This window comes from Myotis nattereri (genome assembly GCF_964212035.1).
Source record: "Myotis nattereri genome assembly, chromosome: 3".
NCBI lineage: Eukaryota > Metazoa > Chordata > Mammalia > Chiroptera > Vespertilionidae > Myotis > Myotis nattereri.
In genome coordinates, this window is record NC_138077.1 from 184,528,404 (window position 1) to 184,672,582 (window position 144,179).

The following is a 144,179-nucleotide window of genomic DNA, read 5'->3' on the forward strand; positions in this document are numbered from 1 at the left end:
TGCATATATCCTTTCTGACTGGTGTTTCTGTTTTCTTGGGGTATATTCCCAGAAGTGGGGTCACGGGGTCAAATGGGAGTTCCATTTTTAGTTTTTTGAGGAAACTCCATACTGTCTTCCATAGTGGCTGCACCAGTCTTCATTCCCACCAGCAGTGCATGAGTGTTCCTTTTTCTCCACATCCTCTCCAGCACTTGTCGTTTGTTGATTTGTTGATGATAGCCAGTCTGACAGGTGTGAGATGGTACCTCATTGTTGTTTTGATTTGCATCTCTCGGATGATTAGTGACTTTGAGCATGTTTTCATATTTCACTTGGCTTTCTGAATGTCCTCTTTTGAAAAGTGTCTATTTAGGTCCTTTGCCCATTTTTTTATTGGGTTGTTTATCTTCCTTTAGTTAAGTTGTATGAGTTCCCTATAAATGTTGGAGATTAAACCCTTATCGGTGATAACATTGGCTCAAGACCCCTTTCCAACTGTCCTCTGCTATCCAGCTAGGCTGATCTCCCTGCCTACACTCCTTTCCATCTGCCCTTCCCCAAGCCCAGCACTTCAGATCTCTCTATGTCCTGGGAGCTCCTCCACCACTGCCTGACTGCCGGGGTCCAGCCCCAGTGGTCCAGGGGTTCCTTAAGGTGTGGATGGCATCAGAAAAGAATGAAGGACACGGAGACAGCGTTCAGATGATCAGCATAGTTAGGTTCTTCTTTTATTGTCCTGTTACATCTGTATTTATACTATTTGATTCTACAAGCATGCCTCTATAGTTACATCATAGTATATTTTGGGTCCTCCTTTGACCTTCTACAGTTCCTTGTTTTATGTTTATAGTTCCATATCTGACCTTTGCTAAAAATCTTAACTCTATCTAGCTCTGTTGATTTTAATCTTATCTATTGTCTATGTTTCTACATTCTATTCTAAAGGTAGTCTCTGTGTTCCATAATAAGGGCTAGTTTGTTATTTCTATTCCAAGGTCACTATTCTACTGCTCCAAGGAAATAACTGAAGGAGATTTTTCTGTTCTATGGCCTAAGTAAAGGTTATGTCCTTTTAGCCTTGCTGGTGTCTTCCTTGGGACTGCCCTGTGTTGGCGGGTTTTTAGGGGTATATAGGCTTTGGTACTTTCTCTGATGGGTAGACCTCTGGGGATGTGGGTAGACCCCTGGGGATGTGGGCCTAGCAAGTCCTAAATTTATTGCTAACAGCCTTAGTCTAAGTTCCTCAGAAGTAGTACACGGTATTTCTGTAACACTAGGGGGTTTTACTGATTCATTCCCTTCCCTAGTCCCGTTAATCCCTAACTCCAGGGAAACATTCCCACCTGGGGAAACAACCTTTCTCGGGGAGGTGGCCCTGGTTAGAACACATAGAAGGGGAGCAAACATATTAAGAACAGTATGCCATATATGCCAGGTCCCTTGGAACATATACTGTGCAGATGTTTCTTCCCTGCAGCCACTGTGTCAAGCAGCAAGGATGGAACGGCTTCCGGCACCTGACACCTCCCAAATGCAATTCTCCAGCCTGGACCTCGCCTCTGAATTCCAGACTCACACACCCATCTCCCAACCAAACTCGTGACCCCTGCATCCCGAACAATAACGCCCTGTCCTTCCTGAACCTCCCCATTGCTGTCTATCTCACTGAGCAGACTCAAACCTTGAAACCACCCTGGCTCCTCTCTCTCTCACATTCCAAATTATGTTGGCTTTACCCTCAAAACACAGTCCTCTCTCCCCCTTTCCCTCTGCCTCACGGACACGCCCTTCAAGCTCTTTCCTTAGGGCCTTTGCACTGCCATTTGTTCACCTTGAATGTGATCCTCTCCTCTCTTCTCTGACAGCTAAGCATCTTGTTTCCTCACTTCTGTTCTCAGACGTCACCTCTTAGAGGAGCTTTCGCTGGCGAATCTCTGTGAACTAGTGCCCCTGCCCTGCCAGCACTCCATTCTCCTGATCCTGTCTTGTCTTTCCCCTCTCCCCATCTGACCCATTTGATCTATCTGTTTGTTTGTTTCCTGGTTGACCCTGACAGAATGTAAGCTCTCTGAGGACAGGGACTTGTTTGGTTTATTGCTGTATTCCTGGCATTTCCAATAGTGCCTGGTCCACAGGAGGTATTCAATCTATATCTGTTGAATGAATGAATAAACTTCAGACTTACTACCGCCTCCCCCTCCAGACTAGATGGTATCTCCATTATATACTTTTAGCACCCTTTTATCTCCTTTGAAACATTTGGTGCAGTTGTAATCAGATAATTGTATAATGTAAGCTCTGTCCTGTTCACTCCTGTGTTTCCAGTCCCATAGTAGATACTACATATGTGTTGAGTGAATGAATGAAAGCAGACCAGATGCTATTTGGAAAACTGACCAACCAGTTGGTGCTTGACAGAGGGACTGAGCCCTGGACACAGGGATGCCTGAGGTTCAGCCCTGTCTCTCCTACTAACTCACTGTGCGGCCTTCAGGTAGTGACTGTCCCTTTCTGTGTCACAGTGTCCCCAGCTGAAAAATGAGGAGCAAGATCATGCTACTCAGGATAAGCCGTTAGGCCAGAAGGAACCCCTTGTTCCTAGAAACCAGCACCCCTTGATCCCACAGCCGGCCCGGCCCGTGGCCTTGGACAGGCCAGCGGGGCTGTGCTGGAACCACTTGGTAAAAAGTTGGCCTTGGGACCTCTGCTGGCGGGCAGGGCTCCTGGCAGAGCCAGCCCGTCAGTGCCTTGGCTGAGTGAGTGGGCAGCAGGCAGAGGTGATTGATCTTCCCTCACTGGGCGGTCCTGGCCATAAATCTCACTGGCCCAGGTGGAGTAGCCTAGGACCCAGGAGTCACAGACAGTACATTCCGGCTTGGCTGGCTCTGAGGGCTGCTTGCTGTCCCTTCTTGCTCCCAGGCACAGGGTTCTCTGTGGGGGGTGAGCACCTATTCAATCTGACCATAGTTCCCAGCTCCCAGTCCTAGGAAACTTCTGCCAATCTTTCTCCAGTGGCATTGTTTTCTGCTAACCTGCCACAGGCTCCCAGGTGGGTCAGAACTTCTTAAGCCTTTTTGTGCCTTGGGCAGTTTGGGGAGCCCCATGAACCCTGAGAGAGAAAGAGGGACATTGATCGGTTGCCTCCCACAGGCACCACAACTAGGAATTGAACCTGTAACGTGGGCATGTGTCCTGACCGGGAATGGAACTGGCAACTTTTTGGTGCACGGGACTACACTCAACCAACTTAGCCACACTGGCCAGGGCCAGAGTGACGTTTTTAAATGCATACAATAAAGTGTGTAGCATAGCAAAGGAAATCAATTATATTGAAATACAGTTACCAAAATATTAAAAATGTAAGTTTGTAATAGAGTCAGTCATGTGTATCTTTATACTGTATTAAATAATAATATCTAGTGGAAGGTCCAGTGACTGCTATCCTTCCAGAGTGATGAGCATACGCGATATCTCCAGATGTCTGCCACAGTGCATGGCAGTATGAACATACCACAGGGACACTGTGGTTTGTTGCCTTCATTCCTAATGGAAGAAAATGGTAACTTTCAGTTAGAGGTTAGTGAATAACAGCTGTGATGTATTCCCCATGCAAGTTCATGAATCTCTGAGTTCTGCCCACGGGCCCTTGTGAAGGGATTGCTAAGTGAAGGGGAGCCAGGTGGATGGAATGCTGAGTCTGCGGGGAGACACAGCCCTCACCGGCCCACTTCCTCAGAACCTGACTACAATACAAAAATCTCCTCTAATCTGTTAACAGAGTCACAGAATCACAGGCTTCCAGAGCTGGAAGGGCCAGGCCCATTATGTAGATGCTCCTGTTGCATGACCTGGCTCTTTGCTTCTGCTTGCACACCTCTAGGGATGGGGGGCTCACTCTCACTCTGGACTGGATAGCTTCAACTTCTCTGAGCTATGATGACATACAGAGATGAATCAGACCTAGGCTCTGTCCCCACAGCTAGAGGATAGAGAAAGAGAAGGATCCAACTAGCGCTAAAATGCTTTATTTACTCAAGCATTTTCCGAGCTTCCACTAGCTGTCAGGCCAGAGGTGGGGTACTGAGTATACTGAGACTTACTTTCATAAAGTATTTTCTGGGTGTGTGCTCAGGCACGGCGCTCTGTACCTGGGGAGACAGACAAGTGAGGGAACACAGAAATCAATATGTACTAGTAATTGCAGTTTGTGATAATGGCTGTAAAGAGATGAGCAGGGAGGACTCACAGAAGAAGTAACTTCAGATGGGGGAGAGGAGAGGTAAAAGAAAACCTCCTGGAGAAAGTAACATTTAAGCAAGACTTGGAGGATCTGTTAGCATCTGGCGGGCAAATGGGACGGGAAGACCAGTGCAGGCAGAGGGAAGAGCAAGTGTGGAGAGGCCTGATGCAGGAGAGCGCTGGGCTACTGTTAGGACTGACAGGAGGCACGGGGGCCAGATGAGGCTGGAGAGGAAGGTAAGGGCAGGTTGTGGGGTCTTCAAGCCCAGGCTAAGGAGTTTGCATATTATCTTAAGACCTATTGGAAGCCCTAAAGGGGTTTAAGCAGGATCTCTTTGAATGAATAAAGCAAAGTCTCCAGGTGCTCTTAGGCTTGCAGAAAAGACATTAATGAGACAAAATATTATAAGAATGAGCAAGAAAAGCTTTTATTTTTGTGCTCTCAGCACGCTTCTTGAATGTACTATCTATCCTGCTTTCTCTTGCTACAACCAGTCTGGGATGGAGCTGGACTCTGCCACCTGCTGGCAACAACTGGAATGTCAGGCAGGATGAGATGGGCAGAAAGGTGACTGGGGGAACAGTCTAGGGCAGCCACGGGCAAACTACAGCCCGAGGGCCGGATCCGGCCCGTTTGAAATGAATAAAACTAAAAAAAAAAAAAGCCCGTACCCTTTTATGTAATGATGTTTACTTTGAATTTATACTAGTTCACACAAACACTCCATCCATGCTTTTGTTCCGGCCCTCCAGTCCAGTTTAAGAACCCATTGTGGCCCTCGAGTCAAAAAGTTTGCCCACCCCTGGTCTAGGGGCCCACTTGGGCTTTTCTGAAGGGTAAGCACACAAGGATGAGCCCCATGGAGGGCCTAAGGGAGCCTGATGATTCAGGATGGCAGATGATTCAGGAGGGCTGGGAACAGGAGGAAGGAACTGAGCACTGATGGGGCAGCAGCTCAGAGATGAGGACACAGGGTCCACCCCTATGGGGCTGCTGAGGTCTGAGTCCAGATTTTGGCTCCAAGCCAGACCAGTTAGGGGGGCCCAACCTGTTGCCATGGGGACCCAGGGCTGTGTCCATACAGATGGGGAGATGACCCCCCTCAGCTGTATGAGGACACCCGGAGAGCAGGGACCAGCCTCAAAGCCAGTGTCCACCCACACTCCCCTTTCCGGAACAACTTGTTTTGCTCTAAAGCTTGGGACTTTGACCTGGGAGGTGTGTTTTCCTCCTGTTGGTCACCTGATGTCCTTCCTGCTTATCCCACTCTCCCCCCAACCCCAAAGCATGGCCCAGGGAATCCTTGTACTTCCCCAGGCTTTTTAGGGAAGTGGGGGTGCTGCTCAGGTAAGGGAGGAAGGACCTGGGACTTGGGGACTGATGGGAAAGGCTGGGCTGCTCTTGTGAGTCGCTGGCTGGAGGGGGCTCACAGCAGCGACTTCCCTGTCCACGTCTTTTTGGATTCTCCTTTCTGGGTTTCTGGGACACCCCTTCCTCTGGGGTTTCCTCCTCCTGCTTTATCCTGACTCCTCTTTCATGAAAGACCCTTATGTGTTGGGGCTGTGTCCTGGCTTCTCACTGCTCCCCCGCAGCTCCCCCGGCCCCCCCGCCCCCCCACACGGCCTGGGAGACTGGCACTCTCATAGCTCAGTTACCCATGCTGTACCACAGATGGCTCCTGGATCTAACTCTCTATTCCTGGGATCTGACTGCCTTCTGGATCTTTTCCTCTGGAGGGCCAACAAGCACCACAAGCTCATCATTCCTCCCCACATCCTGAAGCTTGCTCTGCCTTGTGCTGGGCACCACCTTTCACCCGTGACTCAAGCCAGAAGCCAGGAGTCACCCTCAGCTCCTCCCTGTTTCCACCCACTCCCGCTAGTCACCATGTTCTAGCAGCCACGGCCCCTCATAAGGAGGGCTCAGATCTATTCCTCCTGCCCCTCTCTGGTGCAGGCCACAGCCCTGGCGGTGTGGCTGTTGTACAGCCTCCCATGTTCTCCCTTTCTCCAGTCTTTGCGTTCCCCTTTCCTTCTCCACTCTCTGTCCAGAGGTGTTTTCAAAAGCAAACCTGACCGGACACCCCTGCTTGAAACCCTCTAAGAAGGCATTGTGGATGTTTGTTAAATGCAACCCCATTCCTGGCATTCCAGCCAGTGAACCTGTGGCTGTTCATTAACATGCGTGGTGCCGGTTCTAGACAAACTTTGTGCCAGAAGATTCTGAGGACACCAAGCTGGGATAGGGAGGCAGAGCAGGATATCCATGTATGGAGGGGCCACTGGACTGTAAGCCAAGCCTCCTTGGATCACCTTGAGACACCCCATCTTTGGATGGAAATGGGCCCACTGCACTGCCGTGTGCACACCCACACCCATGCAATTGGGGAAGCAGGGACGAGGCGTAAAGTCTGAGTGTCAGCCCTAGAAGACCTGTCCTGCAGGAGAAAGGGCTGCCCAGGAGATCCTGTGAGCAGCAGTCTGGTGGCTTCTGGCCAGGGAAGCTGTGGAGGGGTTTCTAGCTCATGCTCTGGCTTCTGGGGACCCTCCACCTCTGAGACTTTGCCCCTGTCTGCTGGCTCCTTCTTTCTTGGTGTCTATGGAGCTGGACTCTAAGCATCTCTGGCTTCCCCTAGTCCCAGGGCATAGGGTGCTAGGAGACCCAGCATGACCTTGGCCCCAGGCCTCGACAGGCACTTGGGTCATTCTCAGTTTCTGAGCTGGGGCCCGATGAACTCCATGTGATTTTGAGGGTTGAGGCTCGGGGGTCCAGAGCCCCAGATTGGACCTTGACACCTGAGGGTGTCCTTCCTTTGTCCTCCACAGCCCAGCTGTGTTCCCCCACTCATCTCCCTGTGATGGGTGCAAGTGGGCCAGATGTATGTGGAGAGACTTCTGACCAAGCCCAGATCTTGTTCCAGGGAAGCTCCACCCAGATCCCAGGAACCACATCTGGGGCCAAGAGGAAGAGCTGAACCGAGCCAGGTCAGGGGGCTGGGTGGAGAAGCCCGGGGCCTGGGAACCTTCGGCCCTCTGTCTTGAACCCCACAGGAGAGGGTGGATTTAGAGAGCTACTGTGCAGCACCGGGCAGGCGTAGAGGGACAGAAGCCAGGACTGTGACTTAGGACTGTGTCCCAGGACTGGGTCTGGGCTGAGTAGGGACAGGTGAGAGGAGAACAGGAAATAGGCTAGGCTCTGCGGGAGGGGTAGCTTTGACCTTTCCCTGGCCTCTGGGGTTTACCCCACTCTCCCCCAGCCAACCAGCAAATTTCTTAATCCTCCTGTCTGCCTTCCAAAGGGCCCCACCCAATGGGCTCATTCAGGGCAGAAGCAATAATGTGTCACTCTCTTCCCAGAGCCCAGCCTTCCCGCCAGGAAGGGGGAGCTGATGTAAAAACTCTGGGGAGGCCTTGGGCTTGGAGGTGAGGTCCCGACTCTCCCCACATCCCCTGGTCTGTAGACCCACTTCCTTAGCCAGACTCTGAAAGGTGACCTCACATGCCAGCTCCCGCGGGCTGGGCACCCGCCAGGGAGGCCAGGCCTGGCAGCTCATTACCATGGGAGGGAGGGCAGTTTCTCTGCACTTCCCTCCTCCTCCCACTTGTCTTCTTCCTTACCAGCTCCTCTCCTCCAGGGCCAGACTGCAGGCTACGCTCTGGCTGATCTCAGCACACACCCACAGACCTCACAGATTCCGGGAGCCCAGGGGAGGCCTGGGAGCCACCTGCAGCCATGTCAGCCCTCAGCCTGCTCATTCTGGGCCTGCTCTCCGCAGTGCCACCCGCCAGCTGTCAACAAGGTGAGCACAGGACTGGCCCGCGGTGGCTGTGGTGCCGAGGGCTGGGCTGGGTGCTGGTACCAGGTGTGGATGAGGGGTGTCTTCTGGCCTCTGTCACCACCCTTGACACCTGCAGCTCCGACAGGGGAGCAGAGACTGGAGTCATGGAGGAACCTCCAAAGGCCGAGAACTCGGAGCCAGATTTCTGCCTGAGACTCTTTTCCATGAGTGAGAAGTGCAGGCAACAGGGGAAATGCCAGGTCTAGGATCAGGGAGAGGAGTTGAGACGCAAGCTCTAGGAGCAGGAATGTCCCTAGAGATGGCTGGGTCCTGGGAGCAGGGTTTGGGCTGAGCCACTTGTGCCAGGGGAGGGGCCGAGCTGTCACTTGTGCCCATGGCTTTGGCAGAAGCCCTCATTTTAGTTTCCTGGCCTTGGTAGGGGACAGTGCTCCAGTGTGGCCCCCCCCACCTACCTGGGTTCTTTGCCCAGCTCTGCCTCTGTCTTGCTGTGTGGCCTTGAGCAAATCACTACCCCTCTCTGAGACTCAGCTTTCTCATCCATAATATGAGGACAATAAAGCTGCCCTGCCTACCTCCCACTGTGGCTGCCGTGTCAGGGGCGTGGAAGAGCTTGGCACCAGTGAGGTGCCACACCCCAAGATCTGGTGTCTGCCCTGCACTGTGAGGCTACATCTGCAGCCTAAGCCTGGACTCTTCTCTCCTACCGCAGGCTCTGCCCCTTGCTCTGCCTCACCTCAGAGACACATGGTGTGTCTGGAGGGAGTTGGCTGCAGAGTTCAGAGGAAGCAAGGAGGGCCCCCCCGCCCCCCCAAGGGCTTGAGCCCTAACTCCCAATCCTTGAGCAACCCCTAACCCGAGGAAACAATGTGTCTAAACCATTGCTTCTAGGGGAAACAACGACTCCAAAACATTGCTTTTTGGCAAGTATGAAACTCAGGGTAACCACACTGTGAATCTTCTGTTACCCAAGGAGAGAAGCAAGATCTGACCTGGCCATAGGCCAGAGAGTTCCCAAACCCCGCCTCCCTCCCAGCACCTGCCGGCTCAGAGGAAGCTGAGAAGAGGCAGGGCCTTCACTCCTGCAGGAGGCGTTAGGGTAGACTTAAGGAAGGACTTTCGAGTGAGATTGAGTCAGAGTGAGCTTTTTGATGCCCAGCCTGGCGCCTCAAAATAGAGGATGGCCCTAGGATGCTGGTGTTTGGGGCTGGAGGCAGGACCCTCTGAAGCCTCCTGCTAGCCTCTGTCCCCTCCTGAGACCTCTCCCTGCTGATGTGTGCATGTCCTCTGTGGGGCCAGGCTCCTCAGGCTCACGGGGCACAGTGCTGCCCAGGCAGTTAAGAGCCCTTTGGGGCTGCCAGTCGCTGAGGACAGAGACTTCCGAGAAACCTTGAAGGTTGGAGGTGATGTCAAGGGTTAAACATAACCCTTAATGGTCAGAAAGCAGAGATGTGCATGGGCAGGGCCTCACCCCCTGAGCACGGAGCTGGAGGAGCTGAAAGGGTCAGGTTTTAAAGCTTCCTTCCTGGCCCCGAAGACCCAGAGGAGAGCCCCTCTGTCTTGCGTTCTGTCCCACTCCCCACTCTCTCTGGGCACCTGGGCACCCATAGCTGAGCAGCAAGCCTGTCTCTCATTCCCATGCCCCACCCAGCATTAGGAACCCTCCTGCTACAGAACAGGATCTTCCAGATGCCAGCCCGGTCTGTCAGCACTGGGCTGCCCAGCCTGCTGGGAGCCAGGGAGGAGGGTTGCCACCCCTGGGTGGCAGGCCTAGGCTGGCTGTCCAGGGGGCTGCCCTTTGGTCCCTGTGGCCCAGACACTCCCTATGGGGCCCTGCAGGTAGCCCATGATGAGGGGGCTCTGGGCCGCCTGGACCTCAGACACAGTATTATGAGGCCTGTTCCCTCCTCAGTTCCTCATTCCTTCTTTGAACTCCTGTCTTCCTTCCTCCAAACCTCCATTTCTTTCTTCAGCTCAGTGGAGTGTCCAATGGGTCCTCCTTCCCATCCCTGCCACCCAGAAGGTCTCCTCTGGCCCTGGCAGCTGACTGATGACCTCTAGCACAGGCCCCAGCCCTTGGGGTGGAAGGTCCTCCCCCTACTCTGTACTCACAGCCCCACTGTGGCCAGATCACTGCAGCATCCCTCCTCCCCTCCTCCAGGCCTGGGGAACCTGCAGCCCTGGATGCAGGGCCTGATCGCCATGGCCGTGTTCCTGGTCCTCGTTGCAATCGCCTTTGCTGTCAACCACTTCTGGTGCCAAGAAGAGCCGTGAGTGCTTCCTGGAGACCCTGGGGACCCTGGGGGCTGGACCACCAGGGTGGCCCCAGGACCATGGCTACTGCTCCAGTAGAAACCCAGGGTCCAGTCCTCTCATGGTGTAAAAGGCCCGACGTCTTGGGCTACAGCACCAGCTCACTGGCTCCCAGACCTGCCTGCGAGGCCCCACTGCTCACTCACTGGGAGGGTGGGGAAATGGCTCCTCTTCTCAGAGTCTATCTGTATAGTTGACACAGCTGCCCAGCCCACGATGGGGGCTGTGAAACCTCTGGAAAGGAAGGCTCTGTCCTTCCCTGGGGTCAGCTGCCATGCCACACGCGGGGGTACAGAGGGGCAGTGAGACAGGCACCCCTGTGCTCACAGGCTCCCCATTGGCAGGGGAGGCAGATCTGAAAGCAGCCGGCAGAGGTGCAAGTACTGCCCCTAAGGGGAGAGCAGAGTGCGGTGCAGGCCTGACCCATCTGGAGAGCAGGGGTGGTCCAAGAAGGCCTCCACTGCACCTTTACCCCAAAGCCAGTCTCAGGATAGGGTGGCCTGGAATGGAGACTGGAGGCAGGGAAGAGTGCCCTGGGGTCCTGAGGTAAGGGCAGGGCACCGAGGTAGAGGGGCTGGGCTGAAATCTGGCCCACTGAGCATTTGCCCACCCTGGGTGCAAGGCTACAGCTGCCCCAGCTCTCACCCACATGGTCTGGGGCCGCGGTGCAAGGAGTAGCCCTGCACAGCCCACTGAGCAGCACAAGATCTCATGGGTGGAGAGAGGAATAGAGCGGTCCAAGATAGGCCAGTGATGAAGGCATGGGCCCAGGCCAAGCAGGCCCCTGCACAGCAATGTGCTGAACCGTGGGCTTCTCCCCAGTGCGGTGGGGATCTAGTGCAAGTTTGCAAGTGGTTCTGGTTGCCCTCAGTGGGCATGTGCAAGGAGAGCAATGCGGAGGCTGGGCATGAGGTCAGGGGAGAGTCTGGATGATGGAGGTGACAAGGGGATGCAGAGAGGCGACATGTCTAGACTGTCTGCTGCCTAGGAATCAGACCCCCTGGGATGGAGGGATGGAGACAGCAGCAGGCAAGAGGGAGGAAGGACAGGGAAACATTTAGGCTTCTGACAAGACCACTCCTGAGACACAGAACACAAAAGCAGAGCTGGGCAACTGCTGAGTTTAATTTGGGACACAGTAAGTCTGAGCAGCCTGTGGAATGTCCAAGGCAAGATGAGCAGCAGTAAGGGTCCCTGGGGCCCTCAGGAAATCAGTTTCCGGGGAGGTGGGACAGAGACCACACTCAGGGGGTTTAATCCTACATAATAAAAGGCTAATATGCAATTCAACTGAATGGTGGAATGACCGGTCGCTATGATGCGCACTGACCACCAGGGGGCAGATGCTCAATGCAGGAACTGCCCCCTGGTGGTCAGTGCACTCCCACAAGGGGAGCACCGCTTAGCCAGAAGCCGGGCTTGTGGCTGGTGAGCGCAGAGGTGGTAGTAGGAGACTCTCTTGCCTCTGCGGCAGTGCTAAGGATGTCCAACCCCTGGCTTAGGGGAGCGGGCCTAAGCTGTTAGTCAGACACTCCCGAAGGGCTCCCAGACTGCGAGAGGGAGCAGGACAGGCTGAGGGATCCCCCACCCCTGAGTTGCATGAATTTTGTGCACCGGGCCTCTAGTCTTAAATAAGGGGCCAGGAGCTTTGCCCTTTCTCCACTGACCTCAGCTCTGTCTTCAGTGGCTGGTGACCACGGTGCTCTCGCTGCCTGGGAAAGTCTTGTGGACATCTTGAGCAGACCCTGAATCCTGCGGGGTCTGCTCTGGGGCTGAGCTGAGCCAGAAGAACAGCAAAGGGAGGCTGCCAGTCTTGGGCTGGGACCTGTGGCTCCCACCGTAGAGCAGGCAGAAGGTGTGAGGGTCCATGGAGTGGGGCCAGAATCAGGTGCTGCCCGGGGCCCCACAGGAGAGAGGGGCTTCTGCTAAGGGGCAGCAGCCTCTGCCCTTGGACTTGTGAGAACCAGAGCCCAGACAAGGCCTTACTGGACTTGGGGAGAAGGAGGTATAAGAAGGGTGGGTTCCAGAGAGCTCTCCTGATGAATCCTGTCTCCAGGGAGCCCGTGAACATGGCCGTGACTGTTGGCAACAAGGAAGATGGGATTCTGGCAGGAACGGAAGGGAAGTATTCCTCGATGGCGGCCAGCTTCAGGTGAGGTGCTCCAGGGGCTGGGACATCAGGACCAGATGCTTCTGCCGGAGCTGGAGGGGAGGATGGGACGCCGGTGGGGCAGGGCTCAGTGAGGAGAGAGGGTGCATGAGGGGACTGGTGAGCAACGGGGGCTTGATGAGGACCGCAGGTCCTCCATGGGGACAGGAAGCCTTAGTTTGGGGAGAGGAAGGGGATAGGGACTTGGTGGGGGAAGGGGCTCAGTGAGTGGATTGGGACTCAGGAAGGATGCAGTGGGGAAAGGGACTCTAAAGAGAGGAGTGGGGGGACTCTGTGTGGGAAGAGAGCTCAGTGGGGAGGTGGTCTCATTAGGGGGCTCAGTGGGGCCTGTGTGGAGGGGCTCAGTGGAGGGGGTTCAGGGAGGTGGTAATGAGAGACCTCCAGTGTCAGGTGCACAAGACCAGATGTGGTCAGGGGAACCCCTTCTGGGACTCAAAAGTCTCCTCTGAAAGATGCTGTTCTCACAAGTGCAGGATGGGGCAGGGAGAAGGCGATAGGAGGGAAGGTATACTGACCCCTGTCACCCTCTTTCAGGTCCAATGAGCATGAGAACGCCTATGAGAATGTCCGGGAGGAGGAGGGCAAGGTCCGGAGCACCCCCATGTGACCCCACTTGCCGTTGGCCCCCAGCGCTGATCCTGGGTGCCTGGAATCAATGCCATGCCTCTGAGCAGGAATCTACAGTAACAGGCCGACTTCTCCACCACACCCCACCCCACCCTCCTTTGAATCCTCCTTCGGAACTCAGATTGTGCCTGGGATGGGACTCTGCTGTGACTCTGAGGTCTCCTGGGGGGTCTCCCACTCAATTCAATTCAGGAGACCCTTCTGAAGGAGACAGTCAGCTCAGCACCTCCCATCCTGCCTACATTTCCTCCCCTCACTGTGGAAATGGCCTTATTTCTGTGAATAAAACCTTTTTGTACTTCGGAAGCTCCCAGGGCTCAGAAACAGCCCCTCAGGCAGCCCCTACCATGCGTTTTGCATCGTGACAATCAGTACCAACGCTGCTCTCCAGGTGGCATTGGAGGGTTACCCAGGAAGCCCTCTTTGGGAGGCCCCGTGGGGCCAGGGAGCTCACCACTCCACCCTTATTCCAAGCAGCACAACCCCCTCCCGCTGGCTCCATGCTGCCTGGCACTGTGGTGGGTTCACTTATATCTCACCCATTCAGCTCCACCTGCCCTCCACAAGCCTCTCTGGGTGGGCTTCCTGCGTGGGAAAGAGTCTTGGACTAGGGACTTAGGAAGTGCAGATTTGAGTGCCCGCTGCTCCACCAACTTGCTGTGTGACTTCGGGAAGAGTCACCATCCTCTCTGAACTCAGCTTCCCCTCTGTGGCTGGTTTGGCCAGTCTCACCACAGAACCAGTCCTGGGGTGGGGATAGGGGTGGGGGTGGAGCCAGGCTCCCCATGAGAGTGAAGCAGGAAGGAGAGAGAGGAGGCATGACTTAGCTGCTGGCTGACCTTGCAGGCCCCTCACTTCTGTGACTGTCATTGTTATGGGAACAGCCTCTGTCTCTCTGTCTGGGGTGACAACCAGAGTCAGACTCACCCGGGAGCACCCCCAGATGCAGAGGAGTGGGGCTGCAAGGTAGGAGGCAGACCACTTGTCCCCAAGATCTCCCTCTGCCAACTGTCCCAGCCTGTCACAGCGTCTTCACTTCACCGTTTGTAGCCATGCCTCTGCTGTTCCAAGGCTTCACTCAAATGCCCTGGGCGACCCATCTGAAGTCCGGACCATCCCTTCTCTCCTCACTGGGTCTGCAGCCTGCAGCGATGGGAAGACCGGACAGAAGGGTGGCAGGGTCTTTGCCCCAGGCTTGCCCTTCCTTGCTGTGTGCACTTGGGCAAATCTCCTCTCCTCCCTGAGCTTCAGCTCAGTGAACTGTGGCAGTAGCTCTTGTGATTGATTAAGTGATGATTAAGATGATTTTCAAGATCACTTCCCTCATGCTCAGAGCATCATGAGCAGAAATCCTGCTTGGGAATTGTACTTCAAGCAGCCACCCCCTGGGCAATGCCTCCTCACCCACCCCTGCTAGTTTCAACTCTGCATATTCCTTTCTTTTCTTGGCCCAAACAAGGTTCCTCTTCCGTTAGGAAGTCTTCCTGGATTAGACCAGAGGGCAGAGCTCTGGGACTGAAGGAAAGAGGGAGGTTCCTAACGGCAGAATACCTCTTCCTCCTCTCCAGCCTCAGGTCTGAGCTTTGGCTGCCTGGATCCGACCCTCCTTGCATGACCCTACATTTCCTGCCACTGCTGCCCCCAAGGTGTCCCAAGGGTGGGGTGGGGTGGGTTTGAGTCCGGCCCCCCAGGCCTGCTAGGGCCCAGAGGCAGAGCCACCACCCCTCTGCAGCAAGTGAAGCCTGCGCCTCTCACCTGTTAGGTTTTACCAGGTGGGATGGGCTCGCAGGGGCCCTGCCCAGGTTCCTGGGCCTCCTCAGCCCCTCCCCATGCTGGCAGGCCCAGGATGGTGGGAACTCTGGGGGTCCTTGCAGGTGCTGGGCTGGCACTGACCTTTCTACTACCCCCCCCCCCCCTTGTTCCTGCCCTGACAGGGGGCAGGGGACAAGGGGCTGTCGGCCCCAGAACTGCTGGAGCCCCCAATCCTTATCGCTAGTTCCCACCTGCCCGACTGGCCAGATGAGGGAGGGAAAGGAGGTTGGGCTCGGGCCAGGGCGGCGCTTAATGACCCTCCGGGGGCCTAATCTCCGACAGGCAGCCGCTGAGCGGCTCAGGCCGGCTCCTGGAGGAGGCTGATAACGTACCAGCTGGGCCCCCCACCATCTATCCGGGCGGCACAGCCCGTCCCGAGGGGGCGGCGCTCACGGGTCTGGGGCGGGAGCCCGTGGGCTGGGGCGGAGGGGATTCCAGGCTCCGGAGTGACAGATGAGGGGGCGGGCCGGAGCCGCGGAGCGGTGGGGTGGGCGCGCAGGAACCCCCAAATGGCCGGTGCTGCTTTACGCCTTCCCGCCTCCTTCCCACTCTTTCCTCCCGGTTTAGGACCTCTCCACCCGAACCGGCTCTCCCAGCCTTTATCGATCTCCGATCTCCATCACCGTTTCTGTCTCTTTCTGGGTGCGTCTCTTGGCCTTTGTTCGTATCTTCATCCCTTGCCTCTGCCCGGTCTCCTCTGCTCCCTCCACCTGAGCTCAGCGCTCACCGTCCCCTCTCCCATTGCATCCTTTCTTTATTTCCAGCTGGTTCTCCCCATTGCTCCCCGCTACCCCCACCCTCCGCACAGGCCCAAGCTGCCCTGATGTGACCCGTGGAGGGGAAAGTCCCTCATGGAGTCTCCCTTCCTTGTGCCGCATCATCCCCCGCCCCCCCCCCCCAGCCCCCCTTCCACTTGCTCTCCGGGCAGAACGCTCAAATTGCGCACACCCTGGCTCTAGGGCCAGCGGGGTCTCTCTCTCATTCTTGCTCCTCCTACTTCCTGGAATAGGACTTGCACCTCTCTTTTTCTTCCCCTACCTAACACAGGTGGATTTCACAGGGTTACAGAGTAGATTACGCCCAAATTCAGGCCCTGCAGGCTCCACCCAGGAACTGCAGCTCTAAGGTAGATTGCAGCACAGCTTACTTCAATTAGACTTGAGGAGGAACTTCCGGCCTGGAGTTCTATCTTGAGTGTCACCTGTTACATATAGGCCAGAGCGCCAGGCCATCGAGATGATTTCCAAGATTACTTCACTCATGCTCAGGGTGTAATGAGCAGAAGTACTACTTGCTGATTGTGCTTCCAGGAGCCATCAGATCTGGACTACTGCTGGGCAGTCTCCTCGGGCCCAGGGTAGAGGTGAGGTGTGGGGTGCAGAGTGTCACTGGGAGGGGATGTGACCCAAGTCACACACACTCTGCCCTGTCCCCTTGGACCAACCTCACAGGTGAGTCAGATGGCTGGGGCTGTCAGACTTGCTCTGGGACCAGGGCAGGAAGCACCTGCCCCTCCTCCAGATCTGACCAGGGGCCTGGACCCCCCGCCTCCATCCCCACCCCCACCCCTCCTTCCAGTTTTCAGTCCCTGGAAGAACACACAGTGGCCAAGGCTTTGATAGTGAGAGTCTTGCAGACTTGGGTTCAGATTCCAGCTGTGGTCTCACTGCTGGTGGGACCATTCAGGTGCTCCACCCACTTGCCAGCAAACTGGTTCTGTCAAGTCTTCCCGAAGGGCTGCTGAGGGAGGAAGGAGATAATGCATGTTACTGTGGCACCAGGACTTGCCAGACGACCATCTAGGCCCAGCTTAGATGTCACTTCCTCTGGGAAGCTCCTCCCACCCTGAGTTAGGTGCTTGCTCTGGGCTCCCCCAGCCTCCCCCCAACTTGCTGTCTGTTTACTTGTCTTTGTCCAGCTCCAGCCTGATTGCTCTTCAAGGGCAAGAATGGGGTCACTTCCCTCTGTGTGTCACTAGCACCCAGGACAGGGTTGAACTCAGGGGAAGGGAAGCCCTGGGCTTGGTGAAGAGACTCAAAGGAAGGAAGGAACTAAACCTCAGCTATCTGTCCAGCTGTAAATCTGTCCATACCTCTCCATCCCACACAGGTGCATACACACATGGGCACACCCACACACATGCTCTCTCTCTCTCTCTCTCTCTCTCTCTCTCTCTCTTCGTTGAAGGTGCTGGGATTGGTGACAAGCTCTTCTGAACATCATTGTTCCTTCTGGCCTTCAGATTTTTGTTTGTTTGTTCTATTTTGTGTGTGTGTGTGTGTGGGGGGGGGGGGATGGGATGGTTTTGGTCTGCCTGTAACCTTGGCTGCCATCTGGTGGCTGCACACTTCCCAGGAAGAGCAGATTCAGTGTAGCCTTTGAACTTGAGCTTCAGGTGGGGCTCTTCCCCCTTAGGCACTGGGACCAGAGACCCTCCCACGGCTTGTCCCTAGGAACCCCTACAGCAGTGGTTCTCAGCCTTCTGGCCCTTTAAATACAGTTCCTTATGTTGTGACCCCCAACCATAAAATTATTTTTGTTGCTACTTCATAACTGTAATGTTGCTACTGTTATGAATCGTAATGTAAATATCTGATATGCAGGATGGTCTTAGGCGACCCCTGTGAAAGGGTCGTTCGACCACCAAAGGGGTCGTGACCCACAGGTTGAGAACCGCTGCCCTACAGGTTGTGCCAGCTCCTTTCTCCATCTTCCCATGGACTCCAAGGGCAGCTAGGCCTCCAGTGCTCCTCTTGTGGCCCTTTCAGAAATTGCCTGGATGGATGCCCAGTGGCTTCTGCCCTGGGGCATTATTTCAGAGGACACCATGTTTGCTGCAGACCTTAGCCTCCTGGAGAGGCAGGAGAGAGAGAGAGTTATGTCAAAGGGGATGAGTCCCAGTACGGTCCTGAGCAAAGTGGAAGATGATGGAGCCGGGACACTGCTCTAGGTTGTGCAGCCTGTGCTTCCACTCACCAGGCCTTGCAAGCTGGCTTGGGCCTGGGTCAGCCTGCAGGGAAGGTCGCCTTTTTCTGATTCTCACAAAGGCCCAATATGGGCTAGTGACTAGCACTGAGAATGGCAGGTGCCAGAGGGCACGCAGGAATGTGTGTGGGTGGCCGCATTTATGGGCACATGGCACTTAGGAGCTGTGTGGCAGCTACCGGCGACGGAGGAGGGCAATGGGTTCTCAGTTCAGGCCTGAAGCTCAGGTGAGCAGTTAGTAACTGAGCCAGGGATTTTGCCCTCAAGTGGGAGGTTTAGAGCCCAGGTCTGGGTCAGGCAGCCCGATTCAGCCGCCTTGACACTTAGTATCTGTGACCTTGGGTAGGTCAACTCCACCCCAGAGTTCTGGCTTACTCATCTGTAAATTGGGGCAGTAAATGGGGGCTATCTAAGAAGAGATGTCGTGACAATTAAAAGAAACTGCATATAAAATACGTAGAATAGTGTACTGGCAGGGTGGCTCAGTTGGTTGGAGCTTTGTCCTGTACACCAAAAGGCTGTGGGTTTGATTCCCAGTCAGGGAACATACCTAGATTGCAGGTTTGTTCCCTGGCTGGAGCACATATAGGAAGCAACCAATCTCTCTCTCTCTCTCTCTCTCTCTCTCTCTCTCTCCCCTACCCTCTCTCAAGAAAAAAAAAAAACCCACAAAAAAACACACACACACACTCAATAAAAACATGTCCTTGGGTGAGGATTAAAAAAATACATAGAATAGGGCCTAGCACAGATAGCGCTCAATAAATATTAGCGATTTATTTTTATTATTATTACATGGATGCAAGACCACAGTGTGTAAGAGCTAGCAAAATCCTTAAGCCCAGCCCATTTTGCACTATGGAACCTGCAGACTTGGATGGGATGGCACTTGCCCAAGTCATGTTGCAAGTCAGGGTGAGAGGCAGGCTAGAGGCTCTGCATGGCTGGAGGGGACAGAATATGCTGGGCCCAGCTGCTCTCTTGGACCTCTGAGGCAACACCACAATGGGGCTGGTTGCACGGGTTCGTTCTGCACTGCTGAGGCCGGTACAGTCTGTACATGGACTTTGCAAATGAATAACTGGGCTGTAAACCAGTTCCAGCTGTAAACTTGGGGGTGTGGGATGAGGGTGGTGAAGACAGGTATTGGAAAAGTGGGGAAAGGGTCAGGGAGGAGAGGGAACTCCGGTGGGCAGAGAAAGCTGATGGAAGAATCTCCCATGCCCTAAGAGCTAATGTCCCAAAACAAGGGACTTCCCCCACACCCAAGCACAGTGATCGTGATTTTCACACGAAGCTGAAGGCTTCCGTAAGGCTTGTAGGATGGTTTTTGACCGAACCCCCATTCTGATCCGATCAGGTTGTGTAACTGGACCCATTGTCTTGAGGAGAAAATGAGGGAGGGAGGGAGGGAGGGAGGGAGGGAGGGAGGGAGAGAGAGAGAGAGAGAGAGAGAGAGAGAGAGAGAGAGAAATGGGAGCTGAAGAAGAAAACAGAATGCTTACCATCGCAGCCCTTACAGTCCCCTTGGAAAGCTGCATCTGGGAAAGCGGAGAGAGGCCCCTTCAGGAGTCTAAGAGAAGTGGTCGGCATTTGCTGTTTCTGCCTCCGTCCTTCCCACTCACTCCTCCATGTCTTTCACGCCCAACACTCTGCAGAGACTTCTCTCACCACGGGCACTACTGGTATAGTCCCGTCTTCTGGTTACAAGATACAATGTCTTACTTGCTCCCCTGCTCTCAACATTATAGGCTAGGAGCCATTTTTCTTGAGGAGCTGCTCCTGGTCACCTGCCCTCAGCCCCCCAGGCTCCCACGTTGGTCATGGTGCTGCTCTCTGGACAACACTGTGAACTCCGGATTCGGTGAGACACAGACCTCATCTGCCCTGTGTGTCCAGCACAAGCTGAAAAAACAGGAGGTCCCCAGTCAATGCTTGTTCAAAGAATGACCTGGGGACCTGACCCACTTCATTATTATAGTACTTCCTTTGAAGTATCAACTTCCAAATTCGTGGCTTCAGCCCCATCCCCTCCAGGACACTGTTGCCTTGTTCTCAACTCCTCAAGCACCTCAAGTCCAAAATAGAATTCTTGGTCTCTCACCAACCTAAGCCCTTGTTCCTGTTAGTGGCATCTGCACCCATCCACCCAGGCCAGGGATGGATTCACACTGAGTGCCCCTCCCTTACCCCTACCACCAGCTCCCCTGCTTCCCGTCTCCATCTTGCTGGGGTTATTTTGTTTTCACTCTTGTTGAACACTCACACCACCCCCGATCCTGCCACTAGAGAGACCTTTCCCAAACACAGCCAACCAGGATCAGCCCTGCACACCTCCAGGCCAGTGCAGCTTAGCGGCTGTGGACATGGGCCTGAAACCAGACTGCCCAGGGCAAATCGCAGCCTGCCAACTTTTCAGTGCCTGAATATGAAAACAAGGGTGAAATTATGGCTACCGTATAGGTTTGTGGTGACGAGTAAATGAGTTAAATACGTATAGAAAGCATTTAGTAAATGTTCAGTGAGGGTTAAAACAGCCATCATTATCTTCCTTTCAGCTTTGCCTGCACTATCTAGAGTTGCCACTAGATGGCCACACTGGAGGCTTCTGCGACTCCGCATACTCTCCCGCCCCTCCTCCCCTCCCAGGCTGTTTCACATCTCAGGGTTCATGTTCAGGACTCATGCTTTTTCATTCTGCGTCCTCGCCTCCTTCAGGATGATTCTCTGGCACCTCTTTCCCTACCACACTCACAGGGTGGACTCTGTCTGTGAGCTCCTGGAGGGTGGGGCATCCCCAGGCGTCTGGCGTAGTCCCAGCATAGAACAAGTGCTTGGTGTTTTTGAATGAATTAATACGCATCGACCAGTTAACTTCTCTGGGTCTCAGTTTTATTTTCCTTAAATGAACATTTAAAAGAGAATCTACTTCATATTTTTGGTGAGATTCCAATGTAAAGACCTGGCATCCTGCAGATCCAGGGCCACCATGCACAGCCACCTGTCTGCCAACCACAGCCCATTACCATTGCCCACCAGCTATTGCCTACCCTAGGCTCACTCCTATCACCTGGCCCAGCTGAGAATATTAAAAATGTTTACTTCTTCCCAAAGGTCCTTCTTTACCAAGTAAGGCCTGGAATTAGTCTGCAAGTCGGCCAGCTGCGCTGGGTGGTTGACAGATCAGCTGAGCCCACTGGGCTCCCATTTACCTGGAAAGCACAACCGCAGTCTCTTGCCCTGCAGCCCCACCATCTCCTGAATGACTGATCCTCTCCCCATCCACTTCAGTGCCTGTCTGGGGTCGGGTTGAAGGGCTGATTCCTGGCCACTCCCCATGGTTCTCAGTATTCTGACACTGCCTCTATCTGAATGGCCCTAGTTCCTAACCCTTTCTATTAAATCTCTCAAGTAATGACTCTTTATTTTTTATTTTTTTTATTTTTAAAATATATTTTATTGATTTTTTACAGAGAGGAAGGGAGAGAGAGAGAGTTAGAAACATCGATAGGAGAGAAACATCGATCAGCCGCCTCCTGCACATCTCCCACTGGGGATGTGCCCGAAACCCAGGTACATGCCCTTGATCGGAATTGAACCCGGGACCTTTCAGTCCGCAGGCTGATGCTCTATCCACTGAGCCAAACCGGTTTCGGCAAGTAATGACTCTTCATTAGGACAGATTCCCAGGAGTGTAATGTCTCCATCAAAGAAGATAAGCCTTTCTGAGGGTCTTGTAATGTACATGCTCACTATTGGTTTCCTAAGGGTTGAATACTTTTACATTTACTCCGTTACACCACAGCGTAAGTAGCGAGGGGGGCAGTGGATTCCAGTTTGCTTTGAGGCCAAACACTTTCTAAAAGTTTGCTTACGAAATGTATGGCTCTATTTTTTTGCCAAAAGTTTGTCACCATTCTTTATCTCCGCCCCCGGCCCCCCCTCCCCTCCCTATTGCTTGCAATATCTTGAATAGCAACCAGGTGGCAGAGTTTACACAGTCCCTGGAAAGATGGATGCTGGTCCGGCAACCTGCCTTTTCCTGTGCAGAGCGGGGATTCTGTCCAGGTTGGGGGTCTGAGTGGAGTGGCTATTGATGAGATCCCTGGGGAGGTGTGAGGGTGACCTTAGTAGAGAGAGCCCTGGCTGGAAGTCAGTTTTTTTGGGATTCTAGAACTGGCCCTGCCCTGCATCACGTTTAGCTTCCATTTACTTCTTGAGGACTTCCTGTATGCTACATATTATCCAACCACAACAGAGGAAGCCTCCATCACCAGGGTTTGTGTCTTAGGCAACCGGTTGGTTTATGGAGGTCTCAGGCAACGCAAAGCCCAAGAAAAAGCTGTGTGCTCATGGGCCACCGGACAATAGTTATTAAAATGGAAGTTCGGATGGCTGATTTGTAAACCAGGTCATTGTGATGCAGGAAAGTGTGTTGACCAAGGTGGATGAGTTTAGTCTTGTTAAATTTTGCCTCCAGGAGGGATCTGGAGATGTTGGAAGAGAAGAGGTGGAACAGCATGCTCATGGATGAAATAGCTCCTGGTGAATGAGTTTACTTTTTGTCTTTTAGTAACCGAACTGTCCAACTGGGCACTGCCCTGGTGACTGAAGGCACACTTCATAATGGTGTCCAGAGTCATTAGGAAAGGTGTTTGAAGAATTTCAGTTGTACCATGAGTGGAAAAAATATTTGAGGGCATTTGATTAAATGACAACATAGACATAAAATGGCTGGACTCTTAATTTTCCCCAAGGTAACTAATTATTTGATGAACATATTTTTAGTGTCCAGAGGAGGAGGGTAAGTTTGACCTGTCTTGGTCGCCCAGAGAAGTCTAACCTGTATTTTCACATTCTTGTACTGAAGATTCAATGGGGGGCCCTCATAAACTCGAATCCAGAAATTCTACTTCTAAGATTTATCTAACAAAACATTAAACAAGTTTACAAAGATATTTGTTAAAAATATTCATAGCAGCATTGAGCGTGGCATTATAATGTGGCTTGGTAATAGCTTCCCCAGCTCAGGTCTTTCTCATGGGTTTTCATTGTCTCCTGGGCATCTGTTCTGTTGGGGCCCTCCAGGACCTCCCATTCAATGTGCGCAAAACAGAACTCACCATTAACCTCCCGCTTCCCAGTCCATTTCTCCCTCTTAGACATGTGGCAGGGACACATGGCCTCATCCATGCTCTTTCAAAGTGCCATCATTTTGCTGCTAGGAGGCCCATGAGAAAAAGTAGGGGTAGCTTCCATGATCGTCTTTCAGGTTTCAACTTATATGTCACCTTCTTAAAGAGAATTTTCTAGATAAACCAATTCAAAGTAAGTTCCCCTTGATTACGGTGTAGCTCAGCCCACGCATTTCCTCAGGGCACTTAATATAATTTGTAATGATCTGTCATTCATCTTCCATTTCGGAATACCAGCTCCATGAGGGCAGGGACCATGTCTATTAACCCACTGAATCGCTAATGCTTATCAAAAGATCTGATATGTAGGAAGCACTTAAACATCAAATGAGTGATGAATCTGAAAATCATTACGAAATTGCTGCCGGCTGTGGTGGCTCAGTGGTTGAGCATAGACCTATGAACCAGGAGGTTCATGGTTCGATTCCCAGTCAGGGTACATGCTGGTTGCAGGCTAAATCCCCAGTAGGGGCATGTAGGAAGCAGCCAATCAATGAGTCTCTCTCATCATTGATGTTTCTACCTCTCTCTCCTTCTCCCTTCCTCTCTGAAATCATACAAATATATTTAAAAAAGAAATTCATGTTCAGGCTTCACAAGAGTTGTTAGCACCAGGAAAATATGTAAGGTTATCGTGACAACATTCCAAATGAAGGCTTTGTTAGCTAATACTCAAAGCCCAGAAGCCATGCAGAAAAGTTTATGTTACTTCATGAAAATGTAGAAGTTCTATATGGTAACTGACAACATAAGTATTGTTTAAAAAGGAAAATGAGAAAAATTACAAAAAACAGTTACAGTCAAGGATTATTATCCATAACATATGAAGAACTGATATGAATCAATAAGAAAAAGACAACTTCATAGAAAAAGGAACACAGAAGGTGCACAAATCATAGAGAACAAAACAAAAATGAACACAAATGGCCAATAAGCACGTTTTTAAAACTACAAATAAGTTAAATGTCTATTAATAGGAAAATAGTTAAATAAATAATAGTACATCATGAGCCAGGATTGCGAATGAGATGTATTTTTATTAAGTGATAAAAAGCAAGAACAATATGGATATGATCCCATCTATAAGAATACGTACATACAAGTGTACATATGAAATGTATAGGAAAATGTTTGAAAGAATGCATACCAAACGATTCTGTTTTTAGAAAAAAGCAGCAGGATTTGCCAGGGCAGGGAGGGTTGTGCTATGTGAAATGGATTTTTAGTTTTTATTCTACATGCTTTTTCTAGTGTTGGAAATCTCTTATAGTGAGAATACATTCACGTGTTACTATGTCATTCTGAAAGCTATTTTAAAAAACAACAGAACATGTATGGAAGTCTCTTATCAAACTTCTTGGTATATAGCATTGATAGTAGCCAAAATCAAACAGAAAAGATGGGAAAATCTCTCAAAATCATATAGAAACAGATCTAGGTGACACCCTATGTCCCCTAGGAATGTTTTTGGATAATATGCAGCTCCACAGAGACCGCTATCGCATCTATCCATGACCTTCCCACCATACTTTGATTCCTTTCCATGTAGTAGCAATTTCCTACATTAAGCAATTTGAACCATTAGTAGCAATTTAATTTTAAGTAAAATTTTATAATCATTCTAGCCTGGGCTCTAACATTAGGAAATTTTTTTCAAGGACAAGTAGACCCCATTCTTGGGTTTGAGGAGAACCTTGGGTACAACGACAAGTGGCCTGGTGGGGTCGGGCGCAATCTTGAAGCGGAGCAGAGTCATGGCAATGGCCACCTTTAACTCAGTCATGGCGAAGTGCTGCCCGATGCAGTTCCTGCAGACACCGAGAGAAAAGCAGAGATACCCGAACAAACGTGTTTCTCCTGACTCTGCAGTACAATGCTAGAATAGCAAGTCTGATGCTCCCAGTAAAGCAACATGTTCATTCTAAATGCCATACAAACTTTTGTACTCTGGGTTTACATGGTCTCCTGCGAGAATGTGAGCCAGGAGGCCCCAATGCAAGGGCCTCCCTAACCAAGGTGGCACTTGGCATTGCTCAGAGCTGTTTCTGCTGTGAGGATCTGATGGAAAACATGGTGACTGTCGTTCGTATCACTGTATTTTATAATTGTGATGTGCTAAGACAGTAAGTTACAATTACACAGTGGTGCGTATTTCACACACACAGAAATAAATACACGAGGTGAAGGATGGGGAGGAATCTTTTCACAATGAAGATGTATATGAAGCTGAAAATGTTTTGGCTCAGAGTGTCGGCCTGCGGACTGGAGGGTCCCAGGTTCGATTCCGGTCAGGGGCATGTACCTGGGTTGCGGGCACATCCCATGTAGGAGATGTGCAGGAGGCAGCTAGTCGATGTTTCTCTCTCATCGATGTTTCTAACTCTCTGTCCCTCTCCCTTCCTCTCTGTGGAAAATCAATAAAATATATTAAAAAAAAAGATGTATATGAAATCATCATGATGTCCACTTTAAAGATCTTAGAATTTTATATTTCAGGCATTCATCATAAGGCTAAATAAAAAAAACACCTTTTTCTATTATTACAAAAAAATAAATGCAGCCATTTGCATGGGGGGTGGACTACATTGAGCCTCTGAGCAACTGCTTGCCTCATGGGATAGCTTTCTGAGGCGTGACTACCAAGGATGTGATAGAGAGGGCGCTGTCCTTTGTGAAACTAACTGGCCCTCTCAGGGGTTCAACTAGGCACCAAGATCTCCTCATGATCAAGTGAGAAGATAGGGCTCCATGGAAGAATTTACAGAGCTGAGGGACTAAAGGAAAAATGCTGTCTCCAAGTAAACATTTTTGTATATTTTCAACAGCTTCAACTTGTCTTTACCTTGGTCCAGCTGAGAATGGTAGGAAGGAGTAGCTGTGTCTCTTATCATAATTACCCGGAGAGAACCTCAAGGGGTCAAAGACCTGAAATGAGAGGTCACCCCCAACACTATTAACACATTCTTAAGCTACTACTTAGTACTGGTCAACCAAAATATACTGTGAACCACATATATAATTTCAAATGTTCTAGTAGTCACATTTTTAAAGGGTTAAATGAATTTTAATCATGGAATTTATTTAACAGAAAATATCATTCCAACATCTACCCAATACACATAGTTATTAAGGAAATAGCTCACATTTTTGGGTACATGTTCAAAATCCAGTGTGAATTTTTTCCAGCACATCAGTTTTGACCAACCACATTTCAAGTGCTCAATAGCCTCATGTGCTAATAGCTACCAGGCTGGACAGTGCAACTCTAGACCTCTGACCATGTCTGACTTCCCAACTGACTAATCCGCTACCCAGACTAAGTAAGGGGAAAGCAGAAATGCTATGGCCAGAGGTATGGTTTTCACTTTGGAGGTAAGAGAGCACCTCCTTAGAAGTCAAGTCAAAATGATTGCGTGATCATTGTTACTGGGATATGCAGTCCAACTTCCCATTACATGTAACCGATCTTTAACCCCAGCAGCTTTTGTAAAAGGAAGCATCAGACATGTGTTTAAAGTTTTCAGAACATGGGATGAAGGAACTCAGGTATGCTACACCTCTTCTTTTTGCCTCTCTAGATCCTTTCTCCTCCCTGCTCTGGGCTCTAAGAAGCTGACCCACATGTTGTTCTGTTGGGTTTGGCCAAGAAAATATATTGATAGGAGGCCTGAGGGGTGGGAGGAGAAAGCATTCAGGTTATTAACTTTCTGGGCCCCTACCTGCCAGGTTGTCTAAGGTGGGCTGCATGCTTGACTGACAGCCGCAGCTCCTGTCTGATGGCCTTTTCCAGAAGCTCTCTCTCTCCAGGTTCGTCACCCTCTCTCCCGTGTCTCACCAGGCCAAGAAGTGGTAAGCCCTTTGGCAGTTATTTGCTCCATTTTGCTTTTCTTAAACCCTAACCCACACCTTTATCAAAAGTTCCTTCATAAAACTCTTCTCAAATTGCCCAACTTGAGGGGATACTTGATTTCCTTCCAGAACCCTGATTGTGAATCCAGGAAAAGGGGGCTTTAGTGACCTGTATTACTACTGACCATCGGCACTCGTGCAGATATCTAGGTAAGTGCATGGCAGAGCCTGCTGAGTAAATGGCCACAGCAATTAGAGCAGCCCGTGTGACGTTAGGCCAATTTGTTCATTCAAAGCAAAGATAAGGTAGGAATAGAAGGAAAGGACTGTTTTCCTTTAGTAGGAAAGTTTTACATATTTGGTTTTATGTTTATTTTTGTTTGCTGTATTGTTTTCCACTTCCATGCAGAGCTAACAGAAAGTGAATTGCATGGCATTGGCTCTTTGACGTATTTATGTGGAAGACAGTCATACCTGGGGGTTTTCCCAGATGGCAGGGTTGTGGTGAAGAGCCCAAATATTGAGAGTCACGGTCACTCCTGAGAAAGGGAAGAGATAACAGAAATTGTAGGAGAAATAGTAAGCAGTGGGCTACTGCTCTACCAATCTTCAGTAAGACTTTTCTTCTACAAGGACAAGAGCTAGCTCCTGGCAAGGCTCTGGGCATTGTAGCTGATGCCAGGAGTGAAGGTCCTGTGGGAAGACGACGCTTGGTGGCACCTGAGTCTTCAAAGCAATGATCTACTTAACACATGACTCTATCTTAAAGAGCAATTGGTATCACATCAAAACATGCTTATGCTTTCTGCTGCCTCTGGAAATCACTTATGCAGTGATCCCTCCTTATTCAGGGGACATGTTCTAAGAACCCAAGTGAAACCCTGAAACTGGAGATGGTACAAAACCCTATGATGACGTTTAATTTATAAATTAGGCACAGTAAGATATTAACAATCTACACTAATAAAAGCCAAACATGCAAATTGACCATACCTTTGCTATGCCTTAAGCCATGCCCATCAGCCAATCAGAGCGACTATATGCAAATTAACCCAACCAAGATGGTGGCTGGCAGCCACGGAGCTGGAGCAAGCAGGAGGCTTGGTTGCCCCAGAGATGGAGGAAGCCAAGCTTCCCGCCTGCCCACCCTGGCTGGCTCTGAGCTCCACTCAAAGCTACAAAGTTTCAATTATAGAAGGTAAATAAATCCCAGAATTAAAAAGAAAAAAAGAAAAAAAGGAGAGGCTGGGAGCTTCTGTCGCTGGGGGGATTGGACAGCCTGAAAACAGCCCTCAACCACTCACCGGACTGGCCAGGCACCCCAGTGGGAACACCCCCCCACCCTAAAGGGGTGTGGCCAGCCTGAAAACAGCCCTCAGTCCCTCACCCAGGCTGGACAAACCTCCATGGGGTGAGGGTCCCCACTGGGGCGGCTTGGCCAGCCTGAAAACAGCCATAAGCCCCTCACCTAGGTTGTCCAGGCACCCCAGTGGGGACCCCCACCCTGGAGGGGGTGTGACCAACTGCAAACAGCCATCAGCCCCTCACCCAGGCTGGCCAGGCACCCCAGCAGGATCCCCACCCTGAGCTGGGACACGCTTCAGGGCAAATCAGCCGGCCCCACCCAGGCCTCTATCCTATATAATAAAAGGTAATATGCATATTGACCCTAACAGCAGAACGACTGGGAATTACAGGTCACTATGACACACACTGACCACCAGGGGGCAGACGCTCAATGCAGGAGCTGTCCCCTGGTGGTCAGTGCACTCCCACAGGGGGAGCTCTGCTCAGCCACAAGCTAGGCTGATAGCTGCCAGCATAGCAGTGGTGGCAGGAGCTTCTCCCGCATCCTCAGCAGCACTAAGGACGTCCGACTGCAGTTTAGGTCTGCTCCCTGCTGGTAAGTGGGCATACCCCGAGGCCTGCCAGGCTGCCAGAAGGATGTCTGAGTGCCAGCTTGGGCCCAATCCCCCAGGGAGCGGGCCTAAGCCAGCAGGTGGACATCCTCCAAGGGGTCCCAGACTGCAAGAGGGCATAGGCCGGGCTGAGGACTGCCCCCCCACCCCCCTCGAGTGCACAAATTTTTGTGCACCGGGCCTCTAGTAACTAATAATAAAATAGGACATTTATAATAATATACTGCAATAAAAGTTATGTGAATGCCATCTCTCTTTCAAAAATCTTATTGTACTGCACTCACACTTCTTGTGATGATGTGAGATGACAAAATGCTAAACCTATTCCTGAATCTGTATAAACATCCCTTAGTGGCAGTAAATGGCTGGGTGTCACTCATTTTAGTGGACCCTTTGCTGAAGTCTTTGTAAAGCTCAATGCTCTGGCGCAACACATTGCCATCAAGCAGAACATGATTTCTGTTCATGTCTTCAACCCACAAGTTTAATGCCTTTTCTATCTTAACTAAGTACTTATCACACACTGTGGACATAAGTTTTGCAGTTTGAGGTGTGACAACAAAACTAGCACAAATTTCTTTTTCCTTCTTCACAATTTCACAAATAGAAAATTCATTTTTATAGAAGGATCATAGCAAACTCAGCTTACAAGAACTTTCACCTTTTCTCCTTAAAAAAGCACTTATAGCTGCCCCTTGGAATATCTGAATTGCTGGCATCACTGCTCTTGTGCTTTGGGGCCATTATTAAGCAAAACAAGGGTTTCAGACCCCAGGTAACTGCGGGTACCTGAACCAGGGGAAATGAAAGCATGGATAAACAGGGACTACTGTATATCTATTATGGACTATAAAGCACCAATTGGGGACAGTTTGAGGACATAAGAACAGAGCTGTAATTCCATCATGCAAATCCAATGTGAAGTTTCTGTTGGTGCTGTTCCTATATGGAGGATGGAGAATTTTGACAAATACCCATGTAGTTTGGGAATTCTAAAAAAAAAAGCCACATAGGAGAGAAAATTTAGGACTATTTGGTTACCAGAATTGATTCTTAATCTGTCAACAATGTCACAATAACTGATAGGTTGTTGGCTTATTTCCAAGGGCAAGAATAAATAGAACAATGAAGCAGATACTTGAAGGATGTCTCATGTGAGCTCTCTGCCTCCTACCCACCCTGCTCAGAAACCTGTGTTGTTCTGAAGAGCCCTGGGCTCTGGGCACGGGACCGTTGCATGAGCTCCAGCTCTTCTGGCTGCACACGGGGGTCCCCCAGCGGGTTTTTGGTGACACCAAAAGTATTTGAAAGGGCTTTTATTGATTTTTTTTTCTTCAGGCTGACTATCTACTGAGCCAAACCCGTTAGGGCTTGAAAGGGCTTTTAAACTCCAAAGCACTATAGGATTGTTTGCTAAGACCATGTTCCAAGGGAAAAATGAGATAAAATGTTTGAAGGCTCTATGTAAAATATTAAGTGCTGATCACTTACTTATTAGGGTGATACTGTGATGACACAGAAGCTGAAAGCTTTCCTTGGGCCTTCTAGATAAAGATAATGGTGTTCATTTCCCATGAAGTCTCGCCTGGGTCTCAAACTCAGCCAAACAAAGATTATCTCTAAAACAATGTTCCACAATGGAAGAAAGCCTGGGTTTGGATTCTGATGACACAGGTTCTGGGCATAGTTTTGCTGCAAACGGTTATGTGCCTTTGGGAAAGTTGCTGAAACCCACATCTGATCAAGACAATGCCTCCTGTGCCCCACCTTAAGCCCAGTGTCTTTAGGATTGTCTTTTGACTTCTCCAAGAGTTGAGAAACCTACTGGTCTTTTACTGTGGTCCCTAGGATCCCACAATCTGTAGCTGCTTAAGAAAAGAATGCAAAGACCTGCAGGCAAGGAGCGTCCATCTGGGAAGGTAAGAGGCTGGCTGAGTTGTCTGGAAAAGCTTACGACTGTAGGGCACAATCGGAGAGTCTCCTTGATACACATTGTAGTGTATGTCATCTTGCTCAGATGGTCCCTGTGAATACAAGGGAAGAAGGGAAAGGAACTCAGACTCCACATCCAGTTTGTAAATATTGATTTCTCTTCCTACTTGATGTTTCTTCCTGGTAAATATCATCCTCATGTTAAAGTTATTTTTCCAATTCTTTATGCAACAGAATTTTAAAGTGGAACTCCTTCCCAGCGGATGAAGAACCAAACAGATGCCAAATATCCTCATTACAAAGTGAGGTGCTAAAGTCCTGGAAAAGGATTTGCTAAGTAGATTTCTGAAAACCAGTTTTACAAACCTTAGCTCATTATACAAATCCAGAATGTATAAGGAGCGGCTAAGGATTGAAGAGAAGAGGCTTGAGAGTTTTGATAGAAAAAAAAAATGCTTTCAAGAGAAGTGTTGGAATGCTGGAGTGCCATGGAGAAGTTAAGTCAAAGGGGCTTCAAGAGGATCAGTTAGGTGATCTCATGTGTGCTCTCTGGAGTTTGGGGAGCACAAGATGGATAGAAAAAGCCATGACTCTGAACAGACAGAGGCAATGGAGAGCTACAGGAACAAAGCAAGAATGCTCCCATGTGTCCTGTGGGCCAATGAACTGGTCAGAGGGAGAGCTCTGGGACCAGCTTGAGGGGAACTCTAAGGACAAGAATTCCCTTGCTCCACCCTTGCAAAGTCCCTGTGAGGGAATCTCCAAGAAATCCACAGGGGCAACTATTGAGAACAAAAGGAAGTATTTGAATATCTACCAAGCTCAGAGGGCAAGATCACAACAGTACCAGCCGCTTTCTCCCTATGCTCTCGCCCTTCTGGGCCCATTTCTAGAAGGGCCAGAAACAGCAGGGGAGGGGAAGAGCTGGTGAATAAGAGGAAGCCAACCATAAGCCCCTTACCCATCACTGGCTTCCAGACCAAAAGAAGTACTGAGCTGGGTAGAGAGAGGGTGATGCTCCTAGTGAACAGGAAATTTAAGTTTTTAATATTCCACTGGGCCAGACAGCTTAATTATTGGAATGAGAATGCTCTTTTGATTTAAGTCAATCAGAATATGTGAGGTTCACTCCTGATTTCACACCGAAATAACCTGCCCCACATAGCAAGTTTCAAGAGTTGGCAGGAGAAGAACAAAGTTTTTGTTGTTGTTATTTTGTTTATTAAATATATTTTTATTGATTTCAGAGAAGAAGAGAGAGAGGGAGAGAGGGAGAGAAACATCAATTGAGAAAGAATCATTGATTGGCTGCCTCATGCACGCCCCCCACCAGGAATGAACCCTGCAACCTAGCATGTGCCCTGACCAGGAATTGAACCGTGACCTCCTGGTTCATAAGTTGACGCTCAACCACTGAGCCACGCTGGTCGGGCAAGAGCAAAGTTTTTCATTTGCACCCTCGCTAGTCAGGTTGGTTTAATAAAATAATTGCATATAGTATTTAGTCTATTTGCTCTATTGTATTTCTATTTGCTTTTCTGATTACTTATTTTGAATGCAGGCTTTGATCATTTTGTAATGTGAAATCTTAATTTTGAACACTTTCTTCCTTGAGCCCAGAATAAAAAGATTCATGTGCTCAGTCTGGAACTTGGCATAATTAAGAAAACAATGCTGTCCATCATAGTCCTGGTGTATAAAGAAGAGAGGAATTTTAACCCAAAGCAGAAATGGGCTAAGAAGCCAGATAAAAACATTGAACAAATTTTCAGCTTTCCAGAAACTTCTTTTTGTAGTATGACTTTATCTGTCTAAAGGAATTATCAATTCTCAGAATGCTATGTACAAATTTCATTAAGTATAACTATAAGGCCATATTTATACTAACAAAAGGTTAATATGCTAATTAGGCCCGGAGACCTTCTGGGAGAATTTCGGACGTCCTTTGTGACAAAGCCATGGTGGTGGGGTTGAGGCAGAGGTGGTTAGGGGCGATCAGGCCAGGAGGGGAGAGCAGTTGGGGGTGATCAGGCTGGCAGGGGGGGCAGTTGGTGGTGAGCAGTCCAGCAGGCAAAGTGGTTAGTGATGATCAGGCAGGCAGGCAGGTGAGCGGTTGGGAACCAGTGGTCCCGGATTGAGAGAGGGATGTCCGACTGCTGGTTTAGGCCTGATCCCTGTAAAATCGGGCCTAAACCTGCAGGCGGACATCCCCCGAGGAGTCCCAGATTGGAGAGGGTGCAGGCTGGGCTAAGGGATACCTCCCTCCCCATGCATGAATTTCATGCACTGGGCCACTAGTTATAGAATAAAAATACCTTTATTCACTATAATATAATTGCCATTACTCTCATTAAAACAAATGATAGCAAAAAGATCCTCTGTACTTTTTTTCCTCACCTGGGAAATATTTTTTGTTGCTTTTACATTTTACATAAACCCAATGAGAACAAGAAAGATCACTAGTTGAGTTGTATATATATCTACCATAATCAAGGTTAAAATATCTAATTACTGTTGGGAGATGGTATACAGTGTTTTCAATTTCAATGAATGAATAAAAATGACTAATCAACACTGCATTTTGTGCTATATTGATCAGACCTTTAATTTATAGTAGGAAATGACTTTTTTTTTTAAATAAAAAGTGAGATCTCTACTATACCCATATACATTCAAATTTTCATTTACAAATGTTCTAGTTGAGGTGACCTTTGTATTTGAAATATGAGGATTTCCCTCTAACCATGGGGCCACATTACCCTTAGCATTTCTATTTTTTGGCCCCTCTGACCAGCAAAACAATGCTATGTGAAATACCTAGCTAGAATGAAGAGAATGTTCTTTGCAAACAGCATGTTTAAGGGGAAAATTCATAACCTGGGCTTCATTAACAGCAAGATATGCTCGAGGTCTAGCAAAATGCAGTTTTCCACCTGACTACCTCCTGCCCATCCTATAAGAGGTACCTTAAGCGTCAGATCTTCTAGGAAGTATTCTTGCGACCCCCATGCCAGCTGAGGCACCTGTCTTCTAAGTGGTTGCTAGCACATATCTCTCATCCTTATCATGCCATTCTGCAATTATCTGTATAGGGGGTGAGCTCAATGAGAGTAGGACCCACACCAAATCTTGCATGTAGTTTTAGTGCCTCAGTATTTAAAATATCCTCAGTCCATATTTGCTAAACTCAACTTCAGTGTGCATCATTTAGTACTATGTTCAAAGTCCAAAGCCAACCCTGAAGAGTAAAGAGGAGACAGGAGAGGCTTAAATGACACAGACGCTCATTCAGGTCTCTCAGAAGAGGAGCCCCACTTGAGCCCCACCACTCAAGCTCTAAATGCAAGTTTCCAGATCAACTCCCCATTTCCAATGCACCAGAAATTGGGTGAAAGAAACAAATAAGATATTTCACACACTACTGCTTAGAAAAACAATGAAACATGTAACTTATGGATACATGAACCTCTTTGGCAAAAGGGAAAAGGATAGCTTTGGGCCCTCTAGAGAAAGAGAAGAATGGGAGCCTCCCTCTTCTGTTTCTACATACACATCTTTTGAAGCACTAGTCACCAAGGTTCCAGAAGGAGAAAGAAGAAAGCAAAATCCCAGGAGGAAAACAGGATGAATTGTTTAGGGATGCAGAATCTTACCAGGTGATGGAAGACCCATCCCCCAGGATGTCCATGATCTCCTCCCGGCATCTCTCCTGATGCTCAGGGTTCTGAGCCAGGTGGTAGAGGAGCCAGGCAAGGCTCCCTCCTACGGTGTCTTGCCCTGCCACCATGAACGTGTTCACCTCAGCATACAGGTCAGCATCTGAGAAGCTGTTGCCTTGTTCATCCTAGAAAGTACAATAGATGTATGCAATTTCAGTTTATAGATGTTAGGAGCTCCAATCAAAATAATGGATTTATGAAAAAAATTATCATTTCCAATACAACTTTCAATTTTATTTTCTTTTTTAAATTTCTTTATTGATTAAGTTGTTACATATGTGTCCTTATCCCCACATTACCCTTCATACCCCCCACACATGCCCTCACCCCCCTGTTGTCTGTGTCCATTGGTTAGGCCTATATACTTGCATATAAGTCCTTTGGTTGATCTCTCCCCCTTACCCCTTCCCTCCCCTACCTTCCCTCTGAGGTTTGACGGTCTGATCGATGCTTCAATTTTAACTCAGTTCAACAAATATATTCTTCAAGTCACACTTTGCCTAGAGCATAAAGGAGGACCAAAGCTAGAAAAGGACAGTAGGCCTTGCAAATAGTTCCTCCAATCATCCTGTCAGACTTATCCAGCACCTCATCATCAACATTTTATCAGCTTACCTGTGATCCATTTCCTTGTTTTCCTGAACTATCATGTATCTTTATGATAGTAACCACATCTTATCAAATCAGTAAAAAATGTAGTCCAGCCTGACTTTCTCTAATGACAAAGCTGAAGAGCTTCAATTCTATTTTTACCTCAGATTGTATGGAGCCAGCCCATCAATTAAAAAATATTGTTAAATTTAGTTGATCAATTTTGCATTCGTCTCCTCTGCTCCCACTCATCCACCTACCCACACAGTTAATTAGATATATGAGCAGGCTCAGAAATTTGAAAGATTTACCTGGGCAGAAAGTAAAATATCCAGAAAATCCCGATACTTCCTATTGCCAGTTTTACCATCCTCCTTCTTGTCCTCGAGGGCTTTCCTTCTCTCCTGGATTATCTGGTCTGTGGTATAATAATTCCCCATTATCAAAGTGACAATGAAGTAAATAAAAGAAAATAAATTTTAGAGCAAGCCATGGCCCTTAAATAACTTCAAATCTTGCCCAATTTCCTGAGATACGAGTGGGTATATCTACTAAACAGATTTAATTTTGCAGATATTTATTTTCCTATCAAATGACAATTTAAAAAATATATATTTTATTGATTTTTTTACAGAGAGGAAGGGAGAGGAATAGAGAGTTAGAAACATCAATGAGAGAGAAACATTGATCAGCTGCCTCCTGCAAACCCCCTACTAGGGATGTGCCCACAACCAAGGTATATGGCCTTGACCTGAATCGAACCTGGGACCCTTCGGTCCACAGGCCGACGCTCTATCCACTGAGCCAAACCAGTTAGGGCTCAAATGACAATTTTTGATCAAAGCTCCAAAGACTGAGGCTTTGAGTCAAGATGGCAGAATAAGTAAATGTTGTGCCTGCCTGCTTCTATTATTACCTCAAAATAGCAATCCTATCTAATAAAAGACAAAAAGGGTAATTGACCGTACCTTCACTACTTCCCTTTGACTAATCAGCACCATATGCAAATTAACCGCCATCAAAGACGCCATCAGGCTCTGTGTGCGGCCCTGGGCAGCTGGGCTTAGGCGGTGCGGTGGCGTCACCTAAGCCCCGCACCAGCTGGGACCCCCGTGTGCCGCCTAAGCCCCATGAGCCTAAGCCCTGCCCCCAGCTGGGACTCCCTTGTGCCGCCTAAGCCCCGTTGCCAGCTGGGACCCCATGGCGATCTCAGACGAGGCAAGTGCGGAGGGTGGCTCGCCCCCAGGTGGGCCTGCTCCTGGGATCACCATGGCAATCTCAGACGAGGCAAGTGTGGAGGCCAGGCAGCCCCCAGGTGGGCCTGCAGTCTCTGCAGTGATCTGGTGATCCATGAGCAGGAAAGCACAGCCTGCAGGCAGCACCCCACCATGGCCGCAGCTCAAGGGAGAGAAAAACATGCAGTGGAGGCCAGGAGCCTGAGAGATCAACATAGAGGGGTGCCTGCTCCAAGCCTCCACGGTGTGGCTGAGGGCAGGCCCCCAGCAGACACACACACACAGTGCCTGCTCTGAGCCTCCAATGCAGCTGGGGGCAGGCCCCAAGCAGAAACATACACACACACACACACACACACACACACACACACACGCACACACACAGGACACCTGCTCCAAGCCTCTGCTGTCAGACTGTGGCCGTCAGTAGTACATCCACTGAGGGCTCCCAGACTGAGGGGCAGGCTGGGCTGAGGGAACCCCACCCCCCCATGCACAAATTTCATGCACTGGGCCTCTAGTTAGTTATAGAAAAACCACCTTTGAGAACCACCTGAACACTAGCTGACTAGAACTCCTATAATCAAGCATATAAAGAAGAAGCCATGTTGAGACTGCTGAGAGGGGTGGAGATGCAAAACGAGCTTGTCCCACATCCACATGTTGTAGTTAACAATTGGGAGGGACATGAATGGGCCAACAGCACCAAATACTCAACTACAACAGAAGGGCTCACATCACCCATACAAGAGACATTCTTGGAGCACCTAGCACAGGTGATAAGGAGAGTGCAACACTGAGCCCCACAGACACCTACTACAAAAGTTCACAATTACAAGATAGGGAGACCTAGCAGATCTACCTAATACACAGAGACAAACACATATAGGCAGACAAAATGGGGAAACAAACAAATGTACCCCAAATGAAAGAACAAAAGAAATCCCCAGAAAAACAACTAAGTGAAATGGAGACAGTTACGTTCAAAACAAAGGTTATAAGGATGCTCAAGGAATTTAGGAAGAACAATGGAGGATCTTAGTGAGAACTTAAAGAGGTAGTAAGCATTAAAAAGGACAGTGAAACCATAAAAAATAACTAGTCAGAAATGAAGAATACAATATCTTAAATGAAGAATATACTAGAAGGAATCAACAGCAGGTTAGATGAAGCAGAGGATAATAGTGTCAACAATAAAAATGAAGTAAAAAAGAAAAACAACTCAGAGATTCAGAGGACAAGATAATATCTAAGTACAGCAACAAAGTGCTGGCCAGTAGATGAGTGAATAAAAAAGCTGTGGTACATTTACACAATGGAATACCAGTAGGCCATAAAATAAAAATTAAAAAAAAAGGAAATCTTACCCAATCAGCATGGATGGACCTGGAGAACATTATGCTAAGTGAAATATGCCAGTCAGGGAAAAATAAATACCATATGATTTCAGTTATATGTGGAATCTAATGAACAAAAAAACTAACAAACAAAAAAGAGAAAGACTTATAGAGAGCAGGCTGACAGCTGTTGGGGGTGAGGGAGGATTGAGTGAGGAAAGTGGGGAAGAGATAGAGATAGAGATAGAGATAGATAGAGATAGAGATAGAGAGAGAGAGAGAGAGAGAGAGAGAGAGAGAGAGAGAGAAATTCCTTCATAGACACAGACAACAGTGTGGTGATTGCTGGGGATAGGATTGCTGGGGGTAGGGAAGGTGGGTGGAAGTGGAGGAGGGAATAGGGGAGGATAAATGGTGGTGGAAAAAAACATCTTCAAGAGAGTAGGTAGATGATAGATAGATACATAGATAGATAGATAGATAGATAGATAGATAGATAGCTCTATCTTTAAAAACTAAAATTATAAAACAAAGAAGAATTATAAAAATGAGGAAACTCCAAGGTAACTCATAGGGCTACCAGGAGGAGAAGAGAGAGAGCAAAGAATCAAGAACTTATTTGAAGAAATAATAGGTAAAAACTTCCCTAACTTGGTAAAGGAAAAAGACCACCTGTCCAGGAAGCACAAGGGGTGCCAATTAAGATGAACTCAAAGAGATACACACCAATACACATTACAATTAAAATGACAAAGGCTAGAGACAAAGAGAATCTTAAGAGCAGCAAGAGAAAGATAGTTCCGTACAAAGGAGCTCCCATAGACTGTCAGCTGATATTTCAACAGAAACACTTCAGGCCATAAGGAATTGGCATGAAATATTCAAAGTAATGAAAAGCAAATACCTAAAACCAACACTACTCTATCTAGTAAGGCTATACAATTAAAGGTGAAACAAAGAGCTTCTCAGAGAAAAAAAAAAGCTAAAGGAGTTCATTGCCACCAAATCAGTATTATAAGAAATATTAAAGGGTCTTCTTTAAGAAGAAGAAAAAAGAGGAACATAGTTATAAAAATTAACAGGGCAATAAATATGTACCTATCAATCACTACTTTAAATGTAAATGGATTGAATGCTCCAATCGAAAGACATAGGGTAGTTGAATGGATAAGCAACAAGATCCATATATATGCTGCCTACAAGAGATGCACTTCAGATTGAAAGATATATACAGTCTGAAAGTAAAGGATGGAAAAAGATATTTCATGCAAATGAAAACAACTAAAAAAGCTGAGTTAGCAATACGTATATCAAACAAAATAGATTTCTTTTTTAAAATCCTCACCAGAGGATATACTTAGCAACAGGAAGGAAGATAGATAGATAAATAGATAGAAGATAGATAGATAAACATTGATGTGAGAGAGAAACATTGATCGGTTGACTTCCATACATGTCCTAACCAGGGATTGAACCCACAGCCCAGGTGTGTGCCCAGACTTGGAATCAAACCAGAAACCTTTTGGTGCATAAGACAACACTCAACCAACTGAGCCACTCCAGCTGGGCCAGACAAAATAGACTTTAAAACAAAGGCTATACTAAGAGATAAAGAAGGACATTTCATAATAATAAAGGATCAATCAAACAAGAGTATATAACCCTTGTAAACATTTATGCACCCAATGCAGGATCAACTAGACAGAAAGGTAATAACGACAGATATAAAGGGACAGACCAGTTATAGTAGGAGACTTTAACACCCCATTGAAATCAATTGATAGATCACCCAAACAGAAAAACAGTGGCTGTAAATGGTACATTATACCAGATGGATTTAACTTAATATTTTCAGAACATTTTATACCAAAGCAGCAGAATGTACATGGAATATTTTCTAGGATAGACCACATGTTAAGCTACAAAACAAGTCCCAATGCATTTAAGAAGGTTGAAACCATATTGAACATTTTCTCTATGCAACTAGATCACAGTGGTATGCAACTAGAAATCAATTATAAGAAGAAAACTAAAAAACACACAAACACATGGAGGTTAAATAACATGTTACTAAACAATGAATAGGTTAACAATGAGATCAAGGAAGAACTCAAAAGATACCTGAGACAAATGATAATGAAAACATTATGACCCCAAATCTATGGGACACAGCCAATGCAGTTCTAAGAAGGAAATTCATAGCAATATAGACTTTCCTCAAGAAACAAGAAAAATCTCAAATAAACAATCTATCAAAGCAACTAGGAAAAGAACAACAAACCCCAAAGTAAGTAGAAGGAAAAAATTATAAAGGGCAGATTGGGAATAATGAAATAGAGTCCAAGAAACAATATAAAAGATAAATGAAACCAAGAGCTGACTCCTTGAAAAAACAAACAAAATTTATAAATATATAAGCAGTCTTACCAATAAAAAGGAGAGAGAACCCAAATAAATAAAATCAGAAATGAAAGATGACAACTGACACCGTAAAAATATAAAAGGTTATAAGAAAATACTACGAACAATTATGTGCCAACAAATTGGACAACCTGGAAGAAATGGATAACTTCCCAGAAACACAATCTTCCAAGACTGAAGCAAAAAGAAACTCTTACCAGACTGATTACAACTAATGAAATCAAAGCAGTAATCAAAAATCTCCCAACCAACATAAATACTGGACCAAATGGTTTCATGGGTGAATTTTACCAAATATTCAAAGAAGAACTAACACCTATCCTTCTCAAAGTATTTCAAAAAATTGAAGAGGAGGAGGGAAGACTCCCAAGCTCCTTTTATAAAGCCAACATTACCCTGATTCCAAAACCAGACAAATACTTTACAAAAGAGGAAATTATAGACCAATATCCCTCATGACCATAAATATAAAAATTAACAAAATATTAGCAAACCGAAATCAGCAGTACATTAAATAGATCATACACCATGATCAAGTGGGATTTATTCCTGGGATGCAAGGTCAATTCAGTATCCACAAATCAATTGATTGGTTGTAATGTGATAAACTACACAAACAAAATGAAGGATAAAAATCATATGATCATATTAATAGATGCAGAAGAAGCATTTGACAAAATCCAACATCCATTTATAATAATTCTCAGCAAAGTGGGAATAGAGGAAACATACATTAGCATAATAAAGGCTATATATGACAAACCCACAGCCAATATCATACTCAACAGTGAAAAGCTAAAAGTGTTTCCTTAAAATAAAGAACAAGACAAGTATGTCCACTTTCATCACTTCTATTCAACATAGTATTGGAAGGCCTAGCTACAGCAATCAGATAAGAAAAAGAAATAAAAGGCATCCAAATTGGAAAGGAAAAAATAAAACTGTCATTATTTGCAGATGACATGATACCATACATAAAAAAATCCAAAAGAGTCCACAAAAATAATATTAGAACTGATAAATTAATTCAGTAAAGCAATAAGACAAAAATTAATGTACCGAAATTGGTTGCATTTTTATATGTCAACAATGAACTATCAGAGAATTGAAGCAAACAATCCCATTTAAAACTGCATTAGAAAAAAATAAATAAAATACCTAGGGATAAATTTAACCAAGGAGGTAAAATACCTGTAATCAGAAAATTAAAAATGTTGAAAAAAGAAATTAAGAATATACAAATAAATGCAAGTATACATTGTTCTCATGGAAGAATTAGCATTGTTAAAGTGTACATACTACCCAAAGCAATCTGTAGATTCAATGCAATCCCTATTAAAATACCAGTAGCATTTTTTTTTTGCAAAACCAGAATAAATAATCCAAAAATTTATATTGAATCACAAAAGACCCCAAATAGTCACAGCAATTTTGCAAAAGGACAAAATTGGAGGTATCACATTACCTGATATCAAGTTATACTACCAGGTTATAGTTATCTTACTGCCTTGGAGAAAACATAGGCAATAAACTCTCTGACATTGTTCTTAGTAATATTTTTTTCTGATTATTCTCGTTAGGCAAAAGAAACAAAAGAGACCCCAACTGGCATAGCTCAGCATTGACCTATGAACCAAGAAGTCACAGTTCTACTCCCAGTTGGGGCACATGCCCAGGTTTTGGGCTCAGTCCCTAGTGTGAGGTGTGCAGGAGGCAGCTGATCAATGATTCTCTCTCATCATTGATGCATCTCTCTCTCTCTCTCTCCTCTCCCTTTCTCGTTATTTAATCCACTCATCTGCTGATGGACACTTAGGCTGTTTACAAATCTTAACTATTGTAAATTGTGCTGCTGTGAACATAGGGGTACATATATCCCTTCTAATTAGTGTTTTCGGTTTCTTGGGATATATTTCTAGAAGTGGGATTAGTGGACCAAATGGGAGTTCCATTTTTAGTTTTTTGAGGAAACTCCATAATGTCTTCCACAATGGATGCACCAGTTTGCATTTCCACCAGCAGTGCATGAGGGTTCCTTTTTCTCCACATCCTCTCCAGCACTTGTTATTTGTTGATTTGTTGATGATAGCCATTCTGACAGGTGTGAGGTTATACCTCATTGTTGTTTTGATTTGCATCTCTTGGATGATTTGTGATTTTGAGCATGTTTTCATATGTCTCTTGGTCTTCTGTATGTCCTCTTTCAAAAAGTGTCTAGTTAGGTCATTTGCCCATTTTTTGATTGGATCGTTTATCTTCCTTTTGTTAAGTTGTATGAGTTCTCTGTAAATTTTGGAGACTAAACCCTTATCTGAAATAGCATTGGTAAATATGTTCTTCCATGCAGTGGGCTTTCTTGTTGTTTTGTTGATGGTTTCTTTTGCTGTGTAGAAGTTTTTTATTTTGATATAGTCCCATTGGTTTATTTTCTCGTTAGTCTCCATTGTCCTAAAAGCTGTGTTAGTAAAGATATTGTTATGACATATGTCTGATATTTTGCTGCCTATGGAGTCTTGTAGGATTTTTATGGTTTCTCATCTTATATTTAAGTCCTTTAGCCATTTTGAGTTTGTTTTGTGTATGGTATAAGTTGGTGATAAGTTTCATTTTTTTTGCCTGTATCTGACCAAATTTCCCAACACCATTTATTGAAGAGACTTTCTTGACTCCATTGTATGCACTTGCCTCCTTTGTAAAATATTAATTGAGCATAATGGCTTAGGTCAATTCATGGGTTCTTTGATCTGTTCCATTGGTCTATATGTCTGTTCTTGTGCCTGTACCAGGCAGTTTTGAGAACCGTGGCTTGGTAATATAGCTTGATATCTGGTAATGTGATCCTTCCATCTTTGTTCTTCTTTCTCAGGATTGCTGTGGCTATTCAGGGTCTTTTTTTATTCCAAATGAATTTTTGGAGAGTTTGTTCTAGATCTTTGAAATATGCCATTGGTATTTTAATGGGAATTGCATTGACTCTGTATATTGCTTTGGGTTGCATGGACATTTTAATGATGTTGATTCTACCAATCCATGAACATGGTATGCTCTTCCATCTGTTTATGTCCTCCTCTATGTCTTTTTCAATGTCCTGTAGTTTTCTGAGTACAGGTCTTTTACCTCCTTAGTTAAGTTTATTCCTAGGTATTTTAATTTTTTTATTGCAATGGTAAATGGGATTTTCTTTTTAAGTTTCTCTTTCTGTGAGCTCATTATTGGTATATAAAAAGACCATAGATTTCTGGGTGTTTATTTTATATACTGCTACATTGCTGAATTCATTTATTAGGTCTAGTAGTTTTTTGATGGAGTCTTTGGGGTTTTCTATGTATAGATCATGTCATCTATGAATAAGGACAGTTTTACTTCTTTTCCCTTTGGATGCCTTTTATTTCTTCTTCTTGTCTGATCGCTGTGGCTAGCATTTCCAGTACTATATAGAACAGGAGTGTTGAAAGTGGGCATCCTTGTCTTATTTCTGTTCTTAGGGGAAATGGATTTAGTTTTTTTTCCCATTGAGTATGATGTTGACTGTAGGTTTGTCATAAAAGGCTTTCATTATGTTGAGGTATGATCCTTCTATTCCCACTTTGCTGAAAGTTTTTAATCAAGAAAGGGTGTTGGATTTTGTCAAATGCTTTTTCTGCATCAATTGATATGATTATGTGATTTTTGTCTCTCAATTTGTTTATGTGATGTATCACACTTATTGATTTGCAGATATTGTATACCATCCTTGCATCCCTGGAATAAATCCCACTTTTTCATGGTGTATGACCTTCCTAATGTAATGCTGGACTCGATTTGCTAGAATTTTGTTGAGGATTTTAGCATCTATGTTCATCAAGGATATTGGCCTGTACTCTTTTTTTGCGCTGTCTTTGTCTGTTTTCAGAATTAGGTTAATGCTGGCTTCATAGAAAGAGCTTGGGAGTGTGCCTTCCTCCTAAATTTTTTGGAATAGTCGGAGGAGGATAGTTCTTCTTAGAATGCTTGGTAGAACTCTCCTGTAAAGCTGTCCAGACCAGAACTTTTGTTTGCTGGAAGATTTTTGATCACTGCTTCAATTTCTTCAGTAGTTATCATCCTATTCAAATTTTTTTATTCTTCCTGATTGAGTTTTGGGAACTTGTATTTTTCTAAGAATATGTCCATTTTTCTACCTTGTCCATTTTGTTGGAATAGAGTTGTTCATAGTATTTTTTTCATAATCGTTTGTATTTCTGTGGGATTGGTTGTTACTTCACCTCTTTCATTTCTGATTTTGTTTATTTGGGTCCTCTCTATTTGCCTTTTGACGAGCCTGGCTAGAGGTTCATTAATCTTGGTTATCCTTTTCAAAGAACTAGCTCTTGGTTTTGTTGATCTTTTATACTTTTTTTTTGTCTCTATGTCATTTATTTCCACTCTGATCTTTATTATTTCCCTCTTTTTGCATAGGTGGGCTTTTCTTATTGCTCTCTTTCTAACTCTTTGATCTGTAGGGTTAAATAATTTATTATCTTTTATTTTTCTTGTTTTTTGAGGTAGGCCTGTGGAGCTATGAACTTCCTTCTCAAGACTGCTTTCACTGTGTCCCATAGATTTTGGATTGTTGTATTTTCATTGTCGTTTGTTACCAGGATGCTTTTTATTTCTTCTTTGATCTCTTTGGTAACCCAATTGTTGTTTAATAGTATGCTAATTAGCCTCCAAGTGTTTGATTTTTTTCATTGTTTTTAATATAGTTGATTTCTAATTTCATGCCATTATGATCTGAGAAGATGCTTGATATGATTTCTATCTTCTTGAATTTGAAGAGACTTTTCCTGTGTCCCAATATGTGGTCTATCTTTGAAAATGACCTGTGGGCATTTGAGAAGAATGTATATTCTGTGGCTTTGGGGTGAAATGTTCTATAGATGTCAATTAATTCCATCTGATCTAGTGAGCCATTTAGGATAGATGTTTCTTTGCTGATTTTTTGTTTAGAGGATTTATCCAGTGGTGCTAGTAGGGTATTAAAGTCCCTTACTATGACTGTATAGCTGTTGACCTCTCCCTTGATGTCTTCCAGAAGTTTTCTTACGCATTTGGGTGCTCCTGTATTGAGTGCATATATGTTTATCATAGTTATATCTTCTTGTTAAATTGTTCCCTTTAGTATTATGAAGTGGCATTTCTTATCTCTGGTTATGGCATTTACTTTGAGGTCTAATTTGTCAGATATAAGTATTGCTACCCCAGCTTTTTTTTTCATTTCCATTCGCTTGAAAATTTCTTTTTCCATCCCTTCACTAGCAGTTTGTGTGAGTGCTTTGTTCTGAGGTGGGTCTCTGGTACACAGCAGATATATGGGTCATGTTTTCTCATCCATTCAGCTAATCTATGTCTTTTGATTGGGGCATTTAATCCTTTTACATTTAAAGTTATTATTGATAGGTACTTGTTTGTCGCCATTTCTTTTTTGTTTGTTTGTCGCCATTTTTATTATTTATGCCTGTGTTTCTTCTTCCCTTCCTATTCCTTCTTTTTATAGCAGTCCCTTTAGCTTTTTTTGCATTGCTGGTAATAAACTCTCTTAGTCCTTTTTTGTCTGTGAAGCTCCTGATTTCATCTTCAATTCTGATTGATAGCCTTGCTGGTTATAGTATTCTTGGATTCAGACCCTTGCTGTGCATGACTTTGTATATTTCATTCCATTCCCTTCTGGCCTCATGTGTTTCTGTTGAGAAATCAGTCACTAGTCTGATGGGGGAATCCCTTGTAGGTCACTTTTTGCCTCTCTCTGGCAGCCTTTAAGATTCTTACTTTGTCGTTGGTGTTTGCCAATTTAATTATAATGTGTCTTGGTGTCAGTCTTTTTGGGTTCACCTTGTTTGGGACTCTGTGAGCTTCTTGGACTTGTGTGAGTGTTTTCTTCCCAACATTAGGGAAGTTTTCTGTCATTATTTCTTCAAACAGGTTTTCTATTCCTTGTTCAGTTTCCTCTCCTTCTGTCACCCCTATTATGCAAATGTTGTTTCATTTTGTGTTGTCTCAAAGCTCCCTTAGGCTCTCCTCCTGTTTTTTTAAGTTTTTTTTTCCAGTTGCTGCTCTGCTTGGGTATTTTTTCCTACCTTGTCTTCTGGCTCACTGATGCAGTCTTCCACTTCTTCTAATCTGCTATTGATGTTTTCTATTGTATTCTTTATTGCAGCGATGTCATTCTTCATTTCTTTTTGGTACTTCATTTCCTCTTGGTTTCTTACGCATGTTGTTAAATTTGTCTTCCAATCTTTTCAGCGTCCTTAGGACCATTGTTCTGAATTCTTTCTCTGAAATATTGCTTGCTTTCATTTTGTTTACTTCCTTTTCTGGTGATTCCTCCTTTTCTTTTGTATGGAGGGTGTTTCTTTGTCTCTCCATTTTCCCTACTCTCAGGGTGTCTGGTTACGAAGTTCACTCTCTACTGCGTTGACTTAAAGGCACAAAATACAACATGACAATACACAAGACAGAGGGCACCAAACACGAATGTATTCATGATACCAATAACCTCAAATAAAGGTGACCACCAGAGAAAAGAGAATTAGGGGAGAGAAAAGAGTGCAAAAATGATATTGAGAAAGAGAAAAAGCTAAGAGAGAAAAGAAAGAGAAGAAAAAAGAAGGGGAAGAAGTATATGTATATGGGGAGAAAACTCAAAAAACCCGACAACTAATCCAAAAAATGCAAACAACAAATACCCAAAAAAGAAGGAGGGAAGCAGAATCTGAAGAGACAGAACTTATTTTCAGCATGAAAGGTCAAGTAATTGAATGAATGGGGAAATAGCCACAATTCAGTATAGAGGAGGGAGAAAGAGAGTGAGTGTATAAGAAGAAAAGTAAAAAGCAAAATACAAAAAAATTGAAATATATATATATATATATATACATATATATATGAAAATTTGTATATATGTGTATAATTTTTTCCCCTTTCTTTAGTCTATCTATGTATTCATCTATTTTTGGAAAAGGATAATAGAGAGTAGATAGCCCTGAGTTGGTCATTGAAACTAATTAAGTTATTAGTAGAAGAAGAGAACAAGCAAGGGGAGAAAAAAGAGAAGCATAAAAAAACAGAAAAAAAACCAAACCAATAAACAATCAAACAAACAAACAACAACAAGACAGGAAGAAAGAAAAAAGAAAAAAAATTTGACTAGTGAAGAAAGAGAAAAGAGAAGTGTGCATGGACTTGGAGTAGGGGATAGGAAATCAGATATATGAGTAAGGTCAATTTTTAACAGGGAGTAAAAAGAAATGGTAGAGAAAAACTAAAGCAGGAACAAGGTAAGAGAAACAGGATGAAAAAGGGAAAAGTGAGGAAAAAAGTGTTGGCATAAAGGAAAAATCGAGATAGAGTAAAATAATGCTAAAATAAAAATAAAAATAGAATGTAGAACACTAATCCAATAAAATTAAAATAAAATAAAGAAAAAATAAAATAAAACTTTAGAAAATGGTTACATAATAGTAATAATAATTAAAAATAACAATATAATAATAAAAATGTAAAATAAAGTGAAAAAATGTTAGTTTCTTAAGTAAAAGATAAAAAATAAAAAAGTGAAGTAGTGAAGTTCATTCGCTTCAGAGGAGCTTCAATGACCCATGGGTTTAAGACCTTCTCTACTGTTCTGCCTGGCATATCTGTTTCCTGTTAGGAAGTCAGTACAGTGTTGAAGTTCCCAGAGATCCACCGCTCCTCTGCGTCATAAGCCACAGCCTTGATTTCAAGCAGGTGGACTCACTCTGCTCACTTTGTTTCTCTGCCTGCCTTCAGTTGTATTTGCACAAGCATCTATTCTGACACAGCTCCTGGGTGGCGGTGTTTCTGTATTAGTTTCTGGAACCAAATGGCCCCTCAACCCAGTCCCCTAGGGCTCCCTGGGGGTGTTTAGGCCTTTCCTTTCCCTGCTGCACTTAAGACTGGATTGGAGGGATGGACTGTCCCAGAGCTGGTTTCCTGCTCATTCCTCCCTATTCTTCTCCCCAATTTCCACAAAAACCACCTTCCTCTGCAGTGTTGGTGAGTGTTTTTAATTGGAAGATCCATGTACTGGGTTTAGCAAACAAAAGCAAGGAAGTAAAAAGGACAAAGCAACTGTGCTGCCTCGCATCTTTCTCCCCCCGGCACTGCACAGCCAATATTGAACTTCAGGCTGCCTTTCTGGGCACAGTCTCCCATGGCTGTGAGCTTAGATCTAGCGTCCCCCACTTCCAGCAGCCCTGTGGACCCCCTTCCACATTTGAGGGCTACACTGACCCCAAGGGCCACAGATTTGGTGCAGTACAGTCTCCCTCTGGGATTCTAGTCCCAGCTGCATGCATTTCTCCCCCCAGCCCAGACTCAGATCCCACCTCTCTCCAGGCAATCTGATACAGAGAACATTTTGATGGTTGCCAAATGGGAGGGGGAGGGAAGCTGGATGAAAAAGGTGAAGGGATTAAGAATTACAAATTGAAAGTTACAAAATAGTCAAGGGGATGCAAACTACAGCATAGGGGATTTCCTATATAATAAAATGCTAATATGCAAATTGACCAAACAGCAGAATGACCGGTCACTATGACGTGCACTGACCACCAGAAGGCAAATGCTCAATACAGGAGCTGTTCCCTGGTGATCAGTGTGCACCCACAGGGGGAGTGCCACTCAGCCAGAAGCTGGGCTCATGGCTGACGAGCGCAGCGGTGGTGGCAGGAGCCTCTTCTGCTTCTGCGGTAGCAGTAAGGATGTCAGGGAGTGGCCTAGCCATCAGTCAGACATCCCCCAAGGGCTCCTGGACTGTAAGAGGGTGCAGGCTGGGCTGAAGGACCACCCCCCGATGAGTGTACAAATTTCATGCACCAGGCCTCTAGTCAATACTACTGTAATAGTATGTATGGTGTACTAGAGTTACTGGGGGGCTTACTTTGAAAGTTATATAAGTGTATAACCATTATGCTGCATATTTGAAACTAATATAACATTGAATGTCAGTTGTAATTGAAAGAAATTTAAAATTTAACATTTAATTTTTTCCCTAATACTTTGCATTTTTTAATCATAATTATTTAATATCAAGAAAATGTAGCCGAAACCGGTTTGGCTCAGTGGATAGAGCGTCGGCCTGCAGACTGAAGGGTCCCAGGTTCGATTCCGGTCAAGGGCATGTACCTGGGTTGCGGGCACTTCCCCAGTGGGGGATGTGCAGGAGGCAGCTGATCGATGTTTCTCTCTCATTGATGTTTCTAACTCTCTATCTCTCTCCCTTCTCTCTGTAAAAAATCAATAAAATATATTTAAAAAAGAAAAAGAAAAAGAAAATGTAAACATTTTTTCACCAAGTCCTATGTTGATGCCACAAAATCCACTCTTATTTATTCCAATGAGGCATATAAATATTAACATTTTCTGTGTGGGCCATCATGGGAACAGGTTTGAGAACTGCTATGCATAATGCCTATTTGTGTCTTAAATTGTTTCTAATCTGCTTATCTGAGTGTCCTTCTAACAATATCTATGTTCATGTGTTTATATGTGTGTGAGTGTGCATGTTTAGGTGTATCTTGCAAATTTCCTAGGGAAAATATATATTACTAGAGGTCCGGTACATTAATTCATGCACAGGTGGGGTCCCTTGGCCTGGCCGGGGACTGGTGCTGATGTGGGGGGTGACCGGCTGGGGAAGGGACCGCGGGATGTTGGCTGGCCGGCCCCCCTGGGGCTGATCGGGTGGGTTCCTGCATTGAATGTCTGCCCCTGGTGGTCAGTGTGCATCATAGCAACTGGTCGACCAGTCATTCAGCCGCTTAGGCTTTTATAAACATAGACTAGAGCAGTGATGGCAAACCTTTTGAGCTCAGCGTGTCAGCATTTTGAAAAACCCTAACTTAACTCTGGTGCCATGTTACATGTAGAAATTTTTTGATATTTGCAACCATAGTAAAACAAAGATTTATATTTTTGATATTTATGTTATACATTTAAATGCCATTTAACAAAGAAAAATCAACCAAAAAAAATAAGTTCGCGTGTCACCTCGGACATGCATGTCATAGGTTCGCCATCACTGCACTAGAGGCCTGGTGCATGAAAATTTGTGCCCTCTGTGGTGGGGGGGGGGGGGTCTCTCAACCCAGTCTGCATGCTCTCACAATTTAGGACCCCATAGGGAGGGGCCAAGAGGCCAGTCTGATCACAGCATGGCTCTGGCTCCCCAGAGCCTGCGGGCGGAGGGGAGGGACCAAGAGGCCAGTCCAATGGCAGCATGGCTCTGTTCCCACAGCTCCTTCCCGCCGCCATGCCATGGTATGGGGCCCACAGCTCTTCCTGCTTCCACACTGTGGGCAGCCAGGACCCAGCACCGACTCCCACATGGGCCGCCGGGACCCAGGACCGACTTCTGCTGTGCCAGCTGGGACCCAGGACCAACTCCCACCACAGGCCACCGGGACCCAGGACTGACTTCTGCCACGCCGCCCGGGACCCTAACCTGGTGTTTGGTCATTCATCCAGACGTTTCAGTTGTGATGGACCCTGGCTCTTTATATATTAGGATATTTAATGTTGATTCAATTCCAGGAAATGTTCAAAGTGCTTTACAAATATAAACATATTTCATCATCACCACAAACCTATGAGTTACATCCTTTTTTATCTCCATTTTATAGATGAAACTGATACAAAGCAGTAACTTGCCCAAAGTCACACTGCTAGTAACTGGTAGAGCTAAAGGAGGATTAATGAACAGTTTGATAAATATTTTCTATTGTTATGTTCATTAAAAGTAATATTGAATTGTTTAGAAAGTTTAATCTATTTCAACTTCTTTGTTTATTTTTTATTAAAACTATATAATTTTGAAACAAGCTTTTAAAACTTATTTTTTTTTATTCTGATAATAATGCTTATTAGAGATTAACCCACTTAATGCATTTTAAGCGTACACTGCAGTATTGTTAACTGCAGGCACGATGTTGTAGAGCAGCTCTCTGGAACTTATTTGTCTTCCAACACTAAACCTTCATACCAATTGGATAACTCACCATCTCCCCATCTCCCCCTTCTTTGATTGTATGTCCCTGTTTATTCTGTTTCCCTATTCATTCCTGTGTTGCATGAATATTTTTCATTTGTTATTATTACCGCAAGCATGGTGCAAATAGCCAAATGCTATTTATGCTTTGAAATATTAAGTGCCCACTTGTTACATTGTATTAATAAAAATTGTGCATAATAAAAATTATAGAATACATTGAAAACTTCTCTCTCATAAGACACTACTATGAATGTGGCAAACTTCTTTAAAGGACTTGCATTTAAAAGCTCCATTAACAACAAGAATTCTTTCTCTTTTCACAACCAGATACCCAGTAAATGGCTGAATTATGTATCATTGGCTTATTCCTCTACACAGACACAATACAGTTATGACAATGTATGCACTCAGGCAACCCAAACCCAAGACATACCTGTGTACTGATGCAAATTGTTGACTATCTTCTGTAATTGGCGCTTCTTAGGGCTGAATTTGAAAATTATATCATAGTGATATAAGAAACTGAAAACGCGGTGATAGATGATTTCACTGCCTTCAGTTATCCCTTTAGTATAATGATCCTGGGCACTAGAGAGAAAGTGGAGATAACATGTCAATAGGTGCCTCTGATAATGGCAAACAAATGTGGGTTGTTGGGTTTTTTTGCCCTCCTGTCACTAACATGTTTATCTGGCAGTTGGTCTCCTGGCTGAAAGTGCATTTCATGAGTGTGTCCAGGCTCATCAAGCTGATGTCCTCAAAAACCTCCAAAACTGATTCCTGAGTGCCACAAATCTTCTCCCATTTATCCTGAAACAGGAAGTCAAGATCAACATCACCATCCAAGTGCCTTTGTGTGACCCTGCCCTTATGTTGTAAGGGAGACAACCCTAACCTAGCAGGAGCCAAAATTCATACAAGCAAACAAGCTAAATGTTTACTTAGCATCAGGAAGGGGGGAAAATGCACCCAGCTGGGTGAGAAAGAGCATGGAGCCAACCAGATGCCCAGTAAATGGCTGAATTAAGTATCGTTGGCCTTTCAGTTATTACCATAACTCTGCCTTTAAACAGATAAGATCCTATTGAAACAGATAATCCCTGATACTAGACCCATAATTACAAGGAGTCTGCCCAGGGCTTCCTCTACCCTCAGTGCCCAAACTGTTAGGCTCCCTCACCCCATTACTACTTCCAACCACCATAATTGTACTTAGAATAAACTTGGAACATTAAAAGTAAAAATACTAATAAGTCTAAATGTTTAAGTTCAGAGCAACTGACATTTATTGAGTGACAATACCTATAGCTAGGTGCTAAGGATTTGGAGGCCACACAAAAAAAGGCAAAGAGATGTTTTTAAAGTTTTTACCTAAGTGTCAACTGTTTAGTCAATTGCTATCACCCTGAATGATGTAAGTTTTACTGAGTACAGAAGTGAGTTTAGAAGAAAGGAGAACCAAGGGGAGGCTCAGTGCTGGAGGCACTTTGGCACAATTCAGCAGAAGGAAGAGCGGTGAGAGGAATCTCAGGGAAATGTGGGACTGAGAAGTGAGGGAGACAGAAATGGTTGACTGAAATGGTGATAAAATCAAAGGCCACCACTGGCTGATATGAAATTGTGAGCCAAGCTGCATAGCACCAGAATCTGAAGAGCATGCCCCCTCTCACTCTAACCTGCACCTCAAGTTCTCTGCCTCGACTGGTACTTACTTACTTTCACCACAGTCCCAGCAGACTGGAGGGAAAATCCGCTTCTCTGAGCTTGGCTGAGAACCCAGCCAATCAGTGGTTCTCTCGTGCAGAAAGAAATAGGCATGCAGATGAAGGTGGAAGAAAACTTTGGCTTGTTTATGGGGTTGGAAGTGTTTCCAATGAAACTGTCTTAGTACATTATTAGTCTGATTTTTAAATAAGTACAATTTAAAAATGTATCATTCACACCTGGAGTTTATGAATAGAACTCATTTATAAACCAGGGACTGCCCATAGGAACAGTCCTCGGCATCCTCTCATGCCCCTTTGGAAGAGTGCAAATCAGCTCCTAATGATTCTCCTTGAGGAAACTCACATCTTTGACTTTAATGTAGACACTTATCATTTGCCTGGTAATTTATGGCTACCAGGCAAGTCCATTACAACCTCCAAACATTTGTTCATACTAACCTAACTCACTCTGCCTAAGTTTCCTCATCCATATTATTCACATATTCAAGTCCAGCTCAGAGTTCATGATAAATGTGTCTCCTCTGAATTTGAAGCAATTATAGCTACTCCAGATTTCCTTACCTGCCATCTATAGCATTTACCATTGGAATCTTACTACTTTGATTTACTGCCATAGGATCTCAAAATATATCTAAGACAGTCAACCAGATCTTCCTCTTTTTTATCACTCCAAAAAACATAGCAAAGGCTTACATAGACACCTATTGCTTAGGGGGTACTTGTGCATTGGTTGATTTCTAGAAATCATCCCCCTTTGACTTTCACTACCCACTACACATATGTCTAATCCATTTCCTGTTGTAAGTATTTTGCAACACATCAGAACACTTTTTTTTCTTTTTTATTGATTTTTTACAGAGAGGAAGGGAGAGGGATAGAGAGTTAGAAACATTGATGAGAGAGAAACATCCATTAGCTGCCTCCTGCACACTCCCTACTGGGGGTGTGCCCGAAACCAAGGTACATGCCCTTTACTAGAATTGAACCCGGGACCCTTCAGTCTGCAGGCCGATGCTCTAGCCACTGAGCCAAACCGGTCAGGCAGGGCCACATCAGAACACTTTTATCCCTTCACTTACCAGCATTACGTTTACAGACTGGGCCATCACGCTGGTGTGGGATTTCAGGATGTTAAAATTGAATGCAGGAGTTATTAGGCGCCGGTGCTGGAACCACCTGGTTCCATTTAGACTCAGTAGTCCTTCTCCTTGAGACATAAGAGGCACAAATGCATTTTATTAGAAGGAGAGGTGAGGAACAGACATCATGGAGTGACCATGATGTACAGTCATGACATAACAGAATGTCAAAGTAGTGCTCATATATTAAGATCAAGGTGAATTTTGATGCTTACATCTGCAATGAATGTAGTTAGCATTGTCAGCAATCCACTTTACGAAACCTTATGATAGTGTTCATACTGAAATCAGCAGTTACCACCTGTGTAATAATTGAGTAAGCCACTTAACCTTCCTAAGGCTTGATTTTCTCAATGACCAAGTGTGATAATAAATATCTACTTCACTGTGTTTCTGTGCATATTAAATGAAGATGTATATGTAAGGCACCTTGCCTGGTCTCTAGCTGACAGTGGAGACACAGCAGATATTCATCTTCTCTCACTCCAAACCAACCCATAAACTATACTGTGAACACAAAATTCATAAGGAACTGGACAAGAGTGTCCATTATGTCCCCAGATAGCTCCTCCTTGAGCCCTCATCAGTGCTTCACACCCATGAATGATACAAACAGAAAACACTCATCAAGGCTAGTGCCTCATAATCTTCTGTTACCAGGGAGGTCATTAAAGATTTGACTTTAAAAGAAACTTAAAGCATATCCTATATAATAAAAGCCTAATATGCTAAGTGTCTGGTTGACCAGTCGGCCATTCAACCAATCAAAGTGTAATATGCTAATGATATGCTAAGGCCACCCAACTGCTCGCTATGACTCGCACCAACCATTGACAGTTGACTTGTTGATCAGTCCCTATTACCACCAGGGGGCAGACACTCCAACTGGTAGGCTAGCTTGCTGCTGGGGTCTGGCTGATTGGGACTTAGTGAGACAGGCAGGACATGCCCTGGAGCCCTCTCGCGGTCCCTCCCTGGCTCACCAATCTCCAGCGTCCTTCCCCAGCCCCAATCATACACTGGTGGGGTCCCTTGGCCTGGCCTGCACGCTTTTGCAATCCGGGATCCCTCAGGGGATGTCAGAGAGCCAGTTTTGGCCTGATCCTGCAGGCCAGGTCAAGGGACCTCACTGGTGCATGAATTCGTTCACTGGGCCTCTAGTTAATATATGATTGCCATCCTTCATTGAGGGCTTAAACATACCAGGCTTGCAATGCATGGTCGGGCACTGGTATGCAGGCAGCTATTACAATCAATCCTGAAAATGTTTCATTTAATCCTCTCAGCAGTCCAGAGAGGTAACTCTCTTCCTCATCATCAAAGGTGAGGAAACAGAGGCTTAGCGAGATTAATTGACTTCCCTAAGACCAAACTCAACTAGTCAGTCGAGGCTGTCTTCCAATTCAAGTAGTTCTAAATCCAAAACCCATGTCCTTTCACTTAATTCCTTTCTTGTCTAACATAAATACCAATTACATAACTAAAAGGCTTAATTTATCTGCTCATGGGATATTTCCAAACTGTACTTTGGAGCAAAATTTTACTGATTTGCATACAGAAGTAGAGGAAGTCCAAAAAGAAAGGGAAGGAGCCAAGAAAACAAGAGAAGAAAGAATAAAATAAAAAATACTGATGGCTAGGCTGCAATTTTAAAGACAGAGATGGTACAGATACACACATATGCTGCCTTGAGAATGAGATTTCAGGGACAGAACTGGACAAGGAGGATTCCTAGGAAGTTGTGCTGTTACCATAGCACTCCCTCCTGACCTTCCCCTAGATAACTTGCAGTGTAGGTCTACCATACTCTTAATGCTTTTGAATTCCGACGTGAGTTTCTTTGTAATGCTCTACTATAGCAAGGGGATTTCTAGCAAGTGAGTGGGTCACATACATACCGAATAATGAAATCAAGAACCTGTACAAGTACTGGGACTTGGGATCTGCAGAGTCAAGCAGAGGAAACAAAAGACAGCATTAGAGGAAAATTATCAAAGTTGGTGAAGGTTTTCTCATTTGCTCACATTAACCCCAAATAGTCAGTAAAAGGAAACCCAGGGCTCACTCTTGCAGCCCTTGGCAGGTGTAAAGGTTGGGGAGTTGACAAAACTCTTGGTTCAGGAATCAGAGAACAGCAAACCCCATGAGGCAGACATTACACAAACCCAGAACCTTTCCTCATTTACACTTCCTACATTGGACACAGAGATTACCCGCAGGTTACAAACTGTCCAGAACAGGAGTTGGGACAACATATTATATGGTGTTTTTTTGGGAGGGAGGGGGGAAAAGGGGGATGGGGAATGACAACAGGGGTTGGGGAAACACCAGAAAGCAAGGTATAAGTGCCACTTGTGGTTCTCATGAACTCTAACGTGGTGTTTTACATCTCCTGTTCTTTAAGAGACAAACATGAAACCAATCTGGAGAACTGCTAAAAATACTGAAGATTTTGCTAAAAGTAATGGAGAAATGGCACAGGGAAGAAAGATCTGAATATCACACCTTAATTTACAAAGTTGATGGAACAAAAGCTGGACATTTAATTTTGTGCTATGAAATAATGTACTGTGGAAGCCTTGAAAAAGAATTGGATGGAGGAGTCAGAGAACTTGTGCTCCAAAGGGAACACAGTTGAGAAATATGCAAAAAACGAAAACAAAATGTGGACCACAGTGGAGAGGTTAGCCTGAGTAAAGCAATGATCTGGCATTCAGGGCTATATACTGAATTGGCACAGGCAGAGCTACTTCTGAATCCCTCTGAGCACTTACCCTCAAGAAAGGGGCCAGGCTGAGGAGTGTTGATGACACTGAAGTCACAAAACCAAAAGAGGAAAAGAAAGCCCGTGGTGATCTGGGGGTGCCAGCTGGGCTTTAATACAGTGACCTAAAAGGGCCCATGGAGGTCTGAACTAGAGAGGGACTGGGGTTGTGTGGGAAGGATTGGTGGGATGCCTCTCAACACTTCCTCCAGTTCCTCTTGAAGGCCTAATACCAATCTTTGCTTCAGAATTCCTTTAGAATCCTGGCTATGGGTTGTGCGTACCACTCCCAAGAGGATGAGGTTGCTTCTTACCTGTTCTGCTCAGAAATGTCTTTGCATAGTCAGGGTCATAGATTTGGAAAAATACTTCAAAGGGCCCAATCCAGGCAGGAAAGCCACACGGGTATTTTTTCACAAACTCTTCAATTGTCTTGAAATCACCATCCCGAAATAACTGCAGTGAAAAAAGTGAAGGATATTAGAGATGCCAACCAGTCTAGACTCATCCCCTCTTACAGAGCTGAGCTGAGTTCAGGGTGTGGGTAAGGTCACCAGGCAGAGGAGCCTGACCCTTTTTCTGGAAGTGGGTGAACATGCTTTTCTTGGGATTCCTAAGCTTGGGGTATAACATTCTAAACAAGGACAGCGTATTTATCTTCTCAATATAAATACATGTTGTATTCCCAGACCAAGTCACTGTCGGATGTGAGCTGTTTTCCCAGTTGAGAGGGTGAAGGGAGTCCAGTCACATGCCCTGCCTCACCTGCCATGGTCACACTCTTAGATCAGGAGTGGCATCTGAAAGCTGAAAACAATGTCTTTTCCTGTGTGGAAAGCTAACTGTTAGTGGGGTGAACATGATGCGTCCATCCAGCTCACCATTCCTTCTCCCTTTCCTGTAATTATTGATGCGTGTCTTTTTTTGTAATAACTTAATGGTAAATACTTCTAAAAACCTGCCAACTCCATCTACAAAGAAAATCCAATTCTTTTTGCATATAACAGTAGGAGTTTCATTTATATAGGGGTGTGAAGCTTGACGCAAACTCAAATGAAAACGCTCAGCCTACCACCACTTCTCATATACTCCACCTGCCCCTGTGCAGCCCTTATCCAAGCATCACCTCCTCACCGTAACTGAACTGCCAAGCCATGACCATTCTGCCCTGCCGACCAGCAGAAAGATAGGAAAGTAGGGTGTTTGAAACAACTCCATCATGGCCAATCTGATCTCTCCCCAATGCTGACAACTGACAACATTCTATTTAGCCAGTGATTCTTATCTACCTTTAAGTCAGTCCAAATGCCTCTGTGTGGAGTGAAAGACTCATCACGTGTGACCCAAGTCCACACTAGTAAAAGGTTTCAAAAAGAAGAAGTCAAAATTACTGCCTAGATAAATTACAGGATTTCCTGTGGCTCGGTGCATGTACTCTATCTTCTCACTCTAGTTCAGATAACTGTGTGCCAGCTGTGTGTAGACACGATGTAAGAGATAGATCTAAAATACGCTCCCACTTTGGATATAAGCTCTTGCTTTGAACTGAATCTATTTATTTCCAATGTCTGCTAAAATTGCACCTAGGCCTTGCTGATGCCCAAGAATATGGCACTCGGTGCTGTAAAAGCAAGAAGCAAATACTTGTAATTTATATTATAGATAAAACAATAAAAACAAACTCATATGAAAAACTAAAAAAAGAAAAAAGAAAAGAAAACCAAAAACCTCCTTTCACCCTCTAAGTTGGGAAAACAGCTCACAGTGTATGTCATCTGACAGTGACTTGGTCTGGGAATACAACATATATTTATATTGAAAAGATAATTACACTGTCCTTGTTTAGAATGTTATACCCCAAGCTTAGGAATCCCAAGAAAATTTATAAATCAGAGTATAAATACTACCATTAGAAATGAATTTTTTGCCTGATACACAGACTGCTACTAATGGTTCATTTAAATAGTTCCATTAAGTCACTGACAATAGATTCGTTTATATTGGCTTCTTGTATAACATGGGATGGGAGAGTTGAGGAGACCTATATGTGTGTGGTACAGGGAATTTCCCTTACACACACCGGTTCCTTCTGGAACCTAAAATGTTTTGCAATGCAAAATAGTTCCATCCTCTCCTTGCGGCTGAGTGATGAAGGAGAGCATTATGCTAAGTGAAATAAGCCAGTCAGAGAAAGATAAATACCACATGATCTCACTCATTTGTGGAATATAGAGAACAACATGGACACATGAATAGGGACAGATCCAAAGACAGAGAAACAGCAATCAGACTATCAATTCCCAGAGGGAAAGTAGGAGAGGGTGGGGGTAAGGGGAAGAGATCAAACAAAGGACTTGTACGCATGCATATAAGCCAAACCAATGGACATGGACAACAGGGGGGTGAGAGAATGAGTTGGGGGGGGGAGGAGGAAGGGGGTTAATGGGGGGGGATGAGGACACATTTGGAATAACTTAACTAATAAAGAATTTAAAGATAAAAAAAAAAAGGAACGTAGTCTGGCCGGCGTGCTCAGTGGTTGAGTGTCGACCTGTGAACTAGGGCAGTGGTCAGCAAACTGCGGCCCCTTGAGTGTGGCTCTTGCACAAAATACCACGTGCAGGCACGCATGTACAGTGCGATTGAAACTTCGTGGCCACACTCAAGGGGCCAAAGACCGCGTGTGACTTGTGAGCCGCAGTTTGCTGACCACTGAACTAGGAGATTGCGGTTCAATTCCTGGTCAGGGCATATGCCCAGTTTGTGGGCTTGATCTCCAGTGTGGGACTTGCAGGAGGAAGCCAATCAACAATTCTCTATCACCACTGATGTTTCTATCTCTCTCTCCCTCTCCCTTCCTCTCTAAAATCAATTAAAATATTTTTTAAAAAAGTAAGGAACATAAAGCATTAATAAAAGGTAAAGAGGTAGGGTTGGTAATATTAGCCAGTTTGATACATCAGCCAACTCCAATTTTCAAAACTCTGAGAGAGGCCTCTCTTAAACACAAAAAATAATTTAGTGACAGTCAAGAGGAATACTAGTATAGACTTTAAAATATCATGAAGGCAAAGACCAATCTGAATGAAAATAAACCCGTTCTATTTATGACTAGCAAATAGAAGAAAATATTCAGAAACAAATTTAACAAAAAATGTAGCCTGAAAGCTAGAAAACCTTCTTGAAAGAAAATTTAAAAGACTTTAAATAGGTGGAAAGACACCCATGTTCATGGATCAGAAGACTTAATATTAAGATGGCAATATTTCTCAAATTGATCTACAGATCCAATGAAATCTGAATCAGAATTACAGCTGGCTTCTGGCTTCTGGCTTCTATGTAAATATTGACAAACTGATGCTAAAATTTATATGGAAACTGGAAGCATTGAGAATAGTCTAAATGTCTTGAAAAAGAACAAAGTAGAAGAACTCATGCTTTCTGATTTCAGAACTTATCCATAAGGCAACAGTAATTAAAACAGTGTGGTATTGGCATAAGGATAGGCATATAGATCAATTATATAGAATGAGAATTCAGAAATAAAATTCCATGTTTACAGTCAATTTATTTTTGAAAAAGGTGCTGTGAGATAATATATTATATATATAATCTTCCCCCAGTTCCTGGCACAGAGTTCCTAGAACCTGTGTGATGTCCTAAGTGACAAGAGTACTAGAAGCACCTTTTGTTCTAACATTTGGTCTTTGAGCCTGGTTCCTGACATAGGGTTCTAACTCCTTGGATTTTCCTTGGTGATAGGAGTGTCTTGGTGGGCTCCTGGGTGGGGGCTGGTCATCAGAAAGACTAAGCCATAATTAGAAACTTAGAATTTTTGGCCTACCTCCCATTCTTCTGAGAGGGGAGAGGGGCTGAAATGGCATTAATGACCAATCATACACGATAAAGCCTTCATAGTTTGTCCAATGCATCTCTTCTATCTGGATGTTCATCTGTAACCTTTGTCATACCCTTTTATGATAAACCAGTTATTGGTTAGTAAAGTGTTTTTCTGAGTTCTGTGATTTCTTCTAGCAAATTAAAAAATATATTTTTATTGGTTTCAGAGAGGAAGGGAGAGGGGGAGAGAGAGAGGAAGATAGAAACATCAATGATGAGAGAGAATCATTGGTCGGCTGTCTCCTGCATGCCCCACACTGGGGATCGAGCTCTCAAGCCAGGCATGTGCCCTGACTTGGAATCGACCTGTGACCTCCAGGTTTACAGTTTGATGCTCAACCACTAAACCATCCTGGCTGGGTACCTTCTAGCAAATTAATCCAACCTGAGGAAGGGGTCATGGGAAACTTCAATTTATAACTGATTGGTCAGAAGCACAGGTAACAACATGGACTTGCAATTGGCATCTGAAGTGGAGGTGAGGACTGAGCTCTTAATCTGTGGGATCTAATGCTACTTTCAGGTAGATAGTATCAGAATTGAGTTAAATTTTAAGACATCCAGTTAGTGTCACAGAATTGCTTGGTGTGGGGAAAACTGTAAAACAGGGGTCCTCAAACTTTTTAAACAGGGGGCCAGTTCACTGTCCCTCAGACAGTTGGAGGGCCGGGATAAGTTTAAAATAAAACCTATGAACAAATTCCTATGCACACTGCACATATCTTATTTTGAAGTAAAAAAACAAAACAGGAACAAATACAATATTTGTATTTGCATGTGGCCCGCGTGCCGTAGTTTGAGGACCCCTGCTGTAATGTTGTGGATGTGGTAGTGGTGTAAGAGTAAAGTAGATACACAGAAGGAGGACTTGGCTTTCCCTACTCAGGTGCCCAAACAATTTAATGGGGGAAAGAATAGTCTTTTCAACAAATGGCATGGGATAACTGGATATCCACATGCCAAAGAATGAAGTTGAACCCCAACCTCACACAATATGCAAAACTCAAAATGGATCAGAAATCTAAATGAAAGAGCTAAAACTATAAAACTCTCTGTAAGGCACTTTAATTTAAAAGGTCACCTGGAGAAGAAGTGATAAGAATTTAACTTTGAATTTGGCAATTGTTTCTTAGGTATGACAACAAAAGTATAAAAAACAAAACAAAAGGAAAAGTAGATAACCTGAACTTCTTTGTTGTCTTAAGCTAGTAAGTTTTAGGATTTTAAAAATACTTTATACTGCCTGGCTGGCGTGGCTCAGTGGATTGAGAATCATCCCATGGACCAAGAGGTCCCAGATTCAATTCCCAGTCAGGCCACATGCCCAGGTTTTGGGCTCAATCCCCAGTAGGTGGGGTGCAGGAGGCAGCCGATCAATGTGTTTCTCTCATCCATGTTTCTATCTCTCTCGCCTTCTCCCTTCCTCTCTATCTAAAAATCAATAAAAACATTAACAAAATAAAAATGCATTACAAGGTAATTAATACAGAATAAATGAAGAATAAGATAAACTCTTGGAAATTAAAATTATGATAGCCAAAAAAAATTTTTAATCCTCACCTGAGGATATTTTTTTCCATTCATTTCCAGGAAGAGTGGAAGGGAGGGAGGAGTGGGAGAGAGAGAATGAGAGAGAGAGAAACATCAATGTGAGAGAGACACATCAATTGGCTGCCTCTGACATGCGACCCTACCTGGGCTGAGGAGCCTGTAACTGAGGTACATGACTTTGACTGGGAACTGAACCTGTGGCGACCCTTGGGTCTGAGGGCTGACACTCTAACCACTGAACAAAACTAGCCAAGGCATGATAACTAAATTTTAAAAACTGTAGAAAGATAAAATCAAGAAGCAAATTTTTGAATGTTTTTTTTTTTTTTTTTAAATAGAGGCCAATCCAGGAGGTGCATATTCAACCAATAGGAGTTCCAGAAAGAGAGAAGAGAAAGCTTCAGAGGGTGATGGGAAGGAGGTATCAAAGAAATTGTACTATTCACTATTATTTTTCTGTCCCCAACTCTTCATCCTTACCACTTCAATGCATACCATAACCAGAACTTTTATTTATTAATTTAAGGGTTGCCCTTAGCCACTGGAGCCTGCTTTGTTGCCTACAAAACAGCCCAGAAGTGCTGGAAATATAACACTCCTTAGGACCAATCTTCTATCAATGACTGTCGGGAGTTAGTCTAAAAATGCCCCGGTTTCTCTACTCTCCAGGCAGGATAACTCTGAGTTATACATACTGGCTACCAGAGTTTGCCTGTGGGATTAAACCACAGTTGGCCACAGTGGTAACTTGTTTTAAAGCCAACCTTATGTTGACTGCCTTCTCATCTCTATCTCAACTGCCAAATCCTCTATCAAAGTTTCCTGGCATCATCTCCAAAATAAAATACTTGCTCTTGAATCCTTGTCTTAGGGTCTTATGCTGGGAAAACCTAAACTAAGACAAAGATTTTACATAAAAATTTCCCAGAACTGGTTAATATGAGTTTCCAGATAGAAAAGATTGCTGACCAAAGCATCAGAGATAATAATTCAACAGACAAACAAACCTAAGTGCCACACCTAAGGGCATCATAACTAAATTTCAGAGCACCAGAGGCAAAGTGAAGATTTTAGAGCTGTTAGAGAGAGGGAGAGAAAAGGATTATATAATAAAGATGAATAATTAGATAGGGGGGAGAATTCTGGAAAGATGGCAGATTAGGAAGCACCAGTAACCTGCCTTTCCACCTAGACAGCCACTGCACTGGCAGAATTTGTCAAATGTACCTATTTTGTAACTCTGGAGTCTATTGAAGGCTTGCAGCTTCCAGGAGTAAGGTTTGGACTGTACATTGCAGTTAATTTTTGTCAGTTTCAGCTCTTCACACAGTAGCAGCTACCCTTTCCCCACCTCCAGTCCCATAGCAAACAGTTACGGGTGTTCCTGGAGCAGCTTGGACACAGCGGGGTATGGAGGTGTATGTGGGGGAGAAGCACCCAGTTCTACAAATATTGGGAATTACTTCTGATCACAGAGGGGCACACAAAGAGGATAACGGTCATTTTTATGTACCTCCTCCATTGTTGCAAGCCCCCTTGCTCTCACCAGCTGAAATGACTTCTAGGAAATTTTAAAGGCCAGTGCCCTTTTCTTCTGGCCATTTTCCTCTTTTTTTTTTTTTTTTCTTGTTTGTGAACTATACATTAAAAACTAGGACATTCAAAAGCAATTGTATATATAAGGAAAATTAGAAAGTGGCCACACATGTTTAAGGAAAGGCACAGGCTCAGAAAAGATCTGACATTAAATTTACACCTCATGATGATCCTTGTTACATGGAGAGCTTACAACAATTAAAGAAACAAAAAACTAAAACAATGTGCCCCCCCCGCCCCCATCAAAGCCTGGAAAAGGGAGAGAATCTGATTTCTTAAATAATCATATTATTATATTGAAATGCCTAACTTTCAACAAAAAAATCACAAGGCATACAAAAAAACAACAACAAGAAAATATAACCCATTTAAATAAAAAATTTAATAAATAGAAATTGGCCCTGAAAAAGACCCAAGGGCAGCACTATTAGATAAAGACTTCAAAACAACTGTGTTACAGACGCTAAAGAACGAAAGAAAGATGTGAAGAAAATTTTAAAAAGTGATGTATGAACAAAACACAAAAATCAACAAAAGGATAGAAAACCTAAAAAATGCTGGTGATTAAAAGTACAGTAATGGGAATGAAAAACTCACAGAGGGATCCAAAAGCAGATATAATCAGATAGAAAAAGTATCAATGAACTTGATAAAATGATGGAAATTATTGAGTCTGAGAAACAGAAAGAAAAGTGATTGAAGGAAAGTGAAGAGAGCTTAAGGGACCTATGAGACAGCATCCAGCTAACCAACATACAGTCTCAGAAGGAGGAGAGAGAGAGAGGGATAAAGGGACCAGCTGAAGAAATAATGGCTGAAAACTCCCCAAATTTGATGAGCTACATAAACATAGACATTTAAGAAGCTCAGTGAATTCCAAATAAGATGAACTAAAAGAAACCCATCCAGAGACACATAATCATACTTTTAAAATCCAAAGACAAAAAGAGAACCTTGAAAGCAGCAAGAGGGAAGTGACCCTTTACATACAAAAGATTCTCAATCAGATCAGCAGCTGATTTCCCATCAGAAACTTTGAAGGACAGAAGACAGCGGTTTGATATGTTAAAGTGCAGGGCAGGAACCAGGTGGAGGAGGGCAATGGGGAATAAAGGGACGACAACTGTAATACTTTAACAATACAGATTTTAAAAATAATCCTGAGAGGTACTCTTTCATTCCTGTTGCACAGATAAGGAAACCAAAGCATATACACTGAGTGGCCAGATTATTATGACCACGCCATCAGTACAACGAAGTGAATTAGTTATGCAAATAATAATAATAATAATAATAAAGCCTTGAGAGTATTTGCTTAGGAAGTTTTCAATATTCAGTATTTTTGGAAGTGTCATTGAAGTACTGATGGGGTGGTCATAATAATCTGGCCACTCAGTGTATAGGTGCACTGTGCAGTTCTAAGCCATTATTTACCAACATATATTCTGCAATAAAATAATCTCATGGTAAAAAACAAAACAAAAAACCCCACAAAGTGCGAGGCACAGGCACACACCACACACACACACACACACACACACACACACACACAACCTATGTTCAGCAAAACTGTCCTTCAAAATTGAGGCAGAAATGAAGACATTCCCAGATAGACAAAAGCTGAGGGAGGTTATTACCACTAGACCTGCCCTGTAAAAATGCTCAAAGGAGAAATGAAAGGACACCGGTAAGTAACCCAAAACCACATGAAGAAATAAAGATCTCAATAAAGGTAAATGCATGGACAATTATAAAAGCTAGTATTGTTGTAATAGTGAATAGTAACCCAATTTTTGTTTTCTATATGATTTTAGAAATTAATGCACTTAAAGGAATTAGTAGTCTATATTTTAATAAAACAAGGAATCAGGGGTAGGAGTGGATTTAGGTAACAGGAGAGACCAAAAGGTAACAGCCTTCCTCTACCATACAAATTTAAGTCAGTCAATATTTTGTGAATGAGTGGCTGGGGCTGTTCCCTGCTTCACAAGAACCTTAGGAAAAGAAAGTTAATTTTTTTCCAGTTGAAATAGCCTAATGTTGGCAACTATTGAGTCCAATTTTGCACATTTTCTGCAATTAATAACTATTATTTAGGATAATACTTCCTAAAAATATTTTAACAATACGCGTGGAAGACTTTTTAAAATGCAGTACATAAATGCAAGAGATTGGTGAAGCAGACCTGAGTTACTCCATGCTTTCTTTTCCCAGATTCGGCTCCAGGGTGTTTCCCTTCCCCTGTAGGGCTGGGAGGGAGCAAAAAGAAAAGATGCAGAGAGCCACGAGCTGGGCCAGAGAGGTCTGTGCAGGATGGAAGGATGAGAGGAAGGGAAGAAGGGAAGAAGGAAAGAAGGGAAGGAAGCAGTCGCCTCTCTGCCCGCCTGCTTTCTAGCATCCTCCTTTGTCCCTCTCTTCTGTCTCACCTTCTGGTGGCCTGTTAACCAGTGGGTGGGGGGTGGCCCTGGGAAGGAGCGCAGATCTCGCAGTAGCTGCTGCCTCCGCAGGAAGAGCTTGATGGCCTGCAGCAGCACTAGGGTCAGGCATAACACGAACACCAGGTAAAAGGGCCTTGACCAGCGCATCTCCAGCCAGGAGGTCTCCATCACGCTGCTCTGCGGATTGCCGGCGGTTTCCAGGCACCCGGGAGAGGATGCGCTTTCCGAAGCCTGGCGCTTGGCGGGGATCACGCAGCCCCGGAAGGAGGAAGAGCGATAGGAGCGGCAGCTCAAGCTCGGCCAGAGGAGGTAGGCGCAAGTTGCAGGATTTCCAACCCTTTATCCAGGGATGCAAATCTTCATTCAGGAGGACCTCCTACAGGATATCCTCCTGGAGTATCACATTTCAAGAGTGACTGTTTTCAATCAAGGGAAATTTGAAGTTAGGTTTTGAAATAATGCCAAGCTTGAGATCATCATTTTTCTTCATTGCCACAAATAAATGGTAAACTGCGATACAAAAAGACCTTCTTTCCACTCTGAAATTGTATCAAAACCCACAGGGGTCTCTGGGCTAGTGGTGGGCATGTATAATCATTATATTCATATAGTGTGGCCTGACAAGTGGTGTGCTGGTAAATGTTTTACATGTGGTGCTCACTCTGATTTCTAGTGTTTGTGAATGTCCACCGTATCCTATTTCAAGGTGCCAGCAGAGTACCCTGAATGGTGAATTGGGAAGAGATGTTAAGTAGCATACCATTGTATAGTAGTTCCACCATATGCATGCAATCAGGGCCCTCAACATAATTTGTGGATCACAGTACAAAATGAAAACGTGTTAAAAATTTATTAATGAGCTGTAACCGGTTTGGCTCAATGGATAGAGCGTCAGCCTGCGGACTCAAGGGGCCCAGGTTCGATTCCGGTCAAGGACATGTACCTTGGTTGCGGGCACATCCCTAGGAGGGAGTGTGCAGGAGGCAGTTGATCGATGTTTCTCTCTCATCCATGTTTCTAACTCTCTATCCCTCTCCCTTCCTCTCTGTAAAAAAATCAATAAAATATATTTAAAAAGTTTATTAATGAGATGAAGACAGTTGAGCACTAAACCAAACACACCCTCTGAGTGTGAGGTCTATGTGACTGCTCAGATTCCATGCCCATGAATCGAGCTCTGGACTCAGGAGACATAACTTCTTGATCATACCTAATAGGAAATGTAGTAAAGTAGTTAGAAAGGAATGAGATTTTTATTACTTAGTAGATGCTGAAGTAGGATCCAACAGACCCAGCTTCCCGAGTTGCTGTCCCCGACTCCCAGCCTTCTTTATAGGCATTTTCCACAATTCACTTAATCATTCGTGTATTATTGCTAAGATAGGCACCTGTTAAGTGTTGGATTTACAGCTGTAAACAATAAACACAATCTCTGTTATAACTTCTTATTCTCTTCCCTGTCACTGCCTCTCCTGCGCCGTCCCCCTCTCCCCCCCCCCCCCCCCCCGCACCCCTCCCAATCACCAAGCACCTACACCACTCTTTGGAGCTAGATTTTATTTGGCAAGTTAATGGTTAAGACAGACTCCAATGGCAGTTACTTCATCTGGCCCCTCGATTGCTCCATTTTGTACCACAGCTGTTTCAGCTCTCTCTTCCCTAGACCTTCCCACCTCTTGCCTACCTCTGTCCCTCAGCTAGAAGTTATTTGACAGTGTCACAGAATAATATGGTTTTTAATTTATTTTTAAAATATGTTTTTATTGATTTTAGAGAGGACGGGAGAGAGAGATAGAAACATTGATTAGCTGCCTTGTGCACGGCCCCTCCTGAGGATCAAACACAGGCAAATGCCCTGACTAGGAATCCAGCCAGAGAACTGGGATGACACTCAATCAACTGAGCCACAGCCTCGGGGCAGAATCATATGGTTTATACAATTAATGTTGAGTACATTGGCAAGCAAGTTTTTAAAATATTGAGGAAGCAGTGAAATTTACATAGCAGGTTTCATGCAGAGGGCCAAGAATACATGGTTCCATCATTTTCTTCCCAAACAGCCTGGTGGTAAGAGAATGGAAATTTTCTGGAAGGAGGCACAGAGCTAATCCCACTCTTACTATACATGAGCCAGTGCTGGCAATGCCAGGAAACAAGGATCAAGGGTAAGCCTTCCCTAGGGACAGTTCACAGTCTGGTGGAGGGGACAGATAGGTAAGCAAAGACATACAGTAAAATGAATAAATGCTATAATTGGAAGGATTGCTATGGATTATACAAGCAGACACTGAGACACTTGAAATATAAGATGAATGTTGAGTGCCCTGGAGACAGGCTCAAGTTTGAAATGTGTTCATTGGAAGCAGCTGTAACCATAGCTGTTGAAATGATTGATAGAGAAGCTAAAATAAAGTAGCTTGAGAAGTGAATATGATGGCAATTAATTGAGACTGTGGAGAAAGTATTAAAAAATCTGAAAAGTTTGGCTATGTCAAAAAGGAGACTTCGGATGGTACCCAGTTGTGGATTTGAGACTAGAAGGAAGTTAAGACTCTCTTTCCCCCCTCCTGCTCCCAATTCTTGCAGAGTGAGAGAGCTTGGAATTGGTCACTGGCCTTGAAGTAGAAGGAAGAAGGAAAGGTTGGGACAGATGTAGAGTTTCACATTTTGTGGCATTTCATACAACAGAGAATAGCCCAAAATGTAAATCTCACTCACAATCTTCCTTTTATAGACAGTTTTCAATTCTATTAACTCAATTTTACAACTTCAAGAACCAGCCTTTCTCTTTTTAATATAAATGTGCCAACTCAAAATAGTTGAATTTAAGAGCACATTGAAGTCATCTGATCAAGAATACACTTTGCTGATGGAAGGTAAATGAGTCGGGAGGCTTTGGCTAGAAATAAATGACAAAGATTAATTCAAGGGTCTTAGGGTTTGCAAACCTGAATTGCAAGTGGGAAATACCCAGAATATAGCAAAGAAGAAAGAAAAGCTGAGAGTTCTTACAGTAAAAAGTACATTTTGAGGAAGAATCTGCCCTGCATTCTTAGACTCTGGATTGGTTTGAGATGATAATCTTTCAGATCCAATGTTCTAGATAATGGATCTCAGGTGGTCTGGAGGTATGAACATTCTTTCCTTAATTCTTCAGAGAGTGTAGGAGATATACTTATAGAACTATAGATAGATATAGATATGGACATGGCTATATATATATATATATATATATATATATATATATTATATAGACATAGATAGATATAAAGATATAGATATAGATATAGATAGAGAGATACAGAGTTCAAAAGTTTAAGTTCCCAGGCAAGCTAAAGCAAGAGTAGAATCATTTCCTCATACCTTAACCCACTTGATTTGGTAATTAAAAATTTTTTTCATTCTTTTCCTCAATTTGTATAACATTAAGTTAAATAAATTCTCAATAATAATTTAACAATTGCCTTCAGTAATCCCTCACATTTGTGCAATATAAAAATAGTAATTTTCTCTGAGTATCAATAAATAACATACCTATGGGCATGAGAGCCTTTGCTAAGCTGGACTCTCATCAGGAATAATAATAACATCAAAAAATATTGAACACTTACATATATATCTCCATTCCCTCAGGTAGGCATTACCATACGCCCATTACAGATAAATAAATTGAAGCCTAAGGAAGCCAAGTAACTTGACCTTGGTCTGTCCTCTGTAGCACATGGAGCCTCCAAGGTTTCATAAGACCCATCTCCTGCCAGTTCTTCTCATTTTGCAGACACACAATGAGTCATAAATTTACTAATATTTAATGATATTCATCCACATTTATTATTGGCTAAATATTAACATTTAAGAACAAAAAGGAAAATCCACCTGAATTATACATTTTGAAGTGTTCAATATTACCAAATTCATATAATCTATTTCTAATTAGTTTTCCACATGACCAATATACATATTTCCTTAAATTACTTAAACTCCTGAAGCTTAGAGCAGAGTTACCTAGTCCAACTAAAATGAATTCTGGGCTTTGCTCAAAATTAGAAAATATACCCAAGTCCCTACATTATTGGAAAACAGGACCCGCACTTCTCTGTGGACACCAAAAGAGCTTATTTTTCTACATGTAAACAGCAAATAACTTTATTAATAACATGGTATCCATTCTGATAAACCAAACCCCTATATAAACAAATATTGAACCTTAAAACTTTAAAGTAAAACTTGACAAAGAATAAAGTTAAAAACATGGTTTGTCTATAGGAGTGCATCTTTAAAATTTTTTATTGTTGATTTTCTTACAGATATATTCCGCCCCTTGCCCATCTCTACCCAGCCTGGCCCCCGACCACAGTACTGTGTGTGCCCATGGACTATGCATATATGTTCTTTAGCTAATCTCTTCACCTTGTTTTATCCAGTCCTCTGCACCTCCCTCTCTTCTGAGTTCTTCAGTCTGTTTCATGTATCTATGCCTCAGGTTCTATTTTGTTCATCAGTTTATTTTGTTTATTATATTCTACATGTGAGAGCATATGGTATCTGTCTTTCTCTGACTGGCTTATTTTGCTTATCATAATAACATCCGGGTCCATCCATGCTGTCACAAAGGGTAAGAGTTCCTTCCTTTAACAGATGCATAACATTCCACTGTGTAAATGTACCACAGCTTTTTTATCCATTCCTCTACTGATGGGCACTTGAGCTGTTTCCAGATCTTGGCTATTATAAACAATGCTGCTATGAACAGAGGGGCGCATATATTCTTTCTAATTGGTATTTCCGAATTCTTATGGTATATTCCTAGAAGTGAAATCGCTGGGTCAAAAGGCAGTTCTATTTTACATTTTTTGAGGAAACTCCATACTGTCTTCCATAGTGGCTGCACCAGTCTGCATTCCCACCAACAGTGTATGAGGTTTCGCTTTTCTCCACATCCTCGCCAGCACTTACTGTTGCTCTTTTTTTTTTTTTTTTCATTTTTAAGTAACATTTATTTTTCACTGATTCCCTTTTTTTTTTTTGACTTTTCATTGTTTTTTTTTTTTTTAATTAAATCTTTATTGTTCAGATTATTACATTTGTTCCTCTTTTTTCCCCCCATAACTCCCCTCCTCCCAGTTCCCGCCCCACCATCCGCAATCACTCCCCACCCACTGTCCTCATCCATAGGTGCACGATTTTTGTCCAGTCTCTTCCCGCATCTCCCACACCCCTTTCTCCCCCAAGAATAGTCAGTCCATTCCCTTTCTATGTCCCTCATTCTATTATAATCACCAGTTCATTCTGTTCATCGGATTATTTATTCACTTGATTCTTAGATTCACTTGTTGATAGATGCATATTTGTTGTTCATAATTTGTATCTTTACCTTTTTCTTCCTCTTCCTCTTCTTAAAGGATACCTTTCAGCATTTCATATAATCCTGATTTGGTGGTGATGAACTCCTTTAGCTTTTCCTTATCTGTGAAGCTCTTTATCTGACCTTCAATTCTGAATGATAGCTTTGCTGGATAAAGTAATCTTGGTTGTAGGTTCTTGGTATTCATCACTTTGAATATTTCTTGCCACTCCCTTCTGGCCTGCAAAGTTTCTGTTGAGAAATCAGCTGACAGTCGTATGGGTATTCCCTTGTAGGTAACTGAGTTTCTTTCTCTTGCTGTTTTTAAGATTCTCTCTTTATCTTTTGCTCTTGGCATTTTAATGATGATGTGTCTTGGTGTGGTCCTCTTTGGATTCCTTTTGTTTGGGGTTCTCCGCGCTTCTTGGACCTGTAAGTCCATTTCTTTCACCAGGTGAGGGAAGTTTTCTGTCATTATTTCTTCAAATAGGTTTTTAATATCTTGCTCTCTCTCATCTTCTGGCACCCCTATAATTCTGATGTTGGTACGCCTGAAGCTGTCCCAGAGGCTCCTTACACTATCCTCGCATTTTTGGATTCTTTTTTCATTTTGCTTTTCCGGTTGGGTGTTTTTTGCTTCCTCGCATTTCAAATCATTGACTTGATTCTTGCGCTCCTCTGTTCTGCTGTCGGGAGTCTGTATAATATTCTTTATTTCAGTCAGTGTATGCTTAATTTCTAGTTGATTCCCCAATATAACATCGAGGGTCTCATTAGTTTTCTTGTAGATCTCATTAAGTTTATCGGCGGCTTCTAAACAGTTCTTGAGAGACCTTAAAAGTGTGGTTCTGAACTCTAGATCTTCCATTGACAATTTTGTCCTGTTTCTTTGTCTCCGCATTTTGTTATGCTTTCTTGGTGCACCCCCTAGTGGTCTTTGTGCACAGTCTTATAGTTAAATCTTGTAGCTAATTCCAGGGAGGGTTTGACCTCCAGGCCAAGTGGCTATGAGAATCAGCTGTGTCAGCAGTGAGAGAACTTCTGTCCTCTAGGGAGGTGCTAATCTAGCCTTTGCCTGAGGCTATCCGGCAAATGCCTCTGTGCAGGGCTTGGGCGGGGCGGGTCGCACAGGATCAACAGGGTGGGCCGGAGAGAGCAGTGATGGCGGCTCTCAGTCCTGTCCCCAGGGGCTCTGCCTCTCTGAGTCCCAGCACCCGCTGCAAAGCTCGGAGAGAAAGCTGCACTCGCTCTGACCGAAGCCAGGCAGTCCCGCTTCTCCCGTTTGAGTCTGGGTCCCTAAAGACTCGCCTGTATCTGGAGCTCAGAGTCTGCGACTCCCTCCCGATTGAAAACGCCAACCGCGCCCTCCGCCGCCAGCCCGCTCCGCGCGCGCACTCCGCACCTCAGAATTTGACTTCAGCACTGCGCCTCCTCTGAGTGTCCGTATGCTTTTCTCTTTCCTCCTAGTTGTAGGACTTCCATTCAGCCAGCGTTCCAGTGGTTCTGGGTGATGTCCGTTCTGTCTTTTAGTTTCACTTTTGAAGTAGTTGTTCAAAGCAGCAAACTCCGGCGTTAACCTATGCCGCCATCTTGGTTCTCCACTGTTGCTCTTTGGTGGTGTGAGGTGATAGCTCATTGTAGTTTTAATTTGCATCACCCTGATGATTAGTGATATTGAGCATTTTTTCATATGTCTATTGACTATCTGCATGTCCTCTTTGGAAAAGTGTCTATTCAGATCCTTTGCTCATTTTTTAATTGGATTGTTTGTTGTCCTAGTGTTGAGTTATACAAGTTCTTTATATATTTTGGAAATTAACCCCTTATCAGATGTATCATTGGCAAATATGTTCTCCCATGCAGTGTGTTCCCTTTTCATTTTGTTGATGGTTTATTTTGCTGTGCAGAATCTTTTTAGTTTGATGTAGTCCCATTTATTTATTTTTTCCTGTGTTTCCCTTGTCATAGAAGATATACCAGCAAAAAACATTGCTATGTGAGGTGTCTGAGATTTTTACTGCCTTTTTATTCTAGAATTTATATGGTTTTGCAACTACATAATTTGAGCCAAATTATAAATGTGTTAATACTTCCATTTTTTTTCAGTTGTTGAACTTCCGTGGTTATTAGCACTAACTCTATTAATCATGGTTCTCCCATTGTGCTACTTAAAATTTTTAATATGAAGAAATATGGTCCACTATATCAACAAAGATTGGGATTATCAAAATAAAATTAGTGAAGAACCTGTTTTGCAAAACTTGCATGTATGTTGTATTTATTATAATGATCTCAGCAGAATTGCAGTATTAATTTTTCAATTTTATTTTTACTGAATTTATTCAAAGACTTAATTGTATTGGTAATATTTCTGATGGGTCGCTTGATTTTTTCTTTGCAACATTTATATTTTCTTGTAATAGGTTTTTGTCCACTTGAAATAACTGGGTTGGAGGAAGAAATGCAAGTATTTCAGCATCTATAGTTTAGATTTTAAAGTATTATAATTGCTAAATAATCTCACTGTCACCGCATAACAAAAATGATGATTGATTATAACCCTTTTGCCTAAAAATCCTCACAGAGTTGGTAACATGTCAATCTGCATATGCTCAGCCAGTGTGAGAACTGGCATTTCTGCCCTGTTCCTGCCCTGCATTAATCCTGCCCAAGGCACGAGATCACTGAGCCAATAAATGGGAGCAGGAAACTGGGATGTGTGGATTAATGTCTGCAAAAATTACCCTGCTTTGTTTCAGATCTACTTTCAAATCAAACTGCTGCCCAGCTTCCTGCAATGTGATGCCTCTGTGAATGGAACATCACTCCTGGACTCATGTGGTATTTAACTAAATGTCAACTTCTCCAAGCCTTAGTTCTCCCAATGGCAAAAGGGAATGACAATAGCACCTATCATCGACAGATATTGGGAGAATTACATGAGATGACAAATGAAGAACATTGAGCACTGTGTTGAAGCTGTGAGTGCACACATGAATTTCAGTATTGCAATTATTGGAGAATCAAGGGTTCTAGCCAGGGAGACCCAGGGAAGTGAAATAAGGTGCATATCGTTCATCCATTCAGTCATAAAAAAATCTACACTAAACAAAAAAATATGTATTCTGAACAAATATATTCCATCAATAAACAAATATGCAAAGGGCTAGAGACATTGTCATGTTGCTTACTAGCTACCACATATTTTCCACTTAGTGAATGTAAATTAAGTGAATGATTAACCATGGTTTAGATCTTCTCTTAAATGCCTTAATCCTTACATTTTCAAAAACTCGGAATGAACCAGCCACAACAGCCCACTACTGAGAAAGTGGTGTAGTGGCCTTTCCCCTAGAATGAAGCTAAAAGCTGGAAATTATTGTATGTGCTGCTAAAGAACTAGAAAACATAGTCAAAACCATTTTAGCAGAAAGAAGGATGTTCAAATGCACAGAAATGAATTAGGTAACAAGACCTAATAAAAGACTTTAAATAAATAAAAGACTTTAATACTTAAAAAAAAATTTAAATTCTTTATTGGTTAACTAGAGGCCTGGTGCACGAAACTCGTGCACGGGGGTGGGGGGTCCCTCATCCCAGCCTGTGTCCTCTCGCAGTCCGGGAGCCCTCGGGGGATGTCCGACTGATGCCTTAGTCCCATTCCCTGCAGGGAACAGACCTAAGCCAACAGTCGGACATCCTTAGCGCTGCCATGGAGGTGGGAGAGGCTCCCACCATTGCGGCTGCGCTTGCCAGCCATGAGCCGGGCTTCTGGCTGAGTGGCACTTCCCCTGTGGGAGCACACTGACCACCAAGGGGCAGCTCCTGCATTGTCTGCCCCCTGGTGGTCAGTGCACGTCATAGTGACCAGTCGTTCCACCATTTGGTCGATTTTCATATTAGTCTTTTATTATATAGGATGGTCTTTGGTTACCTCCCACCCACCCACCCATGATCAGGGCAGGGGAGGGATGCGGGAGGTTGGCCAGCCGGGGAGGGACCGTGGGAGGGCTCCAGGGCATGTCTGGTCCGTCTCACTCAGTCCCAATTGGCCGGACCCCAGCAGCAAGCTAACCTACCGGTCAGAGCACCTGCCCCCTGGTGGTCAGTGCGCGTCATAGCAACTGGTTGACTGGCTGACTATCTGCCCCTTGATGGTCAGTGCACATCATAGCAAGTGATTGAGAGGCCTTAGCATATCATTAACATATTATGCTTTGATTGTTTGAACAGTCGACTGGACGACTGGACACTTAGCATATTAGGCTTTTATTATACAGGATGTATTACATAAATCTCCTTTTTCCCCCATTGACCTTTCCCCGGCTGCCTCCAACCCCCAGTACATACCCTCACCCCCCTCCTCATCCCATCTGTGTCCATTGATTATGCTCATATGCATGCATACAAGTCCTTTGATTGATCTCTTACTCCCTCACTCCCACCTTCCCTCATAGGTTGGACAGTCTATTCGATGCTTCTATGACTTTGTTTCTGTTTTTGTTCATCAGTTTATGTTGTTCATTATATTCCAATAATGAGTGAGATCATGTGATATTTATCTTTCTCTGACTGGCTTATTTTGCTTAGCATAATGCTCTCCAGTTCCATCCATGCTGTTGCAAATGGTAAGAATTCCTTCTTTTTTACAGCAGCATAGTATTCCATTGTATAGATGTACCACAGTTTTCTAATCCACTCATCTGCTGATGTACCACAGTTTTTTGTTTCTGACAAATTCACTTACTTTGGAGACAATCAGACTTTTAGAATCTTATTATTTTTCAAAAAAAATCCACACCTGCAGGCTTCCAGTCAAGGCAGTGGACTAGGGCAATGCAGTACTCGCATCCTCTCATGCCACATCAAAATTACAACTAAACTACCAAACAACCATCATTCAGAACCACCTGAAGTCTAGCTGAACAGAAGTCCAATAGCTAAGAATCTGTGGAAGAAGCCACATTGAGATGGTAAGAGGGGCAGAGAGGCAGAATGAGCTGGTTCTATACCCATCTGTGTTGGTTAAAAATTGGGAGCTATATCTAGGCAGTGGAGGTGCCCCCTGAGGAGTGAGGGATCCCACCCCTACATCTGCCCCCCACCTCCCAGGTTTACAATGGTGGGAAGAGAACCCCCATAACTTTTTACTTTCAAAATCAATAAGGATTGTAGCTGAGTGAGACAGAAGGCTGCTTCAGTCCCATGTGTTATTCTTAAAAGGCACACACACAGACTTACTTAGACTCATTTGCTCTGAGCTCCAGTTCAGGTACAGTCATCAAAAGGCTCCAGAGACATACTGGGAAGAACTGAAATATCTGGCTTCAGGGTTGCCAGAGACTAAAACCAACAGTAGTTAACATTAATGCAAAAGACCCATTGGAAGACCAATGGACTTTGATATTCAGCAGGGCTGAAAATCAGCATAATATTGCCCTGCTTCCGGCTCAGTGGCTGAAGGCAATTCCCTAACCTGATAATCCTTTTACTGTTTACCAAACTTTACCTTTGATTTGCCTGTATGCATTTCTAAAGGGCAAATGTGTATTCAAGTGAATAAAAGCTGACAAGACCAGGGTTTCAGTGAGCTTCTCCTCTAGAGAGAGGTTTCCATATGGTTCCCCATGCCTTCCAAATTCATATTTCTTGTCTAGTGTTTTCATTTGTGCACAGTCCCTTCTTCAGATCCTGAACCCTTGCTGGGAAAGGTTGTGGCAAGGGTGATGGCTTGTGGGGAAGTTTTCTCACAGACAGCAGTGCTGGCAAAGACCATAGTTCCTTTGCTGAGTCATCCCACTGACAGAACCAGCAGACAGGTGCCATACCTGTGTCTCCATCCACTTGGCTGACATTGTTTGCCCCTGCCTTATGATTTCCTAAGACCATGCCCCACCCAATTTGAACTTCCACTAGTCCCTTTTTCTTTTTCTTTTTTTAAAAAAATATATTTTATTGATTTTTTACAGAGAGAAAGGGAGAGAGATAGAGAGTTAGAAACATCAATGAGAGAGAAACATCGATCAGCTGCCTCCTGCACATCTCCCACTGGGGATATGCCCGCAACCCAGGTACATGCCCTTGACCAGAATCGAACCTGGGACCCTTCAGTCCGCAGGCCGACGCTCTATCCACTGAGCCAAACTGGTTTCGGCCACTAGTACCTTTTTCATATAAACAGCTTTTTTTTTGGCTCACACATCCTGAAATCTCTTAAAAATTCACAAACCCCAAACAAGCAGTATCTTGACTCATAATGTCCTATACCTCTTGGTAAGTGGCCCCAGGACTCACATTAGTGGTAGCTGGCCTTAGTTTGAACCTTGACCTCCCCTGGACACTTCCAAGCCCAGCTCAAATAGCAGCCATCTGTTAATTGCTCTGTAGCTCATGCTGGATGACCCTGAGCAGGGCACAGGCAGTGGCTGACCTTGGCATGCTCCTCACAGGAGGCCCTGAACCAGCACATAACAGTGAAAATCTTCAGATGCCACCTGAGCACCACTAGCTACCTCCACAAGCAACACCCTCATGATGTGGACTCACTGGGCCTCAGAGCTGTGCTGAAGCAAGTCCTGCTCTATGGGGTCACTCTGTATAGCATATCCTCCACTGTACTTCCAGCTGATCAGCCTGGGCATATATCCCTTCCATTGACGTGCCAATAGCAATCAAGCTGAACTACAACAGGAGGGTGCGCACAGCCCACACAAAAGGCACATCGGAGTGCCCAGCTCGGGTGACCCCGAAAACTGTGTCACTGGGTCCTATAGGACACTTACTACATAAGGCCACTCTACCAAAACTAGAATACAGAGTAGCTCAACCTGATACATGGAAACAAACAAAGGGATACTGCCAAAATAAGGAGACAAAGAAACATGTCTCAAATGAAAGAACAGAATAAAAATTTCAGAAAATAAACTAACAGAATGGAGACAAGCAATCTACCAGCTGTAGAGTTCAAAATACTTGTTATAAGGATGCTCCATGAATATAGGGGAAGAGTAGATGAACTCTGTGAGAATTTCAACTAAGAGGAAATATAAAAATGAAGATAGAATACATAAAAAAGAACCACTATGAAGAAATGAATATACTAACTCAGCAGATCTCAATCTGTGGGTGGTGACCCCTTTGGCGGTTGAACGAACCTTTCACGGGGGTCGCCTAAGACCATCCTGCATATGAGATATTTACATTACGATTCATAACAGTAGCAACATTACAGTTATGAAGTAGCAACGAAAATAATTTTATGGTTGGGTCACAACATGAGGAATTGTATTTAAAGGGCCGGAAGGTTGAGAACCACTGCACTAACTGAAATGAAGAATACATCACAGGGAATCAACAATAGAGTAGACAAAGCAGAGCGTCAACTCAGCTATTTGGAAGATAAGGAAGCAGAAAACACCCAATTCAAATAGCAAAAAGAAAAGAGAATTTAAAAAAATGAGGATAGTTTAAGGAGCCTCTGGGACAACTTCAAGCATAGCAACATTGGCATCATGGGAGTGCCAGAAAGAGAACTGAGAGAGCAAGGCATGAACACCTATATGAAAACATAATGACAGAAAACTTTTCTAATCAGGTGAAGGAACTAGACATAGTTCAGGAAGTAGAGAGTCCCAAATAAAGTGAATTGAAAAGGGCCCACATAGATCAACCAAAGGACTTGTATGCATGCATATAAGCCTAACCAATGGAAACAGACAACAAGGGGGTGAGGACATGAGTGTGGGGGGCGGTTTGGGAGGGTAATGGAGGGAAGTGGACACGTATGTAATACCTTAAACACTAAATTAAAAAAAAAGAAAAGGGCCCACACCAAGACACATCATAATTAAAATGTCAAAGTTTAAAGACACAGAGAGGATCTTAAAAGTAGCAAGAGAAAAGCAATTAGTGCCGAAACCGGTTTGGCTCAGTGGATGGAGCGTCGGCCTGCGGACTGAAGGGTCCCAGGTTCGATTCCGGTCAGGGGCATGTACCTGGGTTGCGGGCATATCCTCAGTGGGGGATGTGCAGGAGGCAGCTGATCGATGTTTCTCTCTCATCGATGTTTCTAACTCTCTACCACTCTCCCTTCCTCTCTGTAAAAAATCAATAAAATATATTAAAAAAAAAAAAAAGCAATTAGTTACCTACAAGGGAACTCCCTCAAGACTGTCAGCTGATTTTGCCGGTCGCCGGTCCATGCTTGCTGTTTCAAGGGACCTGGCATATATGGCATACTGTTTTTAATATGTTTGCTCACCTTCTTGGCACTATGTGTTTTAACCAAGGTCTCTGAGAAAGGTTGTTTCCCCAGGTAGGGATTTTCCCCTGAAGTTAGGGAGGGAATAAAACCTCTTAACTAAGTGCCAGGCGGGTAATTAATCACTTTAACTATGAACAATCATGCTTAAGCTACATAATCTTTACTCCCTGGAATGGAGATAAGAAACGCCCTAACCTTTGTAATAGAGATTGATAGGATTGAATCAACTGGTATAAATACAGATGTAACAAGACAGCAAGACACACAGAGAGAGACAGAAATTGGCACAGAACCTATACAGAACGTTCTCTAGAGACAGAAGAACTTCGCTGGAGAGAACATGGCAAAAGATCCTGGACAGAAACTGGCCTCAGAACCTAGAGACAGAACCTAGCGAGAGAACATGGCAAAAGATCCTGGACTGAACCTGACTACAGAACCTGGCTGGAGAACCTAGCAAGGGAACTTGGCCACAGAACCTGGCTGGAGAACCTGGAGAACCTAGCAAGAGAACATGGACACAGAACCTGGCTGGAGATCCTAAGCAGAACCTCTCTGGAGATCCAGACCAGAACTTGGCTGGAGATCCTGGCTGGAGACCCTGGCTAGGCTGCTGATCAACTGAACGCTGTCTCCGTGTCCTTCCTTCTTTGCCGACTCCGTCCACACCTTTGGGGACCCCTGGACCCGCTGGGGTTGGACCCCGGCATATGGCGCCCGAACAGGGACCCCTAGGTAAGCGCCCCACACTCGGGACGGATAGGACTCCACCATAGGAAGAGGGTGGATAGTCTTCGCCGACTCCGTCCACACCTTTGGGAACCCTTGGAACAGGATTCCCCTAGGTAAGCCCCCCACCCCCATTGAGAACCCCCACATTCGGGACGGATAGGACTCCACCAGGGTGCTTGAGACCCCCCCTATAGAGGATAAATAGGGTAAGAAGGTGGATAGTCCAGAACTTAGATTGAGAAGATGTGCCATACTGAGTCCAAAGAAAGAAGACTCTGTATTGATTCTTAGATTGAGAAGATGTGCCATACTGAGTCTAAAGAAATAAGACTCTGTATTGATCTTTAGATTAAGAAGATGTGCCATACTGAGTCTAAAGAAATAAGACTCTGTATTGATCTTTTAACACATATGCTTGCTAGCAGAGGAATTAAGGTTACTCCTAGTCAGACAGAACGTTCTATACAAGAAGTATGTCCATGCTTTTCTGAGGAAGGAAAGGTAAATGTAAAGGCATGGGAGGAGGTAGGCCCAAGGAGCCTTATCCTTAACCCCACTGCAGCCTTTCCACCCCGGGAAAGTGCAGGATTGGCAAGCTCTCCCTGGGGTGATAGATCAGGCCTCAGGTAATAGCGGAAAGCGCCAATCTTACTCTTAAAATGGATACAAGAGAGCATTTCAGGTTTTTCTTTTTAATGCCTGGCTTTTAAAAAAATAAAAAAGGGGGAATTTGCCGGTCGCCAGTCCATGCTTGCTGTTTCAAGGGACCTGGCATATATGGCATACTGTTTTTAATATGTTTGCTCACCTTCTTGGCACTATGTGTTTTAACCAAGGTCTCTGAGAAAGGTTGTTTCCCCAGGTAGGGATTTTCCCCTGAAGTTAGGGAGGGAATAAAACCTCTTAACTAAGTGCCAGGCGGGTAATTAATCACTTTAACTATGAACAATCATGCTTAAGCTACATAATCTTTACTCCCTGGAATGGAGATAAGAAACGCCCTAACCTTTGTAATAGAGATTGATAGGATTGAATCAACTGGTATAAATACAGATGTAACAAGACAGCAAGACACACAGAGAGAGACAGAAATTGGCACAGAACCTACACAGAACGTTCTCTAGAGACAGAAGAACTTCGCTGGAGAGAACATGGCAAAAGATCCTGGACAGAAACTGGCCTCAGAACCTAGAGACAGAACCTAGCAAGAGAACATGGCAAAAGATCCTGGACTGAACCTGACTACAGAACTTGGCAAGAGAACCTGACTAGAACCTGGTGACTGAACCTGGCTGGAGAACCTGGAGAACCTAGCAAGAGAACATGGACACAGAACCTGGCTGGAGATCCTAAGCAGAACCTCTCTGGAGATCCAGACCAGAACTTGGCTGGAGATCCTGGCTGGAGATCCTGGCTAGGCTGCTGATCAACTGAACGCTGTCTCTGTGTCCTTCCTTCTTCGCCGACTCCGTCCACACCTTTGGGGACCCCTGGACCCGCTGGGGTTGGACCCCGGCATGATTTCTCACCAGAAACGTTTCAGGCCAGAAGGGATTGGCACAAAATACTCAGAGTATTGCAAAGCAAGGATATACAACCAAGATTACCCAGCACGGCTATAATTTAGAATAGAAGGACAAAGAGCTGCCGAGATAAGAAATAGATAAAGGAGTTCATCACCACCAAATCAGAATTACATGAAATATTACAGGGCCCTTTTTAAGAAAAAGAAGAAAAAAAGATAAAATGTAATAAAATGGCAATAAATATGTATCTATCAACAAATACTTTAATAAAAATGGATTAAATGCTCTAATTAAAAGACATATGGTGGCTGAAGGGATAACAAAGCAAGACCCCTATATACACTGTCTACAAGAGACTCATCTTAGAATGAAAGATATACACAGATAGAAAGTGATAGGATGGGAAAATATGTTTAATGAAAATGGGGGGAAAATCTGGGGTAGCAATACTTATACCAGTCAAAATAGACTTTAGAACAAAAGCTATAAGAAGAGATGAAGGAGGGCTCAGCAATTCCATTTCTGAGTATTTATCCAAAATTTAAAACACTAAATCAAAAAGCAACACACATCCATTTGTTCATTGCAGCAGTATTTACAATAGCCAAGATATGGAAGCAACCTAACGGTCCATCAATAGATGAATGGATAAAGAAATGGTACCTATGGAATGTGACTCAGCCATAAAGAAGAATGAAATCTTGCCATCTGCAACAGCATGGATCATCCTGGAGGGTATTGTGCTGAGTGAAATAAGTAGACAGAGAAAGACAAATGCTACATGATTTCAATCCTATATAGAATCTAAAAAAATAAACAAATAAATAAACAAGCAGAATAAAAACAGACTCTTAGGTACAGAGAACATTTTGATGGTTGCCAGATTGGAGGGGGTTTGGGGCTAGGTGAAAAAGGTGAAGGGATTAAGAAGTACAAATTGGTAGTTACAGAATGGCCATAGGGATGTAAAGTACAGCATAGGGAGTATAGTCAATAATATTGTAATAACAAAATATGGTGTCATATGGGTACTAGATTTACAGGGTAATCACTTTGTAAGTTCTATGTTTAATCACTGGGTTGTACACCAGAAAGTAACATAATATTGTAAAAATTAAAAAAATAATAAGCCATACCTGGAACATAAGGAAGTAGAAATATTAAGAGCTGACATAAACATATCATTTTCAGAAATAGTCTCTCACTTGATCCTCTCCCAATCTTAGGGCAACTTAAGATTCATTTCACAGATAAGGACATGGAGCCAAAGAGAGTTCCCAGACTGAGCCAAATGTGAAAGCAAAGCTAAATACGTGTTCCTGTCCCAGCTTGGTCTCTTGGCAGTCATTGCAAAGGGACTGGCATATGTATTGTAAAAATTAACAAAAAGAAACCTCATTTAAAATGAAATTAGGAGGCCAGAAGGGGAACTCTATGTAGTACATGGGTCACTGAGCTCAACAAGAACTCTTTTTATAAAGGCTCTCCCAACATTCTGTTCTTCTCTATAACAGACTTTCCTTTCTTATGTTTCTCAAGATTTGCATGTGGTTCATCATTAGACCTCATGTCCAAAATTGTGATTCTTCCTAAATAAACCTAAATATTTGCTGGAGAAATATCTGGCTTTCTGTTTGTTTAAGGTCAACAGTATGTTTTACATTTGTGCCAGATATTTTCTGGCCAGAATTCTCTCAGAACTGGTTGGAGGGCATGCAGGAACTACCAAGGAAGGAGGATGTAGAGAAGGAGAGAGTGGAGATCAGATGACTAGCCAGTCTGAAATGGACTGGGTTGAGAAATCAGAAAAATTTAATGTCTGGGATAGGGTTAAGTTACATAAGTCAGAGAGACCCACCTGAGGTACAAAAGGATACTAATATCTGGGCCCAGATAGGTAACTCATAATCAAGGTATGGATCCAAATGCCTATCATTAGCCCATATTTTGAAATTCAGGGTGGAAGCCCCTAAGTCAATTCTCTTTATTTTGGGGGCTCAGAAAGTATTTGTTCTCCCCGCTCCCACCCGAGTATGGCTGCTTCTTATATGTACTTGGTATTTTTGAGGAAACGTAGGCTCTACACAGGGTCTGACTCAGATTTTTTAATGAGCCTAGTGGTGTCCATGGGGTTAACTGGCACTATGCACCCTGAGGGGTTACTGGTAACTTTTCTGAAGTGTTGACAGATCCTTTCTCTTCCTGTTCTGACTAACAAACTCCTGATTCTACCTTTGAAAATTATTTCCAATCTGATCCCTCCTCTCAAGTCATGCTGCTGCCAGGGTTATGGGTCAGACCTTCCAGCTAGACACTCTGACAGCAAAATGCCTTTCACTCAGTGGCCTGTGGGATAATGTCAATACCTTGCTTCAGAACCACCATGGGCGTGAAGTAGGCACTGCCTATGTAATGTCCTCTTGCTCATTATGGAACGCATGGCTCATCAGACATTACACCCCTTCCCTTACTTTCATCTTTGTCTCCCACTGCTCACCTGTCATTTTACTCTTCATCTACACTGAACTTGTCACCATTCCCTATAACACCTTTGCCTTTGCTTTTCCTTCCCTCCTTAGACCAAGCCTTGGCAAGAGAGCAAGAATCCAGATCAGAACCAGGTTCATCAGAAACAGCTCCAAACTGTGGCCAAACGACCCTTCACCACCACTCCAAGAGCTGGACCTAAAGAGGAAGGTTCTATTGATTTTCTTTCCCTTGTAGCTCCTGATCCAAAAGGACCAGGAGCTAGAACAGCTTCAGAAAAGGGTAGAGACATTTCCGTGTGCCTGTTCTCGCTGGCTATGGGGAACAAGTTCAGATTGAGCCCTGACAACATGAAGGTGATCCTGGGAAGATTAGGTGAGAGCTAAACGGGAATCATGAATCCCAGGCAGGAGCAGCTCTTTTCTCTTAGGTACACATCCTTGGGTTGTGAAATTCTAGAAGAGACATAGTCCTGCCATCATTACCTAAACCCTGTAACAAACCACCCTCCCAGCCTAAGGTTAACAATCCTTATATAATAAAAGGGTAATATGCAAATAGACTGAACAGCAGAACAACCAAACAACCAATCAAAGCATAATATGCTAATGATATGCTAACGCTGCTCAACTGCTCACTGTGATGTGCACTCACCACCAGGGGGCAGATGCTCCGACTGATAGGTTAGCTTGCTGCTGGGGGGCAGCCAATTGGGACTGAGCGAGATGGGCCGGACACACCTTGGAGCCCTCCTGGTACCCCTCCCTAGCCCAATCACTGTGGGGTCCCTCAACCTGGCCTGCACCCTCTCGCAATCCAGGACCCCTTAGGGGATGTTGGAGAGTTGGTTTCAGCCTGATCCCACAGGCCACTCCCCTTGGGAGAGCACCAGATGCAGGGCTCATGGCTGGGGAGCGCTGCTGCAGCAGCAGGAGCCTCTCCTAATCGGGACTGATTGGGTGCAAGCCTGCGGCAGGCACAGTGGGTCTGGGATGAGTGGGAGCAGCAGATAAGATCTGCAGGCGGTGTTGGACTGAGGGTTTTGGCCCGATCCCTGCAGGCCAGCTAGAGGGGCCCAACCTGTGCACAAATTCGTGCACTGGGCCTCTAGTATTTACATAAAACTGAATGCTTAAACAGCTATGAGGGGTCAATTTCTTTTTTCTTTCTAACTTCTTTCTCTCCCTTCCTTCCTCCCTCTCTTTTTCCTAGTTTTCCTTCCTTCCTTCCTCCCCCCCATCTCTCTCTTAATCAGTTTGAGATGATCTGTTATTTAAATTTCCACAGATCTAAAAGACAATTTTCTATCCACCATGGCTTGGGTTTGGCATCTCTAATTGTTGCCTAGCCTGGTCATGGGGTGACTAAGCCCCCAGACCATAGACTTCTGTGTTTTCTCTGGCACTGAGGATAGAGCCTATATTTCTGGCAGATTCACCATCCTAGTCCTGTGGGTGTCCTGCTGCTGGACACTTTTCTGTCTTTCTGAGCCCACAGTGGCTATTAGTGTTACCATAGTTAGCTAAATATTATGAAAAAGGAAGAGAGCAAGGGAAGTCAGGCATTGTTAAGCATGGTCTGCTGGGAACACTGAGCCTGTTTGCTTCACCAGGAAGCTACAGCGTCACACTCCCCACCAGGGAACCACCGGTCCATTCCCTACAGATCACTGGGGGAATGGATAGAACACAGCGGGAGATAAGAACATGGGAAATAAAGTAAAAATGACACAGGAGAAATGTTTGTCTATAAGGCCTGTCAGTCTAACCTGGGAGCAGGGGAGGGAGGGAATCATTGGCTACGGCATGGAGCCAATGCAAGCCTGCGTAAACTTTGGAAGTAGGTTGGTTATTTTGAAAAAGCTCCTGGTTAAAATCCCAGGGAACAAAGAAACTCTCTCTCTTTTGATGGCCCACACTTGCCCAGTTCGTTCATGTTCTCTCTCACTAGGGAACACGTGACCATGCAGGCCTACCAGCAATCTGGGCCATGGTAGACTGTGTGGCCTCCAAAAGGACTAAGCTTTAATATGAAGCAGAAATCTGGACACTGGCTTTTGTCTTGGCCTTGCTGAAGACAGGATTGGACATTTCCCATGGCCAGTGGATGGAGATGGGACATTGGAAACCCAGAGGTCTATTTCCACCCTAATAAATCACCTTACCACACCATAATCTCTGGTGTGTGGATCCTTTGAATTCTTTTCTTGTGATGCCATGGAAGAGCCTGATTTCAACCTAAAACATTATGACAGAGAGACTTGGAGGTGAGAGGCTTGTAGGAGGTCACTTAAGACAAACTGCCAGCTGACAATGACCAGGAAGGGCCAGTAGTCCAGGGTGTGGACCACAGTGTCCTCCTCGGGGCTGCCTGCCTGTTTAGTCCCCTTCAAGTTCCTATAATGCACTTCCTTACCTTTGTGACCTGAAGTATTTTTTTTTAAATTCTCACTGAAGGATTTGCTTATTGGAGAGAGAGAGAGAGAGAGAGAGAGAGAGAGAGAGAGAGAGAGAGAGAGAACATTAATTGGTTGCCTTTGTATGTACCCCAACTGGGGATCAAACTCAAAACCTAGGTATGTGCCCTGACTGGGAATCCAACTCACAGCTTTTCGGTATATGGGACAACACTCCAACCAACTGAGCCATACCCAGCAGGCTCAGTGCAGGGTTTGGGGATTGAGATGTCAGGGTGCAAGGGACTGTGCTGGTGTTTGCATGTGTCACTACATTGGTGATGTCACCCTGTGTAAGCAGCATTCAAGCAGACCCTACTCCGTGAGTGTGCTATAGAGGAGAGGCTTGACTTGCAATCAGATGGTGCTAAACCTCTCACCCCTTATGTGCCTCCTGATCCCCAGTCTGGTAAATGCTCTGGTGCATGGGGGAGGTGACAGAGGTCTGACTGCTGTTTCTCTCTCTCTCTCTCTCTCTCTCTCTCTCTCTCTCTCTCTCTCTCTCTTTCTCTCTCTCTCAAAAAAGCCTTAAATTTTTTTTTTTTAGAGTCTGTTAATTCCTATGGCAAGCATGTTGCCTTCTCTATCTGGTGCTATTGCTAGTGGTTTAGATTTCATGCACCACGGCTTGATCCTTTTCTGGCTACCATATAGCTCAATAAATCTTATTTTTTCAAGACTACTTTTCTTCTTGCAGGTATTTCTTTAAAAGCTTCCCAAAAGTGGATGGGACAGGAGGTATCCAGTCACTAGTTTGGATCCACTACTTTGGTCATTGCAAAGGGAAAGCATGGCCATGGTAGAAATAGGTCCTGCTCTCCTCCCATCTCCATTTCTAGAGCAATGGTCATTCCCCTGGACAACAAGACAATAGCTTACATGGGCAGTGACAACTTTAATGGCAGGACAGACATCCCAGGATGTCACTCAAGCAGGCTCTGGCTGGGGGCCCAGGGTTTCAGCATGAAATTGAGCAACTCCATGGAAGGAAATGCAGATTATATCTGCACTCACAGACCCCGGATCCTGATTCTACAAGTTATGCTCAGCTAACATTTGATGAAGGGAAGAAATTAAAATCCCTGATGTCCTCTCCTTAGGAGCCCTAGTACTGGCCACTTAGGTTATCTCTTGCCTTGACACATTTGCTACCTAGAGTTGGAGTGCACCTGTCCCTCAGGTCTAGCTCAACCACAGGAGAGAGATTTTCCCCTTTGTTTTCTGGCCTGGCAAAATGTAGTTACCATCATAATTTATTTCTCAAGCTCAAAACTAATTTAGACTATTGTGAGGGAACCTATATCTACACTAATAAAAGAGAAAAATGGTAATTGGCATACGGCGTTACCCTTTTCATTGGCTAGTCAGGGCTATATGCAAATTAACTGCCAACTAAGATGGCAGTTAACTGCCAACAAGGATGGCGGCTAATTTGCATATGTAGGCACAATGCAGGGAGGCGAAAGGGAAAGCAGGAAGAAGCCCCCTGCCACTGACAGTGATCAGAAACCCAGGGGGGAGCTAAGAGGTGGGGGGCAGGGCAAAGGCGACCCTGCCCCCCAGCCATGATCAGAGAATCAGGCACCTTTGCCGCCCTGGCCAGTGATAGCAGGAAGTAGGGGTGGAGCCAGCGATGGGAGCTGGGCACGGTCAAAGCTGGAAGTCCCAGGAGCTAGGGGTCCCTTGCCTGGGCCTAAAGCGGAGCCCACTATCATGGGCCTGCTGCAGCTGCGGGTCCCCGCTGCCTGAGCCAGACGCCTCAGCCAGAGGTGTCCTGCAGGGGCAGGGGCGGAGCCCGTGCGATCGCGGCACCCCCGCTGCCACTGCAGGTCCCCGCTGCCCGGGCTGGACACCTAGGCCAGAGGCGTTAGGCCTGGGCAGGAGCAGAGCGGGAGATCGTGGGGAGCTGGGAGTCCCCTGCTCAGGCCTAATGCCTTGGCCAGAGGCGTTAGGCCTGGGCAGGGGCGGAGCCTGCAACCACGGGGAGCTGGGGATTCCCTGCCCAGGCCTGACACCTCTGCCGGAGGCCTCAGGCCTGGTCAAGGGGCCGATCCGGTGATTGGTGATCGGAGGGTGATGAGGGTCAACTCCTCTGGCCGAGGCATCAGGCCTGGGCGGGGGGCTGGGGGTCCCCTGCCCAGGCCTGATGCCTGGGCCAGAGGCATCAGGCCTGGGTGGGGGGCGGAGCCGGTGATTGGAGGGATATGATGGTCCCCTTGCCCAGGCCTGAAGCCTGGGTCAGAGGTGTCAGGCTTGGGCGGGGGGTGGAGCAAGCGATCAGAGGGAGATGGGGGTCCCCTGCCCAGGCATGATTCCTGGGCCAGAGGCCTCAGGCCTGGGCGGTGGTCAGAGCCAGTGATCGGGGGGAGTTGGGGGTCCCCTGTCCAAGCCTGACACCTCTGGCGGAGGCATCAGGCCTGGCAAGGGGCCGATCAGGCGCTCGGAGGGTGATGGGGGTCAACGCCTGAGGGCTCCCAGTATGTGAGAGGGGGCAGGCTGGGCTGAGGGACACTCTCCCCGCCCCCACACCCAGTGCACGAATTTCGTGCACCGGGCCCCTAGTAATAATATAATCACAGTTTCTGAGAATACAGTCCTCACTTTACTAACATTTGCTGTACAATCTTAACATGTTATAATGCCTCTGTTCAGGACAGTGAGGTAACTGGAGAGGCAAGGCGAGAGCTAAGCTGGATCAGCAGAGGCCCTCTGGTGGAGTAGAGGAGGATCAATGTCCCCCTCCCACCACAAGACAAATGGGAGGAGCTCATCAGCCAGGACTCCCATCTGGAAATCTCTGAACATATCTCCTTGATGACTCATGAAGTATGCCTTCAGCCAGCAGGGCAACATCCCGACACACAGGTCAGTGATAATCCTTCAGCTGCAGAGTTTTTGTTTCACCAAGTGATAAGGACTTACTAGAGAGGCAGTTCAGGCAGTTTGGATGCTCACTAGCACAAAAAGCCAGAATCTGTCGAGAGCTCCTGACTATGGACAAATACTAGTCCAAGCCAAAGCTTGACTCAGCCACAGATCCTTGATCCCTGGCACAGGGAGAAACCTGGTTGCTCATGTTATTTATAAAGGCTTGAGGGTCTCAAGGGCTACAGGATAGGAGCAATGAATGCCTCAGTGTCACCTGTCCCCACTGTTTGGAAACTACCATCTAGAGCCCCACTTCACCTCCAGGTCAGAGGCCTCCCAATACCCTGTTTGTTCTGTATCTTCTCCTTCAGGAACTGCAAGGCCATCAGGATAGGAAAAATCTTTTTTATTCTCGAGTGAGGAATTTTTTCTACCAGAACGACATCATCTACTGGCTGACTCCTGATGGCTTCTGGAGCCAGTGGGCCTGCCAGCTCGCCCATCAACACACAGGTTGGACTCTACCTCCTGGACTGCTCCCCTCCTTCATCATGTACATCTCAAAGGGACTGGCCCTGTCCCTCAGGAAGAGTCTGACCCCTGCTGCCCTTTGGGAGCTAGAACACACCCCACTGGATACTTACCTGGCGCAGGGCTTGGGAATTGAGATGTCAGGGTGCAATGGACTGTGCTGGTGTTCACATGTGTCACTGCATTGGTGATGTCACCCTCTCCAAGCAGCATTCATGTAGAGCCTACTCCATGGGTGTGCTATAGAGGGGAGGCCTGACTTACAATCTGATGGTGCTAGACCTCTCACCCATCATGTGCACACCTCTCCCACACTCATTCTGATTCACTGGTATCCATATTGCAGCAGGGTGGGGGGGGGGGGCAGATGGGGCCACTGTGGGTTGCTCTTTCTGGGTATCCAGAGCCCTTAGCTCTGCCTGGGAACCACTGTTCTGGAACAAACCGAGTGAGCAAACTGAGAAAGGCGCATCTGCAGGGTGAGGAAGATCTTGAGGAGGTCAGGAAAAAGAGGAAGTTGGATTTCTGGACAGTCTTCTCTTTGCCAGAGTGAGTGTGTATAGGAGGGGCCTGAGGTTTTCCCCAGAAGTACAGAGGAAGGGGCAAGCCATGCACTCTCCCCAGCCTTTCCCAGTTGAAGAATGGGAACAGCTTGTTTGACAATGACATTTGTGCTGAAGTGGGAACATTCATCTTCAAGGGCCATGACACCACAGCCAGTGGTATCTCCTGGACCCTCTATGCTCTGGTTGCTCACCCCTAGTATTAGCCGAGGTGCTGCAAGGAGATCCAGAGCCTTCTGTGGGATGGTGCCTCCATCACCTGGTGAGTGCTCAGGAGATGGGAGATCCCTGCCACCCAGCTAGACCAGAAGCCATGGTCTGCCTGGGCCTTGCCTGCCCTCAGGTTGGGCTTCATTCATTTCAGGGATCACGTGGATCAGATGCCCTACACCACCATGTGCATCAAGGAGGCACTGTGACTCTATCCACCTGTACCAAATGTCAGCAGAGAACTTAGCAAGCCCATCACCTTCCCTGATGGACGCTCCTTACCCAGAGGTCTGAACTTCACCACAGTCACTAACCTAGGAATTCTGCAAGAACCCGTGGCAGATTAGATTCATGTGTCCTATAGCAGTTCTTTGGTCTTGTTCCTTCATCATAATTGGATGTTTACTTTGTAGTTTGGAGGAGGAATATAACATGCTTGGCACAGAACTTGAACATAGAAAAAGCTCAATAAACAAATGATAACCTTTGAATGTGGCCTTATCATTTAGTCCTAAAGTTCTAATTCCCTGAGATATGAGGGCTACAGAGACAATCAGCGAGGATAAAGGAGATGTGCTTTCTTTCTTGTGGAGTCTAGGCAAATGAGGGAGATCAGAAAATCCACTGTCATGGATCTGATGGTCCTGTCTCTGAGGAGCCCTCAGGTTGATGGCAGAGAGGAATTGATTACCAGATCTGGGACACCTACATGGTTGGAGGCCACCCTTTGGCTCACATTTGTTCTGAATTCCAGCCCTACCACATCCTAGCTATGTGATCATAGGCAAGTTACTCAGCCTTTCTGAAGCTCAGGTGCCTCATCTGAACAATGGGAATATGAGCACACTCCTTGGAAGGTTGTTGTGAGGATGAAATGAGTTAATGCAAATCCCCAAGGGCTCATGGATGGCACTTGATAAACTGAGCTGTAACTTGAGTTGCTCCAAAATATGAGCCTCTAATTCTTTCTTACTTCTCACCCTATATAGATTTTCTGAATCGATGATTCTTTAAATTCCTCTAATGGTGAATCAACTTTTACAGAACAGGCTTTACGCAAATTGTTCTTCTAGAAATTAGCTCCAGGATTTGATTTTTCCAGAATTGAGTTCTTCCTCATAGACCTTGGCTGCAAGTCACATGACTCCCACTAGAGGACAGAAGCGTGCTAGACAGCTGAATCCTTAGGCAGAACTCATATTTAGTCTTAATTTATTCCATTTTGGTTTTTAAAAAAATTCAATTAACTTCAATCAAATATAAAATTATTATTAAGACTGTCTTCGTGTGCCAAATCCTGTGCTAGGAGGTGGGAACACAGAGATGAAAGATACTGTCCTTGAATTCAAGAGTTCACAGTTATGAAACAAATACCTTTACTGAAGACAAATATTCATTCACTCTTTCACTCACTATTCACACATTGAGCAGACTGTTGAATATTCCATGTTCCTTGCACTGTCCTGGGCACTGGACGGCGATGTGTCCTTGAGTGAAACCTGAATTGTGCCTTAGTGTCTGGGGAGGAAGAGGTATAGCTGACAGGGAGGAAGAGGCAGGAGTCTGGACCATTTATTGGGAAGCAGATAGTACAATAGGCTGAGAGTGGCTAAATGGTGGCCCCTCCAGGAAGCTTCCTTGTTGTCATTCTGCCTTCCTTATACAACCCCATCTTGCCTTCTCTCTGAAGATTGAGGTCCCAGTGCATCCCCCTAATGAGGGCCTGAGAGTGTGGCCCACCCCACTCCACACTATGCCTCGACCTGACCTCCATATTGTGAAACCAGAAACTGCTTGTGAAAGGAGTGAACAAACTAATAATTAATTCTCTTTTTTTCCTTTTTCTTTTTTGTTAATCCTCACCCAAGGATATCTTTTCCACTGATTATTATTATTTGTTGTTGTTATTATTATTATTGAGAGAGAGAGAGAGAGAGAGAGAGAGAGAGAGAGAGAGAGAGAATGGAAGGGATGGGGAGAGACAGAGAAAAACTTCGATGCAAGAGAGATACATTGAATGGTTGCCTCCCACACGCAACCCCGCCCCACCCCCCCCCACCCCCACCCCGGCCCCCAGGGCTGGGGATCTAGCATGCAACCTAGGTATGTGCCCTTGACCGCAGGCTGATGCTCCTGCCACTGAGCATAACCGACTAGGGCCTAATAATTAACTTTTTAATGACTCATTTGACTTGACTTAGTGGCTTAGGGCACTGACCTTTCCCCATCATGACTTCTGAGAATAGAAGTTGAAATTAGGAGCTACTTCTGGAAAAAAGATAGGCTTTGTTAAAGTTCAGGAGCAGAATATGAAGCAAGGCTAGTGGGGTAGAAATGTGGGTGACCTAAAAGGAAGGGGATCGAATTGACTCACATCAGAACCCCCTGCTCCTGCAAAGACCAATGCCTGCCAAGCTCAAAACAGGGTTTAAGACCATTTCTCATGTCATTTCCTCTCAATGGCCCAGGAACTGCATCGGGAAGCAGTTTGCCATGAACAAGCTGGAAGTGGTCATGCCCCTGAACCTGCTCTGCTTTGAGCGATGCTGGATCCCTCCAAAGTCCCCATATTTCTACTGGGAATTGGGTTGAAGTCCAAGAATGGGATCCACCTGTGTCTCAGAAAGCTTCTATAACCTTTGATGGCACAAGAACAAATTCTGAGGACCTCTTGTTTATCATGCTGTCTTCCTGTCATCAGCTTCTGTCCCCTCCTGCTCCTGCTCATCAGACTGTCTACTCTTCTCTGTTTCTCTTTTCCAGACTTCCTACTTGTTTGCTGTTCCCTGTCTCTACCTAACTCTGACTTTCTACCTAACTCTTATTCATCTGCTGATCCTCCAGCCTGTCTGCCCTCTTCCTATCTTTTTACTTTCTGCCTGCCTTTCTATCCCTGTATTAGTATTTTTTTGATGTTATAGAAAATTACAACAAACTTAGTGACTTACAAACATAAATATTTATGATCTTACAAGTTAAGAGATCAGAAATCTGAAATGTGTTTCACTGGGCCACAACCAAGGTGTTGCAGAAACCCTAAGGAAGAATATTTTTTCTTACTTTGTCTAGCTTCTATAACTGTGCTCTTAAGGGCTTTTAGTGAGTATATTAGGCATTCTTAGATTATCAAGGAAATACTCTTAAACGCAATTTATTGTAGATGTTAACCACATCTACAAATCTTCACAGCAACATCAGTCTTGTGTTTAATTGAACAATGGGGTACTATAGCCTATCTAAGTTGACATGTAAAACTAGATGTCACAGTCCACCCCTTATCTACTTGGCATTCACACACATTCCCTTAAACCATTCTTAATCTGTAAATAAAAACTATAATAAAGTTGTACTTCTGCTGCTACCCTGTGTATCATGAAAAGGCATTAACAACCCCCCACCCCGCCCCGCCGAAGACAATGCAATGTCATTGGCTGCTGTTCACTGTACTGTAACTTAAATGCTGTGATATAAAGTTGACTTATGTTAGATTTGAAGGGAAAAAGAGGAGGAAGAAAAACTATCAGATACATTCATGTACACACACACACACAAACATATTTATAACAAAATAAAAAAGAAATAAAACAATTATAGTCCTTGTTCTTGCAATTGGTCACATGGCCGTAGCTAGCATTTATAACCACCTTCTTTCACTACCAATTCCATATTCTCTTTGCCCTCAGCAAGCACCCCAGCTAGACATGGTTCTTTGTCTGGTGGGGTGACCCAAACCTTCATTCTTAAAAGATCCTGGTTTTTAGTCCTGCTTGAATTGGGTTGTGGTTTTTTCTATTTAATTTAATAACAGGGTATGGCAGTTCTAAGAGACGCTCTAGATATATCCTGTATTACAGACATACCTCCATTGGTCATTTCACCTTGGTAATCAGAATCAATCCAGTACAGTAACTACTTTTGATTCAGAGGCATGAGGAACACAAAATAGCCAGCTAGCAGTTTTACTCACTAGTTAAATGTAATAATTATTATGTCTCTCAGTGGAAACATTTCTCCCTTTGGAACTAAGAATTCTAGGCCAACAGAGCATAAGATTGTAGGGACAAGAAGTAAAAAATGTGCTAATGGGATCACTAGGGGTAACAATGAATGGTGCTACTCCCATTTCCATCCCTTGATTCTTGAACTGGTAAATCATGGCAATGGAAGAAACTGCACCATTTATTAGACATTGATTTATAGCATATATGGCCTCCTGAAGAAACTTACCTCAGCTCTGAAAGTTATTGTCACCTAGCTGGTACTATATATCTAAACCTCTCCTGAGGTTTCTGGAATGCATAATTGGAATAGATATATACTAAGCATTTGCTATAGAAAACTCAACAGAATGTAAGGTTTTGATGTCTCCAGCTTCACTGGGATTTTCCCATATGCCCCACTTCCAATTTTCAGGCTCTCACTACTTCTCAATCAATGTTCCACTTTAGCAGAAGATAACTGCAAGATTGGAAATTCAATTTGTATTGTTATTCAAACACTGGTGAGATGAGATTCTGGATTTAGTTTTCAGAAATTTCAATCCTAGCCAAGGCCTGTGACTACATAAAGGACATAAAGGTTTCTTTCAGGTCAGGCATGGAAGCTTTCAGGTTTTTTAAAAGAACTTTAGGCTGGGAAGTTGAATCCCCAACCTTCTCCTTTTCTTTCTTCACCTTCTCCAGCACAACTAGAAGCAACCAGTCAATCTTTCTTTTTAAATTTTTTTATTGATTAAGTAATTACATATGTGTCCTTATCCCCACGTTACCCCCTATCCCCCCACCAACCAGTCAATCTTATTAGACTCCTTAGTTTAACTAAAATACTCTAAGGTATCAAAAACATGGTCACTAGACGCTTGTCTTATGTAGGTATTTGGTTAGTAGTATTCACTGGGGACAGTTTGTGTATCTCTATTGTTGCATAATGCCTGGACTACCATGTCCTTTTATTATTGACTGGTAGCCCGGTACACAAAATTCGTGCACATTAAAAAGGGAATTAATGAGCAGAGATATTTTAATATTGCTATTTGCCCTTTCTCTATAATAGAAGTGTGAGAGATGAAACGAAATTAGTAAAATGTATATGAAAATAATATATAAATTTATTAATAAATAAACAGTAACAAAAGGATATAACAACAGAGGCATGATATAAAAATGACAAAAACATGATATGAAAACAACAAAAACATGATATAAAAACAACAGTGATGCAAACAATGACTGATAAAGTGATTAAACTTATTCTAATATCTCCCTGTACACCACATTAAGAGTGAAAACACTTCCAGAGTGCTTGATTAATTTCCCTTGTGATGAAGTATTTAGAACTTTAACTGTAATGTCACATGCTCTTCAAACTCGAGAGAAAGCAACATATAACTGACCATGTGCAAAAATGGGTTCAGGTAAGAATATGCTTACTCTGTCTAGAGTTTGTCCTTGTGATTTATTAATAGTCACCACAAATGCTGGAATCATGGGAAACTGTCATTGAGTCAATTCAAATGGGAGACCAGTATCAGAAGGGGACAAATCAATTCTTGGATTCAGAACAACCTCTCCCTCCGAAGATCCTGTTAATACTTCAGCTTTGATAATGTTAGGTCGTAATCTTTTGATAATAAATCTGGTACCATTACAAAGACCCCATTTATATTGAGATTTCTCAATAGCATGATGATTGCACCCACTTTCAATTTTAATTTATGACACAGCATTCCTGAAGGAGTAATATTATTAAGAAATTCGATGGCAAAATGTTCCTTTTCAGCATCATCTGTTGAATCAATGGAATCATCACTCAAATATGTGTGAAAATCTCCATCGAGTATATCCAAAATTTCTTCATTTAATTTTTGAACATGCTCATTTTTTGGACAAAGAATTGCCGGTCAGGGCAAGTTGGGCCTTTTTAATAGTTTTAGCAACTTCACTCTTTATATTGAGTCTAGAAATTGAAGTTTCATTTAATGGAATTGGTAATTATATTGGGAATAAAAGGTGCTTCCACTGAGAAGTAAATTTGCAGCAATTCCTCTAGACGCTGTGGGTAAAACAGTACCACCACGACCTCTAATATAATGTATTAAAACTTTATACAGATATGCAGGTGAATAGGATTCCTAGCTGGCAGACCCCTGACATCAAACTGGCCACCTGTCGACTCTGTGAGGAATGGGGCTCCCTCCTCCCTCCTGTCAGGGTCTGGGGTGCAGGTGAATGGGGTTCCTGGCTGGCAGGCCACTAACAGCAAGCTATCCAACAGCAGATTCTGTGAGGAATGGGGCTGCCTACTCCCTACTGTCAGGGTCTGTTTTGAAGGCCAGCCATGGCCCCTGTTGGGCCAGACCCAGAGTTCTACCAGAGTTCTGGCCTCTGCCTCAGCAACCCAGGACTGACTGCTGCTGCACACTCCTGGTGCTTCGAGGGTGGGTTCTTCCCTCATGCCTTTCGGGAAACAGCTTGGGGAGGGTGCAGCCCTTTGCAAGGCAACCCAGGACTCAGTACTTCCATGCTCCACTCCAAGGGCGGGTTCCTACCTGAAACCTCACCCTCTGGGAAACAGCTGGGGGAGGGCACAGCTATTTCCAAGACGACCCCTACAGGACCGACTCCCTTCCGGTTGGTTGAGCTTCCTGACGTGATGTTACAACCAGGGTTTTTATTTAAGTAGATAATAGAGTCAATAGGGCCTTTCCAGCTCATCACATTAGAAAACCAATTCCAGAAAACCCAGGACAAATTCAGAAAACTCATCCTTAAGATTATTTTCCTCCACAACCAATCCTGGTACCAAAAGCTGTATCAGTCAGGGTTCTACCAGAAAAACCAAAGCAGTAGAATATATGCTTCTGTAGGAAAAAAGTCACACCCAGAAAGAGGTGCTCATTGAGCCAGATGGGAGCTCTCCTGTCTCCTCCCCTACATTCCCCCCCCCCCCCGCCCCGCCCCCCGAGCAGATCAGGGAAGAAAATTATTCCCAGCACCAAAGGTCTAGAATGGCAAGGGGAGGGGGCAGGTTCTCACTCACCAATTTACTGGAGGAGAAAGTCATGAACATTTGGGGTCTTGAGATCTGCAGAAGAAAGAGGAGATCAGGTTAAGCAGGGACTGTGGGATTCCCAGAGGAGACATTAATAAATAGGATGTAGACATCAGCTGCCCAGGCTTAGGAAACAAGCCAAGGACTCCTCCCCACATGGTGCCCTGAGCCCTTTGCTTTCAGGAAGTCCCACTCTCTCCCTAGAATGCTCACCCCCTTGGCTGTACTCAGCTTTGGCATAGTCAGGCTCATAGATGTCCAGGAAGCCAAGGAATTGTTTGAACCAGAGTGGGTGAGTATAGGGGAACTGGTGGGCCCAGGATACCACCTTTTCCAGGCATCTCATCTGCTGTATTTGTAATGGTGACAGAAGGCCAACCTAATGTCACCTGCCAGGCCATAAGCCCCTGAGGCTGCCCTCCTTCTGCACCCCTCTCCCAGCCTACCACCTAGTCCTATCCATCTCTGAGCTCAGTCTCCTTTGCAGCCCCAGTTCCAATGTTCTAAGTCTAAGCAACTCTCCTATTACACCTGGGTTAGCTCAACAACCCCAAGTTGGCCAACCTGCTTCCATCTGGGGCCTGCCACCATCCCTCTACTACACTATAGCCAGAAACATTTCTTTTCAGCATTAAAACTTTTCATTAGAAAGGTGATACTAGTTTGCTGTGCAATAAAAACACCTACCTAGATTCCAACTATGTTAAGTCATTCAACACATTCTTATTTAGGACCTACTAAATGCAAGGCACTATCTAGACATCTCACAGGAATGAGATAGATATGGTCCTGCCCTTTCATTCTATGGGGAAGACTGACAAGAAACAAGTAAACAGTTAAGTAGAATGATTCAGACAATAGTAAGTGCTAAGAAGGAAGCAAACACTGTGCTACAAGAGAGACTACCAGGGAGGACCTGTTTGGATAAGAGTGATCCAGATGGCCTCTTGTTGGAGATGACTTTTAAGGTGAAACCCAGAGGATGATAAGGAGCTGGCCTTGTGAAGAGTAAGGGAAGAGCATTCCAGGCTGGGGGAACAAGTACAGAGGCTCTGAGGTGGGAAAAAGTGTGTCTTCCAGGAACTGCCTCAGGTGGGACAGTGGCGTGGGATGAGGTTGGAGTGTCAAGGTGCTAAGAATGAAGGTAGGTAACCTATGAAGGCACTTGGCACCATGCCAGCAGATAGGAAATATTATACAGAGTAAGTGATGTTAAGTTGCAGGAAGTCTGGAGTTAGAAATTTGAGGTTCCGGTCATAACTCTAACACTTACTTGCTTTGTGACCTTGATAAAGTTAATGAACAGCCCTGGGCCTTAGTTTTCTTGTCTGTAAAATAAGATTAATAATACCTGGTAAATTGAGGAGTAGTCGTGGTTGTGCTTGGGAAAGTATGAACATTAGGCAAGTATTGAGAAGACATTTTTGGAAGCTTGGCTGCATGCCAGCACTGTACATCGTGCCCGCATGCAGGATACTGAGTACTGTCTCAAAATTATCTGTATGTCTCATTTCAGGTAGTAGGTGGTGCTACAGAATGTCCCAGGTTAAAAAAAACAAAAGAAAACACCATGATAGCTTTGTGTGTTCCCTTGGATGGAAAACACAAGAAAATATTTAGATTTAGAAGGCTTTTGCCTGGCAGCCTTTGTAACGGAGCAAAAGTAAACAAGATATGATAAGTTGCACTAGCATCAAGCCCAACTTTATCAAACCTAGAAAACAAGAAGTTCCTGGTGGCAGTTGACTCACATGAGTAATGCTTGAAGCTGCTGCCTCGCCTTTCTGTTGCTTATAAGCTGAAACAGAAAATATTTAGGAATAAAAATATTAATGTCCTTTACAACATGGCACCCCAAACTGAATCTAATCTGTTTAAGATGGTGGCCTAACCAGTCCAAGATTTTCCTTGTTCCCTCCTTCCTTTCTTTATCAAGTCAGTATTTATAGGGCATCAGCAGCAGGCACAGTCTTCTGTTCCAGGCTGTGAGCAGCAAAAGGACATAGAATGCCTAGTTACCACATTCATGGAGACCTTGTTGGAGTGTCTAGATATCAGATGAAGGAAATATATATATATATATATATATACACATATATATTTTAATTAAATCTTTATTGTTCAGATTATTACAGTTGTTCCTTGTTTTTCCCCCCATAGCTCGCCTCCACCTGGTTCCCACCAACCCCTCAGCCTTTACCCTCCCCCACTGTCCTCATTCATAGGTTTACGATTTTTTTCCAGTCTCCTCCCGCACCCCACACCCCTTTCCCCCGAGAATTGTCAATCCACTCCCTTTCTATGCCCCTGATTCTATTATAATCACCAGTTCATTCTGTTCATCAGATTATTTATTCACTTCATTTTTAGATTCACTTGTTGATAGATATGTATTTGTTGTTCATAATTTTTATCTTTATCTTTTTCTTCTTCCTCTTCTTAAAGGATACCTTTCAGCATTTCATATAATACTGGTTTGGTGGTGATGAACTCCTTTAGCTTTTCCTTATCTGTGAAGCTTTTTATCTGACCTTCAATTCTGAATAATAGCTTTGCTGGGTAAAGTAATCTTGGTTGTAGGTTCTTGCTATTCATCACTTTGAATATGTCTTGCCACTCCCTTATGGCCTGCATAGTTTCTGTTGAGAAATCAGCTGACAGTTGTATGGGTACTCCCTTGTAGGTAACTGACTGTTTTTCTCTTGCTGCTTTTAAGATTCTCTCTTTGTCTTTTGCTTTTGGCATTTTAATTATGATGTGTCTTGGTGTGGTCCTCTTTGGATTCCTTTTGTTTGGGGTTCTCTGCGCTTCCTGGACTTGAAATTCTATTTCTTTCACCAGGTAGGGGAAGTTTTCTGTCATTATTTCTTCAAATAGGTTTTCAATACCTTGCTCTCTCTCTTCTTCTGGCACCCCCATTATTTGGATGTTGGTATGCTTGAAGCTGTCCCAGAAGCTCCTTACGCTATCTTCATATTTTTGGATTCTTTTTTCTTTTTGTTTTTCTGGCTGGGTGTTTTTTGCTTCTTTGTATTTCAAATCTTTGACTTGATTCTTGCAATCCTCTAGTCTGCTGTTGGATCTCTGTATAATATTCTTTATTTCAGTCAGTGTATGCTTAATTTCTAGTTGGTTCTTTTTCATACCCTCGAGGGTCTCACTAGATTTATTGAAGGTCTCACTAAATTTATAGGCAGTTTCTAGAAAGTTCTTAAAAAACCTTAAAAGTGTGGTTTTGAACTCAATAACCGTCATTTGCTTTCCTCTATTTCTGTCATTTGTGACCTGTTTCTTTGTCTCCGCATTTTGGCTGCTTCCCTGTGTTGATAGAGTAGCTTTCTGTGCTAGGTGTCCTATAGGGCCCAGTGGCTCAGCCTCCCCAATTACCTGATGTGGACACTCTTGGTGCACTCCTTTGTGGGCTTTGTGCACAGTCTTATTGTAGTTAAGCCTTGATTGTTGTAGGTATCACTGGGAGGAATTGACCTCCAGGCTAATTGGCTGTGAGAATCAGCTCTGTCTACAGTGGGAGAACTTCTGTGCTGGAGACACCCTTATGGGGCCAAGCCTTGCTTCAGTGGGGCTTTGGTGCTCACTGAGTCTTCCCCCTGAGTGTGTCCCTTATGAATCTGAGGAGTTGTAATCTGGATGGTCCCACTCTGACCACTGGGTACACTGGCTCTTGGATTTCTAAGGAGGTGCTAATTTAGCCTCTGCCTGAGGCTACCCAGCAGGAGCTATGGAGAGATTTGCAGATTCCCCTTCTTTGTTTGGAGTTTGGAGGTGCCCAGATGAGGCCCAGCTGTGAAGCAATCCAAGCTGCTGTGGGGGCTTGGGCCTTCTTTTGGATGTTCTGGGTCTCTCTGACCCAGCTGCAGTTTGTTAGGTAATTTAGATTGCAAAGGGCCAGGCCATTCATATGCAAAAGCCTCTGCACACAGCTTGGATGCAGCAGGGTCTCAGGGAATCAACAGGGCAGAACAAACAGCTATGGCTGATTCTCAGCCCTCCCTAAGAGGCCCCAGGTCTCAGTGTCCCCTGGTAATCACTGCAAGCACCTCTGAGTTCTTGAAAAACCTTAAAGCCGCCCTTGAGTTCCGCCCGCTGCCAGGCAGTCCAGTTTCTCCCTGTAAGAGTCTGGGTCCCCAGAGACTCACCCGGAACTGGAGTTCAGAGCTGTCGGGAGCTTGAGACTCCCTCCTGATTGAAAAAGACAACCGGGTCCTCAGTTGCCAGCCCTTTCCACGTGTGCCGTTGTATCTCTGCACTTTACTTCCACACCTCCTCTGAGTCTCAGTGTGCTTTTCTCTTTCCTTCTAGTTGTAGAATTTCCACTCAGCCAGCCTTCCTGTGGTTCTGGATGATGTCTATTTTGTCTTTTAGTTGTATTTTTGAAGTGGTTGTCGAAAAAAGATATTTACTAGTTAGTAAGTATTGTCCAAGGCAAGCACAGCTTTCTGAGTTAAGTTCATACTCCACATACAGTTGTACATTCTGCTTTGATCACTTTGTTACAAGCTTTTCTATATCATTAAAAATTCTCTATAAATACTATTTCAATGACTATTACATCTGGGCACATGGTTTGTCCAACACTTTCTCACAAAAGCTGCCCTGGATAGAAAGGCTTGCATTTACGCCAATATGTGGAGGTGCTGAAACACTCATCCGCTACTTGGAAACATAGGATAAAACAGAGAAAACATGACATGCCTCCTGGGAAGTTTGGGAGGTGCCATGTATGGACTGAAATCTCTTTACATTAATGGTAAATGCAAATCTCTGAAGCCAGACAACCTGGCTTTGAATCCTGGCTCTACCCCTTACCAACTGAGCGACCTTGGGCAGGCAGATAACCTCTCTGTGCTTTAGTTTTCTCACCTAGAGTTGTGGGATTATTTTTAAAGTCTGTTTTGTAGGATTGTTGTGGGAGAAAACATAACTACTTTGCTCAGTGTCTAAAACATAGTACGTGCTAACTAAATGTTAGCTATCACCAAGCATTATAAGCCTAAATATATAAGAGAAACTTTCTCAGGGAGAGAAAGAAAGAGTTAAAATCAAAATTCAAACCCAGGCTTTCTGACTCCAAAGTCCTCCACTACTGCCCCTCATGCTGATGGTGAAAAGCTGGTGCTGAGCCGATTAAGGGAGAGTCAGGGTCCAAAAGTCCCTGGGGTTGGAGCCAGAGAGATGGAAAATAACCAAAGAACTGGGGGAAGGTTGGGAGGAATGGGTGTAAAAGGTTACATGACCAGGCCCTTGGGTTTGGACAGCAGCCCAGGATATAGGGGAGAAAGAAAAGAACTCTGGTTGTGTGATGATCACTTGTCACATGGTAGGGCAATGGAGGAGGTTGTTGGGAGTAGAATTTAGATGGATAAAGGAACAGGTAGGGAGGAAATGGAGCCCCTTGGAAGGCTGCCTGCCAAGGAATTTTCCTGAAATATATTGTGTATTACTACCTGAATGATGGGCCTTGGATTTGATATTGGGGAAAAGAATCATGAAAACACTGAGGGTAAGAGATTAACTTGTCCCTATCCCTTACTCTTTTATATAAGATCTCCATGATTTCTCAGTGCTCATCCCTCTATCTAATCTAGCACTCTCCTCCTGATGAACTTGTATTCATCCTTTAAGACCCAATTCTCTTGGCTTAGTTTTCTCCTTTCCTGGATGGACCCAGCTCACTATTCATTCCTCCAGCAAAGGCCTTATCATATATATATATATTTTTTTTTACTTTACCTACTAGATTGCGCACTCAAGAAACATTTGCTGAGTAAGTGAATGAATAAATGAATGAATGAGCATTCCTAAGCCATTCTTAGGAAAAAGATTACTAGCCCACCTACAAAAGGAGAAACTGAGGCTAAGAGAGCATCAGTTGCTGACTTCATATGAGGTGGGCCAGACATGAGGCTGAGCCTCCTGACCCTAAGGTCAGTATTCTGTCCACCAGCACATTCGCCTGGGTCACAACTGAATAGGGGACAGAGACAAGCCCTGGGGAAAACTTCAGAGGCAGGTAGGCAAGCAATTTTGGAGGCAAGGGAGAAGAATTCTAACACCAACTCAAGCTGTCAATGGCTGTTTTCCGTTGGCCATTTCACCTATCTGTAATGGGCTTTTAACTCTGGAAATGATAATGAAATATCGTAACCACACCTACTGAACATTTGATGAACTAGACTGTGATTTCTAGAACTCAGAGTTTATGTGTGTTTTGTTTGCAGCTGTGTCCTGGCACCTGGAATACTGACTGACACATAACAGGTGCTCATTAAGTGTTTGTTAGGAAGTGATAAGTGGAAGTTGAAATGTACACAACTATTTTCACTGTCAACTAAAAAAGCTTTTCTTCCTGGTCCCAAGATAGCTCCTCCACAGTTAATCAACTCTGGTGGCTCAGCTCTAAGCTCTGCCCTCACCCTTCACCCTCCCCACAGGTGGGTGGGACAAAACTTCCAGACTGGCCTGAGGTGGTCAGAGGCAGTCAGAGGTCCAGACTCATTGCACCATGAGTGTCTCTGTGCTGAGCCCCACAAGATTCCTGGGCAGTATCTCTGGGCTCCTGCAGGTGGCTTCCCTGCTGGCTCTGGTTCTGCTGCTGCTCAAGGCAGCCCAGCTCTACCTGCTCAGGCAGTGGCTGCTCAAAGCTGTCCGGGAGTTCCCGTCCCCTCCTTCACACTGGCTGTTTGGGCACAACCATGAGGTAAATGGGGGCAGGACAGGGGAGAGGGAGGGCAAGGAGGGCAGAGGCTCTCTGAGCGAGGTCATGGTCAGCAAATCTATAGGACAAAGCCTTGTTGTGAGAAGCCAGACTACCCCTCAGATCGTGGCTCCTCATCCTATGTGTTGGTGTTCTCAGTCTGTCAGATCCTCCTTCCTTAGGTAGGTCTACAAACTATTATGCCAGCCAGCCCTTTGAGGACAAGGGCTGCTCCTTTCTGAATCTCCCTGCTCCAGGCTCACAGAACAGAACTTCTCCATGCTTCCCTGCCCATGTCCACTCAATTCCATCCTGTCTGCCTGGCCCTGAGCTTGCCTGGGAACACAGACATCATCTCATGAATCCCTGCCTGTGGGGGTTCACAGCATGTGGGGATGATATGCAGGAATTTAGAGAAGATATCAGGAACCAGGAAAAGGGATAAAATTGGGTGTAGGGGTCCAGCTTGGTTGGCCTGAGACCATGGGGTTTTTCAGACTAGTGACTGCAGTGCTAAAACCCTGGCAAGTTACTGGCACATCTGAGCAAGAAGGCTTCCAGGATGGTCTCAGGGAAGGAGCACTGGCACCTGCAGCTCGCCATTAATGAGAATCTCTTTGCCTGCCAGCTCCTATTCTCCACACCCCTGCCCTGTGAGCTCCTTGGGGCTGAGGCTATCATCCCCCTTTCTGTGCCCTCATCCCCGGCACAGAGCCTGACACAGAGGGAGCTTGACTCAGGTGTGCGGACTGACAGAAAGGAGCAGCTGGCAGGTTGGATGACAGACAGTGCTCCCCAGCCAGCTCTGTTAGCACTGGTCCCTGGGGGAAGGGCACAGAGCAAGGTGAGGGGGCTGCATGGACAGGGGCTCATCTGGGTGGGTGTGTGGGTTGAACAAGCCTTAGGAGGTGGGGTGGGGCAGAAACCTGAGAAGGTTTCAGAGAAGGAGGCCAAAGATTATCTGCAGAGTGAAGCCCCAAATGGGAACTGCTCATACCAGCCACAGAAAGACAACCAAAGCCCAGTTGCTTCATGCAAATTTGGTACAAAGGACTTCCAGATGATTTGTTGATTTGGAGAAACTGTGACTTATGTTGTTGCAGTTGTCACCTTTTTAAGCAGAGATTTGACAGAAGGAACCACTCTAATCCTCCAGTGACTTTTCCATGTCCTGATGGCATTAGATGGAATGTAGACTCAATAACTGGGTAATGCCATTTCCATAGCTTACATTTCATGGTGTGAATCATCTTTCTAATCCTGCTGGCCTAAGAGATACTGCAGTTACATTTTCCTTGCTTTTATAATACTGCCTGAGTTTTTCATTTATTTAATATCTCTGTAAATGACTAAGTCTGGAATTGATTGCCTCATGTTGAATCCAGATTGAAGCTAATCTTTCAGGCCAGATGACAAGGGACAAGGTGGGCAGTTGAGCATGTGGGGCTCCATTTTCAAGCTACTTGGGTTCATATTCCAGCTCTGCACATACTTTTATTTTATTTTATTTTATTTTATTTTATTTTATTTTATTTTATACTAGGAGCCCAGCTTGCGAATTCGCATGGTGCCGCCCACCCTTGAGTTGCCTTAGGCTGGTCCCTCCTTCTCCCGCCTTCCCACTGCCCGCTTCCCAGCTCCTGCCTCCCCGCTGCCACCCCATCTCCCTGCTTCCCCACTCCCACCTCCCCATTTCACTGCTTCCCCACTCCTGCCTCCCCACTTCCACCCCATCTCCAGAGCAACATCTGAGGTGCTAGCAGGCAGCCTCCTGATGATAGGAGCTAATAAAGAGATGATATGCTAATGGTCCGGTCATGACGTGTTATGGTGTCCTGGCTAATTTGCATATTACCTCTTTATATATATAGATTCCCCATCACCATTCATCCCCTCTTCCAATTCCACCCCCCCCCAAAAAAAACTTGTTTTTGTCTACAAGTCCTTTCTCTCTTTTTTGCTCAATCCCTCCAACCCCCACTCCCCACCTCCAACAGAACTGTTTGCCTGCTCTCTATCTAGGAGTCTGTCTCTATTTTGCTTGATAGTTCCATTTGTTCCTTAAATTCCACATCTGCATGAAATCATAGGGTACTTGTCTTTCTCTGACTGGCTTATTTCACTTAGCATAATGCTCTGCAGGTCCATCCATTCTCTGCAACATTCTTTAAATGCCAGCTCTAAGATTCGATTTCCTCATCTGTAAGTTGGGGATGAAGATGATTATAGCACTCAAGTGAGTTCCTATAATGTTAGAATTGTGCCTGGCACAGACCAAGGCCACCATTACACTCACTCTAATTTGTATGAATTTACAGTAATGTTAATGCCTATAAAGGACAAGCATGTTAAAGGTACAAAATCACTGCATTAAGTAGTGATGGAATCTCACAAGGACTATGGAAAGGGGAACTAACATCTTTGGGATGCAAATAACCCAAACTGCCCCATTCCCACCCCCAACTCTCATGTCCTCTCTCCAAACCAGGAGTACCAGCCATGCTAGCAGACCCAACATCTGAGGATGGCCTGTGTGGCCACATTATTACCTGTCCACCTACTCCCTTTGTGGAAATTTCTTTGTAGGGCAATTACCAGGGTCAGCCAGGTGACGACTCCAAGGCAGCATTGCCTGCCTTGAGTGGCCAAAGCTTGGAGGGCACCTGGGAACTGGGTATTTGCCTACAAATCTGTTACCTCTGCCACTATGGGCATCATTCCCTCTATAAGAGTTCCTACTGGCTCTGGCCACACATGTTCAGGGACAGGTAGCATTCCCAGTGGGTTGACTGGACAGCTGTCAGAGCAGTGGATGCCAAAATGGCCTAGATAGGAGAATGAAAATGCAGAATATAGTTTACCTCCTTTTGGTCCCCAAAGGGAAGCAATGACAGTGCCCAGCATCAGGAATTTCGGGAGGCTGACGGGCATGGACACCAAGCAATTAGAAAGAGGGCATGCTACTATGCTGAAATGGGGTCTCCCAGATCCCTGCTGTGCCAGTAGGAGGGGATCCTAGAGGATCAGGTGACATAGATGGGGTGGTAAGAGGCTCTCACTGGTCAGTCCCCATGTTGGATCAAAGGAGAAGGGCAGCCCCAATAATGTATGTGACCTGAGAGCATGAAGTATCCTCCTTAAGTCTTTTGAGTAGGACACTTCCCAGGTCACAGCAGGATTGTCTGCGCATCCTCACCCCCACTCGAACCCAAGCTCTATGGTAGCAGAGACTTGTGTTGTTCACTGCTGCATCTCCAGCAACTAGAATGGCAACTGACCCAACGTAAGTGATCAATACATAGTTATCAAATAAATGAATGAGTGAATCACTGTCGTGAAAATATTTTGGGATGTCTTACCAGCCCACAAGCTCTGAGATCTCTTCCCCCACATGAGTGAGCCCATGGATGCCCTATTCAACCCCAGCCACAGTTGATAATGAACACTTTGGCCATATTACAATCAGATTCTGGAATAGGATTCACAGTGCCACTCAGACACAGTATGGCAGTATTGCCTAGAAAATTGTCAGATAAAACTCAGATAAACAGTTGGTAAGAAAATGAACGCATGCAATGGACACAGACACTGGAGCAGTGGGGGCTTGCCCGGGGTGGAATGGTTGAGGGAGGGGTGGTCAATTGGGGAAAAAAGGAGACTTACGTAAGACTTTAGACAATAAAAAAAAAGAAAATGAATGCGTGCATGTACAGAAAGAAGGAATGAGAAACTCAGCCCTGGCAGCTCTCCAGTCCCTGGACCTATCCCTTTTGCACCCTGCTGCCTCAGGCCCCTGGGCTCTGTGAAACACCCCAGGGTCCTCAGCCTTCTCTTTATCCCTTTTCTCTTTCTTACATTACCTCATGGTTATATCTTTCACTTGCAACAAGAATTTTAATTAAGATTCACTCATTCACTCTCACATGTGCTCATTCATTCTTTCTTGCACCTCTAGATTCTTTTAAAAATAAGGCGCAATTATTAAGAGCCATGCTCTATGCAAGCTCTAAGAACACAGAGATTACAGATATTAAAGGTAAGTTTGCCAACATGGGGCCAAGAAATTAGAACACTGGGTTGAAATAAAATAATAGAGACTCCCAGGGAGCTGTGGGAACCCTGGGGTCAACAGGCTTGGGTGTAAACGCAGCTCACCTGGGCATATCGTGTAACAGTTTCCTCATTCTTCAGTGAAACAGGATAAAGTACTAATCCATCCCCAATCATAGGTTTGTCGTGAGCATTACACAATTGTCCTACTTTGTTAGGGTTGCTTAACAAACTGGGTGGCTGAAACAACAGAAATTGAGTGTCTCACAGTTCTGGAGACTAGAAGTCCAAATCAAGATGTTGGTAGGGTTGGCTGCTTCTGAAGGCTGTGAAGGCCTCTCTCTGCTCCAGGCCTCTCTCCTTGACTAGCAAACCACGATCTTCCCCATATGGCTCTTCATATCATCTTCCCTCTATGAGTGACTGTTTCTGTCTCCAAACTGACCACTTTTTCTAAGGATAATTATATTGGATTAGGGTCCCACTCTAATGAACTAATTTTAACTAAATTACTCCTATAAAGACCCCATCTTCAAATAAACCCACATCCTGAGGTTCTGGGGATTAAGTCTTCAAGATGTCAATTTGAAAGGGACACAGTTCAACCAATAATTTTAATATAAGTTTGTGGAAAAGGCTTGTACATCACTCAGTCAATAACTGAACATTTATCGAACTTGTACTATGTGTAAGATTCTAAAGGCAGTTCTGAGTGAGGGTCCAACCAAAAGCCAGAATCTGACCTTAGACCAAGTCTTGATGAAGAGCGAGAATTCAGATCAGAAACTGGCTCATCAGATACAGTTCCAAGCTCTTAATAACTGCTGATGGATCCTGAATTATCTCCCTGTGGCCATTCTACCCTTCACAACCACTCCAAAATCCAGACCTAAAGAGAAAGGTTTTATTGATTTGTCTTTCCCTTGCTTATAGTTCCAAACGGACCAGGAGCTACAACAGTTTCAGAAATGGGTAGAGAAATTCCCATGTGCCTGTCCTCGCTGGCTATGGGGGAGCAGGGTCAGCCTCATGGTTTATGACCCTGACTACATGAAGGTGGTCCTGGGAAGATCAGGTGAGACAGAAACCTGCATTGTAGCTGGAACAGCTCTTTCCTCTTGGGCACATGTTATTTGGGTTGTGGAATTCCAGAATTGTTTGCAGTTCTGCCCTCATTACCTGAACCCTCTACCAACTACCTTGCCAGCCCTCAAGCCAGCTTAAGGCCAATAATATCTCTCTAAACCAGGGGTCCTCAAACTATGACCCGTGGGCCACATGCAAATACAAATATTGTATTTGTTCCCATTTTGTTTTTTTACTTCAAAATAAGATATGTGCAGTGTGCATAGGAATTTGTTCATAGTTTTTTTTTTTTTTAAACTATAGTCCGGCCCTCCAACAGTCTGAGGAACAGTGAACTGGCCCCCTGTTTAAAAAGTTTGAGGACCCATGCTCTAAACTGAATGCTTAAACAACTATGTGAGGCCAATTTTTCTTTTCTCTCTCTCTCTCTATCTCTCTCTCTCTCTCTCTCTCTCTCTCTCTCTCTCTCTCTCTTTCTCTCTCTCTCTCTCTTTCTCTCCCTCCCCCTTCCTCCCTCCCTTCTTTCCCTCTCTTAGATTGAGATGATCTGTTATGTAAATTTGACCAGATCTGAAAAACAATTTGTTTTCAGTCCTGACTTAGGTTGGGCACCTTTAAGTGTTGCCTTTTCTGAGGCATGGGACGACTAGGATTCCACAAATGGTAGGAAGACCACAGACTGCTGTGTTTTCTCTGGCACTGAGGATAGAGCCTATATTTCTGGCACAGTCACCATCCTAGTCCTATTGGTGTTCTGCTGCTGGGATACTGAGTCTGCCTTCCTGAGCCCACAGTGACTGTTAGGACAGAGAGATTTGGGAATAGGAGGCATGTGGGAGGTCATTTGAGACAAATTGTCAGCTGACAATGATTAGGAAGTGATGGCAGCCCGTGGTCTGGGCCACAGCCCTCCTGGGGACTGCCTGCCTTGTTTGGTTCCTTCCAGGTTCCTCCATTGCCCTACCTTTCCTTTCAGATCCAAAGAATCATGGTTCATACAGATTCCTGGCTCCCTGGATTGGTAAGTATGTGTAATCAGGACTGCTGTTCTCCTGCCAGGTAGACTTACCAAGAGCTATCTCTTTGGCTCACAGAGAACAACAGATAACCAGCACTATATCACCACCCTCTTCTCTGAATCAAGCCTGATTTCTCTTCTAATAAAACCTTCACTCATCCCGGGTGGTGGCAAGAGCTCCCCTGAAACTCAGCTTCTTCCTGTGCTCTCCAATGTTTTCAGGGTAATATTCATTTACTAGTGCCCCAGTGCATGGAATTCATGCATGAGGGGGCTGGGGAGGGTGTGCCTCAGCCTGGCCTGCACCATCTCCAATCTGGGACCCCTCAGGGGATGTCCAACTGCCGGTTTAGGCCTGATCCCTGTCTAAACCAGCAGTCGGACATCCCTCTCACAAACCAGGACCATTGGCTCCTAACCACTCTCCTGCCTGCCTGCCTGATTGCCCCTAAGCACTCTGCCTGCTGGCCTGCTTGCCCCCAAATGCCCCCCATTGTCGGCCTGATTGCCCCCAACATCCCCCCTCCCCAGCCTACTCACCCCTAACTGCCTCTGCCTTGGCCCCTCCACCATGGCTTTGTCCAGAAGGAGGTCTGGAAGGTCTCCTGGAAGGTATCCTGGTCTAATTAGCATATTACCCTTTTATTAGTATAGATGATCTTCTATGACCTGCCTACTCTACTTCAGCCTTTATCTCACAGCTGTCATGATGACCTCTTATTACCTGCCATTTTAGGAAATTCATCTTCCTGGAATGTACTGGCCTTTCCTGCCTTTGACCATCATTTGCTTTCTTCTGACACCCTTGGTTCCTCCCAAATTGTCCCAAATCATCCTTCTGATTCCATCTCCCCCTCCCACACACACACCTTTCTGTGGTCCAGGATATGGTTTGCTCCTGCTGAATGGACAGACCTGGTTCCAACACCGGAGGATGCTGACCCCAGCCTTCCACTATGACATTCTGAAGCCCTACGTAGGGCTCATGGCCGACTCTGTCCGAGTGATGCTGGTAAGTCCATCCCTCTCTCACCTGCTCACACCCACTTGCAGCACAGCTCATATAGTCCACTAGGATACGAGTGTCCTTCAGACATCCATCACACATGACCAGCTAGAATAACATTCTCATATCCCATAAGATGACAGAGCTTCCCAAAGTGGACGGGACAGGAGGTACCTGGGCACCAGTTTGGATCCACACTACTTTGGTCATTGCCAAGAGAAAGCAGAACTATGGTAGAAACAAGGTCTGCTCACCTCTCACCTCCATGTCTTCAGCGCAGTGGACTAAAGCAATAGTCATTCCCTTGGACAACAAGACAAATGGCCACTCGCAGGCCTGGGCGGTGGCAGCTTTAGTGACAGGGTGGACATCCCAGGATGTCCTTCAGGAGGGTTATAGCCTGGGTGCCAGGGCTTCAGCATGAAATTGAGCAACTCCATTGAAGGAAATGGAGATTACATCTGCACTCACAGACCCGGATCCTGATCCTACCAGCTATGCTCAGCTAACATTTGATGAAGGGAAGAAATTGAAGTCCCTGATGTCTCATCCTTAGGATCCCCAGTACTGACCACTTAGGTTACCTCTTGCCTTGACATATTTGCTTCCTAAAGTTGGAGTGCACTTGTCCTTCAGGTCTAGCTCAATCTCAGGACAGAGAAGATTCACCCTATGTCCTCTGAGCAACAATGTTTTCTGGTCTGGTAAAAGGTAGTTACCGTCATAATTTATTCTGCAAATGAAAACTAATTTAGACTATTCTGAGGGAACCTGTTTAATTAATAATCAAACTTTATGTGAATATAGTCCTCACTTTACTAACATTTGCTTTAAATCTTTTTGTTTGTTTGGTTGTTGTTAATCTGCACCCAAGTGTATTTTTTCCATTGAATTTTAGAGAGAGTGGAAGGGAGGGCAGGGGAGAGAGAAACATCGATTTGAGAGACACATTGATAGGTTGCCTCCCCCATGGACCCCAACTAGAGCCTGGGATGGAACCTGCAACCCAGGTACATGCCCTTCACCAGGAATCGATCCTGCAACCCTTCGGTGCATGGGTCGATGTTCTAACCACTGAGAATACTGGCCATGGCACTTTACAGTCTTAATATACTACAATGCCTCTGTTCTGGAAAGTAAGGTATCTGGAGAGACTAGAGAGCAGAGATGCCCTGGGGGAGTAGAATAGGTTTAATGTCCACCTCCAACCACAGGACAAATGGGAGGAACTCATCAGCCAGGACTCTCACCTGGAGATCTCTGAACACATCTCCTTGATGACCCTGGACACCATCATGAAGTGCGCCTTCAGCCAGAAGGGCAGCCTCCAGACAGACAGGTCAGTGATAATCCTTCAGCTACTGGGTTTTTATTTTTATGAAAAAGCAAGAGTTTGTTAAGAGCTCCTGACCACGGACAAATTCCAGTCCAGATCAAAGCTTGACTCAGCCACAGATCTCTAATACCTGGCACAGGTTGCTCACAACAATTATACAGGACTGCGAGTCTCAAGGGCTGTAAGACAGAGCAATGAATGCCTCAGTGCCACCTGTATCCACTGTTTGGGGAAACTCCCACCTAGAGCCCCACTTCACCTCCAGGTCAGAGGCATCCCGGTACCCTACTCTGTTCTGTATCTCCTCTCTGCAGCAAATCCCAATCCTACATCCAGGCCATTAAGGATGTGAAAACTCTCTTTATTTCTCGAGTGAGGAATTTCTTCTACCAGAACGACATCATTTACTGGCTGACCCCTGATGGCCGCTGGAACCAGCGGGCCTGCCAGCTCGCCCACCAACACACAGGTTGGACTCCACCTCCTGGGCTTCTCCCCTCCTTCATCACGCACATCTCAAAGGCACTGACCCTCAGGAAGAGTCTGATCCCTGCTGACCTTTGGGACCAAGATGTCAGGGTGCAAGGGACGGTGTGAGAGTTTGTATGTCTCACCACATCGGTGATGTCACCCCCTCCAAGCAGCGCTCAAGCAGAGCCTACTTCATGGGTGTGCTGTTAAAGAAAAGCCTGACTTGGAATCAGAATGTGCTAGATCTCACACCGCTCATGTGCACACTCACTCCCACACTCATCCTGATTCACTAGCACCCCTATTGGAACAGGGTGGGGAGTAGATGGGGTCACTGTGGGTTTCTCTTTCTGGGCATTCTGCTCTCAACTCTTCCTTGGAACCACTGTTCTGGGACAGACAGAGTGATTAAGCTGAGAAAGGCACACCTACAGGAGGAGGAAGAGTTGGAGAAGGTCAGGAGAAAAAGGAACTTGGATTTCCTGGACATCCTCCTCTTTGCCAGAGTGAGTGGCTGTAGAAGGGACCTGGGGCTTTGCCCAGAAGTAAAGAGGAAGGGCCAAGCTATGCACTCTTGTCTGCCTTTCCCAGATGAAGAATGGGAGTAGCTTGTCTGACAAGGACCTCCGTGCTGAAGTGGACACATTCATGTTTGAGGGACATGACACCACAGCCAGTGGTATCTCCTGGATCCTCTATGCTCTGGCTACTCACCCTGAGCATCAACAGAAGTGCCGCAAGGAGATCCAGAGCCTCCTGCGGGATGGTGCCTCCATCACCTGGTGAGTGCTCAGGAGATGGGAGAGCCCTGCCCACCCAGCTAGACAAGAAGCCCTGGTCTGCCTAGGCCCTGCCTGCCCTCAGATTGGGCTTCATTCATACCAGGGATCACCTGGATCAGATGCCGTACACCACCATGTGCATCAAGGAGGCACTGCGACTCTATCCACCTGTACCAGCTGTTGGCAGAGAGCTCAGCAAGCCCATCACCTTTCCTGATGGACGCTCCTTACCCAAAGGTATGGACTTCACCACACTCACTAACCTAGGAATTCTGCCATAACCCGTGGCAGATCAGACCCACATATCCTAGAACAGTTCTGAACCTCTCTGGTCTAGTTTCTTCATCATTAATTGGATGCTTACTATATAGTTTAGATGAAGACTGTAAAATGTCTGGCACTGAGTTAGACCATAGAAAAAGTTCAATAAGTTAGTTCTTTTTCCAACTCAGAGAGAATAAATCATATCAGTACATTCACCAAAATAGACATCTCACATGAATAGAATCCTAAGCTTCTATCATTCTCCAGGACTAACAGTTCATCACATGTAGAATCCATGGTTTCATCCTGCTACAGTAATTCCATTTGATGGCACTGATGCTCTATGATTCTAACACTCCATGTTCCCATCCCAACGCCAGATTACAAGACTCTAGGGCAGGGGTGGGCAAACTTTTTGACTCGAGGGCCACAATGGGTTCTTAAACTGGACCGGAGGGCCGGAACAAAAGCATGGATGGAGTGTTTGTGTGAACTAATATAAATTCAAAGTAAACATCATTACATAAAAGGGTAAGGTCTTTTTTTTATTTCAATAGTTTTATTCATTTCAAACATTTTAACAAGAAGAATGTAAACACAAATTATTATAATTTGAAACTTCAAAAAATGGAGGAATCATAGCACAATAACATACCTTATATTGAAGATGGCAAAGGCAAAATAAAATTGCCTAACAAAGGAAAGGTACAAAAGCCTTTCAAATTAAACTTAAATATAATAAAATAATTGAAAATTAAAACAAATAGTAAAGAACAAAATGTGTAAACAGTAAATTAAACATTTTCTTTAGTGCAACTTCCAAATTATGCCCAGGATGTAGATGTAGATGGCAATGTAGACTGGGTTGAAAGGTTTTTGGTTTTTAAAACATCAACTTCAGTGGGAACAGTGTTGTTGGTCTCCTTTTTTAGCTAATGCATCAAAGTCTGGAGTTAGTTTTGTTGTGGCTATTCTCAGGATAGATCTGAGGTGTTCGTCAGTTAAGCAGGATCTGTGAGGGGCTTTGCTGATGTTCATGACGCTAAATGTCTGCTCACAAACATAGGTTGACCCAAACAGCACCAGTATCTTCTGTGCCATCCTCCGGATGTTTGGAAAAGTGGCTTCATTAAGTGAAGCATAAAAGTCTCTTAGTTCAAGAGAGCTGAATTTCTCCTTTAGGACAAAGTCAGACTGAAGATCGATGAGTTCCAGTTGTACCTCTTCTGGTGCTGTTTCAGGGTTTTGTGACAAAGGACAGGCCACCAGTTGAAGCGACTGGTCAATTTTTTCAACATCAGAAAACCGATGACAGAATTCTGCATGCAGATCATCCAGTGATTTGCTGTATTTCTTCACGTTTTGGATGGTCTCCTTCTGTGTGGCTAGTGTGGCAAAATGAGTGAAGACTTTGTCTGAAATTTGTCTGGAAAAGAAAATCAGCTTTGATTTAAAGGCTTTCACATTAGTGTACATGTCATGTACATACTGATCTTTTCCCTGTAGCTTCACATTTAGCTCATTCAAATGTGAAAATATATCTACAGCAAATCCAAAGTCACACAGCCAATTCTTGTCACTCAGCTCAGTAAGTTTGTCAGACTTCCCCTTTAATTTCAAAAATGCACCAATCTCTTCTTTGAGCTCCCACACTCATTGGAAAACTTTGCCCAAACTCAACCAGTGGACATGAGAGTGGTAAAGTAAGTCGTGGTGATCCGCATCAGTTTCCTCCAGAAACTTAATAAACTGATGGTGCTGAAGTCCCTTTGCTCGAATGAAATTAACAAGCTTTACGACTGGATTAACAACATGATTAAGTTGTAATATAGACTTGCACAATGATTTCTGGCGAATAATACAGTGAAGAAAAATAACATCTTGGTTAGGGTTCTCCTCTTTCACTTTATCCTGAATTCTTTTTAGCAGTCCAACATTTTTTCCAGTTAAATTTGGAGATCCATCTGTCGTGACATTAGCAAGTTTACTCCATGGTAGCTTCATTTTCTCAATGACAGTAGACACCCGGTCATACAAGTCCTCTCCCCGTGTTTTTCCTTTCAGTGGCTCCATGGCTAAAAACTCCTCCGTAATTTCAAAATTGTCACTAATCCCTCGGATAAAAATTAAGAGCTGAGCAGTGTCCTTTACGTCATTACTTTCATCCAATGCTAGTGAATAAAACTTAAAGAACTCTGCCTTACTATTTAACTTGCTGGCCAAGTCTTCATCAATCAGTTCCACTCGATGAGTCACTGTCCTGCGCGATAAGCTGAGTTTTTCAAACTTGCCTTTGCTCTCTGGACACAAGAGACCTGCTGTCTCTATCATACATTCTTTCAAAAACTCGCCTTCAGAGAGAGGTTTGCTAGCTTTTGCTAATTTGAATGATAGCATCAAACTTGCTTTGGTAGTTGTCTCTTGAATTGCAGTTTGTCTGTGAAAGACATTTTGCTGAGCCTGTAGTTTAGCCATCAACCTCTGTGCAGTAGCCTCCCGTTCTTGAGGTGACTGCTTGCTAGCATAGTTGCCATGCTTTGTGGCAAAGTGACGGCTGAGATTGTACTCTTTGAAGACTGCAAGTGTTTCCTGGCATATCAGACATACCGGCATTGATCGGACTTCGGTGAAAAAATATTTTGTTGTCCACTCCCTCTTAAACACTCGGCATTCACTGTCCACTTTCCTTTTCTTTGGTCCACTCATGTTTAATATTGGGCTAAAACCAACAGTACCGTTCTCTTATTAAATTCTTTACTAAAATAAGACAGTAAAGTATAAAAACAAGTGATTAAATTTGCTCCACTATAACATTTTTGGTCTTCTAAAAAAATATATATATAACAAAATCATCTGAAAAAGTTCAGACATGGGACAGAGGCACACACTGACCATAGAAAACAACCCCTTTCCTCCATAGGAAACCTGTGTATCTTTCACACAGGCCCTTTGTTTATGGTAACACACATAGCTGCACATTGCTGTGTTTTCCAGACACACTTGTATGGGAGGTGCTAGGGCAGTGCAAAACATGGGTAACCAGTAGTTACCACTAGCACTTCCGTTACTGGCAAAAAACAGCTGCAGTGCACATAGTGTGAAAGAGCCCATTATCAATGTCAGATTGCATCCACTGGACTCTATAAAAACAACCAAGTGCCACTTTTAAATGCCCATTGCAACAGTTTTTCTTATTAAAAGCTGGAAATGGCAGGATATTTATATATATACCCCTACTGTGACAGCCTGGCTGAGCATTACAAAGGAGAAAACCCAGCATCTGGTGATGTCCATAAGTACAAGACTTCAGGCTGTCATTACCAGGAAAGGGTTTCATCCAAGTATCAGATATGAACATTTGATTTTCAGTTTTTCATTTTTCCAATTACTTCTGAAACCCTGAAATTAAGCGATTTTGTAATAAAATCTTTAGTTCATCACATTTCTATACAATCTTTTTGTTCAACCCACTGAATTAGGGTTCGTTCACACTAGCCGTGCTGCCGTTGCAGTGCGGTGCAGTACTGCAATGCAGCGCAGCTAGGGTTAATGCAGGGTACACAGGTTTCCATCATGTTTGCATTGATGCTAATGTGCAGTGGTGCATGTTAACACAAATGCCCTGGAGCACGCATTTTTACAGCTGAAAGTCTTTGTTGTTTTATTAACAAGTCATTGAGATGTACAGAATGTGGAAACAGGAAAAAATTGTGTTTGAGTAGAGCTCTTAATCTTACCTCAGAAAGGTTCTGATACTGTGCTCTCCAGGGGCGTGTCTCCCTACATCACCATGATAACGTGTCCCAGGGTGATGTCTGGAGACGCGTCCGTGGGCATTACAAGGAGCCTCTGGAAGATTGAGAGGTTGTTCCTTCTACTGAATGATTTATATCCGCCCACTCAGAAGAAGGAGCTGCGGCCGTGTTTCCCCACGTTGCCATGTTAACACTGCTGCTGGTGAAGGAGCGGAGTGGAGAGCAAGAGAACCCTCTGCTCTTTCGGCTCCGCGGGCCGGATAGTACAGCCTAACGGGCCGGATCCGGCCCAAGGGCCGTAATTTGCCCATGGCTGCTCTAAGGGCAATTCTGTGCATGGTCACATCTATTTTAAAATGCTCCATATCTGAGGTAATGTATGTATAACTCCTCTTTGACAAATGCAAAAAACTGTATAAATGGCAGCTAATATAATACTGACTCTGTCCATGGAATCTTCCTCACCAGGAAATGTTGGACTCTGTTGTGGCTTTCAGAATTTCACTCTAATCTAATTCTCTCAGGGGTAGATGTAGGTGTGGTTTCTTTCTTATGGGATCTAGGCAAATGAGGGAGATCAGGAAATCCACTGTCATAAGCCCTATGGTCCATTCCAGCCTTGGGCAAACTACGGCCCGTGGATCCGGCCCGTTTGAAATGAATAAAACTAAAAAAAAAAAAAGACCGTACCCTTTTATGTAATGATGTTTACTTTGAATTTATATTAGTTCAAACAAACACTCCATCCATGCTTTTGCCCTGCCCTCCGGTCCAGTTTAAGAACCCATTGTGGCCCTCGAGTCAAAAAGTTTGCCCACCCCTGGTCCAGTCCCTAAGGAGCCCTGAGGTTGATATCAGAGAGCACCTGATGACCAGATCTGAGAACACTGCCATGGTTGGAGGTCACTCATTAGCTCACCTTTGGTGGTCTGTATCCCAACCCTGCCACATACTAGCTGTGTGATCATAGGCAGGTTGCTCGGCCTCTTGGAAGCTCAGGTGTCTCATCTGAATCACAGAAATATATATTAGCACCTTCCTTGGAGGGTTGTGGTGAGGATAGATGAGTTAAAGCATAATCCCCAAGGGACTCGTGGATGGCACATGATAAATGTGAGTTTTACTTTGAATTGCTCCAAAAGCAGGCCTTCACTTCTTTCTTCCTCCTCACTCCTGGGTCATGGTTATAGACTCTTAATGTGTGCACATGTGTTTTTCCATGTTCACCCCACCTCTATTGCAATAGGATCAATCCACTCAGAGTGACTCTCATTGTGGCTCCCAAGCTTTTTGTGCACGCACCTGCCCCCTGCTGGCATGTGTATAATCAGTCTTCTCTCCTCTACCTGCCCAACAGGAATCCATGTCTCACTTAACTTTTATGCACTTCACCATAATCCGAAGGTGTGGCCTAACCCAGAGGTATGGTGGCTGTGGGAGGGAGGATGGGCTGAGGGAGGGAAGATGAGCTGATCTTTCTAGACAACACCTCCTCCTGTGCTCTCATGGATTGGAAGGAGGGCCTTTACTCTACCTCTCTCTGCAGCTGTTTGACCCTTCCCGTTTTGCACCGGATTCTGATTCACACAGCCATGCTTTCCTGCCCTTCTCAGGAGGATCAAGGTGAGGCATCCTGTACTTGGGTGGTGCGCATCACTGGGGGCATACCTTGATGACTGTGACCTACACTTATATGGTGTCTGCTGTTATGTCCTTGTATATTGTTGTGTTGAGAAGGAGGTGTTTTTCTATATGTACAAAAGAAAGTTGGCATTTTAGGGCAGGGCACAAACACTTGATCCGCTGATTTTCTCTGAAAAGCAATTGATTGTCATTGTTGTTTTCTTTTGCTTTTTGCCAACGTTGGACTGTGTAGACAGTAGAACTGTGGTATATAAATCCCAAGTTATATATAGAATTTTGCCTACTGTCAATGTCATGGTTATGTGAATGTTAATGTGAAGTCCAACTTTTGTGGGGAGACTGCAAAAATAGAGAGGCACATATTGCTCCAAAACTCCTCAAATGGCTACTTTCCCAATGGCCTACCACCATTCAGTGTCAGTCATTGTTTTAAAGGTCAGTGATTCTAGCAATTTCCTCACTTCAGGAATATGACTTCTCAGAGTTAAAGTTTTTTTATACAAATTAAGCTTCAGATTGCTTTTCTCAGTTATCAGTAATATTAAAAAGAGGTATGTTTTTTCTCTTCCCACAGTCCAGTCCAGGAACTGCCTTTTCTACTTCACTGATCTGTCACTCACTGTATCTGTGACATTTGCATGTGTTTGGATTTCTAACACCTTCTTTGTCCTAACTGCTCAAACCCTAATCATGAAAGGCCTACTAGCCATTTGAAGAGAGTTTCACTCCAATGTGTGACTCTCCAATTTTGCAGGCTATCCTACAAAAGCTTGAGTGTACATTGATATTCACGTACCAAGTAAATGTGACTAATATATTGATATTCACATTAGCATGTCTTGTATATTAATATGCACAAAAGCATGAATAATTTTCCAGGAGGCAAAATTCTTTATATAAAGTGCGTTTTATATAGCAAAGTTCCAAAGTTTACACAGTCCAACGTTGGCAAAAATCTTAAAAAGAAGGACAATCACTGCTTTGAGAGAAAACCCACTACTTTACATATGACACACAGCATTTGAAAGGCTCCTGGTGTGTAAAATATAAGCATACCTGAAACAACCGAAATGGAGTTGGACGAGTGTACTCCAGAACGCCTGCTGTTTGAAAATCTGCAAAGGCTACAGAAGCCCCCCTGTAAAACAGTCACTTCCACAAACTCTGTACTTGGTTACTAAAAATAAGCTTTTTCTGCCCTAGCTGCTTTGGCTCAGTAGTTAGAACATTGGCCTAGGGACTAAAGGGTCACAGCTTGGATTCCGGTCAAGGGCTCATACCTTTGGTGCAGGCAATCCACGGCTACAACTGGGGTGGGTGAGGGAGGCAACCAGTCATTGTGTCTCTCTCACATCCATGTTTCTCTCCCTGTGTCTCTCCCCTTCCCTTCCACTGTTTCAGAAAAAATCAATGGGGAAAAAACACTCGTGTTAGGTTTAACAAAACCAAAAAAAAAAGAGGGGGGAGCAGAAACAAGCTTTTGCTGAATCCATAAATCTATGAATCCTTCAGATGGGAATCAACTTTCACAGAACACACTTTTTACAAAGTTTTCTTCCAGAGATTGATTGGCTGTACCATTTGGTTTCTCCCAGGATTGAGTCCTTCCTCATAGATCTTGGCTTGAAGTCATGTGCCTGCCACTAGAGGGCCAGAGAGCACTAGGCAGCTCAATCCCTAGCTCAGAACTCAGGTTTACTTTTTTTTCTTCTTCCAATGTTAATTTACTTTTTCAATTCAATTGACTCCATTCCCATATAAACGTATTTCTTAAGCTTGTGCCTGTGTGCCAAGTCCTGTGCTAGGAGTTGGGAAAGATACTGTCCCAGCCTGCAGGAGTTCACAGTCAAGAAACAAATACCTCTACTCATGACACAATATTCATCCATCCTTTCACTTGCTCATTCACTCACTGAGCACACTGTTGAATGTTCTATGTTCCTTGCACTGTCCAGGGCACGGGATGGTGAGGGATTCTTAAATAAAACACTAATTCTGCTTTGGGGGTCCTGGGAGGAAAGGGTACTGCTAGCAGGGGGTGAGGGTGGCATGTCATGGGGATCAGACATGAACATGTGGCAGGCAGAGGTGCAGGGCGGGCATTCTCTGTGATCTCAACAGCATGAGCTGAGCTAGGAAGTGGAGCTGGACAGGCAAGAGGTGAGTGAGGCAACAACCCCTGGAGGGCTTTGATGCCAGCTGAGGCATTAGACATGTCCTACCTGTGATTGGGGGCCTAGAAGGAGTTGAGTTGGACAATAGCTTCAGTGAAGAGTTAGAGGAGGCAGGGAGACAGAAAAGTCCAGGTGAGGAGACTGATGGAAGTCAAGGAAAGACATTTCTGTAGTAGAATAGGAAGGCTACAGAAGCTGGTTGACTGAGGGGATGCGGGAGAGGCAGGAGTCTGGACCATTCATTGGGAGGCAGGTGGAGCAACTGGGTGAAGCTCACTAATCCCGGATTGTTCCAAAAACTCCCTGTTGCATTTCTGATTGCTTAACAATGATCACATATCTCCTTCTCTTTAAGGATCAATGTCTCAGTGTATGCCCCTAGAAAGTGGGGAACTAAGTGTGGTGACCACCTTACTCCATGTCATGCCCTGACCTGGCCTCAACATTATGAAACCAGAAACTGCTTGTGGAAGGAGTGACCAAATTAATAATTAACTTTGTAGTGATTCACTTGACTTGACTTGGTGGTTTAAGGCGCTGACCATCCCCTAACAGCATTTCATGGCTGCTGAGAACAGAAGTAGGAGTTAGGAGCTACTTTTGGAAGAGAGATAGGCTTTGTCAAAGTTCAGGGGCAGAATGTGAGGCAAGGGTTGTGGGGTAGAAGTGCATGACCTAAAAGGAAGGGGATTGGATTGACTTACATCAGAACACCCTGTTCCTGGCAAGGGCACAGTGAGAAATGCCTGCCCAGCTGAAAACAGGATTTGATACCGTTTTTCATGTTGTTTTCCTCATATTGTCATCTTGGCCCAGGAACTGCATTGGGAAGCATTTCGCCATGAAGGAGCTGAAGGTGGCTGTGGCTTTGACCCTGCTTCGCTTTGAGCTGGCGGCAGATCCTCTCCAAGCTCCTATCCCCGTCCCAAAGATCGTCTTGGATTCCAAGAATGGGATCCACCTGAAGCTCAGAAAGCTCCTCTAGTCCTTATTGGGACAAGGGCAAGCTCTGAGGAAATCCTTCCTGCCCTTCCCTGTCTATCTCCCCAATTCCTGCTTTCCACCTGCCCACCTGCCCTTCCACCTGATGTCCTCCTTTCTGTCCTCTCCCCGTCTGCCCCTTTCTCTGTACTTTTCACTTTCTGCCTGCTTGTGCTTCTCTGTATTAGTCTCCTTTAGCTGCTATAATAATTTACCACAGCCTCAGTGACTTAGAACACCACCAATTTCTTCTCTTAGGGTTCTGGAGTCAGAAGTCTGACATGGGTTTCACTGGACCACAACCCAGGTGTGGGCAAGGCCACCCAACCTCCAGGGCTCTAGGAGAGATGCTCTGTATTTGTCTTTCCAGCATCTAGAGCTGCATTATTACTTCTTTGGCTCCTGGAGCCATCTTGCATATTGAAATCCAGCAGTATCTTCAAATGTCTCCTTGCTTCTATCTTCACATTGCCTTCTCTTTTGTGAGGACATGTGTGGTTACATGGGCCACACAGATGAAACAGGATATAGTCACACCCGGCATGGAATAGACTGTGGACATCTTGGGAGCCATTCTTGAGCCTAATTGGTCCCCATGTGACTGCCATCAGTTTGTGTTCCTGGTGGCCTTCTATGTGTTTCCTACCCATTTGTCATCTCCACACCCTCCCCTTCTTTCTTCTCCCTGGAAAAAATTTTACAATGTCAGTAAGAAGTGTCTGTCTTTTCTTTATTTCCTTTGTCTTCCCCTTCCTGCCACATTTGGTGACTATGTGGTTGATGGTCCCCTGACTCTGGGTTCTCTATTCCCTTTTTTATTCCTCCATCAGCCTCTCAACCCAAGCCTGTTCTCTTGCTGGTTCTGAACATAAGTCTTCCTCCTATCCAACCCCATGCCATTCCTAAGTCAGGGTCCTGAATGCCATAGACCAGCAGGTCTCAACCTGTGGGTCGTGACCCCTTTGGGAGTCAAACGACCCTTTCACATGGGTCGCCTAAGACCATCGGAAACACATATATAATTACATATTGTTTTTGTGATTAATCACTATGCTTTAATTATGTTAAATTTGTAACAATGAAATTGGGAGTCACCACAACATGAGGAACTGTATTAAAGGGTCGCAGCATTAGGAAGGTTGAGAACCACTGCTATAGACAGACCTCCTGGTATACCTCCTGTTTCAGTAGGATGCCTAATTCTGCTCCCTGAGGGCCTTCTCCTCCAACAAGGCTCTCCCTCCCAGTCCCATGGTCTCCCAGGTCACTGCTCTAACAAGAGGAAGAGTGGACAAACAGTGCTTGACTGAGATATAGAGCAGGAAAGTGAGCTAAGAGCATCCTGTACAGTCCTTTTAGCAGGTCCCTGGAAATCAGGTGGTGCAGAAGGATTTAGTGGCCATGCTAAGAGAGCACAGGACAATGGGAACTTGTACTTCTGTGTGGTCAGCCATGTCAAATGCTCTAACCACAGAATTTCACAGGAGTCCGGGGAGGGACCCAGAATGATCCTCCTGCTTCATACAATGGCACAAACCCAGGCTGAGTTCATGCTCTCATGCACACCTGAATGACACATACATAGAAACACTCCTGTGCATCCACACCCATGTGTGCCCCTCACACATCACACTCTATCTACACACTTGTGCCACAAGTGCCTGGGACCAGAGAGGGAGCACGGTGTGTTAGAGAGATGGAAGGATGGAATGGAATTCATTCTGGTGCTCTCCAGTCCTCAACCTCTGTCCTCCCGTCACACTTGGAGTCTCTGCTTTTCCTCTGGCTCCAGAACTCTCAGCTCTATATCTCACCAACACATACCCTCAGAGAGAGTCAACATTACCTATGGAGCCTTGGTCAAAGAATCCAGAAATTGAAGGCTCAGCTCACATGCCTCCCTGATGAGTGTCTTGGCAGGGTCCTTCCCTTAATATTGAAGTAGAATAATGGTCTCCTCCAATCCTACCTCACAGGCCTCCTGACTGTCCACAGATAAGAAAAGGAGAGAAGTATTAAAATTGCGCTCCACTCATGAGCCAAGGTTGATTATGACCACTGGGTTCAGCTCCCAGGTAACAGCTTTGAAACTAAATTCACTTGTGCAGAGAAAGGTCTATCTGGGGCCAGGATAGAGAGAGATGTTGATGGCATGGTGAACACTCTGGCTAAGTCTCTGCATACTAACTTTAGGTGGGCAAGAAGGTCTAGCTCTTAACAGGGCTTTTCAGGAATGAGCAAGTGCCCATGGCCAACCGTCCAAGGCTGTGGCCTTCTTCTGAGAAAAGAAGCATCAATAGCAGGAAGGATGTGTCTCAAGATGTTCCATCCACGGGTAAACATAGAAACATCCCCACATCCCAGGGCTATAATTCTCCTCTTTTGACCATCCCACGGCATCAGGTGCCCTCCCTTCTATAAATGTCTAATTCTTGGACTGGAGCTCACTAATGGCCTTAGACCTTGAACCCTAGAGGTATATGTAACCTTCAGGCAGCTGCTGCAGGGATGACTGGGGAAGATCTCTGATTTTTCATGTGGCCCCAGCCTGAGGTGATCCCCAAAATTCCTTCTTTGCACCTCATACCCCATCCAGCCTCAAGGCCTGATTTAAGCAGCAAATCTTCCAGAAAGCTCTCCTCTATCATTCTGCCACCTTTCCTAGCTAAAGCCCATACACCCAGAGCACCAGGTGTCTGTGACACAGACTTTGACAATCGCACAAGTGCCACAGAGATCCATCTCAGGAGGGCAGAAAACATACCTGTGAAATCATACTCCATATTCATTGACCTTGGCAATGGTTACCTGGGGGCTTGCTTTAGAAATTTACTGCTCTTATTATGCTAAGTGAAATAAGCCAGTCAATGAAGGAAAAATACCACATGATCTCACTCATTCATGGATAATAGAGACCATTATAAACTTTTGAACAATAATAGATACAGAGGCAGAGCTGCCTCAAACAGATTGTCAAACTGCAGCGGGAAGGCCGGGGAGGGTTGGGGGGCAGGAGGGAGGGGGGTAAGAGATCAACCTAGGGACTTGTATACATGCATATAAGTATAACCAATGGACATAAGACATTGGGGGATAGGGGAGGCTAGGGGACTGTCAAGGGTGGGGGGAAAAAAGGACACATATGTAATACCCTTTGTAATACTTTAAGCAATGAAAAAAGAAATTTACTGCTCTTTATTTTTATTTTTGCTTTAGGCAAATTCTCCTTATGCAATTTTCCAAAAACACATCCATATAGTTAAACAAAGACACCCAGCAAAGTGCTTTTGGTCATCATCATAACTACTTCCTGTGCCGCCAGCACTGGGCACAGCACATGACACAGATACACATGGAATGGAATTAAAAAGGACTGAACCCACCCCAGCACAAGCAGGACAGGCAAAGACTCTTACATTCTTTTGCTTTTGAATCACTGACTCTCAAGGCAAGTTATTCATAACATTATGCTAAAGTACTCATTGATACCCGTCATTGGATGCACACCATGGGCCAGATACAGAGTTGAATACTCTACAAAGCCCCCAAATATGGTTTTACAGGTCAGCCCTGCATAGCATCACAGTCTATGTGAATGGTGCCTCCTGAAGTTGTTCAGGGCACTACCTGCATAGTGGCCCATGACAGCCCTGAGGATTTAATCCAGATAACAATCCTGTAAGGAAGGTACTCTCCTCACAGCCATTTCACAGAAGGGGAAAAAGAGGCTTAGAGGTGGAGAAATTTACTCCTGTTATAGAGCCAGGATTGGACCCAGGCCAAACACAAAGCATGAGTTCTCCACTATTGGTGTAAAGATTGAGCCAAAGGCGTAGTGAGAGTCAGAGAAGCATCCTCAGGAACTCTCATTTGAGCCCCAAATCCACTCCATCAGGTAGAGAGTGGCCATCCACAAAGCTGACAGGCTTGCTCAGCTGGCAGTACACCTGGGGCATGGGCGGGTAAAGTGGAGGTTCTCCTTGGTGCACGTGGTCAAGTAGGTCATCTTGCCCAGATCATTCCTGCTGGCAACACAACCAGTCTTTTCTGGAGATGGGGAGCCACAGGACCCTGCAGGAAGGCAGGATCCAGCCCCAACTGCCCCCCTCCACAACCATCACAACCCCAAGACTCAGAGGAACACAAGTGCACTAAGTGGTCGGGCCACACTAGACATGGGGTGGTCACTCAGACCCAGGGTTCTGACTCCACATTTCTCTATCCCTCGCTCATCTTCACTGCTGGGAGGGGAAAGCCCAGGACCCTAGAGGTGTGTGTGCCCCCAGCCATCAAAGACAAGGTCACTCCTGTGTGTCTTAGAGCCTCACAGAAGCCCCTCAAGAGATAGATGTTTGGGTTCTGCTTGTATTCTCCTCTGAAGCTGGAATGGAAAGGAATAGAGGCTAATATTCATTGGTTGAATGAAGTAATAAATGCATTAACAATGACAAGCTCAGATATATATATATATGTATTTCCCCTTTTCCTTTTGTCACCAAAAGCTCAGACCCAATTGTGAAGTCCAAATATAACTACTATGCAACACCTTATTAAAGAGCCACTAGGTTCCCCTCACACTTCCCCAGTCCTCATTTTTCATTTGTGTTTTACTATTTTATTGAGTAAGTATCTTTGAGCTGCTTCCAGATAAAATGAAGGAAAAATAAAAAAAATTTTCAATTCCCTGCCTCCAGGCTGTCTTCATGTTGTTACCCAACTTAAAATGCCCCGTTCTCTTTCCCTTTGTCAGAGTTTCACCCCTCCTAAGAAAGCCAACTTAGGCTCCACTCCTTCTGCCTTCTCTGCCTGCAATATGAGGTCACTCATTCTTTGGTTTCTCTTGCTTTTCAGTTATGTGAGTTAGTCTCTCTAAAAATGTCCAAAACAGCAAATTGGATCCTCTTCCTCCTCTTTCCACATACACCCTTGACAGCACCTAACATGTGGCCGGACACCCTGGAGGATTTCCAACATCCAACCCATAAAAATAACTGAGGGAGATTTCATCCCCCAAATATTAGGCCCTGCAGTTGAGTGTGTTTCTTTTAAATGAATATAAACTTCCTTCCATCAGCTGAGAATTTTTTGCACCCCTGCCCAATGCCTATCCCAAGAGGGGAGAAGACAGGGAGAGAGGAATCTGGGGGCAGAGGTGTGAGAGGTTTCCAGAGAGCCTGCTGCAGAGAAAGGTCCGCATCAATGGTGTTGTGTTAATGAGTTCAACTGGAACCAGGAGACAGAGTAATTCAAAGTTTCTGACTGATGGAGTTTGGAAAACAGCATTTTCTTGAGATACTTCACCAGAAGAGACCATCACAAGGCAGGTGGGAAGTGGTCAGCTCCCTTGGCTTTCGCAACTCTGTTCATCTTCAATTTGCACCTCTTTCTCTCCCAGCATTCCCTGTTCTCTCCAGGAACCCAAAGGGGTGGTCATTCTATCATCAGAGTCAACACTCAACAAATGGGTCTCCTGATGGCAACTTTCTCTACATTACTCACACTAGAAAAGACTCTATTTGGAGAAGGGAGCATCCTCGCACTGCAGGTAACAAGACAGCTGCTGCTGCCTTCACCTGGTTTCCAGGATGGCCCTGTGCTATCTGCGATGACACCAGACAGCACAGATACAGCCTGCAGCTGAGCAGGACAGACTGAGATCCCTCGCAGACTCACTCACCACTGGAAACAGTCCCTTTCCCTGAGGATCTCACAAACCTCCTCCCTACAGTGATGCTGGTGTTCTGGGTTTAGGGCCATTGTAGTAGAGAAACCAGGAGATGCCACTGGTGGCAGTGTCACTGTTTTCACTGGCCCCCACTGACTAAACTCTGCCTCCTCTGGGCGTCTCCGGCACTGTTAGTCCCTTACTCATGATCTGCTTTGTCTTATAATTGCTTCCATCTGTGACAAAAATATTAATAATATTACAATTGGCCATCATTGAGCATTTAATGTGATTGCGCACTGCACTAATTCTGCTCTACAAATTGTTTCATTTAATCCTCAGAAAATTCTACAAGGTAGACACTGTCATACTTCCCACTTTATAGATGAGGAAAGGAAGCTTGGTCACATGGCAAGTCAGCAATGGAACTGGGGTTCACACCCAAGACCCCTGACTCTACTCTGGCTGTGAGTTTCCCATGCGCAGAGGTGCATCTCCAGGTGACATCTCCAGGTCATCAAGGGCCTCACCACAGGGCCTGGGAAATAGTGTGTACTTGATAAAGTGCATGTTGCATGAATTGAGTGCATAAAGGAAATGAAGAAGAAGGAAGACAGGAAAGTAGGGGAGAGAGCACAGCAGCATTTAGCTAATGTATACACTGGCCAGAGTCAGCCAAGCGCCTAAGGAACCAGCCCAAAGTCTTGCTCAATGAAGGCAGGCAGTTTGGCAAACAGCATTGCAGATTTTTTTTTGTTTTTCCCAGCCAGTCCTAAGCTAATGTCCAGATTTACTGCTTATTTCTGTATTCTATGTCTTGACATAGGAAATGGAAGGGAACAGAAATATATTCAGTAAATCCTATATATCAGGTATTATGTGAGAGAATTTATAGATTGCCTCATGTAGAATGGCTAATTACTCCCATTTTACAGATGAGAAAACTGAGATGCAGAGATGTGAACTGACTTGTCCATTTCTTGCAGGTTAGTGCTGCTCTAACTCAGGCAAGAGCCCCAACATTCTCTTCTGCACGTTGAAGCCTGTTAGAGTTTCTGTGTCCAGTGGCATACATTATGCATCTCACAGTCCTAGAAAGTGCCAGTCATGTTGAGGTCTGTGATAGTTCTGGCCCTGTTTTTCCTTCCTGCAAAGTTCCCTTTCATGGTCCTCACCCACCCAACTAACCCATGTGTTTTCCTGGAAACAGCCTTGAAGAAAGAGGCTGAGCATCTGACAATGTACCCCCAGAGATCCTGCCTGACCCAAGCCACTTTCCCAAAGGGCTCTGGGGACTGGGCCTGGCTACTTTGGCCTCCAGCTACCCATCTTTTGCCTTCTCTGGAGATCTTCTCCTTTCAAGCCAGCTGCAGAGTCCAATGTAATCTCCCCATAGATCTCCTCACTCATTGCCTCTGAACTTACCATTGTGAGTTTAACTGGGGCAGGTGGGGGTGTAAGAGTTTTTAGTGCCCTTGTGCACACAATGTCAAAAAGGTTATCACTACACAGAGTGATAAACATTGTCTTCATCTCCCCATAGATCTTCTCACTCATTGCCTCTGAACTTACCATGCTTATGAAGCCAGCCCTGGATACAGGAGACACAAATTACCTCTAGAGCATACATAAGAGTAAATGTAGTAAAATAATCAGAAAGTAATAAGATTTTTAAAATATATATATTCATTGATTTCAGAGAGGAAGGAAGAGGGAGAGAGATAGAAACACCAATGATAAGAGAGAATCATTGGTGGGCTGCCTCCTCCACGCCCCGCACTGGGGATCAAGCCCATAGCCTGGGCATGTGCCCTTGACCGGAATTGAACCTGGGATCTTTCAGTTCGCAAGCCGACACTCTATCCACTGAACCAAACTGACTAGGGCAGTAATAATATTTTTATTACCTATTAGGTGCTGCAGTAGGATCCAACAGATCCAGCTTTTTAAGCTGCTATTCCCAACTCCCAGCCTTCTTCATAGGCATTGTCCACAATTCATTAATTCATTCATGCATTTATGCTAAGATAGGCACCTGTTAGGTGCTGGATTTACAGCCTTGAACAATAAACACAACCTCTGCTATAACTTCCTGTTTTTTTTTTTTACCTGTCACTGTCTCCCACTCCTCAAGTGGCTATCACAGACTCTGACCCAGGTTTTATTTGGCAGGTTAAGGGTTAAAGGTGATGACTTCATCTGGACCAAGATCTGGTGCCTCAGATGTTCATTTTGTAACAAACTTGTTTCAGCTCCCTCTTCCCTAGACCTTCCCACCTCTTGCCTACTTCCACCCCCTCGTCCCCAGCCAGAAGTTATTTGGCAGTGTCTCAGAGTCATAGAGTTTATATAATTAATGCTGAGGGCATTGACAAACAAGTTGTTAAAACATTGAGAAACCAGTTAAATTTACATAGCAGCTTTCTTGCAGAGGTCCAAGAACACATGGTTCCATCATTTTCTTCCTTCAACAGCCTGGAGGTAAGAGAATGGAAATGTTCAGGAAGTAGGCATAGAGCCAGTTCAAGCTCACTGCTGCCTCCTGTACATCAGCCAATGCTGGCAATGCCAGGAAACAAAGAAGGATCAAGGGTAAGCTTTTCCTTGGGACAGTTCACAATCTGGTGGAGGGGACAGATAGGCAAGCAAGGAGACACAGTACAATGGATAAATGCTATAATTGGAATAATCCATATGGATTCTCTAGTACTCATTCTTTCTTCTGATTGAGGTAATTAAATCCAAAAAAGGAAAGCAGCTTGCCCTAAGCCTCTTCTCTCCAGACTGAAAATTCCAAGGTCTTTTCTCCTTTCCTCCTTGCTACCTGTGAGCCACACCAGATGTGTTGACCTCCCCAATTCCTTTGAGTGATACAACAGGTGAGTCAAGGAAACCTCTAAATGTATCTAATTGTGTTGCTCTGTTATCTTGAGTAGTTCCCATATTTTGAAAACTGGGTAGAGAAGTGTGAGCCTCCAGAGGAGGAAAAGAAGCAAGGAGAGAAGTATGAGAGAAACCAGGGGCACCAAGTGTTGTGGAATACAAGCAGACACCAAGACATTTGAAATAAAAGATGAATGTTGAGTGCCCTTGACACAGGTTTGAAAGATGTTCATAGGAATCAGTGTCATGGAAATCAGTCATAAGCAAAGGAAGAGCTGTTGAAATGACAGAGAAGCCAAAATAAAGTGGCTTGAGGAATGAATGTGATGGCAACTGACTGAGACTGTGGAGAAAGTGTTAACAACTCTGAAAAGTTTGTCTATGAAAAAGAAGAGACGTAGGCTGGCACCTAATAGGGGATTTGATAGTGAAAGGAAGTTAAGACTCTCTCACCGCCCCCGCCCCTCCCAATTCTTGAAGAGTGAGAGAGCTTGGAATTGGTAGTGCAGTCACTGGCCTTGAAGTAGAAGGAAGAAGGAAAGGCTGGGACAGATGTAGAGTTACACATTTTGTGGCATTTCATACAACAGAGAATAGCCCAAAATGTAAATCTCACTCACAATCTTCATTTTATAGACAGTTTTGAATTCTATTAACTCAATTTTACAACTTCAAGAACCAGCCTTTCTCTTTTTAACATAAATGTGCCAACTCAAAATTGTTGAATTTAAGAGCACATTGAAGTCATCTGATCAAGAATACACTTTGTTGATGGAGGGTAAATGAGTTGGAGGCTTTGGCTAGAAATAAATGACAAAGATTAATTCAAGGTAGTAAAGATTTGCAAACCAGACTCGCAAGTGGGCAATACCCAGAGTGTTGTGAAGAAGAAAGAAAAGCTGAGAGTTCTTATAGTAAAAAGTACATTTTGGGGTAGAATCAGTCCTGCATTCTCAGCTTCTGGATTGTTCTCAGATGATACTCTTTCAGATCCAATGTTCTGGAAAATGGATCTCAGGTGGTCTGGAGGTATGAACATTCTTTCCTTAATTCTTCAGAGGGTAATCAACCCTAGCTGGTTTGGCTCAGCTGACAGAGCATCGGCCCCCTGACCGAGGGTCTCAGGTTCAATTGTGGTCAAGGGCACATACCTCCGTCAGGCTTGATCCCCGGCCCTGGTCAGGGTGAGTGCGGGAGGTAATCAATTGATGTGTCTTTCTCACATAGATGTTTCTCTCTCTTTGTCTCTCCCCCTCCCTTCCTCTCTCTCTAAAAATCAATGCTAAAAATATTCTCAGGTAAGGATTAACAAACGAACAGATAAAACCCACACACAGAGAAAAAACCCCCAAAGGGTAATCAGAGGGTTATTTATAGGATATATAAAGAGTTATAGGTAGATAGATATAGATATAAATATAGATATAGATAGATATAGATATATAGGTGTAGATATATAGAGAGTTTAAAAGTTTAAGTTCCCAGGCAAGCTAAAGCAAGAGTAGAATCATTTCCTCATGCCTTTACCTACTTGATTTTAGTAATTTAATAGCTTGAATATAGAGACTTCATTTTATTTCTTCACTGTTTTCCTCAACTTGTATAATATGAAGTTAAATTCTCTATACTAAGTTAAACAAATGCCTTCAGTAATCCCTCTCATTTGTTTGAAATGGATGCAATTCAAAAGCTAATAATTTTATCTGAGCATAAGTAAGGAACATAACTATGGGCATAACAGGCTCTGCTAAGCTGAAATAATAATATCATCAAAAATATTGAATCCTTTCATATATATCTCCATCCTCCCAGGTAGGCATTACCATACGCCCATTACAGATAAGCAAATTGAAGCCTAAGGAAGCCAAGTAACTTGACCTAGGTCTGTCCTCTGTATCACATGGAGCCTCCAAGGTATCATAAGACCCATCTCCTGACAGTTCTTCTCATTACGCAGACACACATCGTGAGTCATAAATTTACCAAACTTTTATAATATTAATCTATATTCATTATTGACTAAATATTAACATTTTAAAATATTATTTATGAATATTTTACATTCTTTATGAAAATCTGCCTAGTTATACATTTTGAAGTGTTCAATATTGCCAAATTCGTATAATATATTTCCTAATTAGTCTTCCACATGACCAATATACATATTTCCTTAAATTACTTAAACTCCTGAAGCTTAGAGTAGAGTTACCTACTGCAACTAAAGTGAATTCTAGACCTTACTCAAAATTAGAAAATATACCGATTTCTATATTTTTGGAAAACAGATTCCAAACTTCTCTGTGAATAACAAAAGGGCTTATTTTTCTATATGTAAAATAGCATACAACTTTATTAATAAAACTAGAGGCTCGGTGTACAAAAATTTGTGCACTCACGAGGAGGGGGTCCTCTCAGCCTGGCCTGTGCCCTTTTGCAGTCTGGGACCCCTCAGGGGATGACCTCCTGCTGGCTTAGGCCTGCTCCCCAGGGTATTGGGCCTAAGATGGCAATCAGACATCCCTCTGGCAGCCCGGCAGCCCTCGGGGGATGTCCACTTGCCAGGGGGGAGCAGGCCTAAACTGTAGTCGGACATCCTTAGCGCTGCTGAGAAGGCAGGAGAGGCTCCCACCACCACTGCTGTACTGGCAGCCTCAGCCTGGCTTGTGGCTGAACAGAGCTCCTCCCATGTGAGAACGCCCTGACCACCAGGGGGCAGCTCCTGCATTGAGCATCTGCCCCCTGGTGGTCAATGTGTGTCATAGTGACCAGTCATTCCCAGTCCTTCTGCTGTTAGGGTCAGTTAGCATATTACCCTTTTACTATATAGGATAGAGGCCTGGTGCATGGGTGGGGGCCAGCTGGTTTGCCCTGAAGGGTGTCCCGGATCAGGATGGGGGTCGCGCTTGGGTGCCTGGCCAACCTGGATGAGGGGATGATGGCTGTTTGCAGCTGGTCGCACCTCCTGCAGTGTGGGGGTCCCCACTGGGGTGCCTGGCCAGTCTGGGTGAGGGGCTGAGGGCTGTTTTCAGGCTGGCGGGTTACTGAAGTTCCCAACCTCTCCTTTTTTTCTTTTTCTTTTTTATTATGGGTTTTATTTACCTTCTATGGCTGTCACTGGAGCTGAGAGCTGTCTTTAGCTCTGAGGCTTGGCTCCAGCTCTGAGACCTCAGCTGCTGAAAGCAGGTATCTGGGTTTGTTTGGCTTCTATAATTGAAACACTGTTGCAGCTCCAGCTCTGACGGCTGAAAGCAGGTTTCTGGGGTTTGTTTAGCTTCTATAATTGCAACATTGTTTCTTAGAGTGCAAGCTCAGAGCCCAGCAGCGGCAGGCGAGGAACCTTGGCTTCCTCCTTCACTGGAGCAAGCAAGCCTCCTGTTCACTTCAGCTGCCTGGCTGCCGGCCGCCATCTTGGTTGGCAGTTAATTTGCATATCGCCCTGTTTAGCCAATGGGAAGTGTGTCAGAGGTATGGTTAATTACCATGTTTGTCTATTATTAGATAGGATGATATCCATTCTGATATTCCACAGCCCTTTGTAAACAAATATGGAATCTTAAAACTTTAAAGTAAAACCTGACAAAGAATAAATTAAAGGAAATGCTTTGTCTTGGAGAAACCAAGATGGCGGCATAGTTAAACACCGGAGTTTGCTGCCTCGAACAACCACTTCAAAAATACAACTGAAAGATGGAACAGACATCATCCAGAACCACAGGAAGGCTGGCTGAGTGGAAGTTCTACAACTAGGAGGAAAAAGAAAAGCATACCAAGACTCAGAGGAGGCACAGTGCTAAAGTAAAATATTAAGGTGCGGAGTGCATGCGGAGCGGGCTGGCGGCTGAGGGCGCAGTTGTCTGTTTAAATCTGGAGGGAGTCTCAGACTCTGAGCTCCAGATCCGGGCGAGTCTCTAGGGACCCAGACTCAAACAGAACTGTCTGGCTTCGGTCGGAACTCGAAGGCAGCTTTCTCTCCGAGGTTTGCAGTGGTTGCTGGGACTCTGAGAGGCAGAGCCCCTGGGGACGGGACTGAGAACAGCCATAACTGCTCTCTCCGGCCGCACTGTAGATCCACTGGGACCCACCATGCCCAAGCCCTGCACAGAGGCATTTGCCAGATAGCCTCAGGCAAAGGCTAGATTAGCACCACCCTAGAGATCCAGCACAGAAGTTCTCCCACTGCAGCTGATTCTCATAGCCAGTTGGCCGGGAGGTCAAATCCCTCCCCCCGCAGTTTACCTACAACAATCAAGACTTAACTACCACAAGACTGCACACAAAGACCACAAGGGGTTCACCAAGAAAGCATAAAAAATGCGGAGACAAAGAAACATGACAGAAATGGAGGATACAGAGCTCAAAACCGCACTTTTTTAAAAAATATATTTTTTATTAATTAAGATATTACATATGTGTCCTTATCCCCACGTTACCCCCTCCCCCCCTCCCCCAGCTCATGCCCGCACCCCCCCCCCTGCACACACCCCCTCCCCCCCCCCCCGTTGTCCGTGTCCATTGGTTAGGCCTATATGCTTTCATATAAGTCCTTTGGTTGATCTTTCCCCCTCATCCCCACCCTCCCCTAATTCCCTCCAAGGCCCAACAGTCCAATCAATGCCTCTCCGTCTCTGGATCAGTCCTTGTTCATCAGTTTATGTTGTTCATTATATTCCACAAATGAGTGAGATCATGTGGTATTTATCCGCTCTCCACTTCCATCCATGCTGTGGCAAATGGTAAGAGTTCCTTTTTCTTCTTCCTCTTCTTAAAGAATACCTTTCAGCATTTCATATAATGCTGGTTTGGTGGTAATGAACTCCATTAGCTTTTTCTTATCTGTGAAGCTCTTTATCTGACCTTCAATTCTGAATGATAGCTTTGCTGGATAAAGTAATCTTGGTTGTAGGTTCTTGCTATTCATCACTTTGAATATTTCTTGCCACTCTCTTCTGGCCTGCATGGTTTCTGTTGAGAAATCCGCTGACAGTCATATGGGTACTCCCTTGTAGGTAACTGAGTTTCTTTCTCTTGCTGCTTTTTAGATTCTCTCTTTGTCTTTTGCTCTTGGCATTTTAATTATAATGTGTCTTGGTGTGGTCCTCTTTGGGTTCCTTTTGTTTGGGGTTCTCTGCACTTCCTGGACTTGTAAGTCTATTTCTTTCACCAGGTAGGGGAAGTTTTCTGTCATTATTTCTTCAAATAGGTTTTCAATATCTTGCCCTCTCTCTTCTTCTGGTATCCCTATAATTGTGATGTTGGTACGCTTGAAGCTGTCCCAGAGGCTCCTTACACTATCTTCATATTTTTGGAATCTTTTTTCTTTTTTCTTTTTCAATTGGGTATTTTTTGTTTCTTTGTATTTCAAATCTTTGACTTGATTCTTGGGATCCTCTTGTCTGCTGTTGGATCTCTGTATATTATTCTTTATTTCAGTCAATGTATGCTTAATTTCTAGTTGGTCCTTTTTCATATCCTCGAGGGTCTCACTAGATTTCTTGAGGGTCTTACTACATTTATCGGCGGTTTCCATAAAATTCTTGAAAAACCTTATAAACGTGGTTTTGAACTCCATATCCAGTTGTTTGCTTTCCTCCATTTCTGTCATTTGTGACCTGTTTCTTTGTCTCCGCATTTTTTATGCTTCCCTGTGTTGGTAGAGTGGTTTTGTGTGCTAGGTGTCCTGTAGGGCCCAGTGGCTCAGCCTCCCCAATTACCTGAGGTGGACACTCTTGGTGCACCCCTTTGTGGGCTTTGTGCACAGTCTTGTTGTAGTTATGCCTTGATTGTTGTAGGATCACTGGGAGGAATTGACCTCCAGGCCAATTGGCAGTGAGAATTGGCTGTGTCTGCAGTGGGAGAACTTCTGTGCTGGAGACACCCTTATGGGGCCAAGACTTGCTTCAGTGGGGCTTTGGTGCTCACTGAGTCTGCCCCCTGGGTGTGTCCCTTATGGATCTGAGGAGTTGTAATCTGTAATCCCACTCTGACCACTGGGTACACTGGCTCTTGGATATCTAAGGAGGTGCTAATTTAGCCTCTGCCTGAGGTTACCCAGCAGGAGCTACGAAGAGAACTGCAGATTCCCCTTCCTTTTTTGGAGTTTGGAGGTGCCCTGATGAGGCCCAGCTGTGAAGCAATGCAAGCTGCTGTGGGGCCTTGTGCCTTCTCTTGGAAGTTCTGGGTCTGTGGCCCAGCTGCAGTTTGTTAGGTATTTCTCAGGTTGCAAAGGGCCAGGGAATTCATATGCAAAAGCCTCTTCTGAAGCCTGAGTGGGGCGGGGTCTCAGGGAATCAAAGGGCGGAGCAAGGAACTATGGTAGATTCTCAGCCCTGCCCTAAGGGGCCGCGCACATCTCAGTGTCCTGATAATTTAATTGCTGCAAGCACCTCTGAGCGAAAGCCGCCCTTGAGTTCCGAGTTCTGCCCACTGCCAGACAGTCCAGTTTCTCCCCGTATGAGTCCTGGGTCCCCAGAGACTTCCCGGAACCGGAGTTCAGAGCAGTCGGAAGCTTATGACTCCCTCCAAATTCAAAAAGACAGCCGCGTCCTCAGGTACCAGTCCCTTTCTGTGCACTCTCGAGCCTCGGTACCTTTGCACTTTACTTCCGCAGCTCCTGACCCTCAATGTGCTTTTCCCTTTCCTTCTAGTTGTAGAATGTCCACTCCGCCAGCCTTCCTGTAAGTTCTGGATGATGTCCGTTTTGTCTGTTTATTGTGTTTTGAAGTTGTTGTAGGAGGCAGCAATTTCGGTGTTTCCCTATGCCGCCATCTTAGTTTCCTCAAAACCGCACTTTTAAGGTCTTTCAATAATTTTCTAGAAACTGCCGATAAACTTAATGAAATCTACAAGAAATCTAATGAGACCCTCGATGTGGTGATAAAGAACCAACTAGAAATTAAGCATACACTGACTGAAATAAAGAATATTATACAGACTCCCAACAGCAGACCAGAGGAGCGCAAGAATCAAGTCAAAGATTCAAAACGCGAAGAAGCAAAAAACACCCAACTGGAAAAGCAAAATGAAAAAAGAATCCAAAAATACGAAGATAGTGTAAGGAGCCTCTGGGACAGCTTCAAGCGTACCAACATCAGAATTATAGGGGTGCCAGAAGATGAGAGAGAGCAAGATATTGAAAACCTATTTGAAGAAATAATGACAGAAAACTTCCCCTACCTGGTGAAAGAAATAGACTTACAAGTTCAGGAAGTGCAGAGAACCCAAACAAAAGGAATCCAAAGAGGACCACACCAAGACACATCATAATTAAAATGCCAAGAGCAAAAGACAAAGAGAGAATCTAAAAAGCAGCAAGAGAAAGACAATCAGTTACCTACAAGGGAATACCCATACAACTGTCAGCGGATTTCTCAACAAAAACTTTGCAGGCCAGAAGGGAGTGGCAAGAAATATTCAAAGTGATGAATAGCAAGAACCTACAACCAAGATTACTTTATCCAGCAAAGCTATCATTCAGAATTGAAGGTCAGATAAAGAGCTTCACAGATAAGAAAAAGCTAAAGGAGTTCATCACCACCAAACCATTATTATATGAAATGCTGAAAGGTATCCTTTAAGAAGAGGAAGAAGAAGAAAAGGGTAAAGATACAAATTATGAACAACAAATATGCATCTATCAACAAGTGAATCTAAGAATCAAGTGAATAAATAATCTGATGTACAGAATGAACTGGTGATTATAATAGAATCAGGGACATAGAAAGGGAATGGACTGACTATTCTTGCGGGGGAAAGGGGTGTGGGAGATGCAGGAAGAGACTGGACAAAAATTGTGCACCTATGGATGAGGACAGTGGGTGGGGAGTGAGGGCGGAGGATGGGGTGGGAACTGGAAGGAGGGGAGTTATGGGGGGAAAAAAGGAACAAATGTAATAATCTGAACAATAAAGATTTAATTAAAAAAAAGAAGAAAACAAACAAACAAAAAGGAAATGCTTTGTCTTTAGAAGCACATTTAAATTTTTTTAATTAACTTAAAGTAGTCTTCTTTGTGATTTGTTATTAGCCAAATTATAAATAAGTGTTACTACTTCTATTTTTTTCAGTTGTTGAGCTTTCATGGTTAATAGCACTAGCTCTATTACCCCATTGTGTTACTTAAATTTTTAAAATTTTTAATATGGAGAAAGACACCGTACTAGAGCAACAAAAATAGGAATTATAAAAGTAATATTAGTGAAGAACCTATTTTGCAAAACTTGCATGCATATTGTATTTATTATAATGATCTCATCAGATTTGCAGAAATATTAATTTTTCAATTTCATTTTTATTGATTTCATTCAAAGAATTCATTTTATAGGTAATAGTTATAATGGGCCCCTGGATTATTTCTTTTTTTTTGCAACCTTAAATTTTTTTTTTACAATAGATTTTATCCACTTGAAATAACTGGGTTGGAGGAAGAAATGCAACCCAGCGAGCATGCCTCAGTGGCTGAGCATCAACCTATGAACCAGGAGGTCAGAGTTCAATTCCAGGTCAGGGCACATGTCAGGGTTGCGGGCTCAATCCCCAATAAGGGTCATGCAGGAGGCAGCTGATCAATGATTCTCTGTCATCATTGATGTTTCTGTCTCTCTCTCCCAATCCCTTTCTCTCCGAAATAAATAAAATACATTTCAAAAAAAAGAAATGCAAGTATGTCAGTATCTTCAGTTTAGTTTTTGAAATATTATAATTCCTAATAATCTCTTTGTCAACTGCATAACAAAAATGATGTTTACAATCCTTTTGCCTAAACTCTGCTATGCATTGAGAGCATATCAATCTGCATATGCTCAGCCAGTGGGAGAACTGGTCTTTCTGCCCTGTCCCTGCCCTGCTTAAACCTGCCAAGAAGAGATATCACTGAGCCAATATATGGGAGCAGGAAAGAAGAAAATGTGAGTTAATATCAGCAAAGTTTATCCTGCTTTGTTTCAGATCTACTTACAAATCCAACTTCTGCCTAGCCTCCTGCAATGTGCTGCCTCTGTAAAAGGAACATCACTCCTGGACTCATGCGGTATTTAACCAAGTTACAACTTCTCTAAGCCTCAGTTCTCCCAATTGTGAAAAATGGGAATGACATAGCACCTACCACTGTCAGTCATGGTGAGAAGTACATGGGGGTACAAATGGGTAACACTGGGCACTGTGCTGAAGCAGTGAGTGTACATATGAATTTCAGTATTGCAGTTATCAGAGAAACAACGGCTCCAGCCAGAGTCCCAGGGAAGTGAAATAAGGGGTATGTCATTCATCCATTCAGTCATAAACAAACATACATTAAACAAATAATATGTATTCTAAACAAATATATTACTTCAATAAACAAATATGCAGAGCTAGAGACATTGTCATGCAGTTTACTACCTACTACATATTTCCCACCTAGTAAATAAATATAAAGTGAATGATTAACCATGATTCAAATCTTTTCTTAAGTGCCTTAATATCTACATTTTCTAAAAACTTGGAATGAACCAGCTACAATATCTACCATCCATTGGAAAAATGGTGTGGTGGCCTTTCCCCTAGAATGAAGCTGAAAGCTGAAAATTATTGTATGTGCTGCTAAAGAACTAGAAAACGTACTCAAAACCTTTTTAACAGAAACAAGGATGTTCAAATGTGCAGAAATGAGTTAGGTAATAAGAATAAGTAAAACACTTTAATTACTTTTTGTTTCAGAGAAATTGACTGACATTGGAGACAAATGGACATTTAGACTCCTGAAATTTTTGAAAAATCCCATATCCGGCCCAGCTGGTGTGGCTCAGTGGTTGAGCATCATCCTATGAAGCAGAAGGTCACACGGTTCGATTCCTGGTCAGGGCATGTGCCTGGGTTATCGGCTCAGTCCCCAGTAGGGGGCATGCAGGAAGCAGCCAATCAATGATTCTCTCTCATCATTGATGTTTCTATTTCTCCCTCTCCCTTCCTCTCTGAAATCAATAAAAAACATATACAATTTTTTAAAAAATCCACATCTGGGTGGATCCAGTAAAGATGGCAAGTAAGTTAAATGATACTCACATCTTCCCACATCCACATCAAAATTATCACTAAACTACAGAACAGTTATCATTTAGAACCACCTGACATCTAGTTGAACAGAAGTCCTATAACTAAGCATAAGCATATACAGAAGAAGCCACATTGAGACTGTTAGGAGGGGCAGAGGTACAGAATGGGCAGAGGTACAGAATGGGCAGGTTCCACACCCATCTGTGATGACTAAAAATTGGGAGGATATCCTGGTTGCAGAGGTCCCCACTCAGGGGCAAGGGGTTCCAGCCCCATATCAGGCTCCCAGTCCAGGATTCCAGAAGCTTCCATAACTTTTAACTATGAACACTGGTTAGGATTGTGACTGAGTGAGCCAGAGGGCCACTGGAGTCCCAGGCATTCCTTTTAAAAGGCCTACGCACCTACTTACTGGGACTCACTGGCTCTGAGCTCCAAAGCTGGTGCTGAAGTTTGAATGCCTCCAGGAACACATGAGGAAGAACTGAACTCTTTGACTTCAAAGAGACCATTGTTGTTCTTTTCCCTCCGCCCTTCTCCAACTCTCCATCAACTAGGCTAACACTGTTCACTCTGCCTTGGTGATTCCATGAGACCACGCCCCACCTAACTTGCAAGCCCACCAGCACCCTTTCCATACAAACAGCTGGTCTTGGCTTTCTGTGGACCTTCCTGAAATCTCCCAAGGTTCACAAACCCTAAACAAGCAGCATCTTGCCTCATAATACCCTGTACCTGTTGTTAAGTGTCCCCGGTACTCACACTAGTGCCAGCTGTCCTTGGTTTGAAGCTTAGCCTCTCTTGGGCAACTCCAAACCAAGCACAAGTAGCAGCCATCTTCAGATCGCTCTGTAGCTCATGCTAGGTAGCCCAAGGCAGGGCACATGCCATGGCTGACTTGGCCTGCACCTTCCGGGAGCGCCCAGAGCCAGTGTACCTAGTGGAAAGCTTCAGACCACACCTGTGCACCACCAAGCACCTTCATTAGAAACACACTCAAGGGTGGACTCATTGGGCACCAGAGTCCTGCTGAAATAAGTGCAGCTCTGTGGGGTTGTCCCTGCACAGAAGATCTTCCACTGTGGTCATGACCAGTGCTCTTGGCTGATCAGTCTGGGTACAAATCCCTTCCATTGATGTCCAGCAGTAATCAAGGCTCAACTACAACAGGAGGGTGCACAGCACCCACATGAAAGGCGCACCTGGAGTGCCAGCTTGGTTACCCAGGGAACTGGTACCTGGTCCCTACAGGACACCTACTACATAAGGCCACTCTACCAAAACCAGTAGATGTAATAGCTCTACCTAATATATCAAACACACACGCATACCACCCCACCCCCCACACACAGAAAGTCAGCCTAAATTAGGACACAAAGAAACATGTCCCAAATGAAAGAACAGAACAAACTTCAGAAAAATAACTAAATTGAATGGAGTCAAGAAATATACCAGATGCAGAATTTAAAATAATACTTATAATGACGCTCCATGAACATAGGAGAAAAGAAGATGAACTCCCTGAGGACTTCAACAAAGAGCTAGGATATACATAAACAAAGATAAAAAACATTGAAAAGAACCAGTCAGGAATAAAGAATACACTAACTGAAATGAAGAATACATTACAGGGAATCAATAGTAAAATAAACAAAGCAGAGGCTCAAATCAGTGATTTTGAAGACAAGACAGCTGAAAGCACACAATGCAAACAGCAAGAAGAAAAAGAATCCAAAAAAATGATGATAGTTAAATGAGTCTCTGGGACAACCTCAAGCATAGCAACACTGGCATCATTGGGGTGCCAGAAAGAAAAGAGAGAGAGCAAGGCACTGGATACCTATTTGATTTTTGTTGTTGTTAATCCTCATCCGAGGATATTTTTTACACTGATTTTTAGAGTGGAAGGGAAGTAGAGAGAGAGGGAGGGAGAGAGGGAGAGTGGGGGGGGGGGAGAGAGAGATAGAGAGAGAGAGAGAGAGAGAGAGAGAGAGAGAGAGAGAGAGATATGTGAAAGAGATATA

The 144,179-nt window shown here is 44.6% G+C and overlaps 3 protein-coding genes across 3 annotated transcripts; 2 read left to right on the forward strand and 1 right to left on the reverse strand.

The window, feature by feature from the left end:
- Positions 1 to 7,841: 7,841 nt before the first annotated feature.
- PDZK1IP1 (PDZK1 interacting protein 1) lies at positions 7,842 to 13,432 on the forward strand. Its single transcript, XM_081087705.1, has 4 exons — positions 7,842 to 8,021; positions 10,180 to 10,288; positions 12,388 to 12,483; positions 13,036 to 13,432. Exons 1-4 carry the CDS (start codon positions 7,955 to 7,957, stop codon positions 13,106 to 13,108), a joined length of 345 nt encoding a protein of 114 aa, XP_080943831.1. The 5' UTR covers positions 7,842 to 7,954; the 3' UTR covers positions 13,109 to 13,432.
- A 10,707-nt stretch (positions 13,433 to 24,139) lies between these two features.
- Positions 24,140 to 66,681, reverse strand: CYP4X1 (cytochrome P450 family 4 subfamily X member 1). Its single transcript, XM_081085775.1, has 12 exons — positions 66,256 to 66,681; positions 57,097 to 57,238; positions 55,917 to 55,961; positions 53,959 to 54,086; positions 51,835 to 51,962; positions 51,586 to 51,740; positions 35,442 to 35,548; positions 34,474 to 34,664; positions 30,779 to 30,912; positions 27,444 to 27,508; positions 25,963 to 26,045; positions 24,140 to 24,928 (listed from the first exon to the last, which is right to left on the reverse strand). Exons 1-12 carry the CDS (start codon positions 66,433 to 66,435, stop codon positions 24,760 to 24,762), a joined length of 1,527 nt encoding a protein of 508 aa, XP_080941901.1. The 5' UTR covers positions 66,436 to 66,681; the 3' UTR covers positions 24,140 to 24,759.
- A 38,138-nt stretch (positions 66,682 to 104,819) lies between these two features.
- Positions 104,820 to 124,288, forward strand: LOC308515214 (cytochrome P450 4A11-like; the record flags this gene model as incomplete). Its single annotated transcript, XM_081085778.1, has 12 exons — positions 104,820 to 105,014; positions 109,995 to 110,136; positions 111,124 to 111,168; positions 112,050 to 112,177; positions 113,386 to 113,510; positions 113,822 to 113,976; positions 114,378 to 114,484; positions 114,570 to 114,760; positions 114,864 to 114,997; positions 120,137 to 120,201; positions 120,326 to 120,402; positions 123,414 to 124,288. 12 exons carry the CDS (start codon positions 104,820 to 104,822, stop codon positions 123,580 to 123,582), a joined length of 1,533 nt encoding a protein of 510 aa, XP_080941904.1. The 3' UTR covers positions 123,583 to 124,288.
- Between the last annotated feature and the right edge of the window lie 19,891 nt (positions 124,289 to 144,179).

Coding starts and splice junctions, on each gene's coding strand:
- CYP4X1 (XM_081085775.1), bottom strand. CDS start 66,435: ATGGAGACCTCCTGGCTGGAGATGCGCTGGTCAAGGCCCTTTTACCTG. Junction 51,741..51,834: donor ACCAACTGCCAGATAAACAT/GTTAGTGACAGG, acceptor CTTTCTCTCTAG/TGCCCAGGATCATTATACTA. Junction 26,046..27,443: donor CCATCTGGGAAAACCCCCAG/GTATGACTGTCT, acceptor CTCTCATTTCAG/GTCTTTGACCCCTTGAGGTT.
- PDZK1IP1 (XM_081087705.1), top strand. CDS start 7,955: ATGTCAGCCCTCAGCCTGCTCATTCTGGGCCTGCTCTCCGCAGTGCCA. Junction 8,022..10,179: donor ACCCGCCAGCTGTCAACAAG/GTGAGCACAGGA, acceptor CCCCTCCTCCAG/GCCTGGGGAACCTGCAGCCC. Junction 12,484..13,035: donor TCGATGGCGGCCAGCTTCAG/GTGAGGTGCTCC, acceptor ACCCTCTTTCAG/GTCCAATGAGCATGAGAACG.